The 123,735-nt window shown below is 39.3% G+C and overlaps 1 protein-coding gene across 2 annotated transcripts; it reads right to left on the minus strand.

Moving 5' to 3' along the window:
- Positions 1 to 48,568: 48,568 nt before the first annotated feature.
- LOC121313435 (V-type proton ATPase subunit H-like) lies at positions 48,569 to 113,748 on the minus strand. Of its 2 annotated transcripts, none has more exons than XM_041245963.1 (14): positions 113,676 to 113,748; positions 112,301 to 112,444; positions 109,146 to 109,245; positions 108,955 to 109,044; positions 103,830 to 103,943; positions 93,526 to 93,630; positions 92,596 to 92,643; positions 90,936 to 91,033; positions 90,227 to 90,419; positions 78,224 to 78,402; positions 76,466 to 76,591; positions 72,136 to 72,237; positions 61,862 to 61,975; positions 48,569 to 48,921 (listed from the first exon to the last, which is right to left on the minus strand). In XM_041245963.1, the coding sequence occupies exons 2-14, from the start codon at positions 112,402 to 112,404 to the stop codon at positions 48,861 to 48,863; spliced, it is 1,434 nt and encodes a 477-aa protein (XP_041101897.1). In that variant the 5' UTR covers positions 112,405 to 112,444; positions 113,676 to 113,748; the 3' UTR covers positions 48,569 to 48,860. The 2 variants fall into 2 exon arrangements, with proteins under 2 accessions (XP_041101897.1, XP_041101896.1); XM_041245962.1 differs by lacking the exon at positions 113,676 to 113,748 and adding an exon at positions 112,756 to 112,854.
- Between the last annotated feature and the right edge of the window lie 9,987 nt (positions 113,749 to 123,735).

Below are 123,735 nucleotides of genomic sequence, written 5' to 3' on the forward strand. Positions count from 1 at the left end.
AGCTCAGCTTTGTTTGATGGCTTGTGACCATCCATCTTCCTCTTGATCACATTCCAGAGGTTTTCAATGGGGTTCAGGTCTGGAGATTGGGCTGGCCATGACAGGGTCTTGATCTGCTGATCCTCCATCCACACCTTGACTGACCCGGCTGTGTGGCATGGAGCATTGTCCTGCTGGAAAAACCAATCCTCAGAGTTGGGGAACATTGTCAGAGCAGAAGGAAGCAAGTTTTCTTCCAGGACAACCTTGTACTTGGCTTGATTCATGCGTCCTTCACAAAGACAAATCTGCCCGATTCCAGCCTTGCTGAAGCACCGCCAGATGAGTCAAATTTTCAGCTTTGCCCAACACCTGCTCGTCTAATGTTTAGACGGAGACCTGGAGAGGCCTACAAGCCACAGTGTCTCGCACCCACTGTGAAATGTGGTGGAGGATCGGTGATGATCTGGGGGTGCTTCAGCAAGGCTGGAATTGGGCAGGTTTGTCTTTGTGAAGGATGCATGAATCAAGCCAAGTACAAGGTTGTCCTGGAAGAAAACTTGCTTCCTTCTGCTCTGATCAAGAGGAAGATGGATGGTCACAAGCCATCAAACAAAGCTGAGCTGCTTGAATTTTTGCGCAGGAGTGGTATAAATTCACCCAACATCAATGTGAAAGACTGGTGGAGAGCATGCCAAGATGCATGAAAGCTGTGCTTGAAAATCAGGGTTATTCCACCAAATATTGATTTCTGAATTCCTAAGTTAAAACATTAGTATTGTGTTGTTTAAAATGTTTCTTTGCATTATTCGAGGTCTGACAACACTGCATCTTTTTTGTTATTTTGACCAGTTGTCATTTTCTGCAAATAAATGCTCTAAATGACAATATTTTTATTTGGAATTTGGGAGAAATGTTGTCAGAAATGTTGTCAGTAGAATAAAAGAATGGATGCAGACGAATTACAGTACTGCATCAAGACCAAACTTAATGAGGTATCTTGAGCATTACCACAGCTAGAGCAAAAAAATGTTCATTTTATCCAAACACATTTCTATAAATAGTAAAACCAGAGAAACTGGTAATTCTGCAGTGGTCTCTTAATTTTTTCCAGAGCTGTATATATATATATATATATATATATATATATATATATATATATATATATATATATATATATATATATATATATATATATATATAAAGGGTATGTTGCGATTTCTGACACACCTGGGAAACACATAGAAAACAGTTGTGTCCAAATACGGTGTCTGTATTAAAAAATGTTTTCTGAGATGCAGGAAATATGGGGATGCTTAATTAAAACACTGAGTAAAAATAACGGGTGACGCATTAAATTCTGAAAGTGGGAGAGTGCAGACTAAATCTTTATAAATCAAGTTTCAGGCATACACATGAAACAGTTTAATGGCATGTTAAGTTTTCTGTCTGATTCATAAATGTATTTTATAAAATGTTTAAAAAATGTTCCAAAGCTTGGCCCACCTTTGCATGGGATTCTCCTATGGATCACTACCACCGGAGGACAGCACCAGTTCAGCACGAGTACAGATCAAGTTTGCTATGAAGACTTACCATTAAAAGGAAATGCAATCTTTACAACTCTGAGGCAATGCTGATTTGAAGTATTTCCTTAAAGTACATTACTGCTTTCATGACTAATGTCTCAGGCTATAAACATAAATGATCGTTTTAAATTAAATTCATTAAAATTAAAATGCACTCCCAAACCCAGAATACTACATCTTACATTGGTTGCTGACTTAATTTTAGAATTTTTTTAAAAAAAAACAAAAAACAAAAAAAAAACAATAATATAGAATCTGGTCTCATTTCATATTGAAGAGATTTCCATTTTTTAATTTTTTAATTAATGAAACTGTCTTATCACAACAGTTGTCATATCAAGCAGATTATTTATAATAAAAATGGAAGGCTTTAATGAAAGAGTGTATTCATAAACAGTGGCTGTGGGTTTGGGTTTCCTTCCTCTTCTTAGTAAGCATGATAGCACCCTTGTTATCTGGAAAAGGCAGAAGCTGAAACACCATTACATATAATTAGAATGGGTTGTCTGTTAATTACTTTTAAATCTACAGTGTCTCATCTATAATGACTAGTTTGTATTCTGCAAGATCCAAAAAGCAATTCAATATTGTGTTGTTTTCTGTTTTTGAAATTCTGAGTAGAAGTCTACGGTAGGTAGGGTTAGTATTTCCAGCCAAGTTAGAATGGATGCAGACGAATTACAGTACTGTATCAAGACCAAACTTAATAAGGTATTGTCACAGAGACGGCCGAAGTGGGCGGCGTCAGAACCAGGAAAGGTAATGAAATACACAAAACACAGGACGGATGAAATGAAATGATGAAGACGCCTGTTGGCGCCGGTTTATTACAAAATAAAAGGTTTAACAAACACGAAAAACACAGGACACGGCACTCTACGCCAAAATAAATAGACAAACAAAAACAGACTACTACTACTAATTTCCTCCGTCTCCAATCCCGTTCTCCGCTCACCGAACACCCAACCACCAGTATGTGCCAACGTGCATCTATATATACTATTGTGCTGGGATTCAATTACCAATTAATTATTCACTTGAATCCCAGCACGTGAATTAATAAAGTGCAATTCCCCGTGCTCACATATTACTACATTTTACTTGCACGTGAAGTGCTGTGCAATCCTCGTGCCTAAATACAAATATACATTTTAAACACTTGTGTTACACAGACCCGTTTATATCCCGTGTACCAATGTCTATACACCAACATTTAACACACCACACGCAACACATAACAGATAATATACACAGGGGCGGGGCACTTTGTTACATATACCCCCTCCTGTGCAAAGCACACATGGCCTCAATGGCCACCTCCCCCCTTAAAAGCCCAAAAGTCCCGCCCAAAGTCCTTGGCCAGGACCAGAGGCTTCCAGGGGCCCACAGGTCGTAATGCTGTCAGCAGGGTAGCATTCTCCTGCCAGGGTAGTCCTAGCAGCGGAAAGGCTGCTTGGGGTGTGGTCTCCTGACCTTCCCCCTCCTTCGGCGCCGGCAGCTCCCCTTGGTGGGGCTTCAACCACCGTTCTTCCTGCAGGGAAGAAACTGCAGAGGGAGCAGGTCTCCGGACCTCCCCCACGATCTCCGGCAGCGAAACTGCTGCTGGGGTTGGCGGTCTCCAGACCTCCTCCGGCAGCGAAACTGCTGCTGGGGTTGGCGGTCTCCAGACCTCCTCCCCCTTCTCCGGCAGCGAAACTGCTGCTGGGGTTGGCGGTCTCCAGACCTCCTCCCCCTTCTCCGGCAGCGAAACTGCTGCTGGGGTTGGCTGTCTCCAGACCTCCTCCCCCTTCTTCATGGCCGGCAGCTCCCCTTCGTGGGGTTCCGGCCACAGTACTTCCGGCTGTGATGCGGAGCGGCGGGCAACCCCAGGCGATGCAGAGCGGCGGGCAACCCCGGGCGATGCAGAGCGGCGGGCAACCCCAGGCGATGCAGAGCGGCGGGCAACCCCAGGCGATGCAGAGCGGCGGGCAACCCCGGGCGATGCAGAGCGGCGGGCAACCCCGGGCGATGCAGAGCGGCGGGCAACCCCGGGCGATGCAGAGCGGCGGGCAACCCCGGGCGATGCAGAGCGGCGGGCAACCCCGGGCGATGCAGAGCGGCGGGCAACCCCGGGCGATGCAGAGCGGCGGGCAACCCCGGGCGAAGCGAGGGCTGGCATCCTTGGGCGAAGCGAGGCTGGCATCCTTGGGCGAAGCGAGGCTGGCATCCTTGGGCGAAGCGAGGCTGGCATCCTTGGGCGAAGCGAGGCTGGCATCCTTGGGCGAAGCGAGGCTGGCAGTCAGGACAAGCTGGGGTGCGGGTGTTGGCCCTCTTTTCGGCCACTGCAGCCGGGAGGTTCTTCCCCGTGCTTCCCTCAGCAGCCTATGCAAGGGCTGCTGAGGACCGCCAGCATCTAGTCCTGGCCCTTGTGGTGCAGGGAGAGGCAGCTCCTGCTCCTCTCCCCCTGATGGAGGTGGAGGCAGAGGAAGCTCCAGCTCCTCTCCTCGTGATGGTGGGGGAAGTGATACCAGCAGGCATTCACCCTCTGCTGGTGGGGGAAGTGATACCAGCAGGCATTCACCCTCTGCTGGTGGACAGGGACCCAGCAGGCATTCACCCTCTGCTGGTGGACAGGGACCCAGCAGGCATTCACCCTCTGCTGGTGGACAGGGACCCAGCAGGCATTCACCCTCTGCTGGTGGGGGAAGTGATACCAGCAGGCATTCACCCTCTGCTGGTGGGGGAAGTGATACCAGCAGGCATTCACCCTCTGCTGGTGGGGAAGTGATACCAGCAGGCATTCACCCTCTGCTGGTGGACAGGGACCCAGCAGGCATTCACCCTCTGCTGGTGGCGGAGGCAGAGGCAGCTCCTGCTGCTCTGCTCCTGCCGGTGGAGGTGGCGGAGGCAGAGGCAGCTCCTGCTGCTCTGCCCCTGCCGGTGGAGGTGGCGGAGGCAGAGGCAGCTCCTGCTGCTCTGCTCCTGCCGGTGGAGGTGGCGGAGGCAGAGGCAGCTCCTGCTGCTCTGCTCCTGCCGGTGGAGGTGGCGGAGGCAGAGGCAGCTCCTGCTGCTCTGCCCCTGCCGGTGGAGGTGGCGGAGGCAGAGGCAGCTCCTGCTGCTCTGCCCCTGCCGGTGGAGGTGGCGGAGGCAGAGGCAGCTCCTGCTGCTCTCCCCCTGCCGGTGGAGGTGGCGGAGGCAGAGGCAGCTCCTGCTGCTCTGCCCCTGCCGGTGGAGGTGGCGGAGGCAGAGGCAGCTCCTGCTGCTCTCCCCCTGCCGGTGGAGGTGGCGGAGGCAGAGGCAGCTCCTGCTGCTCTCCCCCTGCCGGTGGAGGTGGCGGAGGCAGAGGCAGCTCCTGCTGCTCTCCCCCTGCCGGTGGAGGTGGCGGAGGCAGAGGCAGCTCCTGCTGCTCTGCTCCTGCCGGTGGAGGTGGCGGAGGCAGAGGCAGCTCCTGCTGCTCTGCTCCTGCCGGTGGAGGTGGCGGAGGCAGAGGCAGCTCCTGCTGCTCTGCTCCTGCCCATGGAGGTAGGAGCGGCGTGTAGTCTCCTGGTGGTGGAGGTGGGAGCGGTGTGTAGTCTCCCCTTGATACAGGGGACTGGTGCGGCTCTTCCTCCCTTGCAGGAGACTGGTGCGGCTGTGGAGACAGCGGTGGGACCTCTGCCTTCCTCTTCCCCTTTCCCCTTCTCTGCCACCTCCTCACCTTCCTCTCCTGCGGCAGTTCCTCCTCTCCTTCCTGGTAGGGGCAGCGCACCACCGGGTGCCCAAACTCCCCACAGGCAAGGCACCAGCCCTGGTCCTCCAGACCACCGAGGAACTCCTCCAGGTCCTGGCAGCCATCTCTCCAGTCCCAGCCTTCCATGTTTTATTTTTTTTTTTTGTTGCTGTGGTTTTTTTTTTTTTTTTTTTTTTTTTTTTTTGACAAAACACCTCTCCTGGTCTGACGCTTGGAGGCGCTGTTATCCCACGCAGGACACCACGTGTCACAGAGACGGCCGAAGTGGGCGGCGTCAGAGCCAGGAAAAGTAATGAAATACACAAAACACAGGACGGATGAAATGAAATGATGAAGACGCCTGTTGGCGCCGGTTTATTACAAAATAAAAGGTTTAACAAACACGAAAAACACAGGACACGGCACTCTACGCCAAAATAAATAGACAAACAAAAACAGACTACTACTACTAATTTCCTCCGTCTCCAATCCCGTTCTCCGCTCACCGAACACCCAACCACCAGTATGTGACAACGTGCATCTATATATACTATTGTGCTGGGATTCAATTACCAATTAATTATTCACTTGAATCCCAGCACGTGAATTAATAAAGTGCAATTCCCCGTGCTCACATATTACTACATTTTACTTGCACGTGAAGTGCTGTGCAATCCTCGTGCCTAAATACACATATACATTTTTAAACACTCGTGTTACACAGACCCGTTTATATCCCGTGTACCAATGTCTATACACCAACATTTAAACACACCACACGCAACACATAACAGATAATATACACAGGGGCGGGCACTTTGTTACAGGTATCTTGAGCATTACCACAGCTAGAGCAAAAAAATGTTCATTTTACCCAAACACATTTCTATAAATAGTAAAACCAGAGAAACTGATAATTTTGCAGTGGTCTCTTAATTTTTTTCCATTATTAATATATTTCAGGACAGATCTAAACAAATAATCAGTCTGCATCTAGTTGTTTAATTTCTAAAACTTGCCACCCAAACCAGAGATTAGTTGCTGTTGTGGTTATTGTATCTCCACTGACCAATATTGACCAATCATGTAAAAGGAAATCTCTGATCCATTTTCTAATTTACTCTATAATATATGTACAACAGGAGTCTGCATTGTTGTACATATCACAGTGATATATTTTTTTCATCATTATCACAGTTGTTTTGAAAATTGAAAAATGTATTCACACATCCTGGTAAGTCAGCTGGGGAATGTTGCTGATTATTAATAATTTGGTAAAGAAATGACTAAAGGTACCACACTGCATCCACAGCTTGCAGAGTAGCCACTGGCAGCTTTGTTTAAATAATAGATTAAATCCATTGACAAGTCAGAAAGCTGTGGATGGATAATGCAATACAGTGATATTTTTGACACACTATACAAATACTATATAGTGACATACATGTTAAATATAATTTCTCTGATGTTGTTCAGAAGTTCACTGCCAGGGGTGGCCCACCTTTTTCCTAGAGGCTTGACTTGTCCTTTTTTGATTTTCAGAAGTTTTATACCTGCCTCTATTTCTGAAATATGGTAATGTATTTGTACATCTTTCATCTCTACCTCCACGTGGGGAAATTAATTCTTTTTTTAAATTTTTTATTTAGTCGTCACCAATGGTTTTTACCCAGTTTTCTCCCCAATTTGGAAAGCCCAATTATTGTTTTTATCCCGGTTCACCGATGCAACCCCCCGGCGACTCAGGAATGACATAGTCTGGTTCGAACCTGCAATCTCTAGGCTATAGGGTGCATCCTGCACCACTGTAAGTATTTCATCAACCTGTTTGTGCTAGACAAAGCTAGATGCATGTTTTGTGCTCTTAAAATGTTAAATTTGTCAACAACTCTGTCAGTTGTACCCGGTAATCTAAGATAACCGAATTGGTTTGCAAATACTAGTAGTTTTACAGGATTTCATTAAAAACAAGTAGTTCTCTCATTCTCTTCTACATCACGATGAGAACGAGGTCACAGGGGCACACAAGTGATTAATTATATTGTATTGCAAAACCCATCAGGTTTGTTTGAAAGCTGATTACAGCCTGTCATCCACACAACACTTATAGCAAAACTAATCAACACACTAAATAATCAAATAAACTAAACCTAAGTAGTTTGACACAGAATTTTGCATTTAATTGTACAAATTAGCTAAACTAGTATTGGTGCATTTTGCTAATTCTGTTAAATATTTTAGTCTAATATTTTGCTGTATGGTAATAATATATTCTATTTAATTTAGTGACAAAACAGTTCAAATATTAAAGGAAGCAAACATTCAATTATAATAAATCCACTATTAGTGGTTTACCATGGTAAATTTGCAGTCATTTTACTATTGAACATACTATTATCATGCCTATACAAGTATTGTAATATGGATTTAACCATGTTGCTGTCTGCGTCAAGTGTGCTGAATTTTGCTTTGTACTATATTAGCTTTGATGGAAATAAAGTGTCCTTGAGTAGAAAGTGTGGGAAATGAATGGTGCTTTTTCATATACAGCCTCTTTATTTCCTGCCAAACCATTAACCCAGGGATCTGATCAGGATGAACAGACGCAAGAGGACTGAAAAATCAAGGCAGCCGGCATTACAAATAAAGAAGCTTTAGTAAAGACCTATAAAACAGTCGTTCAGACTAGGACACCTGACAGAAAAGATTGCTGTCAAGTTTAAACAGTTCTTTAAATACACTGTAAAGACTTTAAACTGTCAAGTATGCTAATTCAAAAGACCCTGTAAAATACATGATATACACCGACGGTTATATTGTACCACAACAAAAGTCTTTGACAACATTTGTGATTTTAACAGAGAGCCTTTAAATCTTGTTTGAACAGACGAGGGATTTTTTTTCATAATTTTATAAATGCATGAGAGCATGCAAGTCTAGAAGGCCATCCCATTTCAGATTTTTGATTACTTGGATTACTTATGGTTGCCCATTCTTGACATGCACTGAATATTTAACATTTAATATTTATCATGTGTTCAATAAACTGCTGAATAGGATGTGGAGAGTTAGTCATGCTGAATAACCAAATTAATGGTAAACTGGATGGAAATCCATGTTTTTTGCTATTCCAGTTTGCACTTATAAGTAATGTAATATTTACTACAAGTGAGAAGAGCTATAATTTAGAAACATTGCATTTTCACTTATCTGAAGCAGCAGAAAGGAGCAGCAACTGGCTGTGGTTGAGATGGAAAGATTCTGGATGGGGATCTCAAGCATAATAGAAAAAAAGCAACGCTGATGTGCAGGTAAGTAAGCTGGGCTGAGCTGAGTGGGGGATGGAGGGTGGTGATACTGGGATGCCAGAATCACTGTTGAGCCCTCTTGAGGTGTCGTGGGGTAGTCAACGAAACACCAAGGTTGGAAGGTGCCCACTTGAAGACCCCAGAGATGTACCCTACTTAGCTCAATCCAGATGACTGTCATGCTGATGCGCTGGAGAGACCACACTGGGTTGATCCCTGAAGCCAGCATTGCAGCTGTTGTGTGTGCTGATGTGCTGGGGAGGCAAAATGAGCTGATCCCTGGAGCCAGCATTTCACTTCAGCAATCAACACCAGACAGAAGGATATTTACATCAACAACGCAAATGGATGGAGACGCAGATGGATCACATTAGTTTACTGCAAAGCTACGTCTTAGTTGGTGCTTATCTTGGTAAAGCTGAGTTCAAATCAGCATGAAGTCTAACATCTACTCTCATGTAATGGAAATCATGAAGATCTGGATACATCCAGTGACTGCTGTGAATAGTGCAGCTGGCAACAAGGGAAAGACCTCCTGACAGCATGGAGAGACAGCTGACAGGAGGAAAGAGACCCCATTGGGTCTGGCAAGGGTTAGCTACCCTGGTTGGTAGTATCCAGCTTTATGTTTTCAAAGGTAAACAGGATGGTGGAGACACCCACCCAAGGCTTCTAAGAAATAAAAGAGAAAAATACCCCTAGAGTCTGCGAGAGCAGGGCGAGAAGATGGATAACATGGTTAACGACTTAGGTACGGAAACGGATATGAGAATGGAGAATACTTCACAAAAGCCTAGTTCAAGATCTGCAGTTAGCAAAGACATGAGAATCATGGAATGAGGATTCCACCTTTGGCAAAAAGGATGTTGTGGCAGAGCAGAGCTCAATCCTATACAGATTGGCAGGGATGGGGTTAAAATCCCCTACCTGCCTGGGTAGATTGTGTTCAGGTGGCTGGGGTTGATTAGTTGATTAGATGATTAACTTAATTAACGATCAATCAGCACCCAGCCACCTGACATAAAACGAGGCCTCTGCTTCCCATTAGGAGGAGGGAGCTGAGGAAGCAGGTTGGTGGTTTTTGTTTGTGATTTTGAATCCAGTGAAGGCATCGCCTTGCCTGGGAACCTTTATTTTGTAAGTTTTGCTTTATGTCTTTCTTGTTGTGTTTGAATCCTTTTGTTTTGGCCCTTGTGCCCTTTTATTTTGTGTTTTTGTAATTAAAGTGTATATTTTTTGAACTGCAGTCTGTCTCCACTCGCCAGCCTGTTACAGATGGATTTGTTCTTAATGTTACCTACGAGTCACTTCCAGTGAAAGCCATACATGTGTCATCGATAGACAGCACAAGAAGCTCACTTACTCGTCTGGCAGGCGTAATGGCTATTAAAAATGACACTTTTAATAAAACAGGGCACAGTTCTGCTGATGTCATGGGCTCAAATGGGGGACCCATAAGGGCCTGAAGTACCAGTTCTAGATCTCACTTGGGGACCATACTTTTCATGGGAGAACGAAGCCTCCGAGCCCCTTTAAGAAATTGCACTGCCAGGAAATGTGCTCCAGGGGACACCAAGTCAATTTTGTCATGGCACACTGACATTGCTGCCAGGTATACCTTCAAATTGGATGCTGATTTTCCTGTGTCAAACAGATGTTGTGAGAAGTTTAATATCTTCTCAATCGGGCAAGTCACCAGATCGTGACCTTCGGCAAAGCACCAATCTTGGAAAACTTTCCATTTATATGAGTACTGGGCTCTAGTGCTCAATGCCCTAGCAGACTGTAGTGTTTCTACTACTGCATCTGGCAAATCTCATCTGAATAGACGGCTCCGTTGAACGGCCAGACCCAGAGTTGGAGCTCTCTCCATGGAGAACCATAGGGGGCAATGAGTGGACTTGGCTGTGGCAAAGAGGTCGACCCGTGCCGGTCGAAACCTCTCCCAAATCTGTTTCACCACTTGAGGATGCAACCTCCACTCCGAGCTCCTCTGGAAGGAGGTCTGCTGCCTTGTTGTCCACACTGGGGAGGTGAATTGCCCTAATGGAACACAAGTTTCTGTGCATCCAGGACAGGAGTCTGTGAGCTGCGTGGTGAAGGCCCGGTGAGCACAGGTTGCCTAGGTGATTTATGTAGGCTACCACTGTAGTGTTGTCTGCCTGGACCAGCACATGTTTGTGTGCTAATTGTTGGCAAAAATGTGATAACACCAGGCTCAGTGCTTGCAGCTCTTGCGCATTTATGTGCACTTGCTGCCAATGTGCTTTCCACTGACCTCTTATTCCTCTCCTGTTCCAGACCTCTCCCCAGCCCAGACTGGAGGCGTCTGTAGTGATCACTTCCCTTCTGTGAGGGGACTCGAGGGGAGATCTGAGGCGCAGATTGCCGGGATGGAGCCACCACTCCAGTGTCTTCCGACATTGTCTGGACACTTGCACCAGCCGGTACCGCTCTCGGACCGGGTGCACCTTGAGCGTATTCACCCAGGCTTGAAGCGGGCGATTTCTCAGCAGCCCTAGTGGAAGGATTCTCAAACCTTTTATATAGTTTGACCTGTAGGAGAGCATCCTCTCTGAATAGGGAGATTGTGGTCCCCAACGACAGAATCCTGTCTTCCGACAGTGAGGCAAGCATGCTCACAGAGTTAAGTTTGATCATCAGGAACGCTGTGGACTGAGACAGTACAAAGTTGCTCTTCTGTTGATGTATTGATATGATCTACTTCGCCATATGATCTATGACCTGTTTTGTTGCGCGCCTCTGCACGTGCTTTTGGCTGCGCGCAAACCAAGCAATCATTCAAATAGTTTAGGATCTGAATACCTTGCAGCCTGCGCGGAGCCAGTGCTGCATCCATGCACTTTGAAAATGTGCGGGGTGCCAGCGAGAGGCCAAATGGCAGCACGCAGAATTCGTACATGTTGCCTTGAAAGGCAAAGCGCAGATTTTCTGTGCGCGGGATAGATCAGGACGTGAAAATAGGTGTCTTGCAGGTCGATCGAAGTGAACCAGACGCCCGGTGGGACGGATTTGAGGATACACTGAGCTGCCATCATGTTGAACTTCCTCTGTTTGAGGAACAAGTTGAGGACCCTGAGCTCCATAATTGGTCTGAAATCGCCATCCCTTTTGGGCACCAGGAAGTACCAGGAGTAAAAGCCGCTGAGGGCATCGCTTGGACTTACCAAGCGTTCTTCCTTCAAAGATTGGCGATCTCCTGTTGAAGGTGTATCACCCTCGCTGGTTCGACTGTGGTGAGGAGCACACCTTTGAAGGGTGGCGGACCTATGCGGAATTGTAGAGCGTATCTGTCTCTCATAGTCGATAGCATCCAGGAGTCCTGGGTGCAGCCTTGCCATGGGTCGTTGCCGTTGGACAGTCCGGTTGTGGGGGGGTTTGGTGGCAGCCGGGGCCCCTCAGGGGTGGTCTTCCTTGGGCTTGGGAGGGGGCGGGTCTTTCTTGGCCTGCGGTGGTCCCCTGCTGCTGGCCCTGCCTCTGCATCTGCCTGCTTGTCTACTCTGGGATGGAGGGCCACCATCACTGCCAGCGACCTCCTTGATGCCTCCCTGACCTAACTCCCCTATTAGGTCAGTCATCACCTTAGCCACCACCTGGAGCTCCCCTGTATCTGCCTCCGTGGCTCTGTCCTGCAGCCTCTCTGCCAACTGGCTCTGGTAGAGTACCAGTATGACCATGGCGTTTGCTGCTCACTCGCCTTCTTTAGCATCGTGTCCGTTGTTCTGCAAGGCTTTGACGGGCAGGTTGGGTCCTTATCCCCCTTAGTGAAGGTGGAACCTTGCCCCAGCACCGTGATCGTGTCCGCAATAGTGAGGAATGCACCTAGGCCCGCTTCATGGGCTCCTGCAGTTTGCAGTAGAGACTCTGCTGTTCTGGAGGCTGAAGATGCAGATGCTGGATTGCCCCAGGAGGAGCGCACCAAATCCAAGAAGTCCTGGCATAAAGAGAGGGCGTGTTGTGGGTGCCCACTCTATTGGAGGTAGCGGTTCCCCTTTCCCTCCTGTTCCACCGGCCATGGGACATCCGTGGCAAGGTCGGCAGGGTGCTCCCCACTGTGGCCTGCCTGACGGAGGTAGCTGGGTCTGATATGTCCGACCTGGACGCCGTGAAGTGACCCGGTTGTGCGGGAGAGTTCCCTGGTCACTGTAGCAGGGCGGGTCCTGGACGACCTCATTCTCCCATGGCTTGAGGAGAGAGAGGGGATAGGGCTGCTCTCCGTCGCTTTGTTCTCCTGGAGAACTTCTGACAGGGAGCGCAGTCCAGCTCACTTGCCAGTGTCTTGGCTGTGTGTTCTGGCCCGAGGCACCTGGCGCAGAATCTATTTTCGTCCTGCCTGAGCAGCTTAGCTGAGCACCAGTCAGACTGGTGGAAGCCAGCTGAAGACCCAGTTGACTGCACCAACATGTTTGCAGTTGTTGTTGTTTCTTTTGGTTTTTTTTATACTGCTGTGCTCAATGAGCAGCTTGCAGATGCATTCTTAAAACTATTCACTAGTGCAGAATCAGTCGGTGCCGGGATCGGCGTCGAAGCAAGCGCTGTCAGTGCTGAGGTTGGCGTTGAGATGCACACGATCGGTGCTGAGAGGTCGGTGCCGATGTGTAGTGGGTTGGTGCCGGGCTGTAGACGGCCTTGAAGAGGTCCGTCGGTGCCAAATCAATCGGGACCGGGTAGGCGCTGTTTCTTCAACCTCACGATCGGCGGGAAAACCGTAGTCGATGCTGGGGTATACAGCCGATTGAATCAGCATGGTTGCGCAGCCGTGCTAGGAAAACCTGAGGATTGAAGGGGATGGGGGCAAGGCCCAAGCTGCTTTTTTTTAAAATTTTTTTTTTGGTCGCTGTGACCAATTAAATCGGTGTAGAGGATGACAGCGCGAGCCTGCGGGGTCTCCTTACAGCACCACAACAGCTCTTGCACGGTGTATCAACTACACGAAACCTCGTGTAGCGAGAGAGTAATGGCCAATCGTTAATTCCTGAAGAGGGGTCGATGCCAACTCTAGCCAGAAAAATTACGTGGGAATTATAGTGAGAGCCAATTTACCAATGCTCTAAAGCATGAGTACCGTTTTTTTTTTTAGCTTTTTTTAAAATGTATTTGGAAACTAAATAAATCAGCCAAATTCGAAACGCAAACGCAGAAGCAATTTACGACATGTCTCAGAGAGATGAGAGAGAAAATGGCGATGTGCTACTGTGAGAACGTCCGTCTTCAACAGAAGGTGGGCGGGACTTCCCCCCTCACAGCAGGGCCCTGACAGGGCAGCTTTTGCATATTTGCTCAGAGATTGATGGTCAGAGAGGCTCTTCCCATTCGGTAAAGGTTGTCATTCGAATTGAAAGGGAACTCCATTCTAACAGGATCCCTATAAGTGGAGTGCATCTGTATTTGTACTTAATGTTTTAGAACCAATAACACACAAGCACAAAATTCAAGTGCATTGTTATTGACTGTCCATGCAGTTATGTATATTTATAAAATGGGTATTTTAAATACATTAGTCAAAACAGGTAACATGGCGGTTTGATATTACAGCATATCACCATGTGTCGGCACTTTTTTTCAAAAAGGGGCAAATCATTGGCAGATATCCATACGCCTAGCATTTAAAAACAAAAACAGCAGACATATTGAAATTTATCGCAATAAACATGACCGACGAGATTTATGTAAATGTTGAACTTTTGGGAAACCGAAGTGTACATGAGATATTGAATGAATCTGAATCCGACACCAATGATTAATTAAAGTAGTGAAAAAAGCAACGTAACGATTCAAATAAATTCAAAACTCGCCATTCTTATCGCTCTGTGCCTTCTCCCTGAACTACGACGTTTCCCTATCCCATTTTGAAAATAAATAGTTTCTCAAAAAAATCACTTAAATTTTCAGCTTTTCACAAAAGATTTGGGTCCCTCTTAAAAGAGACTTTGGGGTTAAAAGATGTTTTTGGTTGCCGTTGCTCCCGCTGTCCGTTCTTGCCTGCTGTCACTGGACCCACCCCCTTCGCAGCTGTGTGATCTGATGCTGAACATTTATAAATTCATCTCGACAGTTCCTGCCATACCTTTTAAATGTGTCCAGGTATGATGGTATCATGTCTTCTGCTGTGCCCTGCATTATTTTAAATTGTTTCTTAACACTGGCACAGTATTTCTCCACGTTATCAAGCTGTAAATTGCAAATTCAGTTTGATAAGTAACCAGGTATTCCATGCAAATAATGTCTTTCTCGCCACTGTGAAGCTGCACTAGCACAAATCCAGTATATATACCTCCTGTTACTACCTCGGATAACAAAGGATGATTAAAAAAACATGCACTCTCGCCTGATACTATTGCAGGTCTTGTGAGGAAGGGTCTGCCTGATTTAAAGGCAGTCTTATTTGTGCTGCGTGGTTTGAAGGCAGACTCATTTATGTTGTGTCGTGATGAAAATGTGCAGTAATATTTTACTTTAAAATATAACCAATAAACCAAGAATTACAAGAAGTGTAACAAATCAAAACTGCACTTTCAAAGGCAATGTTCAATTCAGCATCTGAAATTATTTTTTAATTAATACATTTTTGGTTTTATTTTTTTTTATGTTTTAAGAGACTATTTTTTCTAAGGTCAGGAGGAAGGATATTTAATAAAAAATACTTTTTTGTTAATTAAAACATGTTTTTGCATTTTTTTTTTGGGGGGAAGGGGGGTTTGTAATGTTGGTTGATCCATTTTATACGTGCAATAAGGCACTTCAGGGTGTGGGATATATTCTAATATACACACGCTCCAGGCGGTAAAAGCCACTCGGCTTCGCCTCTTGCCTTATAACACACCCAGACGTGTGGATATTAGAGTATATCCCACACCCTGTCGTGCCTTATTGCTTACATATATCAACACAAGCAAATACAGCTAGGGCCCACAAGAGCATGACGTCATTTGTACTCCATATTTCTTCCCAGTTTAGTTCAATTACTATATGTTTTCTTAATGCAGCACCACCAAGTCAGTTACCTCTATACACCCCTGGAGAACAAAGGCCAGCCTTGGAGGTGTCTGCTCAACCCTATTGGGGGCCTGTCCAGTAGGACTGTAGTAAGATGAGCTGAAGCAGTCCCTGGCAGTTATGCCATTCCAACCTGTGGAAGCCATTTGAGCCACTGCAACCCTGCCTGTGGGATTCCTAGCCTAAGCGGGAACCTGCTCATTCCTGACTGCAAAACACCTTTGTGCACCACAGATAAGTGCCAGATAAGCCACATACATTATGCTTCATTCCTGGTGGATCACTACACAAAAAATGTGTCATCTCCTTTGATCTAATAAACAGTACAATTTGAAAGAGGGGATTTTAAAAGAAAGAAAAAGTATATATATATATATATATATATATATATATATATATATATATATATATATATAATATTATATATATATATATCTATATATCCAATAGCCTATATTATTGCACACAGAAGGATGTGGATCTGCCTTTAACAGGATGTGCTGTTCTTGAACCAGTTGATCTCAGTTAGGTCGACTCTGGTATTCTTGAAGTTACATATTAAAAAATTGTCAGGCAATTTAAAACAAATAGTCTTTTTCAACATTTATTATATACAATAATTCAATTGTACTTACCTCCATCCTTCAATCTTGAAGTTTCTTTCCTCCTATGCCTCCTTTACAGCTACATCTTCTATCCGGGGTCAATGGGTCCCATCACCCAGCCATGGTGACTTGTGACAGCCCTTAGAGGTTTCATCTCATAAGAGGGTGTCTCCTTTCAGTCCTAGAATCAAGATCTTGGGCCACACCCATCCCATCATTCTCCCAAATACATATTCTAAAGAGTAATTACATTGCTGTCTCACTTATTGCATACTATTAATACTGTAGATTATCTTTTTTAATTTTAATGAGAGTATTGGAATACCTTTATATTAACCAGTTTTAACAGACTTGTATTGTTGTACAGTATGCTAGACATATCTTAACTAAACACAGGGGTAATACAGCATGAAACTAATGCATATTTAGCTAAGCAGCATACAAATTGTTTGCCTCTGATCAAACCAAACAAGTGTATTTTTGTGTTAATACTAGCAGACTCTAGTTAGCATTTTCCATGATAATTGTTAAGGATCCTGTGCTGTTGTGAAAATGATAAGAAAAGAAAAGAAAATGAATCATGTAGATGAATTAATTAGCTGGTGCTTCCACCAGTAAATTAGAACACAGTGTTAACTTGTAAGTAGTCTTACGTTATTTCTTATTTGTTTTAGAATTGTAATGGTGTTTCGGATTGAGCAAATGGCAGTTTGGAGTAAATACCTGAGAATTTAGCCCACTGTTTCTTATCTTATGCTATCAGTCTACCATCTACTAATACACAATTAAAATCTACTTAGAGAATATACATAATATTTTACTATGTTCTGACATTTAAAAGTATTTTGTGTCAGTTCTGAAAAACTGCTAGAGGAGCAATTTTTATAGCAACTTCTATATTAACTGATAGATTAAATAAATAATTTGAAATTCTAGAAAGTTCCCTTGTTAGAATGGGTTTAATACCCTGGGGCAGAGGAGTACATAGAGTTTGTGGTGGTTTGTCCCTGCAGGATGAAATTTGTCTTGGTATCACTCTTAAAAAGTACTTTTCCGGAGGGCATTGAATGCAAGTACATTGCCAGAGGAACTAAAGTTATCTGCTTGATGAAGTTCCTGTGAGAAAAAAGGTTCAGTCAGCTCTTTAATCTGTTTATACATAGAAAAGCTGAGCTTCAAAACCGATACAACCAACAAAAGGTATGGGAATATTGGACCCTATTTGAAAGATTTATTTATCTGTTCATGTTTTGATAGATTAAATAATGTATGGTATTTGTGAAACTGTTCAAGGCTGCTGTTGGATCATTTCACAAAAGAATACAAATATACAGGTATCTTTAACACATTTAGTCTCTTGGGATACATATTTCTGTGCAGACAGGTTTTTACAGGCGTCAGAGTGAAACATGCCATGTATTAAATCAGAAATATGTGCAAGAATTACAAACAGCAATGATATAATGTGACTGAGAACCATTCAGTTTTATTTTACCAGTAATGTGTTGAACAGGATTTACACAACAGCACTGTCTATTTAGAGGTGATTTTATACTGTAACAGTTGGTTAAAATAAAACATTGGGACCCTCTTGTAACATAGGACAATGTACTCTGAACTCTGGAATTGAAAAAAATGGACAGTAAACTTACAAAAAGAATTACTGGAAATGAAGGAAATGCAACAGCTACCAGAACAGAAAGTTACATACAATTACAAATAAATAAACAAAATACATGTTTCGGTTACACGTCTTCATTTTTCTGTAATTGTACATAATAATGATTATTATAAATTATTAAAACCTTATTTAAACCTGTCAGATTGAATTTGCCAACACAGTGAGGAAGCACTTTTGTGTACGTTGAGAGATACAGTACATCCAACACAGCACTGAAGTAGTTAACATACTTCTTAACTGGTTAAGTTTCCCAAACTTTTTTCCGGCACAACCCCATTCTGAGACTTAAAAATGTACGTGACCCCAGAAAACAACCAATAAACATAGCAACCAACACATTAATATGTTATTTAATGTACTCGCAAAGTTTAATGTGACATGTGGGCTTGCATGTTGTGACACAGCTTCACAGAATCCGGTGGTGTGGTTGAATCTGCATGTCTAATTTCTGATGTTACATCCATGGTGGTTCGATACCGAAACTTGATGCACACAAGTGCGGAGAATCCAGCTTCACACAAATAAGTGCTGGCAAATAACACTATCAGTTTTAAGGCTTGTGTTGAGACTGTAGGATATTCACTTGTGACACTGAACCAGAACTCCGGGGGAGAAAGTTGGGCATATGTTCATTGCAAGAGTCGATCACAGGAAATTTCAGCTGCTGGCAAATCCATAGCATCAGATGTGCATTGAAAGGGGTTTTGCACCGAATCATATTCTGTCACGTCTAATTCGGGAGAAAAAGACGCAGACTGTATCTCCAGTTGGCTGAGATGTTCAGTGATGACCTGTGTGGGAAGCTGAATAATTTAATTGTCAGCCAGGAACTGTTGTGATTCGATCGCTCAGCTGAAAGATGTCGGTGTTCTTTCCTTGCAAACCTGCGTTCAGTTTTGCAAATATATCTGTGGCATATGCAAGAAGGCACGTCTTATTTTGATCACAGAAAATCAACAAATTCAGTTTTTTTGCAGTCCATTTCATTGGCAAGCAGTTCTTCTTTCAGTTTAAAAAAAGTACCCTTCCTCATGAAAGCCAACAAACTTCAGCGTGGCTCAGCAACACGTTATGATCGGACCCCATGTCTTCACATAGTTTTGCAAACAGATGCAAGTGAAGAGGGTGAGGCTTGATGTAGTTCATAATGGATGTGGCCTGCTGCAAGATGTCACCTAGCTCGGAGTTTAAATCTCTGTGGATCATGCAGAGAGTCCACACAGCATAAGGAACAATTCTCTTCACTAAGGCCTGCAGCCCTGCTTTGTGAGTTGCCACAGATGGCGCCCTGTCTGTGCAAAAACCCACCATGTGATTGAACGGGATATCACTGTGCTTTATGTAGCCATGTAGCACATTGAATATTTCTTACACAGTCTTGTGTCCTGGAAAAGACAGACAGAAAAGAATGTCTTTGAGAATTGCACCCTCCCATAAGGTGTTCAAATCAACTTGAAGTATCCATATTTTCAGAGGTTCCACCAGCATGTTTTCTTAATTTGCTGCTATCACCTCAATTCTTCTCTTCACAGTGCTGTTGGAGAGAAGTATAGCTCTGACTTTGTTCGGCTCAGTGTTCCCACACATTATTCTCACCATATCGACTGTAGCTGGCAAAATTAAAGTTTCTCCAATTATGTGAGGCTTCTTATCCTGAATGATATAGTAGCTCACCTTAAATGATGCCCGTTGAGCTTGATCAGAGACGGACAAGGCCCTCTTGAATTGCACTTTATTATGCGAAAGTCCCTCTTTCCTGCGCTGGAAAAATGATTTGGGTTTCCCCACGTATTCCTTGTGTTCAGGTGGCTGGGGCTGATTAGATGATTAGTTTAATTAACGATCAATCAGCGCCCAGCCACCTGACATAAAAGGAGGCCTCTGCTTCTCATTTGAAAAGAGGGAGCTGAGGAAGCAGGTTGGTGTTTTGTTTGTATGTTTGAAAGTTTGAATCCAGTGAAGGCATTGCCCAGCCTGGAAATTGTTATTTTTGTTATTTTTGCTTTTTGTCTTGCATTATTTGTGTTTAAATCCCTTTATTTTGGCCCTTGTGCCCTTTCATTTTTGTGTTTATTTATAATAAAAGTAATTTTTTTGAACTACAGACTGTCTCTGGGCCTCTATCCACTCGCCAGCCTGCCACACTCCTCTATAACAATGAACAAATCAAACAGAGGGTGGAATGGGTTGTCTTTCAATTACGTGCATTTGAGCATGTGGGATGGCAGTATTTCGTAACTCAGTTACATGATTGGTGGAGATCAGTACAGCCTATGCAGATTTGCTTGCAAAAAAGGTTGTCTCACTGCGCTGAGAGGCTGCTACACCTTGCAACGTTCAAACAGGAAAGATGCCAAGATAGATTATCGCGACATCATCCGTTGATGATGTCCTCACTTGGGGTCGTGACCCACAGTTTGAGAACTGCTGGGTTAAGGCATCAATTAAAATTCCTATTAAATTTTTTCTTCATCAGATTTTAGGGTTCAGAAATGTGTGAATCAAATATCAGATATTTCAAAAGCTGATATATTTAATAATAACTTATGAATAAAAAGTTATATGAATGTGATTTAATTTACAGCACTCTAATCTCCACCTCTCTTGACTTGTTGTTTTCAATCTTTCACTTTTCCTGACTTTTCTGTCTTTGATCCTAATAACTGTTACCTCATATGAGGAAAGGAACAAGCAGAAATCATTAGCCGTAATGTGACAGTTTGCTGGTTGATATTTGTTTTTGATTTATGTAGAACTGTCCTGGGAGAAACTGAACATTATCTGCGGTAACGAGAAAGTATAGTAAAAACTTGCAACTTGTATGTTTATTTTGTGTTGTAGAAAACTTTTTTTTTTTTTTTTTTTATTTACTTCTGAGTTATAAAACTTGGTTATAATGATGAAGCCTAATTCGTTAATAAAAAAATAGTTTTAAAAGGCGTTTGGACATTTATTATTATTATTGTATTATGTTGTGGCAGACACCTTTATCCAAGGTGATTTACAGGTGTTACAGGGCAGTACAGGGTAACATTAATATATAAATACAGAGGTGATTTGTCCCCATCAGGCATGTGTGTCTGGGAAAGCCAAAGGTGCCTGTGTGTGGCTTCCAGCATAGCCATGTTTCTACCTACAGCCTACCCGTTCAGTTTTGATAGTTGGAGTAGATTCTTATTAACCACGTGCAGCTCATGCAGGTGTTGTAGTGAGGTCCATGTGACTGTCAGAGAGGGACCTCAGCAAGTAGGATTGGTAGGTTTCCATAATACTACTATTAAATTTGCCCAGCTATGCGATGAACGCACTGGCTGAATAGACACACTTGAGGATTACCTCAGAGACCCGACACTGTCTGTTGCAACAGATAGCGTCCTTGGACAGGAGCGTTGAATTAGGAGCCTGTATCAGGACAGCAATTGAAGCCTTTACCAGCGTAAATTGGGCCAGGCCCAGCTTCTCTGCATTGTACTCCCTATATATGGTGTCCATAGACCGGGAAACAGCAGGAGCTGTAGCCAGGTGACCCCAGGATGACTGGATCTCAAATGAAAGTCCGGGTGCACTGGGGGGACACAGGAGAGGTCGTAGGCTTGTCATCAAAGACTGATTGCCTTATCTTACCTTCTGTAGGCTAGGGCACTTGCAAGACTGCAGTGTCCCTCTTGATCAGCAGTAGAAGCTCTACCAACAGGAAGCGTTTAACAACAGGGGATGATTGAGTGACTCCATGTCCTCAGCTCCAACTCCAACGTCAGATCCTGTTCGCCCACCACCTCAAAGGCTGCGATTAGTCAGCATGTCATCCTGTACTTGGCTTGATTCATGCGCCCTTCACAAAGACAAATCTGCCCAATTCCAGCCTTGCTGAAGCACCCCCAGATGAGTCAAATTTTCAGCTTTGCCCAACACCTGGTCGTCTAATGGTTAGATGGAGACCTGGAGAGGCCTACAAGCCACAATGTCTCGCACCCACTGTGAAATGTGGTGGAGGATCGGTGATGATCTGGGGGTGCTTCAGCAAGGCTGGAATCGGGCAGCTTTGGCATGAATCAAGCCAAGTACAAGATTGTCCTGGAAGAAAACTTGCTCCCTTCTGCTCTGACAATGTTCCCCAACTCTGAGGATTGGTCTTTCCCGCAGGACAATGCTCCATGCTACACAGCCAGGTCAGTCAAGGTGTGGATAGAGGACAACCAGAGCAAGACCTTGTCATGGCCAGCCCAATCTCCAGACCTGTACCCCACTGAATACCCCTGGAATGTGAACAAGAGGAAGACGGAAGGTCACAAGCCATCAAACAAAGCCAAGCTGGTTGAATTTTTGCACCGGGAGTGGCATAAAGTCACCAAACATCAGTGTTAAAGACTGGTGGAGGGCATGCCAAGACACATTGAAAGCTGTGCTTGAAAATCCTTGAAAATCAGTGTTATTTGTCAGCAAATTATGATTTTGAACTCTTCATTTCTGAACTCTTCCTATGTTAAAACATTAGTATTGTGTTGTTTAAAAAAATTAGTATGAACTTATTTTCTTTGCATTATTCGAGGTCTGACAACACTGAATCTTTTTTATTATTCTGACCAGTTGTCATTTTCTGCAAATAAATTCTCTAAATGACAATATTTTTATTTGGAATTTGGGAGAAATGTTGTCAGTAGTTTATAGAATAAAACAAAAATGTTCATTTTACCCAAACACATATCTATAAATAGTAAAACCAGAGAAACTGGTAATTTTGCAGTGGTCTTTTAAATTTTACCAGAACTGTGGTGTGTGTGTGTGTGTGTGTGATGTGTGGGTGTTACATATCTATATATATATATATATATATATATATATATATATATATATATATATATATAGTACACAGTCAAACTTTTGAGTACACTTGCTGGAAACTAGTGTTTTTTTCATAATTGACAATGTTTTACGTCGTATACGTTTCTGTAAATACTTGAAAATGAAAACACGTTACAATATACAAAACAAAACATAAGGAGTATCAAAGCAATGTTCAAGAAAATTGAAAATTGTCTCTAAATCTTGGATTCCTCAAAATAGCCACCCTTTGCCTTAATAACAGCCTCACAAACACGAGGCATTCGGTTAACAAGTTTCAGCAGGAAATCACCCGACATGTCTTCCCAGCTCTTCTGCAGCAATTCCCAGAGATGTAGGGCACTTGTGGGTAGCTTTGCTTTGACTCTTCTGTCCAGTTCGTCACATACAAGTTCTATGGGATTGAGGACTGGAGACTGGGCAGTCCAAGTCATTAGATTGAGTTGTCCTTCACTTTCCTTCTTCGCCAGATAGTTCTTGCACAACTTTGAGGTGTGTTTCGGGTCATTATCTTGCTGAAGAATGAAGGACTGCCCAACTAGCCGTAATCCTGATGGAATGGCATGCCTCTGAAGTATGCTATGATAGCCATACTGGTTGAGCTTGCCATGGACTTGGTAAAGATCACCAACTCTGTCACCAGCAAAGCAATCCCAGACCATGACACTGCCTCCTCCATGCTTGACAGTGGGAACCACACATGCAGAACTGTGCGCTCACCCTCTCTGCGTCTTACAAATACTCGGCGGTTGGACCCAAATATTTCAAATTTTGACTCATCGGTCCATAAGACAGACTTCCACTCCTCAAATGTCCAGTTTCTGTGTTTTTTGGCCCAGGCAAGTCTCTTCCTCTTATTCTGCACTCTTAACAACTGTTTTTTTGCAGCAATTCTTCCAGTCAGGCCAGCTTCACGCCAATCTCCTCTGAACAGTTGATGTTGAAACATCTGTACTTCTAGTAGCATTTAGCTGAGCTTGTATTTCAGGGGCAGTTAATCGCCGGTTTCGCAGACTTGTGACTCGAATGAACTTATTCTCTGATTCTGAGGTCACCCTTGGCCTGCCTGACCTTGTTCGGTCCTCATGAGTGCCAGTTTCTTCAAATCGTTTGATGGTCTTGGCCACAGCAGTTACAGACACTTGCAAAGTTCTTGCAATTTGTCTTAAAGATTGACCTTCATTTCTTAAAGTAATTACAGACTGTCTTTTTTCTTTGCTTAACTGAGCGTATTTTGTCATTTTCTGCTCCCTTACATTCAGGAATGATAAACTTGTGCCTATGCTACCTATATTTATAGTAATCATGGACCCTCACCTGTTAACAATAATTGGTGACAAAAGGTTAATTAGGTAACATGCTAGTTAACTCAGAGAACATCTAACAAAGACACTTTTATACTTAGGCCAGTGTTCTAACACCGTGTTATACACATTTCAGACTTTTAACTGACTTGGGCTTCAGACTGAAATCCCCTTGCTTTGGGTGACATTTTCATTGAAATTGACACCATTTACAATTTCATTTAAAAATTAAATTTTTGAATGCAATTAACTTATGATTATCAGCTTATATAAGTACATGTATCATATAATGAAATATTAAGTTTTTATAGACAAGGTTATACAGTTAAAAGCATAGATAATCATGAAAAAAATGGTTGCAAGCAGGTGCACTTTCAAACTTTTGACTGGTACTGTGTGTGGTGGTGTGTGTGTGTATATATATACTATCATATATATAGATATATAGTATATAGAATATATATAATCTTTATAATAGTATGTATGTTTTTGGCACAGAGTGATTCATTGCTAACTATTCAAAAACTGCTAGTGCAGTACTGTTTTGTAACCTGATAACTTATCATCATCAAACTTAAATTAAAATGTTTTATTCAATCTTTTCAAAACTGACTTCATCGTAAGAGTAATCAAGAACTGCTGCATTTAACATGTGTAGGGGTGCTGTTTGTTAATATAACCACGTGTTCAAATTAATTCTCATATCATAATTACGTTGAGCTGCTGTTGCATTTCGACCATATGGTATGGGTGCTTGATAATTTAGTTATCAGTTAGGATTATTATAGTTTATAACATACACTGCCTATTCATTTTGCTTTACTTAATCGGTTTATATATTGCTGGACTGTGTCAGACAATTAATAAATACATTTGTATTAAGTGATTATATTGTGATGGCAGTTGGATATGGGTTTCAGAATGTGTTCAGAATTACCTCTACATCTCCTGTTGCCAGACATTTCAACACAAATGATCGCACTGCAGAAGACATCATAATTTGTAGGAGTAAATCACTGCTATGGGACAAATGCAGCCAGAAAGCAAAAATAATGCAAATTAATTTTCTAATTAGGTAGGCTACTTTGGAACCTTTTGGAATTGACATTCTATTCTGAAGTCATCATGTCATCATCCTCTGGAACTTTTCTTTTGAAAGACAACTTGTTTATAACAAGAGCTTGTTTACACATTGCTATTTCCATCCAGCTGAAGAAGGGCTTGTAGTCCGAAATGTTTATCAACTATTCACATTTTTGTGTAGCTACATTACCTTATTATTTTAGATTTTTCTCCTAGTGTATTATAATTCCATTGTGCATTGACCTTTGTCTAGTACAGCAAGGCTATTCCTGTTACAGTTTGTAATGCACACTTAATTTCATGCCTTTGAACTCATAATCCTGCAATATTGCAAACCTTGTTCCACTGTATTTTTTATTTTCTTTAGTAATACTAATACTGCAAGTGGGTCAATATTATCCCCTGGAGGAAAACAGCTGCAGGATTAATATACTGTATTTACTCATAAAGGGGAAGAAATAAAACAAAACAAAAAAGCAAGCTTTACTGGAATTAATGACTAGCAAGAGTGATCTGCTTGGACGTGGTGTGTAAAATGGAATGGGGCATAGGGTTGCTATGAAGGGGCCATCTAGTAAATCCCTTAATGGGTGGTTTGGAAAAAGAACATAGATGAACCCCACATGACTTGGCAACTAGAACCCGATATACCTTGGGATATGTATTAATCTCAACAAGAAGTTCCCTTCAGGTGGTCTGTTTGTCATAATGGTATTGTGTAGGACTACACAGTCTGTAGTGCAGTAAAAATAATAAGATTCCCTGGCGATTTATATATATATATATATATATATATCATATATTATATATATATATATAGATATATAATATATATGCTACTGTAGTTAGGAATCATTGTCCTTCCCCGTTGGTATAAAACATCTACTTGTTATATGGTTGCTTACTGGAGGTTTGATGCTCAACAACAAAATGCTTTGCAAAAGACAACCAGCTGCACTGCCCAGCCTCATTTCTTAGAGAACATCCAATTTAAATACGGTATTTTAGACTGATTGTGTGCTGAACCTTGGGCCTTGTTACTCCACTTCAGAGCCCTTACTGTTTATCTGCAGGGGTTTCATTGTATGTATGACCCCGGCTCAAATCAGGAACACATGGAAGGCTATTCTAAACCCAACACAAGTTGTGCTGCTGCCTTTATATCTTACCTAGTAAGTACAATAAAGTCTGAATGTACGCTGTCTTGTTCATAAACCTATAGCACATTTTTGCATTTCACATTGTCTTCAGCTTTTGGATACTCAGTAGTGACAATGGTCAAAGTCATGACTGGCGTTCTATTCTTACCTCCAGGAAACAATGCTACACCTTTTGAGTTCCAAGTGGTTTCCAGTAATTTGTGGTAGCTAAAGTTCTAAGAAGGCTCACTTGATCTTTAGTTTATTAGCAAACCTGTGTAAGGTATGTGTTTGGGTAAAATGAACATTTTTGTTTTATTCTATAAACTACTGACAACATTTCTCCCAAATTCCAAATAAAAATATTGTCATTTAGAGCATTTATTTGCAAATCAATATTTGTTGGAATAACCCTGATTTTCAAGCACAGCTTTCATGCGTCTTGGCATGCTCTCCACCGGTCTTTCACATTGATGTTGGGTGACTTTATGCCACTCCTGGCGCAAAAATTCAAGCAGCTCAGCTTTGTTTGATGGCTTGTGACCATCCATCTTCCTCTTGATCACATTCCAGAGGTTTTCAATGGGGTTCAGGTCTGGAGATTGGGCTGGCCATGACAGAGTCTTGATCTGGTGGTCCTCCATCCACACATTGATTGACCTGGCTGTGTGGCATGGAGCATTGTCCTGCTGGAAAAACCAATCCTCAGAGTTGGGGAACATTGTCAGAGCAGAAGGAAGCAAGTTTTCTTCCAGGACAACCTTGTACTTGGCTTGATTCATGCGTCCTTCACAAAGACAAATCTGCCTGATTCCAGCCTTGCTGAAGCACCCCCAGATGAGTCAAATTTTCAGCTTTGCCCAACACCTGGTCGTCTAATGGTTAGACGGAGACCTGGAGAGGCCTACAAGCCACAGTGTCTCGCACCCACTGTGAAATGTGGTGGAGGATCGGTGATGATCTGGGGGTGCTTCAGCAAGGCTGGAATCGGGCAGATTTGTCTTTGTGAAGGATGCATGAATCAAGCCAAGTACAAGGTTGTCCTGGAAGAAAACTTGCTTCCTTCTGCTCTGACAAGAAGATGGATGGTCACAAGCCATCAAACAAAGCTGAGCTGCTTGAATTTTTGCGCCAGGAGTGGCATAAAGTCACCCAACATCAATGTGAAAAGACTGGTGGAGAGCATGCCAAGACGCATGAAAGCTGTGATTGAAAATCAGGGTTATTCCACCAAATATTGATTTCTGAACTCTTCCTAAGTTAAAACATTAGTATTGTGTTGTTTAAAATTGATGAACTTATTTGCTTTGCATTATTCGAGGTCTGACAACACTGCATCTTTTTTGTTATTTTGACCAGTTGTCATTTTCTGCAAATAAAATGCTCTAAATGACAATATTTTTATTTGGAATTTGGGAGAAATGTTGTCAGTAGTTTAGTAGAATAAAAGAAACCTAGTCTGCTTAATGGCATGACGTAGTTCTGGTTTGACATTCCTCCCATAGAACCTCGTAATTGGTGTCGAAGCACAAAAATGTTCATTTTATCCAAACACATGCCTATGAATAGTAAAACCAGAGAAACTGAGTAATTTTGCAGTGGTCTCTTAATTTTTTCCAGAGCTGTATATATATATTCTTATATATATATATAATATATATATATATATATATATAATATATATAATGTATAAATATTAGTATCGCTAAAGTGACACACCTGGGAAACACATAGAAAACAGTTGTGTCCAAATACGGTGTCTGTATTAAAAAATGTTTTCTGAGATGCAGGAAATATGGGGATGCTTAATTAAAACACTGAGTAAAAATAACGGGTGACGCATTAAATTCTGAAAGTGGGAGAGTGCAGACTAAATCTTTATAAATCAAGTTTCAGGCATACACATGAAACAGTTTAATGGCATGTTAAGTTTTCTGTCTGATTCATAAATGTATTTTATAAAATGTTTAAAAAATGTTCCAAAGCTTGGCCCACCTTTGCATGGGATTCTCCTATGGATCACTACCACCGGAGGACAGCACCAGTTCAGCACGAGTACAGATCAAGTTTGCTATGAAGACTTACCATTAAAAGGAAATGCAATCTTTACAACTCTGAGGCAATGCTGATTTGAAGTATTTCCTTAAAGTACATTACTGCTTTCATGACTAATGTCTCAGGCTATAAACATAAATGATCGTTTTAAATTAAATTCATTAAAATTAAAATGCACTCCCAAACCCAGAATACTACATCTTACATTGGTTGCTGATAATTTTTATCTTAAAATTAAAAAAAAACAAAACAAAAAAAAAAAACAATATAGAATCTGGTCTCATTTCATATTGAAGAGATTTCCATTTTTTAATTTTTTAATTAATGAAACTGTCTTATCACAACAGTTGTCATATCAAGCAGATTATTTATAATAAAAATGGAAGGCTTTAATGAAAGAGTGTATTCATAAACAGTGGCTGTGGGTTTGGGTTTCCTTCCTCTTCTTAGTAAGCATGATAGCACCCTTGTTATCTGGAAAAGGCAGAAGCTGAAACACCATTACATATAATTAGAATGGGTTGTCTGTTAATTACTTTTAAATCTACAGTGTCTCATCTATAATGACTAGTTTGTATTCTGCAAGATCCAAAAAGCAATTCAATATTGTGTTGTTTTCTGTTTTTGAAATTCTGAGTAGAAGTCTACGGTAGGTAGGGTTAGTATTTCCAGCCAAGTTAGAATGGATGCAGACGAATTACAGTACTGTATCAAGACCAAACTTAATAAGGTATCTTGAGCATTACCACAGCTAGAGCAAAAAAATGTTCATTTTACCCAAACACATTTCTATAAATAGTAAAACCAGAGAAACTGATAATTTTGCAGTGGTCTCTTAATTTTTTTCCATTATTAATATATTTCAGGACAGATCTAAACAAATAATCAGTCTGCATCTAGTTGTTTAATTTCTAAAACTTGCCACCCAAACCAGAGATTAGTTGCTGTTGTGGTTATTGTATCTCCACTGACCAATATTGACCAATCATGTAAAAGGAAATCTCTGATCCATTTTCTAATTTACTCTATAATATATGTACAACAGGAGTCTGCATTGTTGTACATATCACAGTGATATATTTTTTTCATCATTATCACAGTTGTTTTGAAAATTGAAAAATGTATTCACACATCCTGGTAAGTCAGCTGGGGAATGTTGCTGATTATTAATAATTTGGTAAAGAAATGACTAAAGGTACCACACTGCATCCACAGCTTGCAGAGTAGCCACTGGCAGCTTTGTTTAAATAATAGATTAAATCCATTGACAAGTCAGAAAGCTGTGGATGGATAATGCAATACAGTGATATTTTTGACACACTATACAAATACTATATAGTGACATACATGTTAAATATAATTTCTCTGATGTTGTTCAGAAGTTCACTGCCAGGGGTGGCCCACCTTTTTCCTAGAGGCTTGACTTGTCCTTTTTTGATTTTCAGAAGTTTTATACCTGCCTCTATTTCTGAAATATGGTAATGTATTTGTACATCTTTCATCTCTACCTCCACGTGGGGAAATTAATTCTTTTTTTAAATTTTTTATTTAGTCGTCACCAATGGTTTTTACCCAGTTTTCTCCCCAATTTGGAATGCCCAATTATTGTTTTTATCCCGGTTCACCGATGCAACCCCCCGGCGACTCAGGAATGACATAGTCTGGTTCGAACCTGCAATCTCTAGGCTATAGGGTGCATCCTGCACCACTGTAAGTATTTCATCAACCTGTTTGTGCTAGACAAAGCTAGATGCATGTTTTGTGCTCTTAAAATGTTAAATTTGTCAACAACTCTGTCAGTTGTACCCGGTAATCTAAGATAACCGAATTGGTTTGCAAATACTAGTAGTTTTACAGGATTTCATTAAAAACAAGTAGTTCTCTCATTCTCTTCTACATCACGATGAGAACGAGGTCACAGGGGCACACAAGTGATTAATTATATTGTATTGCAAAACCCATCAGGTTTGTTTGAAAGCTGATTACAGCCTGTCATCCACACAACACTTATAGCAAAACTAATCAACACACTAAATAATCAAATAAACTAAACCTAAGTAGTTTGACACAGAATTTTGCATTTAATTGTACAAATTAGCTAAACTAGTATTGGTGCATTTTGCTAATTCTGTTAAATATTTTAGTCTAATATTTTGCTGTATGGTAATAATATATTCTATTTAATTTAGTGACAAAACAGTTCAAATATTAAAGGAAGCAAACATTCAATTATAATAAATCCACTATTAGTGGTTTACCATGGTAAATTTGCAGTCATTTTACTATTGAACATACTATTATCATGCCTATACAAGTATTGTAATATGGATTTAACCATGTTGCTGTCTGCGTCAAGTGTGCTGAATTTTGCTTTGTACTATATTAGCTTTGATGGAAATAAAGTGTCCTTGAGTAGAAAGTGTGGGAAATGAATGGTGCTTTTTCATATACAGCCTCTTTATTTCCTGCCAAACCATTAACCCAGGGATCTGATCAGGATGAACAGACGCAAGAGGACTGAAAAATCAAGGCAGCCGGCATTACAAATAAAGAAGCTTTAGTAAAGACCTATAAAACAGTCGTTCAGACTAGGACACCTGACAGAAAAGATTGCTGTCAAGTTTAAACAGTTCTTTAAATACACTGTAAAGACTTTAAACTGTCAAGTATGCTAATTCAAAAGACCCTGTAAAATACATGATATACACCGACGGTTATATTGTACCACAACAAAAGTCTTTGACAACATTTGTGATTTTAACAGAGAGCCTTTAAATCTTGTTTGAACAGACGAGGGATTTTTTTTCATAATTTTATAAATGCATGAGAGCATGCAAGTCTAGAAGGCCATCCCATTTCAGATTTTTGATTACTTGGATTACTTATGGTTGCCCATTCTTGACATGCACTGAATATTTAACATTTAATATTTATCATGTGTTCAATAAACTGCTGAATAGGATGTGGAGAGTTAGTCATGCTGAATAACCAAATTAATGGTAAACTGGATGGAAATCCATGTTTTTTGCTATTCCAGTTTGCACTTATAAGTAATGTAATATTTACTACAAGTGAGAAGAGCTATAATTTAGAAACATTGCATTTTCACTTATCTGAAGCAGCAGAAAGGAGCAGCAACTGGCTGTGGTTGAGATGGAAAGATTCTGGATGGGGATCTCAAGCATAATAGAAAAAAAGCAACGCTGATGTGCAGGTAAGTAAGCTGGGCTGAGCTGAGTGGGGGATGGAGGGGGGTGATACTGGGATGCCAGAATCACTGTTGAGCCCTCTTGAGGTGTCGTGGGGTAGTCAACGAAACACCAAGGTTGGAAGGTGCCCACTTGAAGACCCCAGAGATGTACCCTACTTAGCTCAATCCAGATGACTGTCATGCTGATGCGCTGGAGAGACCACACTGGGTTGATCCCTGAAGCCAGCATTGCAGCTGTTGTGTGTGCTGATGTGCTGGGGAGGCAAAATGAGCTGATCCCTGGAGCCAGCATTTCACTTCAGCAATCAACACCAGACAGAAGGATATTTACATGAGTTAGTAAAACGCAAATGGATGGAGACGCAGATGGATCACATTAGTTTACTGTAAAGCTACGTCTTAGTTGGTGCTTATCTTGGCGAAGCTGAGTTCAAATCAGCATGAAGTTCAACATCTACTCTCATGTAATGGAAATCATGAAGATCTGGATACATCCAGTGACTGCTGTGAATAGTGCAGCTGGCAACAAGGGAAAGACCTCCTGACAGCATGGAGAGACAGCTGACAGGAGGAAAGAGACCCCATTGGGTCTGGCAAGGGTTAGCTACCCTGGTTGGTAGTATCCAGCTTTATGTTTTCAAAGGTAAACAGGATGGTGGAGACACCCACCCAAGGCTTCTAAGAAATAAAAGAGAAAAATACCCCTAGAGTCTGCGAGAGCAGGGCGAGAAGATGGATAACATGGTTAACGACTTAGGTACGGAAACGGATATGAGAATGGAGAATACTTCACAAAAGCCTAGTTCAAGATCTGCAGTTAGCAAAGACATGAGAATCTCTACCTTACTCCTAAGGTGGAAACGTTTTTCCTACAACACCGTCTCGTCTCGAGTTAGGATATGTCTAACCGTCCCTAACCCAATTTTAGGGGGATGGACGGACCGGGACACGTATTGTGTTCAGGTGGCTGGGGTTGATTAGTTGATTAGATGATTAACTTAATTAACGATCAATCAGCACCCAGCCACCTGACATAAAACGAGGCCTCTGCTTCCCATTAGGAGGAGGGAGCTGAGGAAGCAGGTTGGTGGTTTTTGTTTGTGATTTTGAATCCAGTGAAGGCATCGCCTTGCCTGGGAACCTTTATTTTTGTAAGTTTTGCTTTATGTCTTTCTTGTTGTGTTTGAATCCTTTTGTTTTGGCCCTTGTGCCCTTTTATTTTGTGTTTTTGTAATTAAAGTATTATTTTTTTTGAACTGCAGTCTGTCTCCACTCGCCAGCCTGTTACAGATGGATTTGTTCTTAATGTTACCCGTGAGTCACTTCCAGTGAAAGCCATACATGTGTCATCGATGGACAGCACATGAAGCTCACTTACTCGTCTGGCAGGCGTAATGGCTATTAAAAATGACACTTTTAATAAAACAGGGCACAGTTCTGCTGATGTCATGGGCTCAAATGGGGTACCCATAAGGGCCTGAAGTACCAGTTCTAGATCTCACTTGGGGACCATACTTTTCATGGGAGAACGAAGCCTCCAAGCCCCTTTAAGAAATTGCACTGCCAGGAAATGTGCCCCAGGGGACACCGAGTCAATTTTGTCATGGCACACTGACATTGCTGCCAGGTATACCTTCAAATTGGATGCTGATTTTCCTGTGTCAAACAGATGTTGTGAGAAGTTTAATATCTTCTCAATCGGGCAAGTCACCAGATCGTGACCTTCGGCAAAGCACCAATCTTGGAAAACTTTCCATTTATATGAGTACTGGGCTCTAGTGCTCAATGCCCTAGCAGACTGTAGTGTTTCTACTACTGCATCTGGCAAATCTCATCTGAATAGACGGCTCCGTTGAACGGCCAGACCCAGAGTTGGAGCTCTCTCCATGGAGAACCATAGGGGGCAATGAGTGGACTTGGCTGTGGCAAAGAGGTCGACCCGTGCCGGTCGAAACCTCTCCCAAATCTGTTTCACCACTTGAGGATGCAACCTCCACTCCGAGCTCCTCTGGACAGGAGGTCTGCTGCCTTGTTGTCCACACTGGGGAGGTGAATTGCCCTAATGGAACACAAGTTTCTGTGCATCCAGGACAGGAGTCTGTGAGCTGCGTGGTGAAGGCCCGGTGAGCACAGGTTGCCTAGGTGATTTATGTAGGCTACCACTGTAGTGTTGTCTGCCTGGACCAGCACATGTTTGTGTGCTAATTGCTGGCGAAAATGAGATAACGCCAGGTTCACTGCTTGCAGCTCTTGCGCATTTATGTGCGCTTGCTGCCAATGTCCCTTCCACTGACCTCTTATTCCTCTCCTGTTCCAGACCTCTCCCCAGCCCAGACTGGAGGCGTCTGTAGTGATCACTTCCCTTCTGTGAGGGGACTCGAGGGGAGATCTGAGGCGCAGATTGCCGGGATGGAGCCACCACTCCAGTGTCTTCCGACATTGTCTGGACACTTGCACCAGCCGGTACCGCTCTCGGACCGGGTGCACCTTGAGCGTATTCACCCAGGCTTGAAGCGGGCGATTTCTCAGCAGCCCTAGTGGAAGGATTCTCAAACCTTTTGATATAGTTTGACCTGTAGGAGAGCATCCTCTCTGAATAGGGAGATTGTGGTCCCCAACGACAGAATCCTGTCTTCCGACAGTGAGGCAAGCATGCTCACAGAGTTAAGTTTGATCATCAGGAACGCTGTGGACTGAGACAGTACAAAGTTGCTCTTCTGTTGATGAGCAAATATGATCTACTTCGCCATATGATCTATGACCTGTTTTGTTGCGCGCCTCTGCACGTGCTTTTGGCTGCGCGCAAACCAAGCAATCATTCAAATAGTTTAGGATCTGAATACCTTGCAGCCTGCGCGGAGCCAGTGCTGCATCCATGCACTTTGAAAATGTGCGGGGTGCCAGCGAGAGGCCAAATGGCAGCACGCAGAATTCGTACATGTTGCCTTGAAAGGCAAAGCGCAGATTTTCTGTGCGCGGGATAGATCAGGACGTGAAAATAGGTGTCTTGCAGGTCGATCGAAGTGAACCAGACGCCCGGTGGGACGGATTTGAGGATACACTGAGCTGCCATCATGTTGAACTTCCTCTGTTTGAGGAACAAGTTGAGGACCCTGAGCTCCATAATTGGTCTGAAATCGCCATCCCTTTTGGGCACCAGGAAGTACCAGGAGTAAAAGCCGCTGAGGGCATCGCTTGGACTTACCAAGCGTTCTTCCTTCAAAGATTGGCGATCTCCTGTTGAAGGTGTATCACCCTCGCTGGTTCGACTGTGGTGAGGAGCACACCTTTGAAGGGTGGCGGACCTATGCGGAATTGTAGAGCGTATCCATGTCTCATAGTCGATAGCACCCAGGAGTCCTGGGTGCAGCCTTGCCATGGGTCGTTGCCGTTGGTCAGTCCGGTTGTGGGGGGGTTTGGTGGCAGCCGGGGCCCCTCAGGGGCGGTCTCCCTTGGGCTTGGGAGGGGGCGGGTCTTTCTTAGGCCTGCGGTGGTCCCCTGCTGCTGGCCCTGCCTCTGCATCTGCCTGCTTGTCTACTCTGGGATGGAGGGCCACCATCACTGCCAGCGACCTCCTTGATGCCTCCCTGACCTAACTCCCCTATTAGGTCAGTCATCACCTTAGCCACCACCTGGAGCTCCCCTGTATCTGCCTCCGTGGCTCTGTCCTGCAGCCTCTCTGCCAACTGGCTCTGGTAGAGTACCAGTATGACCATGGCGTTTGCTGCTCACTCGCCTTCTTTAGCATCGTGTCCGTTGTTCTGCAAGGCTTTGACGGGCAGGTTGGGTCCTTATCCCCCTTAGTGAAGGTGGAACCTTGCCCCAGCACCGTGATCGTGTCCGCAATAGTGAGGAATGCACCTAGGCCCGCTTCATGGGCTCCTGCAGTTTGCAGTAGAGACTCTGCTGTTCTGGAGGCTGAGATGCAGACACTGGGTTGCCCCAGGAGGAGCGCACCAAATCCAAGAAGTCCTGGCATAAAGAGAGGGCGTGTTGTGGGTGCCCACTCTATTGGAGGTAGCGGTTCCCCTTTCCCTCCTGTTCCACCGGCCATGGGACATCCGTGGCAAGGTCGGCAGGGTGCTCCCCACTGTGGCCTGCCTGACGGAGGTAGCTGGGTCTGATATGTCCGACCTGGACGCCGTGAAGTGACCCGGTTGTGCGGGAGAGTTCCCTGGTCACTGTAGCAGGGGGGGTCCTGGACGACCTCATTCTCCCATGGCTTGAGGAGAGAGACTCTGTTGGGGATAGGGCTGCTCTCCGTCGCTTTGTTCTCCTGGAGAACTTCTGACAGGGAGCGCAGTCCAGCTCACTTGCCAGTGCCTTGGCCGTGTGTTCTGGCCCGAGGCACCTGGCGCAGGATCTATGTTCATCCTGCCTGGGCAGCTTAGCTGAGCACCAGTCACACTGGTGGAAGCCAGCTGAAGACCCAGTTGACTGCACCAACATGTTTGCAGTTGTTGTTGTTTCTTTTGGTTTTTTTTATACTGCTGTGCTCAATGAGCAGCTTGCAGATGCATTCTTAAAACTATTCACTAGTGCAGAATCAGTCGGTGCCGGGATCGGCGTCGAAGCAAGCGCTGTCAGTGCTGAGGTTGGCGTTGAGATGCACACGATCGGTGCTGAGAGGTCGGTGCCGATGTGTAGTGGGTTGGTGCCGGGCTGTAGACGGCCTCAAAGAGATCCGTCGGTGCCAAATCAATCGGGACCGGGTAGGCGCTGTTTCTTCAACCTCACGATCGGCGGGAAAACCGTAGTCGATGCTGGGGTATACAGCCGATTGAATCAGCATGGTTGCGCAGCCGTGCTAGGAAAACCTGAGGATTGAAGGGGATGGGGGCAAGGCCCAAGCTGCTTTTTTTTAATAATTTTTTTTTTGGTCGCTGTGACCAATTAAATCGGTGTAGAGGATGACAGCGCGAGCCTGCGGGGTCTCCTTACAGCACCACAACAGCTCTTGCACGGTGTATCAACTACACGAAACCTCGTGTAGCGAGAGAGTAATGGCCAATCGTTAATTCCTGAAGAGGGGTCGATGCCAACTCTAGCCAGAAAAATTACGTGGGAATTATAGTGAGAGCCAATTTACCAATGCTCTAAAGCATGAGTACCGTTTTTTTTTTTAGCTTTTTTTAAAATGTATTTGGAAACTAAATAAATCAGCCAAATTCGAAACGCAAACGCAGAAGCAATTTACGACCTGTCTCAGAGAGATGAGAGAGAAATGGCGATGTGCTACTGTGAGAACGTCCGTCTTCAACAGAAGGTGGGCGGGACTTCCCCCTCACAGCAGGGCCCTGACAGGGCAGCTTTTGCATATTTGCTCAGAGATTGATGGTCAGAGAGGCTCTTCCCATTCGGTAAAGGTTGTCATTCGAATTGAAAGGGAACTCCATTCTAACAGGATCCCTATAAGTGGAGTGCATCTGTATTTGTACTTAATGTTTTAGAACCAATAACACACAAGCACAAAATTCAAGTGCATTGTTATTGACTGTCCATGCAGTTATGTATATTTATAAAATGGGTATTTTAAATACATTAGTCAAAACAGGTAACATGGCGGTTTGATATTACAGCATATCACCATGTGTCGGCACTTTTTTTCAAAAAGGGGCAAATCATTGGCAGATATCCATACGCCTAGCATTTAAAAACAAAAACAGCAGACATATTGAAATTTATCGCAATAAACATGACCGACGAGATTTATGTAAATGTTGAACTTTTGGGAAACCGAAGTGTACATGAGATATTGAATGAATCTGAATCCGACACCAATGATTAATTAAAGTAGTGAAAAAAAAGCAACAGTAACGATTCAAATAAATTCAAAACTCGCCATTCTGATTGCTCTGTTCCTTCTCCCTGAACTACAGTGTTTCCCTATCCCATTTTGAAAATAAATAGTTTCTCAAAAAATATCTCTTAAACTTTCAGCTTTTCACAAAAGATTTGGGTCCCTCTTAAAAGAGACTTTGGGGTTAAAAGATGTTTTGTTGCCGTTGCTCCCGCTGTCCGTTCTTCGGTCTCTGCCTGCTGCCACTGGACCCACCCCCTTCGCAGCTGTGTGATCTGATGCTGAACATTTATAAATTCATCTCGACAGTTCCTGCCATACCTTTTAAATGTGTCCAGGTATGATGGTATCATGTCTTCTGCTGTGCCCTGCATTATTTTAAATTGTTTCTTAACACTGGCACAGTATTTCTCCACGTTATCAAGCTGTAAATTGCAAATTCAGTTTGATAAGTAACCAGGTATTCCATGCAAATAATGTCTTTCTCGCCACTGTGAAGCTGCACTAGCACAAATCCAGTATATATACCTCCTGTTACTACCTCGGATAACAAAGGATGATTAAAAAAACATGCACTCTCGCCTGATACTATTGCAGGTCTTGTGAGGAAGGGTCTGCCTGATTTAAAGGCAGTCTTATTTGTGCTGCGTGGTTTGAAGGCAGACTCATTTATGTTGTGTCGTGATGAAAATGTGCAGTAATATTTTACTTTAAAATATAACCAATAAACCAAGAATTACAAGAAGTGTAACAAATCAAAACTGCACTTTCAAAGGCAATGTTCAATTCAGCATCTGAAATTATTTTTTAATTAATGCATTTTTGGTTTTATTTTTTTTTTATGTTTTAAGAGACTATTTTTTCTAAGGTCAGGAAGAGGTGGAAGGATATTTAATAAAAAATACTTTTTTGTTAATTAAAACATGTTTTTGCATTTTTTTTTTTGGGGGGGGGGGTTTGTAATGTTGGTTGATCCATTTTATACGTGCAATAAGGCACTTCAGGGTGTGGGATATATTCTAATATACACACGCTCCAGGCGGTAAAAGCCACTCGGCTTCGCCTCTTGCCTTATAACACACCCAGACGTGTGGATATTAGAGTATATCCCACACCCTGTCGTGCCTTATTGCTTACATATATCAACACAAGCAAATACAGCTAGGGCCCACAAGAGCATGACGTCATTTGTACTCCATATTTCTTCCCAGTTTAGTTCAATTACTATATGTTTTCTTAATGCAGCACCACCAAGTCAGTTACCTCTATACACCCCTGGAGAACAAAGGCCAGCCTTGGAGGTGTCTGCTCAACCCTATTGGGGGCCTGTCCAGTAGGACTGTAGTAAGATGAGCTGAAGCAGTCCCTGGCAGTTATGCCATTCCAACCTGTGGAAGCCATTTGAGCCACTGCAACCCTGCCTGTGGGATTCCTAGCCTAAGCGGGAACCTGCTCATTCCTGACTGCAAAACACCTTTGTGCACCACAGATAAGTGCCAGATAAGCCACATACATTATGCTTCATTCCTGGTGGATCACTACACAAAAAATGTGTCATCTCCTTTGATCTAATAAACAGTACAATTTGAAAGAGGGGATTTTAAAAAAAGTATATATATATATATATATATATATATATATATATATATATATATATATATATATATATATATATACATTATATACCTTTCCGTTATATCGGATATAATAACGTATATTATTGCACACAGAAGGATGTGGATCTGCCTTTAACAGGATGTGCTGTTCTTGAACCAGTTGATCTCAGTTAGGTCGACTCTGGTATTCTTGAAGTTACATATTAAAAAATTGTCAGGCAATTTAAAACAAATAGTCTTTTTCAACATTTATTATATACAATAATTCAATTGTACTTACCTCCATCCTTCAATCTTGAAGTTTCTTTCCTCCTATGCCTCCTTTACAGCTACATCTTCTATCCGGGGTCAATGGGTCCCATCACCCAGCCATGGTGACTTGTGACAGCCCTTAGAGGTTTCATCTCATAAGAGGGTGTCTCCTTTCAGTCCTAGAATCAAGATCTTGGGCCACACCCATCCCATCATTCTCCCAAATACATATTCTAAAGAGTAATTACATTGCTGTCTCACTTATTGCATACTATTAATACTGTAGATTATCTTTTTTAATTTTAATGAGAGTATTGGAATACCTTTATATTAACCAGTTTTAACAGACTTGTATTGTTGTACAGTATGCTAGACATATCTTAACTAAACACAGGGGTAATACAGCATGAAACTAATGCATATTTAGCTAAGCAGCATACAAATTGTTTGCCTCTGATCAAACCAAACAAGTGTATTTTTGTGTTAATACTAGCAGACTCTAGTTAGCATTTTCCATGATAATTGTTAAGGATCCTGTGCTGTTGTGAAAATGATAAGAAAAGAAAAGAAAATGAATCATGTAGATGAATTAATTAGCTGGTGCTTCCACCAGTAAATTAGAACACAGTACCTTATTATTTCTTACTAATACACAATCTTATGCTATCAGTCTACCATCTACTAATACACAATTAAAATCTACTTAGAGAATATACATAATATTTTACTATGTTCTGACATTTAAAAGTATTTTGTGTCAGTTCTGAAAAACTGCTAGAGGAGCAATTTTTATAGCAACTTCTATATTAACTGATAGATTAAATAAATAATTTGAAATTCTAGAAAGTTCCCTTGTTAGAATGGGTTTAATACCCTGGGGCAGAGGAGTACATAGAGTTTGTGGTGGTTTGTCCCTGCAGGATGAAATTTGTCTTGGTATCACTCTTAAAAAGTACTTTTCCGGAGGGCATTGAATGCAAGTACATTGCCAGAGGAACTAAAGTTATCTGCTTGATGAAGTTCCTGTGAGAAAAAAGGTTCAGTCAGCTCTTTAATCTGTTTATACATAGAAAAGCTGAGCTTCAAAACCGATACAACCAACAAAAGGTATGGGAATATTGGACCCTATTTGAAAGATTTATTTATCTGTTCATGTTTTGATAGATTAAATAATGTATGGTATTTGTGAAACTGTTCAAGGCTGCTGTTGGATCATTTCACAAAAGAATACAAATATACAGGTATCTTTAACACATTTAGTCTCTTGGGATACATATTTCTGTGCAGACAGGTTTTTACAGGCGTCAGAGTGAAACATGCCATGTATTAAATCAGAAATATGTGCAAGAATTACAAACAGCAATGATATAATGTGACTGAGAACCATTCAGTTTTATTTTACCAGTAATGTGTTGAACAGGATTTACACAACAGCACTGTCTATTTAGAGGTGATTTTATACTGTAACAGTTGGTTAAAATAAAACATTGGGACCCTCTTGTAACATAGGACAATGTACTCTGAACTCTGGAATTGAAAAAAATGGACAGTAAACTTACAAAAAGAATTACTGGAAATGAAGGAAATGCAACAGCTACCAGAACAGAAAGTTACATACAATTACAAATAAATAAACAAAATACATGTTTCGGTTACACGTCTTCATTTTTCTGTAATTGTACATAATAATGATTATTATAAATTATTAAAACCTTATTTAAACCTGTCAGATTGAATTTGCCAACACAGTGAGGAAGCACTTTTGTGTACGTTGAGAGATACAGTACATCCAACACAGCACTGAAGTAGTTAACATACTTCTTAACTGGTTAAGTTTCCCAAACTTTTTTCCGGCACAACCCCATTCTGAGACTTAAAAATGTACGTGACCCCAGAAAACAACCAATAAACATAGCAACCAACACATTAATATGTTATTTAATGTACTCGCAAAGTTTAATGTGACATGTGGGCTTGCATGTTGTGACACAGCTTCACAGAATCCGGTGGTGTGGTTGAATCTGCATGTCTAATTTCTGATGTTACATCCATGGTGGTTCGATACCGAAACTTGATGCACACAAGTGCGGAGAATCCAGCTTCACACAAATAAGTGCTGGCAAATAACACTATCAGTTTTAAGGCTTGTGTTGAGACTGTAGGATATTCACTTGTGACACTGAACCAGAACTCCGGGGGAGAAAGTTGGGCATATGTTCATTGCAAGAGTCGATCACAGGAAATTTCAGCTGCTGGCAAATCCATAGCATCAGATGTGCATTGAAAGGGGTTTTGCACCGAATCATATTCTGTCACGTCTAATTCGGGAGAAAAAGACGCAGACTGTATCTCCAGTTGGCTGAGATGTTCAGTGATGACCTGTGTGGGAAGCTGAATAATTTAATTGTCAGCCAGGAACTGTTGTGATTCGATCGCTCAGCTGAAAGATGTCGGTGTTCTTTCCTTGCAAACCTGCGTTCAGTTTTGCAAATATATCTGTGGCATATGCAAGAAGGCACGTCTTATTTTGATCACAGAAAATCAACAAATTCAGTTTTTTTGCAGTCCATTTCATTGGCAAGCAGTTCTTCTTTCAGTTTAAAAAAAGTACCCTTCCTCATGAAAGCCAACAAACTTCAGCGTGGCTCAGCAACACGTTATGATCGGACCCCATGTCTTCACATAGTTTTGCAAACAGATGCAAGTGAAGAGGGTGAGGCTTGATGTAGTTCATAATGGATGTGGCCTGCTGCAAGATGTCACCTAGCTCGGAGTTTAAATCTCTGTGGATCATGCAGAGAGTCCACACAGCATAAGGAACAATTCTCTTCACTAAGGCCTGCAGCCCTGCTTTGTGAGTTGCCACAGATGGCGCCCTGTCTGTGCAAAAACCCACCATGTGATTGAACGGGATATCACTGTGCTTTATGTAGCCATGTAGCACATTGAATATTTCTTACACAGTCTTGTGTCCTGGAAAAGACAGACAGAAAAGAATGTCTTTGAGAATTGCACCCTCCCATAAGGTGTTCAAATCAACTTGAAGTATCCATATTTTCAGAGGTTCCACCAGCATGTTTTCTTAATTTGCTGCTATCACCTCAATTCTTCTCTTCACAGTGCTGTTGGAGAGAAGTATAGCTCTGACTTTGTTCGGCTCAGTGTTCCCACACATTATTCTCACCATATCGACTGTAGCTGGCAAAATTAAAGTTTCTCCAATTATGTGAGGCTTCTTATCCTGAATGATATAGTAGCTCACCTTAAATGATGCCCGTTGAGCTTGATCAGAGACGGACAAGGCCCTCTTGAATTGCACTTTATTATGCGAAAGTCCCTCTTTCCTGCGCTGGAAAAATGATTTGGGTTTCCCCACGTATTCCTTGTGTTCAGGTGGCTGGGGCTGATTAGATGATTAGTTTAATTAACAATCAATCAGCGCCCAGCCACCTGACATAAAAGGAGGCCTCTGCTTCTCATTTGAGGAGGAGGGAGCTGAGGAAGCAGGTTGGTGTTTTGTTTGTATGTTTGAAAGTTTGAATCCAGTGAAGGCATTGCCCAGCCTGGAAATTGTTATTTTTGTTATTTTTGCTTTTTGTCTTGCATTATTTGTGTTTAAATCCCTTTATTTTGGCCCTTGTGCCCTTTCATTTTTGTGTTTATTTATAATAAAATAGTATTTTTTTGAACTACAGACTGTCTCTGGGCCTCTATCCACTCGCCAGCCTGCCACACTCCTCTATAACAATGAACAAATCAAACAGAGGGTGGAATGGGTTGTCTTTCAATTACGTGCATTTGAGCATGTGGGATGGCAGTATTTCGTAACTCAGTTACATGATTGGTGGAGATCAGTACAGCCTATGCAGATTTGCTTGCAAAAAAGGTTGTCTCACTGCGCTGAGAGGCTGCTACACCTTGCAACGTTCAAACAGGAAAGATGCCAAGATAGATTATCGCGACATCATCCGTTGATGATGTCCTCACTTGGGGTCGTGACCCACAGTTTGAGAACTGCTGGGTTAAGGCATCAATTAAAATTCCTATTAAATTTTTTCTTCATCAGATTTTAGGGTTCAGAAATGTGTGAATCAAATATCAGATATTTCAAAAGCTGATATATTTAATAATAACTTATGAATAAAAAGTTATATGAATGTGATTTAATTTACAGCACTCTAATCTCCACCTCTCTTGACTTGTTGTTTTCAATCTTTCACTTTTCCTGACTTTTCTGTCTTTGATCCTAATAACTGTTACCTCATATGAGGAAAGGAACAAGCAGAAATCATTAGCCGTAATGTGACAGTTTGCTGGTTGATATTTGTTTTTGATTTATGTAGAACTGTCCTGGGAGAAACTGAACATTATCTGCGGTAACGAGAAAGTATAGTAAAAACTTGCAACTTGTATGTTTATTTTGTGTTGTAGAAAACCTTTTTTTTTTTTTTTTTTTTTATTACTTCTGAGTTATAAAACTTGGTTATAACTGATGAAGCCTAATTTTTAAAACAAATAGTTTTAAAAGGCAGTTTGAAATATTATTATTGTTATTTATTTATTTGGCAGACACCTTTATCCAAGGAGACTTACAGGTGTTACAGGGCAGTACAGGGTAACATTAATATATAAATACAGAGGTGATTTGTCCCCATCAGGCATGTGTGTCTGGGAAAGCCAAAGGTGCCTGTGTGTGGCTTCCAGCATAGCCATGTTTCTACCTACAGCCTACCCGTTCAGTTTTGATAGTTGGAGTAGATTCTTATTAACCACGTGCAGCTCATGCAGGTGTTGTAGTGAGGTCCATGTGACTGTCAGAGAGGGACCTCAGCAAGTAGGATTGGTAGGTTTCCATAATACTACTATTAAATTTGCCCAGCTATGCGATGAACGCACTGGCTGAATAGACACACTTGAGGATTACCTCAGAGACCCGACACTGTCTGTTGCAACAGATAGCGTCCTTGGACAGGAGCGTTGAATTAGGAGCCTGTATCAGGACAGCAATTGAAGCCTTTACCAGCGTAAATTGGGCCAGGCCCAGCTTCTCTGCATTGTACTCCCTATATATGGTGTCCATAGACCGGGAAACAGCAGGAGCTGTAGCCAGGTGACCCCAGGATGACTGGATCTCAAATGAAAGTCCGGGTGCACTGGGGGGACACAGGAGAGGTCGTAGGCTTGTCATCAAAGACTGATTGCCTTATCTTACCTTCTGTAGGCTAGGGCACTTGCAAGACTGCAGTGTCCCTCTTGATCAGCAGTAGAAGCTCTACCAACAGGAAGCGTTTAACAACAGGGGATGATTGAGTGACTCCATGTCCTCAGCTCCAACTCCAACGTCAGATCCTGTTCGCCCACCACCTCAAAGGCTGCGATTAGTCAGCATGTCATCCTGTACTTGGCTTGATTCATGCGCCCTTCACAAAGACAAATCTGCCCAATTCCAGCCTTGCTGAAGCACCCCCAGATGAGTCCAATTTTCAGCTTTGCCCAACACCTGGTCATCTAATGGTTAGATGGAGACCTGGAGAGGCCTACAAGCCACAATGTCTTGCACCTACTGTGAAATGTGGTGGAGGATCGGTGATGATCTGGGGGTGCTTCAGCAAGGCTGGAATCGGGCAGCTTTGGTATGAATCAAGCCAAGTACAAGGTTGTCCTGGAAGAAAACTTGCTTCCTTCTGCTCTGACAATGTTCTCCAACTCTGAGGATTGGTTTTTCCAGCAGGACAATGCTCCATGCTACACAGCCAGGTCAGTCAAGGTGTGGATAGAGGACCACCAGATCAAGACCTTGTCATGGCCAGCCCAATCTCCAGACCTGAACCCCATTGAAAACCTCTGGAATGTGATCAAGAGGAAGATGGATGGTCACAATCCATCAAACAAAGCCGAGCTGCTTGAATTTTTGCACCAGGAGTGGCATAAAGTCACCCAACATCAATGTGAAAGACTGGTGGAGAGTATGCCAAGATGCATGAAAGCTGTGCTTGAAAATCAGTGTTATTCCAGCAAATATTGATTTCTGAACTCTTCCTAAGTTAAAACATTAGTATTGTGTTGTTTAAAAATGAATATGAACTTATTTTCTTTGCATTATTCGAGGTCTGACAACACTGCATCTTTTTTGTTATTTTGACCAGTTGTCATTTTCTGCAAATAAATGCTCTAAATGACAATATTTTTATTTGGAATTTGGGAGATATGTTGTCAGTAGTTTATAGAATAAAACAAAAATGTTCATTTTACCCAAACACATATCTATAAATAGTAAAACCAGAGAAACTGGTAATTTTGCAGTGGTCTTTTAAATTTTACCAGAACTGTGTGTGTGTGTGTGTGTGTGTGTGTGTGTGTGGTGTGTATATATATATATATATATATATATATATATATATATATATATATATATATATATATATATATATATAGTACCAGTCAAAAGTTTGAGTACACTTGCTGGAAACTAGTTTTTTTTCATAATTGACAATGTTTTACGTTGTAAATGTTTCTGTAAATACTTGAAAATGAAAACACGTTACAATATACAAAACAAAACATAAGGAGTATCAAAGCAATGTTCAAGAAAATTGAAAATTGTCTCTAAATCTTGGATTCCTCAAAATAGTCACCCTTTGCCTTAATAACAGCCTCACAAACATGAGGTATTCGGTTAACAAGTTTCAGCAGGAAATCACCCGACATGTCTTCCCAGCTCTTCTGCAGCAATTCCCAGAGATGTAGGGCACTTGTGGGTAGCTTTGTTTTGACTCTTCTGTCCAGTTCGTCCTATACAAGTTCTATGGGATTGAGATCTGGAGACAGACTGGGCAGGCCAGGTCATTAGATTGAGTTGTCCTTCACTTTCCTCCTTCGGCAGATAGTTCTTGCACAACTTTGAGGTGTGTTTCAGGTCATTATCTTGCTGAAGAATGAAGGACTGCCCAACTAGCCATAATCCTGATGGAATGGCATGCCTCTGAAGTATGCTATGATAGCCATGCTGGCTGAGATTGCAAAGGACTTGGTAAAGATCACCAACTCTGTCATCAGCAAAGCAATCCCAGACCATACTTCTGCCTCCTCCATGCTTGACAGTGGGAACCACACATGCAGAATGCGGTCACCCTCTCTGCGTCTTACAAATACTCGGCGGTTGGACCAAAATATTTCAAATTTTGACTCATTGGTCCATAAGACAGACTTCCACTCCTCAAACGTCCAGTTTTTTTTGGCCCAGGCAAGTCTCTTCCTCTTATTCTGCACTCTTAACAATGGTTTATTTGCAGCAATTCTTCCAGTTAGGCCAGCTTCATGCAATCTCCTTTGAACAGTTGATGTTGAAACATCTGTACTTCTAGTAGCATTTAGCTGAGCTTGTATTTCGGGGGCAGTTAATCGCCGGTTTTGCAGACTTGTGACTTGTATGAACTTGTTCTCCAATTCTAAGGTCACCCTTGGCCTGCCTGACGTTGTTCGGTCCTCATGAGTGCCAGTTTCTTCAAATCGTTTGATGGTCTTGGTCACAGCTGTTACAGACACTTGCAAAGTTCTTGTGATTTGTCTTAAAGATTGACCTTCATTTCTTAAAGTAATTACAGTCTTTTTTTCTTTGCTTAACTGAGCATATTTTGTCATTTTCTGCTCCCTTACATTCAGGAATGACAAACTTGTGCCTACGCTACCTATATTTACAGTAATCATGGACCCTCACCTGTTAACAATAAATGGTGACAAAAAGTTAATTAGGTAACATGATAGTTAACTCAAAGAACATCTAACAATGACACTTTTATACTTAGGCAAGTGTTCTAACACCGTGTTATACACATTTCAGACTTTTAACTGACTTGGGCTTCAGACTGAAATCCCCTTTCTTTGGATGAACATTTCATTGAAATTGACAAGATTTGCATTTTCATTTAAAAATAAAAATTTTGAATGCAATTCACTTATGAATATCATCTTATATAAGTACACATACCATATGAAATATTAAGTGTTTATAGACAAGTTTATACAGTTAAAAGCATAGATAATCATGAAAAACCTGGTTTCAAGCAGGTGCACTCAAACTTTTGACTGGTACTGTGTGTGTGTGTGTGTGTGTATATATATATATATATATATATATATATATATATATATATATATATGTATTTATGTTTTTGGCACAGATGATTCATTGCTAACATATTCAAAACTGATAGTGCCATACTGTTTTATAACTGATAACTCATCATCATCAAACTCATATTCAAATGGTTTATTCAATCTTTTCAAAACTGACTTCATCGTAAGAGTAATCAAGAACTGCTGCATTTAACATGTGTAGGGGTGCTGTGTTTATAACCACTGTGTTCAAATTAATTCTCATATTCATAATTACTGTTTGAGCTGCTGTTGCATTTTTACCATATGTATGGGTGCTTTGATAATTTAGTTTCTCAGTTAGTTTATTATTATAGTTTATTAACATACACTTGCCTATTAATTTTCTTTTACTTAACTGTTCATATATTGATGGACATGTGTCATGACAATTAATAAATACATTTGTATTTATTGATTCATATTGTGATTGGCATTGGCATATTGTGTTCAGAATTAACACTACATCCCCTGTTGCCAGACATTTCAACACCATGACCACACTGCAGAAGACATCATAATTTGTAGGATAAATCATTGTTAAGGGACAAATGCAGCCAGGAAGCAAAAATAATGAAAATTATCTTTCAAATTAAGCATATTGGAACCTCTCGGAATTGACATTCTATTCTGAAGTCATCATGTCATCATCCTCTGGAACTTTTCTTTTGAAAGACAACTTGTTTATAACAAGAGCTTGTTTACACATTGCTATTTCCATCCAGCTGAAGAAGGGCTTGTAGTCCGAAATGTTTATCAACTATTCACATTTTTGTGTAGCTACATTACCTTATTATTTTAGATTTTTCTCCTAGTGTATTATAATTCCATTGTGCATTGACCTTTGTCTAGTACAGCAAGGCTATTCCTGTTACAGTTTGTAATGCACACTTAATTTCATGCCTTTGAACTCATAATCCTGCAATATTGCAAACCTTGTTCCACTGTATTTTTTATTTTCTTTAGTAATACTAATACTGCAAGTGGGTCAATATTATCCCCTGGAGGAAAACAGCTGCAGGATTAATATACTGTATTTACTCATAAAGGGGAAGAAATAAAACAAAACAAAAAAGCAAGCTTTACTGGAATTAATGACTAAACTGAAATATTAAATTTAAAATGCATTCATTACAAAAAAGTCTTAATGTGAGATAAATGGATATAAGGAAAATAACTATATAAAACAGAAGGTAAGGTTTATCCAAATCATCAGTATTCTTTTCAGAAAACAATCCACACAGCTTAATGGAATCTAGTTTATTGGAATGGACAGACTCGCACTTCAAACACATAAATAAGTAACTATTATAGCAATGAACATTGGGCTTGTTTTAACTAACAACACTCCTTCATATGCAATCCACAAAACACAAAACTTCAATTTTTAAGATTATCTTATACACTTTATGATATTACTAGGGTATACTGCATTATCTGAACACAAGTTTACAGTAAAAACAAATGACAGATATTAATGGTTTATTTCCATTGCAACAATTGATGTGCGAAGGACACACTCATTTACAGGAATCCTCTAACTTCTTGCTGCTACAGCTGGAGGTTGCTCTGACTGTAGCTGCTTTCCAAGATATTCCCTGAAAAGTATAAAAAAAAAGCAGCTGTCAGAGGACATATTAAACAATGATACACATAAATGCACATACAAACTGGGCTGACTGGGGTGTATTTTCTTGATCCAAACCAGTGCATACCTAAATATGATGGTACAGAAAGTATCACATTAAAGGTACCATATTGCAGCAGTATTTAAGGTCCCTTTTTCATTTGTTTACACTGGTTTCTGTTTATAACACTATGTAACACAATTTTTGTTCCTGGGTAGTAAGTGTTATTTCCTAATTGCTTATGCCTCAAAAGTATAGAAAATGGCTATTACTCCCCACAAACTTTGCTTTTGTGACCAGGACAGTAATATTTTGAAATATCACTATTTCCAATGAGAAAACGGGATCTTTTGTGTCTTTTCATTCACATAAAGTCAGAAAAAAACAACATATGAATCCAAATTAACACGTATTTATACTAAAGTAATACAAAAATGACTACAAAAGATTTGGAAGTGAGTAGTTTTGAGATTTATGATTATACTGTAAATTTACAGCATAATCTTAAATCTCGAAAAACTACTCATTTCTAAATGGAGTACTTTAAAAAAAACAAAAAAAACAAACAAACATTAAATCAGATGAGGGAGATGTATGTATACATTCATACCAACTATAAAACATACAGTGCCCTCCACAAGTATTGGGACAGTGAAGTCAAAATTGCTATTTTTGCTGTACACTCAAGCAATATGAAAATACGAGTAAAAGATGAATACGAGGCAAAAGTACAGAATTTCACCTTTCATTTCTGGAGTTTTCAATACATACATGTTTTACCAACTAATCTGACCTTTCTGTTTTTGGTGCTGATCAGAGGTTTGCATCTTGCAGTATAGCCTTTGTAATTCTGCAGAAGTCTTCTGCGAACAGTAGATTGTGACAGTTTCACCCCAGCATTCTGGAGGTTGTTGGTGATTTCACTGACACTTGTTTGAGGGTTTTTTTCACAGCTCTGCTCATTGTTCTGTCATCAACTGCTGTATTTTTCCTTGGCTGACCTGGTCGTTGCCGACTGCTGATGAAACCAGTGGTTTCTTTCTTTTTCAGGACATTCCAAACTGTTGATTTGGCTATGCGCAACTTTTGTGCTATGATTCTAATTGAGTTCCTCTTTTCTTTTAGCATCCAAATCGCTTGCTTTTCTTGCATAGACAGCTCCCTTCTTCATGTTGGATTATGCCTACTGACACCAAACGCAGACTCCAATGGCAAAAGCAAAGTATAGAACTGAGACTACATATTCACAGCTCTTTTATTTGTGAACAATCAATGCAACAGGAAACATCTGATCAATTAGAAACACCTGTGAGCCAAATGTCCCAATACCTATGCTCACATAAAATGGGGAGATGGAACTCTGAAAGTGCTGTTATTCTTAGTTGGTAAAACATGTTTGTTGAAACAGCCAGAAATGAAAGGTGACATTCTGTACTTTTGCCTCATATTCATCTTTTACTCATATTTTCATATTGCTTGAGTGTACAGCAAAAATAGCAATTTTGCCTTCACTGTCCCAATTCTTATGGAGGGCACTGTATGTGTTTGGCTTTTGGTATTATGTAAAGAGATTATCACCCCTTGGTATCATCAATTGTTACATCCCAAGAAGTTAAGTGTGAGTAAATTACCAACCATTTAGCTTTTAGCTTCCTTTCCACACACAAGCTTTTGTTCGTTCTGTTACATTGTTTAAAAGGTCAACCCCATGTAACATATATTCATCAGGGGGAAACCAGAAATTGAATTCTCTCTCATAGGTTAAGCTAATAGAACCTGCTGACGCCAAAGATGCCAATGGGAAACACTCTGTTGGCTTAACCTACACCATCTCGTTATTGCCTCTCCAAGCAATTTGTTCTAAATGACAGGAGTTACAATGGGAGCAGGATAACATGGGGATACGTCTGTCCATACAAGAGAGTACAAAATAAGTGCATAAACAGACCATCTCTCTATTCAGTTTTCCATTAGTATCAATAATAGCTAATATGTCCAAATGTGTCAAGCCCTCTAATCTTGATTAATACCATATTGTTCAATCCCAGCATCAATAACATCCACATAAATAATCAAGTTTGAGCAAGATATGTCCATCCAAGCAGTATCCAATTATAACAGGCATCTGACTGGGTTGCTTGGTTACAGAACAAACAGGAAAGGTAAAATGGTTTGAATTAGTAAAATAGGATTCTGACACTGTGAAGGTCGTATTTCTTTTCAGCACATCAAGCTTCAAACAGAGCACAGGGAAACAAGAGACATACTTAATTACTCACTGATATAAAATAAGCTGTGCTCAAGGTAACAGAGCTTTGTTCAACAGCTGATAACAGAATATAGGGTGTGGAGTACCAACCAGAGGTTGTCAATTATTTAAATATATGCACTAAATCTGTCTTTAATGAACTTCACTCAAAGTGACTTATAATCTTTTTAGGAATACTTTTGTGGTCGTGTGAAAATACTTACTCGTGCTCAAAACAAATACATATTGTCTAAAAATAAAAATGATCAAAAAAGAATCTGCTTAATTGCCAAGTTGGACTGTTTACATTTTCATAACAACAATACAATGATACATTTAATGCTAATTAAACCGGTGCTTCTTCCAATTCTGGAGCAGCATAACTAGGGAAATTGACCAATGAGAAGTGCACATGCATGGCACTTAGCTTAAAGACCCCTGCTGTCAAATCTGTATGCAGCCTGAGATCACAGTAATGTCATGAAGAAAAGGCAAACGGATGGACAGAATTGCATTCATTAAACAATGTAAATCCAGGTTACTGTATCCAAAACACTTTAATTTAAGTCAACAAGAAGAAAACATGAACTCGTCGTAGCTCGGTGTTGGTTACTAATGTCATTACACTGAGGCTTCTAATAGTCTACGTGAAGTTAAACTTTGCTATAAACTGAAACAGTAAACTTAAAATGGTGCAGCAAAACGACTTAATATATACCGGTATACAAAAACAAAGTTACCTTGTGCAAATAAATAGAGGGGGATTTCCCCTTGCCAAACAGGACATGTAAAAATTGCAGGTCAAACCCACGAGGCAGACACCATGTTTGAAAGACGCCTCACATGTACCCGTACTGGGAACGTGTGGACGCTGCTCTGACATTTTGTAGGGTGTCAATAACCCTATTGGACAGACCCAGATGGTTCAAATGCAGCCGTTCAGGGGCCAGACCCAAAGCTGCAGACTCTATGGGTCAGGAAGCTATAAGATCCCTCGTGAACAAAACATATATGCACTGAAGGATAAATTAGGCTAAATAGTTAATTCAAGTGACACCATCATCGGCTACTGTTTCCATGACAGCAAATCCAATTGTCATTTCAATGTGAAAAAAGATATGCTTTAGCCACTAAAATATTCTTTACAACTGTCTAAAAAATACTGCAACATGCTCGATAATGCACATGCTATTATTAATATCGCTTTTCAAACACGCAGGCTGGTCCACAGTGTTTCTTAAACGGTAAACAGGGCTCTCCTTTTCATCACACATTGCATATCCAGCAAAAGACTGTCATCCAATATGCTTACATAGCTGTATTTCCTATCACAATGTTTCAGCAGTTTTAAAACAAGGCATGAATCAACACAGTGATGGTATTTATTGTAACAAATGAAATGTATATACTTTAAAAGAAGGCATAAAAAAAAATCCATTCACAAAATGAAAAACAAAACTGAAAAACCTACAAAATCAAATAATTACACACACACCAATGTAAAGTCACTTAATAGGATGTTGGGCCACCACGTGTGGCCAGTGTGGCCTGTATGCACCACGCATACCAGCCTCTGGAATTCTGCAGGAGAGATGCGGCACCATTCTTCCACCAGAAAGTCAATCTACTCACGTCTGGTTGATGGAGGTAGGAAACACCATCTCAGGTGTCGTTCCAGAATATCCCCCCCCTCCCCCCTCCCCCCCAAGAAAGAAATGATGCAACACAGGGTTAGGATGATCACTCAGTACCATTAAGTAGCGATTAGCATTGACCTTGCCTTCTAAGGGAATGAGTGATCCAAACCATGCCAGGAAAATGGCCCCACAACATTACACAACCATCAGAACCCTTCACTGTTGGAACCAAGCACTTAGGGCTGTAGAGTTCTTTAGGTTGGCGCTACATGTACACTCGTCCATTTGTTAAGAACATGTTGAAGTACGATTCATCTGACCATATCACATTTCTGTGCTGATTGCCTGTGCTCTATGCACCACTGGACTCGCAAACGTACATTGCCAGGTGTGATGAGCGGTTTATGCTCTGCAACCCGACTATGGTATCCCGATCTGTGGAGTTCTCGGCGGACCGTTTTTGATGAAACTGGCTGCTCGCGCACCAGGTTGAAATTTGCAGTCAATTCATCTTCAGTTGCCCACCCACTGTTGCCCTTTGCTGATGATGTCTTTCCCTTGGAGTTCCATGCTGACATCACCTTAGATACCGTTGCTCGTGAAACATCAACAAGTTGAGCTGTCTTGGTCACTGAAGCTGATGCTACATTCCTGCTAGCCGCTCGCCACGTCGCTACAAGCTAAATGTTTTCCTGTGTATCTCAATTAATTTTCAAAAACTTCACCATTTGAAAAATGTACTTGTGTAAGACTATGCCAGCATGATTACTTTGAACATGTGCTGGTAGATTAATCAATACAGACAGTTTTGTTTAATTTCATTTAATTTCACCCAGTGAAAGCCATTTAGCTTGATTACGTAAATATGCACTAACATTGTGTTTGGCAGGACGGAGGTTCTAATTAGAAACAAAAATATGACTGACAGGCACAGTCGCTGTTTGCTATCTCTAAAATATGTTGAAATATAATTTGTAAATAATAACAGAATGGCTCCAAGAAGATCTGGAAGAGAAACAATTAAAAAAGGAATAAATACATTTGTTATTTTAAAAAGGACTCATCTCACTATGATTTACTGTAGTTGCAATGTCGGAATCAGTGCAATATTACTGACAGTAGTCTCAGGTGAAAAAACACTTAAAAAACTGTTACTTAAACACAGTCGTTGCTGTACAATCCTACTTAATATTACAAACTTGTGTAACTAGAGCTGCACCTGGTCAGGGAGGCATTTATATTAACATACTCTTATAGCACTGTCTACTGGTTGTTTCGCTTTACCGTTCTGCAGTGGAAAGAAAAACGTGACACCATCAAAATAAAGTAAAGGTGCAGCACATGAATATCTGTAAACCAATTCAGAATTTAGGCAATCTGCAATCTGCAAGCACTGTTTTTTTTCACGTGGGTCTAAGTCTGGCATTGATTAAATGGGAATCAGTTATAGTGCACTGCAAATATACCGTTTATGTGTAAGTAATGGTAGGGTCTGGCATTTAAATATCAATTTCTAAAAAATACTTTTTTTGTCTTGCTGTAAACACTACTATAACCAGTTTATATAAATGTTTATATACAGGAATATAAACACGTCCACAAAAATCATGTAGTAAAATCACATTATTTAGCCTTGTGAAGTTGTAAAAGGTAGAAAATACCTATATTATGAATTCTACCAGTGACACTGGTGTTTGTATGTCATATAGGCTTGCAATAGAAGCTGAAAAGCTCACCTACTGGTATACTATTTGTATACTATTGTCGCCCTGGGTAAGGGCACCTGCTAAGAAATAAATAATAATAACAATAAAACAGTTTTATGGTTATCTTTAATATTCTTTAGTATGGATTAAGTTTTTCCAGTGTTGCTACAAAATGCTAAGTTACTTTAGCCACAGTGGCTAACTAAATGAAAGTGTTAAAGGGAACGTAGTGATGTCTGCCTGGCTGCTGCTGTGTAGCAGACAGAGTAGGAGTTCATTTAGGTGTGCATTTTGATAAGTTATGTAAGACCAAAACTGGTCTTTTGGGCTGCCATCTTATTAGCAGTGTCGAAAACCCCTAAAGAACAACATATAATTTCACTCTGATTTAGATTGAAGTCCAACAATTGCTGTACCTCACAGGAACTTTTTATAATCAACTAATATACATTTATATTAGATTTATTGTAATTTTTACTGTATCTCCTAATGCGTCATGATAAATCTCGTCATAAAAAATACTGTTAAACAAAACTGTAAAGGTTGTATAGTTGGGAAGATGAAGTCTTGTGAGATGTTGCACCTAATAATGAAGGCAGGTATAAAACACATTTTAAATCTACAATATAATTTGTAATGAACAGCTGTGTAAGCAATCAGATTTGACAGTGATGTTTCTGAGGCTTACAACACATGTGGTTATAAACTCCATCTTTTCTTTTTATACTATTCCTTACTGTATCTTTGCATCAGGATATTTTCACTAATAAACCTAATTAACATTTTTACTGAACAATGTAAAAATGAAATTTGTACTGTGGCAGAGCAGGAAGACAATTACAATAAAAAGCAATGTGTGTGGTGGGAGCTGTAAAATATAGTACTTCAGAAGACCTTGAGGCAGTTCTGAGAAATAATAAGACTGGAAGCCTAAGCTTTTCAATCTTTATATTTGCATAGCACCTTTAACGAGGGCCACCACAAAGCATGAGGAGAACAAATATATATATAAAGTAATAACACATGAAGACAACAAATATATATAAAGTAATAACACACGAAGAGAACAAATATATATAAAGTAATAACACATGAAGAGAACAAATATATATAAAGTAATAACACACGAAGAGAACAAATATATATAAATATATATATATATATATGTGTTATATATATATATACACACACACACACACAGTGCTGTGAAGAAAAGTATTGGCCCCTGTCTGATTTTCTGCATTTTTGCACATTTTTCACATTGAATTTGGTCAGATCTTTTTGTGGGTTGTAGTAGTATATAGAGGGAGTCTGAGAGAAAAAATGACACCAAAGTTTGGTGCTTCCTTCATTTGTTTGGTGTGCAAGGTAATCAAACATGCAATCTTCAGGTGAGAAAAAGTTACTGCCCCCCTAGTTAATCCAATTAAATGGATAGTTAGGGTCAGCTGTTTAAATACTTTGGTTAACAATCAGGCCTGATTTGGGCCACCCCTGCCTAATATAAATCTGACCTACTTTGGCCCTTACCATCACAGTGTCAGCACACAGGTTCTAAAGGCACACCATGCCACGATCAAAAGAAATTCCGGAAAAAAGTTGTTGATGCCTACCAATCTGGAAAGGGTTACAAAGCCATTTCTAAGGCTCTGGGGCTCCACCAAAACCACATTCAGAGCCATACTGTCCAAAAGGAGAAAGTTTGGGACAGTAGTGAATCTTCCCAGGAGTGGAAATCCTGCCAAATTTTCTCCAGGAGCAAGGCGTAAAATCGTCCAGGAAGTCACAAAGAACCCTAGAACAACATCCACAGATCTGCAGGCCTCTCTCACCTCGGCTAAGGTCAGTGTTCATGATTCTACCATCAGAAAGACACTGGGCAAAAAATTCTTGGCAAGTAGCAAGGCAGAAATCACTGCTCACTAAGAAGAACATGAATGCTCGTCTCAAGTTTGCCAAAACACACCTGGATGATCCTCAAGAGTTCTGGAACAATGTTCTATGGACAGATGAGTCAAAAATTGAATTGTCTGGCCAGCATGGGCCCCATTATGTCTGGTGAAAACCAAACACTGCATTCCACAGTAAGAACCTCATACCATCGGTCAAGCGTGGTAGTGTTGTGATTTGGGGATGCTTTGCTTCATCAGGTCCTGGATGACTTGTCGTCATTGAAGGAACCATGAATTCTGCACTATATCAGAGAATTCTACAGGAGAATGTCAGGCCACCCGTCTGCGTGCTGAAGCTGAAGCGCAACTGGGTCATGCAGCAAAACAATGATCCGAAACACACAAGCAAGTCTACATCAGAATGGCTGAAGAACAATAAATTTAAAGTTTTGGAATGGCCTAGTTAATCACCAGTTTATGCTCAAAAACCCACAAATGTCACTGAGTTGAAGCAGTTCTGCATGAAGGAGTGGGCCAAAATTCCTCCATGCCGCTGTGAGAGACTGATCAATAACTACAGGAAGCGTTGCAGTTATTGCTGCTAAAGGTGGCGTAACCAGTTATTGAGTCTAAGGGGGTGATTACTTTTTTACACGGGGGCATTGGGTGTTGCATAACTTTCTTTAATAAATAAATGAAGTAAGTATCAAAATTTTGTGTTATTTGTTTACTCAGGGTCCCTTTTATCTAATATTAGATTTTGTTGAAGATCTGATAACATTCAGTGTCAAAAATGCAGTAAATCAGACAGGGGGTAAAATGAAGAAGTACCATGATATATATATATATATATATATATATATATATATATATATATATATATTATATATATATATAGATATATATATATATATTTACCATTACTGGGTAATGAGAAGAACAATACCCATAAAATAGTTTAAAGTATTTAAAAAAAATAAAACAGAAAAATAATGCTAAATAGTAAAAATAGTCAAATATGCCATATAAAGACAAGAGAATATCATTTTAGATGACTGGATATGCCACGCTATAAAAATGTGTTTTTAATCGAGATTTTAAAACATTAACCAAGGGAGCTTCCCTTACAGTACTGGGCAGGTAATTTCAGAATTTTGGAGCAATATCTACCACCTGATGTTACAAGATCTTAAAGGTAAAGTGGAGGCTTTTAGGTTAATAACAGCACCTTAATCTATCCTAAATTGGACAAGAAGCCAGTGTAGGAAAGCCAGCACAGGATTGATATGATCTTGTCTTAGTCCCAGTTAAAACTCATGCACTCACATTGCTACCAATACCAATTAAAAAAACAAACAAAAAAAAAAACATTACAATAATCAATTCCTGATGACATAAAAGCATGCATCCTTGTCTTAAACAAAAAAAAAAAAAATACATTTTGTAACATTTTTAACGTGTGCCTCAATTGAGAGGTCTGGGTCAAAAATGTGTTAAGTTTTTTACTTCTGCTCTAAAATCTGTACAAAAACCACCAAACACAAAATCAGAAAATCAACAAGCTGAAACCTGTTAGAGAGATAGGACCAGAACCAGGACAGGACAGTATCCGACAGTCACACCATATTTTCAAGACGATCAATTAAACAGATCAACAGTGTCAAAAGCTGCTCTTAAATCCAGTCAAACAATAACCGAAGGCGAGCCCACATCAGAGGACCACACCACATCACTTACAACTCAAATTAGTGCCACCTCAGTTCTATGATACGACCTAAAACCAGACTGAAATTTCTCAGAAATGTTCTGTGCAGCAAGAAATCTGTTAAGTTGCTCTGCCACCACTCTTTCAAACACATTGGATAAAAAAGGAAGATTGGATACAGGCCTGTAATTATTAAGCACATCGGGACCGAGGGAGGGCTTCTTGAGCACAGGTTTTATTACTGCTGTCTTGAAAGAATTAGGAACAATACCTGATGAAAGAGAGCTGTTAACAATATTTAAAACTGGTATTGATTTTTGGAAATACTTCTTTTAAAAGTGTAAGATTAGATTCAGACAGACCAAGAATATTTGCATCATTATTTTTGTCAGTTGACATGTTTCAATTTGGTATACAGTTGCTCGTTTGATTTCTGATGCCCGTCACTTTTATTGAAATGATTCATAAACTCGTCACAGCTTACTGGAGGAGTATTTTATGTAACACACTCCAATTGTGGATTTGTTAATTTTGTTATGGACTGAAAGAGAAATCTCTGATGACTTGGATGACTGTTTTTGTCAATAATATCAGAATAATAGACTGATCTATCTAGAGACAACGCAGCCCTGAATTTTGAAAGATTATCTTTCCAAGTTAGGTAAAGTACCTGACAACCAGTGGTTGTCTATTTGCATTAGAGATTGCAACACATACATTTGTGTATATGTGTTGTATCATTAAATCGGGGAGAAAATCTTTTTGTAGATAGTTTCTTAACTTTATTAGGTGCAATAGTATCCAAGGTGCTTGTCAGAGTGGCATTACAGTTATCTACCAACTCACGACAGATTCAACCAAGAGAGTGCCTTTAGACAGTGGCGAGACACTGTCAATGACGGTCACAGTTTAACACGGGCTGAAAAACCCTGCTTTGAACCAGGCCTGTAGAGGACACATGCGCAGGAGACCCAAAGGTAGGGTTGGAGAAGCTGCTGCCATAAAGCCCAGAAGTTTCTGGAACGTCACTACTGTGAACGCTCTGAGCTGAAATAATAATTATCAACATAACTTGGCTGATGTGTGCTCTCCTCATAGATTGCTTAGCTCTGGCTGGAGTTAAATTAAAATTAATGTTTATATTCAACGTTTATATTCTGAACTATAAATTACTGTTTTCTGTAGATAAATATTTCTCGTATTTTCTGTATTTTTTTTTTTACAGCTAAACATTTGAGAATTATACGTTTTTATTGCTTCCAATTTTTTACAATAAAACTTTTATTATCTTCTTTAGAGAAATGTTTCCCTCTTGTTAAATTAAACCGTTCTGCCCTTAATATCTTCCCACCAGCACTGCTAAAAATCTTACACAAACTGAATATCCAGCCAATCTTTAAAATATGCCTCAAACCCTTTACAAATATTATAAATCTTCCAATAATTGATTATTTATTTTCCAAAGTCCTTTACCTTGGTTAATTTATTCCCAATCTTTATAACAACCTAAGATCGGAAAAAGGGAACATATACAACTTTAATATTTTGGCTAAAAACAAAATTACATAAAAACAATAATTTCGGCTTTGATAATTATTTCTACTAAAGATAAAACCAGGAATTTAGAAATCTAAAACTATCCTTGCATCATGCCCCATATATAAAATAATTTATGCCCATTATGTCTTAAAGTGGTATCCTAAAATTATATGACTTATCAAAGCTTTCCACTACAAAATTAAAAGCTCTGCACCCACATAAAACTTTAAGAGCAGAGAATAAAAATGGGAATGTCAATTTAAAAAGTTGTCCTCTTTTGGCAGCTTCACTATAACCATACCAGTTAACTAATCTATACGTTTCAGTGTCCTTACACATGTCAACTATTAAAACCCGGCCAGGGACAAGTTTAAATGGTTTTTAAAACCTTGAAATCATGACCCTGAAACAAAATGGCAATTCCATTTGCCCTATCGGTGCCAAGACACCAAATGCTGGAGCAACTAACCCATTCTCTCTGACATTTATGAATGTCAGCTGTCAAGTTAAGCCCTGTTTCCTGTAAAAAATAAATATCACAACTTGTCTGACTTAATACGTCAAGGATAACATCCCTCCTAGCTATACTATGCACATTGCATGTTGCTTAGATACCGATGCTGCAAATGTTAAAATAATAAATAATACAAATATACATGCAAAAACCATGGTAAAACAATTAAGAGTTACAACAAAAAAAGACTAAAATGCTATCTTTGTTTGTTTCTTTTTATGTCTGGTGACGGCACTCTGAGAAAACATGTCCAGCTTCCCCACACACAGTACAGGTTACCACATTTACACAATCTCTTGACAGATGGCCAATTTCCCCCACATCTCCCAGACTTCAGTTCTTCATAGTCACTGAGTAAGTGGTCGAGAGAGCCATACCTTCTGCACTGTTTAGGCTGACCAGTTTAAAAACAGCAACCTTGGAATGTGATGCAGCGGGAACTTCCCGCCTGCCATCCAAAACACTTCAGCATCCTCAGGTACGGTTCATTAAAAAATTCAGTATCTTTTTAATCAGAACACAATGTCATCCACATCAACACTTTCATTGCAGAAAAAACACAAACAAGACAGGCTGGGATCCCGGGATCTTTGAAATTGTTTAATTCTTGCGTTCTCTTCTTGATATTTCTTCCAGTAACTAACAAGTTATTACGGTATTTTCAAGCTGACATTATATTCTCCGGTTTACATGTGGATGAGGACAAAAACTTCTCTGGTTGATCAACTCAGTGTCTTCTTCTGACAAACTCTATTGGCGGGATATAATAAATATCACCTGTGTATCTAATAAAAAATAAATAAAAAAATTCTCCTTTTCATGGCAGAACCTGGTCTTGTTGTGCTGGCTCCCCCAGTGACTATGTTAGAAAATGATCTAGGACCTGCCATCGTAGCAGTTCCAAAAACCAAAAAGTGGCAAAAAATATACTTTTTACACCAAAAGGCCTCCTCCCGCAAGGAAGGAAACCCCTAAACTGAAACAACTGAACAACAGCCACTGTGCTCATGCGCGTTAGTCCTCTTCCCCCAAAAACGCAGAAGAAATTTGTATAATGATACTGAATGACATGGGTTTGTTTGGAGGAAGGACACTGACTTTGGCGCCAAAATGACTATATTACAATGACCTCTGGGTAAGAGATTAGTTTGTTCCTCCTGAAAAGCAACACAGAGACCGAGGCAGTTTGGGCCCAGCCTGCACCCTGTTACATGTGCACTAATTAACATAATTCAGAAACACTGGACATTTATTTAAAATAATTATATTTTATTTGTGGATTGAATTGAAAGAATTTCTATTGAATCCTGGAATTATTTGCAACTAAAACTACATATGGTATCTGTGGTACCTATAGTGAGATTTGGGCTCTACACACTTAATAATATCAACACAAAGATTGATTAAAGATTATACAGTAAAAGTAAACCTTGTGTTGTGATCGCATACGGTTGGTTACTGTAGATTTCAGGATGTACAGAGTCGGTCAATAGCTAACTATTAAACAGCACACAAGTAGATTTACATGCCAGTAAAAAACATCTGGTACCCTTTTTATTTCACGCAACACAATCAATTGAAACTGCTCCTAGTGGAAAAACTATGATGGTTCGTTACAATAAACGAATAAATAAACTTACAGCAAAAAAAAAAAAAAAAGATTGCATACCAGTTATGTACCATCAGCTTCTGTACAGCTAGTAGCGCATTGTAACGAACTTGCTGGTCCTCATGGTGCATGTGGTTCATTACCAACTGCTTCCCACCAAGCTGCTCAATTACTCTGCAAAACAGGATTGAAAACAGTGCGGTCAGTAACAAGTAAAAAGGTTTTTTTTTTATTTGTTTGTTTTTTTAACCTAAACAACACATGTCCACAGGGACATAATTCAGAATGAACGGTTTGTAAACGTAATGTAAAATGGGAACAGTGCTCCCTCGCTATAAGGCTCTAGATTATAACAGCATGTCCCCCAATTCCCTATACTACTGATTCATGCAATATTTTTACAATAAATACAGTACCGGTGTTGTTCAAACTGTAAACTGTTGTTCCTCTTGCCTTCCCCCGACCCGCTCTCCTTCTCGCACTTAGTTTGCTTGTCTGTCGCTTCGAACTGAACTTTCGACTGCCGTTTAGTCAGGCTATTTATAGTTTAAAAACTGTTAATTAAAGTGATCTACGAGTGGGAATGTTACCTTTTTTAAAATTTATTATTTTTAAATATGGTATTGATTACATGGTGCTTTATGCACGGAAAGTTAAAATGTTGCTTCTATACACATGCATTACAGACAGGGATTTATTTTATTTTGTATTTTAGTCAGATGTGTGTCCCATGGCACCCCCGATCCCCTCACTAGTTTATAACACTCATATTGTGTGTCCGTCGAGACCCGCGTTACAGCGAAGGGGCACTGTATGTGAAAAAGGTATAGTAATCCAACGGTTAATTTCTACTGAACAATACAGGTTATGGAATATTTCTTATAAAAACAATACATCTATGTACCAAACATGTCACATGGTTCACATAAAGTGAGAAAAAAACAACATATGAATCCAAACTAACATGTATTTATACTAAAGTAATACAAAAATGATTACAAAAGATTTAGAAGTGAGCAGTTTTTTGAGATTTACGATTATACTGTATTTACAGTATAATCGTAAATCTCGAAAAACTACTCACTTCTAAATCTCACTTCTAAATCTTTTGTAGTCATTTTTGTATTACTTTAGTATAAATACGTGTTAATTTGGATTCATATGTTGTTTTTTTCTGACTTTATGTGAACGAAGACACACATTTGCCCGTTTTCCCATTGGAAATAGTGATATTTTGAAATATCACTGTCCTGGTCACAAAAGCAAAGTTTGTGGGGAATAATAGCCATTTTCTATACTTTTGAGGCATAAGCAATTAGGAAATAACACTTACTACCCAGGAACAAAAATTGTGTTACATAGTGTTATTATTATTATTGTTATTATTATTATTATTATTATTTGTACATTTAGCAGACACCTTTATCCAAGGCAACTTACAGAGACTAGGGTGTGTGAATATCTATTAGCTATCAGATTAAATCCTTTATGACACAATCTACTGTACGTGGATGTGGAACGGCTCACATGATTGGCATCTTAGGGATTAGTGTGACATGAGGTCTGGCACTCAGTTCTCAGTAAGCAAATCTCCACATAACAAAACTAATGTCATATTTGGAATTTACTGGCAGCTTACAACAATATTTGAATAGTTTATAATGAATGGATTCATTTTGAAATACCTGCCAACAATGGAAAGGCAGTAATTTATATTTCGATCTATACCGCATAAATGTTGTCCTAAAAAAAAGAAATATTGGTGTATAGAACGCACCTGAATCTGAAATGGCCAAATCCTATACAAAAATAAGGTACGCTGTCTAACTGTATCGAACAACTGCAAGGTAGTTTTACTGGTAATAAACACCTGGGTTCACAGTTAACAGGGCAAGCATTTGTATGCACTGAAGCACCCTATAAGGTCAGAACACCATAAATCACTGATTTCACAGACAATGCGCTGTGAAAGAAAAGTTTACATGGCACTCAGAGGCGGTCAGTGTCTGTGGTAGGTTTTAGTCCTGTCCGAACTGGGCTATAGACATCAAACTAGCATTAGACCTTTATAATGTAAGGAAATCAAGTACAATCTCTGAGATTCACATTTGAGTCAATAGCTTCTGTTAAATTCAGGCAGTATATATGTCTAGGTTCCTTTTAAATTATCCTTGTTTGAATTTTTTTTCTAAAAGTAGTTTCAAAGTAGTTTAAAAAAAAAGCATCCTCTTTGTAATGATAGAGAACTAGGGGCACGGACTTCCTACTTGCGAGAGAAGCGGCTGTCTCCACGCAACCTTGTGTTTACCAGTTACATCTATTGCATGATGATGTGCTTTTGTCTTTCAGGGTTCGACATTAACCATGGCCCAGCGGCCCGGGGCCGGTAGAGAGCGCAGTTTGGCCGGTAGTTATGAAGCACCACAGGCCCGACTGGGCCGGTAACATTTTTTAACTGTATAATGTATGAATCATAGTGCACATGGCTTCCGTTTCATGAACGCAGGAAAATGGGTCAGTATGCCAAAAAGCTGAAAAAAAATAAAAATAAAAAAAAATAATAATAATATTTACAAACCCTTTTTTTAAAAACATACCACCCCCTCCATGCCCCCTATAACAACGTAATTGAACTCGTCCGAACTTTCCCGCTGGACTTGTATTTGCTGTACAGCCAGCATCTGAGACTGAAGTGCTAGTGGTACTACTCGTTATCTCGACACAGCAGTTTATTCCAATTGTTTTGTTTTTAAACTAAACAACCAACTGCACCAATAAGCCAAAAGTAAAGTGTTGTCAATAGTGATGAAGGAAGAAATTATTAAAAAAAAAATATAAGACGTAAATATAGAGTGGAGTGGAAGAAAGCTCTGGCTTCATGATGACAGTGAAACAAATGTCAGTTACCCAGATTTGCAGTTAAAAACAGCAGCTTTTTGTTGGGAATTCAACATTCAGTTGCCCTCATATCCAGTCTCACAGTAATAGTTTGCAAGATAGCAGGTGTTTGTCTGCTGCTGTGACTGCTGCGAAAAAAGATGCACCAATGGATACCCAGATACACCACGTGGAAGCTGTACAACGGGATCGAATTGTCAGACTTTTTGATTTGGGATACAATGTGTTCAGGTCAGAAATGCCATTCCCAATATTTACAGGGTTTGTTTGTATCAGCAGGAAATGGTGCTGACTTGGGAAAGGCTTCAAGCGACAACGATCTGAAAATGATTATTTTTATGAGGATTATTGTTTATTATTAGGATTAGTATAAATCCATTAACCTTAATACATTTCATTTTCTGATAAGCATGCCATGTTAAGTGGCTGAAGTAATACAACAGCAGATCTTGAAAGAGTTTGCTTAGCCGCTTTTTTATATTTACCAAACATATGGAAATTAAAAACTATCATGAAAGAATATGCGTGTGAGCTAAAGATTTTTTTTTCCCCTTTCGTTTTTTTTCAGGACTGAGTCCGTTTGTGTTCACAATACAGTTTGGAAGTACAGCACTCGGCTCATTTTATACAGTGTGTGAACCGGATATTTACAATATCCTGTAAGGCATATTGAAAGATGTCAGCTATTGATGTATTGCTCTGGTTTTTAATATAGCATGTTTTAGATTCTTACGTATTGCTGTGGAAGAAAGCACTGAGGGAGTACTTGGTTAATTTAATAAATACAATTCTTGAATGCCTACAGTAGGATTATGGAAATTCTGCACGGTTCTCCTTATGTCGTCATTAAACTGATTAATTTCAGAAGATTGAATATATTTTACTATTTTGTGAGTTTTGTGGAGTTCGCTAAGATTTTGGTGTCTGACCAAAATTTCTACTGGAACTTCAGTTTAATGCACTGTCCATGTAGTTTAAGACTACCAGATTTTCACAGTGAAAAACAGGGACATTTTTTTTTTCTTTAATTTACTGATGCTGTAGCAACTCTGAAGCCAAAAATAACACAATAATAGTTTAAAAATTAAATATTGGGTGAATTTATTGTAGATAACTCATTATTTTATTTATATAGTGTCATCTCATCAAAACATGTTAATGTACAAAAAGCCAGATTTAAAAAAAAAAAAAAAAAACGATCGCCTAATACTATTTAAACATATGGTACACACATAATCAGAATGGTTAAACAAATAATTCATAAGAGTGTTTATTTTATTTTTGAATTTTTAAAATTTATTTATAATTGGGCCAGTTAAAATTGTATCCGGGCCAATAAAAAATACCTCAGTGGCCCAAGGAGCCAGTAGTAAAAACATCTAAATGTAAAGCCCAGCATTTCCTTTTCACTTTCACTTTTTTGATAAATACAAGGTTTAATAAATATTCAAAGTGGAACAAATAATCTGAGAAAAAAAAAAAAAAAAATCAGAAAAGGGTCTGTCATTTTAGAAGTCGTCTACAAGCAGTATGCTTCTGAATCCTGAGTAGAAGGGACATTATAATATTGTACTTGCAACTGGGATTGATTGTTGAAAGAAATTGCCTCACTCATTGTGTTTCCTGAATCTGTAAGTTGTGGAAATGGAAAAAACAAGATAGAAGAGAGACCTCAACTTTGACCTTGGTGAACTACGAATATATTAGCTGAATGTGACTCCCATTTGAAAGAGATGAGGTTAAACTCACACATTCACAGACTCCCAACCCACTGATTTTATTTTGCCTTTCTATCTTTGGTAATTCCAGGGTTCCAGATTTGCACATACAAATCTGTATTATTAACCAGAATACTTGAGTATGGCCTGTCAGTCCATAGGACTGCTGTGTTTTGTTTTTGTTGGTCGGCAGGGAAAGCATTATCAGTGCAACTGTTAATGTTCAGGTCACCAGAGCTGTACACATGTATCCTGTTCGTATATAGTTAGTGCAGAGTCAAAGGTGAACTTAAAATATATAGCTACTATTTGATGTTTTTTTTTTTTTATTTAGATTTTTGAATAACATTAAAGAGTAATTAGCAGGGTTCTGAAAAATATAGTGCTACACATCCCCACGTGTTGCTACAACTGTTTAAATAAAATACCTATTATGTTTCTTGTCATTGTTAACATCCTGAAAGCTTTTTACACTTATAACTTTAAAGAGTGTTTCAAAGCTCTTTTCAAAATGTCCGCTCTAGTGCACTGATAGTGTAAGGATTATTGCCCACATTGTCAAACAGGTAACACAGCAATAATGATCCATGATGTGGTACAGAACAGAAAAGCCAGAGTACTAGTTATGTTGGGTTTTTAAAATGTTTTTATTGCTCTTCCTGCAGTGATTTAGAGGACCAATTTCAAACCCCAGTGTACTAGAGCAGCCATTCTGAAAAGAGCTTTGAAACAGAAATAAAGTTGTGTGTGTAAAGTCGTCAGGATATTAACAATGAAAAGAAACAACAGGTACGTTATTTAAAGTTGTAGCAAAATGTGGGGATGTGTAACTATATTTTTTGGAACCCTGCTACTTACTCTTTAAGGATAGTGACAAAATATGTCAAAAAAAAAGACATACCGATTGGTATTTACGTAATGTGTGTCTTAAAACATTTTCTTGAGAAAGAATACTGTATATCGAAAACTACACTATAAATATATTAGATCTATCTAGTATACTATTATAAAATAACTAATAAAATGTCACCATAGCAATCCAACATATCAGATTATGTAGTAAAAATTAACTATATTTGTATCATATATTCTCCCTGCCTTGTTAAATGTCGTTTACTCTCTCGCCTCCTCTCCATCATTGTTTCAAAACTCAGCACCCAATCATAGCAGCCACAGCTGCTCAGTTTGTGTCCAATCACAGCAGTCTCTCAGTTGAAATCACACCTTCATCACTCCCCCAGCTTCATGTCTCTATAGGAATATGGGTAGGAAAAAAATGTCGCATCCGGTTTAGCGAGGGACTACTGATTATGAAAACCTTTTTGATAGAAAAATATTTTTGATTTGGGGGTGAAGGGGGCGCCCACTGGAGGTCCATTGGCTCCATGGCTCGCCGCTTAGGAGCTGCATCAGGGCTGAAAACCAGAGCCTCCTAGGCCCATAAGGGGCTACTAAGAGCACTGTGACCTGGTCCTGCTTGATTTTCTCCAGACACAGCGGGAGCATGGCAAGCAGTGGGAAGGCATATAGCAGCTGCCTCAGCCACTGGTGTGCCAAGGCATCTATCGCCAGAGAGTCCCTGCCTCTTGTTACGGAGAACCAGAAGGTCAATTCCTGGGAGGCAAAAAGATCTATCTCGGCTCTCCCGAATCTCTCCCAAATGAGGTTCACCACCTCGGGGTGAAGATTTCATTCTGAGATGCTGGGAACTTCCCTCGAGAGGAAGCCCGTCGCCCACTTTGTCAAACCGAGCAGGTGTACTGCCTGCAGTGAGAGGATGTTCTCGTGTGCCCACAGCAAAAGCTTGAGGGCCACGCGATGAAGCCTGGGAGACCTGAGGATGCCCCTGTGGTGTATGTACACCACCACTGTTGTGTTATCTGTATGGACAAGCACATCTTCCTCGAACGTCCTGCAAAAGAATCTACTAGGCCAGGTAAACTGTATGCAGCTCCAAAACATATATGTGTACACCCTGGCAAGAGGGGTTCCACACACCTTGCACACTCCAGCCTAGGATGGCCGCGTCCTTGGTGACGACCTCCCTTCTGGTGACGCTGCCGAGGCGTAGATGGACAGGAGGTTTCCACCAAAAGAGTGCCTTTAGACAGTGGCGACACACTGTCAATAGGCGGTCACGGTTTAACGAGAGCTGAAAAACCCTGATGTTGAACCAGGCGTGCAGTGGGCGCATGCGCAGGAGACCCAAAGGTACCGTGAGTGCTCTGTTGAGCTGAAATAGCTCTAGACAGACAGCTATTCTCTCCTTTCCGACAAAGTGGACAGCATGGACCTGGAGTCCAAGCACACTTCTAGATAGGAGGCTCTGAGAAGGCGTGAGCTAGCTCTTTGCATGATTCACCATAAGGCCCAACCGTTGAAGCTGGCTGGTGACAAGTTCTGTGTGGACCTGTGTCTATGCTGGACACTGGGCATAAATGAGCCAGTCATCCAGATAATTGTGCACTCTGATGCCATTGAATACTCAATGGGGCCAGGATAGCTTCCATACACTTTGAGAAGGCACGTGGAGCTAGGGAAAGGGAAAATGGCAAGACATGGAACTTGTACACTATTCCCTGAAAGGCAAACCACAAGTACTTCCTGTGTGCTGCTTTTATGAGGATCTTTAAATAGGCATCTTTAAGGTCCACCGTAGTGAACCAGTTGACTGGCCTGATTGACTGCAGCAGCTGTTGCATTGTTAACATTTTGAACCTCCTTTGGCTCAGATATAAATCGACCTGTCTGAGGTCGAGGATAGGTCTGAGGCCACTGTCCTACTTGGGCACTAGGAAGTACCCTTCCTCCAACTGGAGGGGTTCTATAATGTGAAAAGCCCATTTTTGCAACCTCCTGAGACACCACCTCAGCGTCCTGTGGGACCGTGACTGAATTACAGTCATGCCTTGAAAGGGAGGGGGACCGTGCTTGAACTGCAGTGAGCAGCTGGTCTGAATGGTAGTAAGCACCCAGATATCTGTGGTGCATTGACGCCAATACGCCAGATGGCTCCCTGAAAAGGAGCCCTGCCCATTCAGTTTCTTATTAACAATAGCTCCAAGAAGGCCACTTACCAGGCAACCCACAATCTTTCATTTGAAAGTGCCATGCATCCTGTACATAACAGGAATTTAGTCATATTTTCTTTTTTTATTTATTTTTGAATTTTCCATTTAAATTTCATACCAAAGATTTTCTAAATGTACCAGTCAAAAAGACCATCGTGGCGCTTCTAGTGTTAAATAGGAGCAGCTCATCCAGCTGTGGTAGCGAAGGCCTGTGGCTGTCAGAAAGGGAAATCAGAATACTATTAAAGTTGCCCAGCAGTGCATTGAACGTACTGTCTGAATAGGCACGTTTCATGATCACCTCCGAGACCCGGTACTGTTTGTTGGGGCAGAAAGCATCCACGGACAGCAGCGCTAAATTAGGCTCCTGTACCTGTGCAGCAAATGAAGCCACACTGGCTGAAATTAGGCCAGGCCCAGCTTCTCCCTATACAGGGTGTCTATAGACTGGGAAACAGCAGGAGCTGTAGCCGAGTGACCCCAGGATGACTGGATCATAAAACAAAAAATCTGGGTGCTCTGGGCGGGACACAGGAGGGGTGGTAGGCTTGTCATCAAAGATGTACCGCCTTGTCTCACCTGTAGGTAGTGGCCCTCCTGATCACTGGTAGAGGGGACAGTTGACGCCGAATGTTCACGCAGTAATTCTGCAAGCACCTTTCCTTGGTAGGAAAAAGCTGCCCAGAGATTTTTCATCAACTCTGAGTCCACCTATCACTTGGAGCGGCAACTCTTCTTATTCGGGGAAGAAAGAAGCAGCAGATGAAGATGAGGAAGATGATTTAATGCATGGGCTACTTTCCCCTGGTGCGTTGTCCAGTCTCCCTTGGCACGAGCCATGGAGTGAGGACGCAGCCATCTCTCCAACAGAGGGTGATGGGGAAGAACGCTGTGCAGGAGTACAGCACGCGGAGAGCTCTGTAGAGCTGCGGGAGGGACGTTTCTCCAGTGTGCGCTTAGAGAAATGTGCTCAAAACTCACAGAAACTGCGGTTCACCAGTGCCTCCATGGCGTGCTCTGGCCGCAGGCAGAAAGAACATCTGCCGTGCTTGTCCTCAACAGGAATGTGTCGTAGTGATAAAACCCAGGCAAGCAATGCAGTGTATAGTATACAGATGTACAGGTGCTGCATCAATCAGCTTATAGACCGCAACCGGGCGGGTCAAGACCCGAACAAGGCTGGTTTGGTACCAGAGCGCCGTTGTAAGAACTGGTCGATAGTGGGTAGGAACCGGGTCGGTTCGATGACTTTAGGCCCGGGTCAGTATGGTATGGTACTGGTTCAGAAACCAGGACAGTACCAGGCCAGTTTGGTACCAGTTCGGTGACTTTAGCAACGGGTCGGTACCGCGTCAGTTCAGTACCGGTTTGGTGACTAGCACCGGGTGCGGTAACCTTGGTCCCGGGTCAGTGACCTCAGCTAGCAATGTACGGGGATGCCCATCCGTACAAGTCACTGGTAAGACCACTCAATCAGTACTCGCATGAATGAACTAAAAACCCTGATAATGGTGATGCAAAAGCTGTCTCCAAAACGGCATCAAGATACTGTGGGAGAGATTGCAAGCCATCAGAACCGAAACAAGCATCTTGGTCCTGCGCAGCACTGTTGAACCCAGCAGCTGTTACTACATGTGTGCCGTAGCACCACGTTGTTGACAGGCTTGCACTTATATGTGAAAACAGAAAAACTAAATGAGAAATATTTTTCACTTTGACATTATGGACTTTTTTTGTGTTGATCAGTGGCAAAAACTGCTAATTAAATCCATTTTGATTCCATGTTGTAACACAATAAAATGTGGAAAAGTCCAAGGGGGGTGAATACTTTTGAGAGCCACTGTACATACATATACACACACACAGGTACAGTAGATGACTCTTATGAACAAACTCCCGATTCCCAGCAAAACGCTGTCATTAACCAAAAGTTGCCGAAAAGCCTCAGTTTTCAAGTGTATTTATATGGAACGATATATACTGTTGTGTTTAAATACACTGCCTTTCAGACTGGCCTAAGTTGACGCTGAGCCACGTCTTTAGTTGGCCGTTTTTAGGACAACTGAGATTCGGCCGTATACGTTTAGACTGCAGGAAAAAAAGACCTGAGATGGCCCAAAGCCATCCTAAAAACGGCCTGTGTAAACGCACCACAAGAGGTAAATGGTTACATTTCAGACTTAGGAACATCCTCCATTTCCATGCTGCTTGTAACTCTGAGGTTCTACTGTAGTTCTTAAATATTGCAAAGGTGGAAAGCGACTACATTTTCCTCTTAAAGTCTGCTGCAGAGTGATTACGGTAGACTGAACTGATTTTTTTTTTTTGAGGGGGTGGGGGGTCCATTGGTAGAAGCCATAACAAATTAAAAATTAAAATCTAGTTTTCATATTTTTTTCTATATACATTTCCTGCATATAATTGTGTCTTAAATAGCTGTAACTTTTTTTTTTTTTCATTATTGTTATGTACATGTTGTGGTCAACGATAAATCATATGGTCTTTCAACAATGTGTAGCAGGAGACTTCCTTTTGATATCATGTAATCATTTGTATGCAATAATATTGTTCTGGGACTCAAATTAATAATGTTTTTTAATTCTGTGGAGTAGTGTGGTTACAGTGAAAATAAATACTTGCATCTTACCGTTTTCCTCGAGGATAATGCCTCACATATTCCCCAACATCATGAGCTGCCACTGCTAAGACCTGTGGGTCATCAGAGACCTCAAGCAGCCTGGTCAGGATTCTACAAGAGAGAAAAATGGCAATTATTGTAAGAGCTTTTGTTTGAGAGCTAGCCTGATTACACATTCTACTGGTAATTGAAGACTTAAATCTGTGTGTGTGTGTCCAATAAAAACAAAATATAATTATGTTTACCTTAATTGCACTGTTTAGTTTTCATTTGGATAACCTATTTGTTCAGCATATGAATTATTAAAACTCTGTATTCACAAAAAAATCTGTGTTGGTACATCTCCAATAGGTCTGAAGTTGTCTGCGGGGTTCCACACGGCTTTACTCTAGATCGTTTGTTATTTTCATCATTATATATGCTACCATTAGGTGATATTATCCGCACACACAGAGTGAACTTCCATTGCTATGCCGATGATACCCCGCTATATCTGTCCCTAAAGCCAGGAAACACTTCTGCTGGGGAGTTACTTGCTGTTTGTCTTGCAGACATCAAGTGTTGGATGTCAAGGAATTATTTAATGCTAAATTCAGATAAAACAAAGGCTGTGCTAGTGGGCTCTCAGAACCAACTAAAACATGTGGGATTACATGAGCTCGACCATAGTAATCCCTCATTAAATCTTAAACTACAAATGAAAAATTTTATCCTGATCTATCATTTGAGACTTATATTAGGGAAGTTACTAAAGTATCTTTTTACCATTTGTGAAATATAGCCAAACTTAGACTAATTATTTATGTATCTGATGCTAAGAGATGCATGCCTTTGTTTCATCTAGAACCGATTACTGTAATGCACTTCTCACTTGTATCCCAGCTCATTCAGAATACTACAGCTAGAATTCTGACTAAAACCAGGAAAAGTGAGCAGTTACCCTGTTTTAGCCTCCTTACACTGGCTCCCTGTGCAGTATAGAATAGATTTCAAGATGTTGCTGTTAACCTGTAGAGCCCTAAATGGATTAGCACTTGGGTATTTGTAGGAGTTACTGATCCCATATCATCCAAATCGAAGTCTCAGATCACAGGATTAGGGGCTACTGGTTATTCCTAGGGTCAAAAAAATTAACATGGGAGTGTGGAAAAGTGCCCCGCCCCTGTGTGTATTTTCTGTTATATGTTGCGTGTGGTGTGTTTATAAATGTTGGTGTATAGTCATTGGTACACAGGATATAAACGGGTCTGTGTAACACGAGTGTTTAAAATGTATATCTGTATTTAAGCACGAGGATTGCACAGCACTTCACGTGCAAGTAGAAAGTAATAATATGTGAGCACGGGGAATTGCACTTTATTAATTCACGTGCAGTTGTACTGCGACTCCAATTGAATTATTGATTAGCAATCGAGTCTCGGTACAGCTGCATAAAAGCAGCATCTTTTCATTCACCCGGGGTTGTGTGTTCGGTGAGTGGAGAACGGGTGTGGAGAGGAGAGAATTAAAAACGAGAAAACTAAACAAAGTAAAATATATATAACCATTGTTTTCACTCACCGTGTTTGTTTGTTTAAGTGTTAGTCTGTTTCGTTTGTCTGTTTATTTTGGCCTCATGTGCCGTGTGCTGTTTTTGTTACAACCTTTTTATTTACTGTCTGTTCATTTATTAAACGCTGAGCGCAAGGAAGTGCTCAGCTTCCCCAAAACTCCATATCTTTGTTTATTTCCTGGTTCTGGTCTGACGTCTCCCACTCCAGCCGTCTGTGACAGGCAGGAAGGGCTTTTTCATAGAGCTGCTAAATTATGGCGTGTAATCCTTCTTTCGTCAGGGAAGCTGGGACTGTTACAGTTTAAGTCAAGACTGTACAGTGTTTGTGATACTTTTGTATGAAAAGCGCTACATACATGTAATAAATAAATAAATAATATTGCTGTACAGATGATAGAACACTTGGACTAGCTAGTGCTACCCAAATTTGTTAGCACATTTCTTTTTTTTTTTTTTTTTTTAATTATAATTTTTGTGTCTCGCTCATTAACATATGATCAGTAGCAGTAGCTATAATAGCGGGGGCACATGACTAATTCTTTAGTAATATATCTGGGAAAATAATTATTCTATTTTTTTTTTTTTTTTTAAATGCAAAGCAGTTTAACAAATCATGCATTTGCTCTGAAATTTAAACTAGAATATGTCACATTTTCTATTAGGTGCTCAAACATAAAACACTCTGAAGTAATGCAGCCCACCAGTATGTGATTTATATAGAACCCTCACAAAAGGCCAAAAATAAAAATATTCCTCTGTTCCCGTTTTGTCTCAATATTTAATTGGATCAGTAGGTGGGGAACATTTTTATTTGTTTTAACAAGCCCTAGAACAGACATGAGGTCATACACTATTTTCACTTGCCTAATTAATTTTCTATACTGATATTCTGTGTTATAATCACACAAAGACATGTGATAAGTACTGTTTAGTCAAAAATTGTGCTGAAGTATTTACTGCACTTCTCAATTGAAGGGAATGTAAAATAAACCAGCATGAGGAACACAATGCAAATCTAATATACCATTAAAACAGCAGTGAAAGGGGCTGAATGACTAAACTAAAGTTTCTCTATGTCAGCACATTCATTTATACTGTACACGGAGGTGTCTTTCTTTTATTTACAAGCACTGCTATTGGGTACCATTTGTATCTGATTTGCATTATGTTTCCTGCATTTAATGTTACATACCGTTATATCAAAATTGTTTACATTCATTACTGTATGTAAATTGATATCATTCTTACCTACAATTACAATGCACCCAAAACTGTAGCTCCTCAAATGGAGCAATTTAGCTGGGTCTGCTTTTTATTTATCAACAGCAGGGGGGTGCGGAATTGAAAAAGGGTTATTAAAAGGGTCTATAGTGTTATCTTAAACATAGTTTTTCAGTTGAGATTTAAATGTCCCCATATAAAATCCCTGGTCAAACAATTTAGATGAGAAAACATTAGGTTATTATCATAACCCTGGTTCCCTGAAACAGAAATTAATCGGTATTAATCTCTTTAAGACCCAAAACCCTGAATAAAATATATCAAAGGTGCTCACAGAGACTCTATGACGCAGTCTTGTCTGCTCGCTTGGGCATAAAAGGACAGCATTCAAAGAACTCAGTACCATTTTTCCTTCAAGCCTGCTGCAATCACGGACACAATGATCTTGAAGGTTAATGGTTACATTTCTATTTCAGGGAACCAGGGTTATGATAATAACCTAACATTCCCTTTCAAGTACAAAATGTAACCATTATCGAATGGGTCAATATATGCAAGCCATCACAAGGGCAAGATTGCTGTACGACCGGAATGCTACATGGATAAGCCGAAGGCTGCCATTCAGAACCACAATAACAAGTAGTTAGAGCAAAAAAAATTGAGGGAGAACTCACCTCTATGACTGTGTTGTAAGGGTTGGCTGAGAAGCCACCTTTAATACTCTAGTTCCAAAAACAGGATTTTGAGGATCCACGACATTAAGTCTGTAAAACCTAGTAAAGGTATGGGGAGTAACCCACACCACTGCATGCAAATATCCTTGACAGATATAGCAACAGACAGTATAGCGCCTGAGGGTCTATATTCCACTGAATAATAATTGGATTATACAGGTATACAGATATTTTTTTAAACGTAAGTGTAACTTAGGTACCTGCTGAAGGACAGAGATAACTCCTTACCAAGTTCATCATATAAGCACTTCTCTTGATATATTAAAATAGGAAGTGTGACATAGATACAAATACCTTCTCTATATTACAGTTCAGTTTATTAGACATAAAACGAAAAAAGAACTAATAAAAAAATAATTTGGACAGCTGAATTGACATGATAAATTAGAATTTTAAGTCGATGAACTGTTAAATACAGTTCATCTAGACAAATGCTAAATGTCTCCCAACATGTTATGTCACTTTGTATAGGTCAAGCACACCATCAAGCAGTTTAGCAGACTGATTAATATTTCACCTTTAAAATTCCAGTCATAGTATTCTGATTTCCATTCACGGGTAAGTAAATTATTACAATAATACGGAAGGTTATCATTTCCTTTTATTGCTGAAAAATCTGTTCCCTGCTTGCCTTCCTGCCAAGGAGTACTTTGGATGGAATACAAAATAAAACCTCTGCTTGACACATTGATCAGCTATAAACATGTACATGTATAAGTCATTTAAACTGTATTAAAAATCAGCTACTTTTACATATTATCAACTAAAATTAAGTAATTTTTATTTTAAATGTGTATTGTGTTGGGAGAAAGCTTAATCTTAACACACTTACTTAAGTAGTTCATAGTTCTTTTCGTTTAATCGAGCTGCATTTTCCCTCCAGAATTTTTCTGACTTGTGTACAGGGCTCCACTCCAAGCGTCCAGACTTTAATTCAGAACTGTATTCATCAAATGAGCTGAAAAAAGAGAAAGAATATTAGATTAAAGCTAATACCGATCAGATAAAACCGTTTACATCCTTCTACTGCAAAATCCACAGATAAATTAGTAAAATGATCTGCTAGGGCAATACATGTAGAATGAAGAGCCATATATTGAAAATAAAATAAACATGGCTGCTAAGAACCTAAATTTAATTAATTCTACCTGTTCCACACTATTAGGACTGAGTGATTTCTAACTAAACTTTGCTCAATTAAGATACTTAAAAACACTAAAAAAGCTAAGCTCCCTAAAAGTGCACATTTTATTCTTTAAAAGGGGCCAAACAAAAAGTGTAAATTTAGCAGTACTGCAGTGTTTTTATTGACTACAAGAGGAATGGAGATGTTGCTATTGAACAAACCACCTTATTGATTAAGCCTCTACAGAATGATCTTGCTTTGATAAACACATTTTGAATGACTTAAGCCCGATTACAGTTCTCAATAATACAATGCATTACAGAATTCTTGAAAGATATTTTTAATAGTGGAAGATTATAAATCAATTAGCTGCAAAATATAAATACATACATGGTACCTCATACATAAACTAATAAATTGGTAAAGCTTTCGTACTGTGTAATCTCTTCTCAGGATGAGGCGACAAAGGACATTATATATATATATATATATATATATATATATATATATATATATATATATATATATATATATATATATATATATTCCTGTTACCAATTTATTCAACACTGGATAACATTAATTCTCAGCACTGTTCACATATGTACGAAAAACACTAGCAGAATTAGCCTTAGAAGAACAACATAATGAAAAGATTGTTACCACTACATCTTAGATTTTATTAGAAATTTTCAAGGCCTATTTTTGGCACAATCACAATTTTTTGCAAGTTCTAAAAAAAATAAACATGAAAATAAAACAAAAATAACTATTTAAAACTATAAGGATTGCGTACATATTTGTTTGTTTTATTACAACATGCAATTGGAAAACCTGTCAACAGAACGGTCTTGATTAAATTATATAGTATTGAGAAGTATACATGCTGCCTGTGTGATTAGGGCGCACTGGTAAACTTTTGCATTGTTTCTGAAATCAGTTGTCTTTATCGTTTCAGTTTTCTTTATTGCTAATATGACTTTAAAATAACCCATAGGAATGAACAAACTAAACCTTCTGCCACAGACCTGGCAATTTGTATGTAAGGGTGCAAGGCAAAAACTAAATTGAATCAGGTCAACCAAGCATAGTCCTTTAATGAACCATTTAAAATTATTTTTAAAATCTATTTATTTCTTTATTTTTACATAATGGCATTAGATTGTGATGTTAAGGAACAATGCCCTCAAGCCCATGAATCTTCCGCTTCATAATACATAAATAAAGAACAAAAAAAAGCTCTTTTAAAAAAGTTAAATACTTTTTTTTTTTTTTTTTTTTTTTTTTTTTAGCACTGTTTACTGTCCAAGTTAAATAGGAAAAAAGCCAATGCCAATAATTTTTTTTAATGGCTGCTCACTGTACAGTAGGAACTCTACAGAAGAAAAGTGACACAGACAACTGTATTAAGCCATCAATTGGTAACAAAAAACAAAGAAACTGGTTAAATTATCAGCATCATACCTGAGATCCTGAACACTTTCACCAAGCTTCTCCAAAAGGAACTTGATATCCTCAGAGATGTCTTCATCATCGTACTTCTGCTGTTCCAGATTCTCCAGCTGCTTCAGCACTTTACATTGGATCATGGCCAGAGCATATTCTTGGTGTGTCTCTTTTTCAGCAGATTTCTCTAAGAGATTCTAAAGATTTGAAACAAAAAATATGAGTAAAAATTTAATTTTTTTTACAGTCACTTCACGTAATTGCCAAGTTTAAACATGTTAAATAAAAGAAAACAAGAAAGCAAGAGATTCATATAATTACTGTACCTTTAAAAAGCTCACAGAAGATTTTTACACCGACAGCCAGTTTGTGTGCACACTTTCTTGTTTTCTGTCTCGGGTTAACACGCACGGTGCAAAAATAAATACATCAAGCTTGTTCTGCAATAGTCCTCTATATTTTGAGTATTGCTTTAGGTTTGTTGATGCAGTTTTAACATTAAACTTGTTTTATACAACTATCCCGAGCAACTGTAAACAAACTCTCCGGTTTATAATGGCAGTTTAATTTGTGATGCTCTAATGTAAGTTCTTTATGTCAGATCCTCAGGAGTGCGTTGTGGAGAACAACGGCAGATATAAAGATATAAACACCTTCTAAAAGTATCATCCATCCATCCATTATCTGTAACCACTTAATCCTATAGAGGGTCGCGGTGAGCCGGAGCCTAACCCAGCAGACACAGGGAGCAAGGCAGGACTACACCCTGGACGGGACGCCAGTCCATCGCAGTTAAAAGTATCAGCTGAATATATTTATTAAACACACCATCTTTTGGGGAAGATAATTCTGTCATGTTAAAACCTTCTCTTTTTAGAAACATCAGTGGGCTTAAGCAGTACATAGACCAAATATACTATTTTTTTTTTTTTAAATGATATAATAGGTTGTGTTGAGAGCTCAGTTATAAAACAAAAAACTTGTCTGTCCATTATTTGATCATTTTCATTATAAAAATATGACGAAATACTGTTCTGGCAAATATTTAATTTTGCTTACAGAAATATAGGAATGGCTAATTATTTCTGTTTGTATTAGTTTGTAACTTGTAAACGATCCTCACACTCACGGAGTTCGTTGCCCCTTTAAAATAGACCCAGGACACAGAAATGGAATTTTCTTAGCGCTGACGCACACTTTTAATAAACACCAATCAAATAAATTAAACAAAACAAACAAACACCTAGCTCCTTCCTGGAGCACTAACTATACAGTCTGGAACCTAACTGAACCAGGACAGCTAAGCTGTTTACCTGTAACTCAAACTTCCACGGTTTCCTACAGCACTTAACCTTGACTGCTTGGAAGCAGACCACAACTTCTGCCTCCATACACACAGCAGCCCTGAACAAACTGCCTGTCACTCTTAAATACCCTGCACCTGGCTCTAATTTACAACTACCATCAGGTGCAGGGGATTAATAAACAATTAAACAATTACACAATTAAACCCCATAATACCCAAATGTGCATTCTCACAAGGTTTTTAGCAGGGAAGGATTTTAACCCCCTCCCTGGTACCTTACAAACTTTATACTTGGATTCTTAGGACTAGAAGAGGCAGGAAGTCAGTATTGCAGTAACATGGCTTAATTTAAAGCCAATACCTCAATCTCAGCAGTTTATGTACATTTGTTCTGCGATACACTGGCAGTATACAAAGCAGGATGAATAGGACAGCTACTTGCCATCCGTCTCCACCATTGGAAGTGTGCAATGCCATCAACCGAAATTTCATTACTTAGTATTTTTTTTCTTGATCTGATCCTATACATTTATTAAAATAATACAATTATATATAACAATTTTTGTATGACCTATATTTTTCACAACTTACACACAGTTTGTGTACATGTACATGTCAAAACCACTCTTTCAGACAGGCTACAACAAGTAATTTGATCAGCCAATCAAAAATCGCTGATAGATATTTAAACTGTATTTTATTGAAAAAAAAAGGATTTTTATTTAGAAAGTAGAACTAATAAATTGTATCTTTAACTTTGCATGTAAGTTTGCGCCCCCATCAATAAGCTATCCTGGTCTAAAGATGCACTGACACCATTCTTTCTTGAATTTGCAAACCAGGAAAAATATTAGACTCTTACATAAGGGCCATTAATCTAGTAATGTCTCCTAGTTATACACTTGCCTTTGGGTTAAAATGCAAATAAGCAATCATTAAGGCAAACTTGAGGGTGTAATTAACATTATCTTATATAGTCTTACTAAAGCAATAAATAAAACAGAGTGATTGCTGGGTCGAGTGCTATCCCACTGCTGCAAAGGATTAATAAAATGATTAATTTGTGGTAGGAGCACTGCAGAATAAGTCTGTCAGCTGTAATCGGATGGGATTTTACAAAGCCCCAGTTCCTTTCACACCTTGCCTGCGAATACAGATTTCCTTATAAATAGTGTGCATTCTATATGCAAGTATCGGTTTTATTCAAATGATCATTTGCAAGCATCATACAAGCAGCTCATTAGAGCCATCATGTTTTATGATACATATCGTGTTGTGAGCATCATATCGCAATACGTACTGTATCCTGACATGACTGTATCGTTATACCCCTCGTGATGGCAGTAGTCGATGGGCCACCATTGATTAACCTACCCGTTCCTGACTGACACTAGTAGTTTCTCAAACCACAGTTTATTAATATTATTATTATTAATAGTAGTAGTAGTATTCACTTGTTCCAACCAATCAAGCACATTGGTATTAAGTCAAATAAGGAAAAGAAACAGATTTATGCCTAGCCTCTTTCTTTAGTGACTTTAAAAAAAGGTAAAGATTAGAAACTTTAGTGCATAACTTCACTTTCATCTTACTTTGAGTGTACACTTACATGCCTGTATTTTGGAGCCTTCAATCAAGGCAATATTTTCTTGGAAGCACTACTGCACATTATTCACATTGTGGAAACAGGTGACACCCAGATGAGGGTCAACCATGTTGATTGCTATAATTTGCCAAACAACTGGACAAACAGTTACTTGATTTTTGGCCTACAAAAGTGGTCAACTTTATAGACAGCAGCAATCAGCACCAATTCAAGTAGCTTTTTCATCATATGAAATGTCAAATCCATACCACTGACCCTCACGTGGGTGTCATCAATGCTTACATCTCAATAATGGTTCACTAGACAGCTTCCTGTAACCCCAATTATGATACACTCACTAACTTGTACAAGAGAAGGTTCTCATCAAGTCTGATTGTTAAGTCTAGGAGCAAGATGCACCTGGGAATTCTGGTAAACTTTGAGCTCTGTAAGACTGACACAGTCACACATTTAGTTTGATAAGCGCTATAGAGATTTTTGACAAATCATTGAAGCCTTAAAGGTTGCCATACACCGGATCATTAAAAAATAAATAGAGCCTTTTACACACATTTTACACACACACACACAAACAAACACACAGGGGTGTCACTGGAGGGAAGCAAAATAAATAGGACTCAATCCAATATTTTTTATAATATACTGTGCAACAGATAGGGGTCTGAGCAATGACAGCTCACTATTAAAATAAAAAAAAATACTTTTTTAAATATTATTTTCATTGAATGCAAAAAAAATGTATGGATTATGAATTACAAAACAATTAAGAACTGGATATACTTGGGGAGTGTGGTTTATGAATCAATTATGCATTAGGTGTTGAAGATGCCTGGTATGGTATGTTAATTAATATGGTAAGTGTTTGTAACAATAATTATTCTTTTGTGTATATGAACAGGAAAGAATTATAATTTCTGTGGGTTTCAATTTACATAGAAAATATCAAAAGGCTTTATCAAAAATAGCTACATTTCATAAGTATGGCCATTGGTGTGCAATCATGTTGCTGCCCTACAAGAAACTGGATCAAAATGAGTGCTAATGAAAGAGGTATAATTATTGAGCAGCCCTACTAGCTCATAGGGAAAAAAAAAAAAAAATCACCTCACAGGCCATCTCTACAAGCTTAATGTGCGCTGTGCTACAGTGTAAGTGTACAACTATTTTCTAGTTACAAGAGCTTGATACAAGATGTTCACAAAACTAGTATACCAGTTCTCTCTTATTTATTCTCTGCTGACAAATGTATGTCAGCAGAAAAACACAGTGACATTCAAAGAACTATACTGTTTTATCACAGCTTTTTCTGGCCTCAGCATTTTTAGACAGTAAACTAGCCAGCTAGAACCATAAAGCCTTAACACAACAGGGAGAGAGTATGTAGCCGTGAGAAAAATAATGGAAAAAGAAAGGTAACCTGAAGCAGAATGCTTAAACCCTGAGCTGCAAGGGCAAAGAAATGAAATAGATAGATAAAAAAACTGAAAATGATTGATATCTTTGGAAAAGTAGCAAATTATGATGATGATGAAAAACTACACAAAAAGAATCAGCTGTACATTGATAGACAGACAGATACAAAAAAATCTGTCCACTCTTTGGATAATAAAGATCATAGACGCTTATCCATGAATAATTAAATAAGCACAATTCATTCTGACATCTGGATAATTTGCAGTAACAGAAGTACATTTTTCAGATCAAAATCTTACCAGCAGAACTTTACATGGAGTGTGATTACTCATTCCAGTTTGGTAGAAAGAAACACCTCCAAAGATGACCTCTGGGTCAAACTGCTTAACATCAAACTTTCTAAAATAAACGACACACATACATTTTCAATAACACCAAATAACCTTGATTTGGTATCAGCAAAAATAGTGCAATTCAGTTTAGCAGATAAGGTAAGCAAGAAAACCCATTTACATAGTGTATTCAATTGCTTCTTCAAGCCATTCTGCCATGGTACTTTGTCCTTCTGACAGATGCATTTTTCAAATTGTCATTGCTAATATGCTATGACACCTGGTAAACAGGTCATTGTGAGTTTGGAGACTTTGATTTATTTATCAAATCCATGCACCCAGGGGGGAAATTCATGGCAATATCTCTGGCTAGAAAAGGATGATAAATGCTGGATACCCCTTGAGAACATGCTCTCACTTCAGCTTCCACAAGAGACTACAACTCGTGGGTCTGAAATACAACATTTACAGGGTTTACAAAAAGTGTTATTTACTGGTCATTTACTTATTCTGACCTTTCTGTAATGGGAGGGGAGATGTTTTTTTCACAGCAAACCTAAAATATTACCTTTCGGTAACTTTGTATATGTGAAGCAGAGACACTGACTTTTCCATAGAATTTTTTTCAAGATTTTTATTTTGAGGGATTTTTACCAAAGGCCTAAAGCATTGTAAAGGGGTAAAAAGGCATCTAACACAAGTCTCTAGTTTGAGCAGTTTTTGATTGATTAAAAGGTTGGCAGAGGGGGGATCCAAAATCAATCAACTTTTGACCCCTTGACAGCTCAGATAATTTTGCCATGAACAACCCACAGCACAGTTTAATGTAAATTGGAAAGAAAATGGTAGGGTGTTACCTGTTGTGTGATTTGTCACAGAATGACCCCAAACCTCTTTCCAAAGCCAATACACTGCAAAGAAAATGGTCTGTATGTTTCTCTGATTTGGTTTGTTCAGATTCTAGGTGGTGAAATTATTTCAATAACACAGTTGAAGTGGGTAATTGTTTTCTCTACAAAGCAGCTATTATGTTTAATTTCAGGAGAAAATAAAATACAGAGATGATGCTTTCCCGAAGCAGTGGGTTAACTGAAATGTAATACTTGGATACAAGTAGGGCTTCTGATTTTTGGTTTTAACCCTTTAAGGATCGGAATCATGTTAACACAATCATTCTGAAGTGGGCTTCTAGGACCGTGATCGTGTAAGCATAATAAAAAAAGCACTTTGTTTTGATGACTTACAGGGCCTCCGTACTTTGCAGTACAGGCTTGATGTTGACTTGACGTCACTGAGAGGGACATTTAGTGTCTAAAGGGCGGAAACAATTTACAGCAGCCAGGAAAAAACAAAAGCAGAAACAAAGAAACGTGTTTAGAGCTAATAAAAAAGGGGAAACACTGTAAATCTGATGTACTTATAATTATATTAAAACATTTATTTCATTTCATATGTTTTAATATATGTTTTTACAATATTTATAAATAACGAAATGAGTAACTTATTTTATTTATAAATATTTATTTTGAGAAAATAAAATCGAGTGCAGTGTCCATTATTGCTTTTAAAAACCCTGACAATAAATGTGTATTATGTCACTGCAATCACTTAGGTGAAACAATGTCTTGAAATCTGCCCAAACATCAATATTTTTCAACAAAACTTTCAGGAAGTATTGTAAGGTCCCTCGGGTCATAGAATAATGCATTTTTATACATGTATCTTGAAGTAGAATACATAATAAAAATTACTTAAACTTAAAAAAAATAAAAAAATAAAACATTGTGTTGAAAAAGAAAAGCAAAACATTTGTATGGTTTCTGAAGTACTTTGTAATGTTCCCCAGAATGTTCTGAAAAAAAGAACACCATTCGCAAGATGCTACTGTAAAAAATTAATTTTTAGTGAATTTGTGCAGGATGCAAGTCAACTACAGCCAAAAAATACCTGGTCCTGGGGGAGCATCCCACTGAAAAATGCTTGGTTCTGAAAGGGTTAACCGATAAAAAAAAAAAAAGAAAAAAGAAAAAAAATGAAATAGGTGTATAGCCAATAAATACCGGAACACACTGGAAAAACAGCCGAAACAGTTACTTAATTCACAGACACCCCTTAACCATAAAAAAACATATCTTTCCCATTGCAACTGGACAATGCCCTTCCTTCCTTCCTGACTTATATCTATCATTGGTACGTTCTGAATACTTTAAACCCACCCCAACTACTGAATTGCTGAGCATTCCCACATTTCTACTGGAGACTCCACTTGCAAAATTTTAATAGGAGATTACAATTAGGAATGAAGGCTTGTTTGCAGGATTACAGTCAATTGAACAGAATTGCAAATTGTGGTCAAATGTAAAAAAAAATGCCTACACACAAAAACCATATGGATTCCGTTGGGGAAGACAGCAAAGGAAAGAAGGTACAACTTAAGCATGCAAGTACTTTCAAGTTACTACTACATATTTTGATAAAAAAAAAAAAAAAAAAAAAAAAACACCCAAGCATTTTGGAAAGTAACCAAAAACAATAATTTCATATTTACATAAAATAGTAAAACTATTTAAATAAAATAAAATTCAAAAAAATAAAACCAACAAAACACACTTCCTTTCACGGAATGATTCAAACATTTGGTATTTAGTATTTTACTATGCCACATAACTTGGTACCCTTCTTTTTTATAAAGACAATCAGAACAAGATGTAGCGTGCACGGGAGAAGGCATTAGCAGAGCTGGTAGGCGACGACTCTTTTGTACAGTGGTATCGGGGTAATGCTTCAGTGCGAGAGGTCCCGGGTTCACGCCCGGCCTCCGACTGTGTGATGTGTCTGCCTGCGGGAACCAAGATCACTACAATAATTCACCTTCACCTACCAAAGAAAACTGGAATACTGTTACAACTAGTTTAAACAAAACTAAGTGGATAATAAGTAAGCTATCCTGCTGCAGTTGCGGGTTTGTGCTAGTTTTGTTTGAGACATCGGTCGTGTTCTTATAGCGCAGATTTCCACAGTTCTGCACAGTGCTGCACAGAATCTCAGAGATGCACTGTAGACGTCACTCAACACCCACAAAAATCTGTGCAGATACTACATAGCCCAGCGCAGCTTTGAAATGTTACTGCGGGGGGCTGGCTGCAGCTGTGAACCAAAGGGATGATGCAAAGATCACGAGTGACCTGATAATCGTAATGGAAATAACCATTAAAACTACTGCTGCCACCTTGTTAGTGGAGGCGAATGACATTTTATCATTATACAGTGAAACCGTGAGCAGCCTTGCCAACGCTAGATTAAATAAATAAATCAATTATTTTATTTATAATTTTTACAATAAAGTTAACGTTTATTTATTACATTAAACTGACTGTTGATAACCAGACAAATATAGCACGTTGAAAAGGTCTGGAGAAGGCGTTTCTCTAAAAGCTGCGTGTGAGGTCAGAAAGACAGGAGCCAAGAGCAGCCGGCACAGCAAGCTCTGGGTAACAAAATGCAGCAATTATCAAAATACAGTATCAGTTCACAAAAAGATCTTCCTCAGACACTTTGCTAAGGCTGCAGGTACCATCGCTTGATTTAGAAGAAGCGTGTTTGCAGTTGAAAAAAATGCGTTAACCGGTGTATAACCGAATTATGATAACTGCAGTTTAGAATAAAAGCAACGGTATTAATACCGTAATGTACCTAGACCGTGGTAAACCGAAAAACCGGTATACTGACCCATCCCTATTCTATCAGTCTCACTCAGCCATTGAAAGGTTTTCTCTGCTTTTTCTGGAGAAAAAATGACTAGAGACTTGTGCTTGACATCTTTTTGATGCTTGACATCTTTTGGACTGGAAAAGGGAAAATTGTAATGTCGGACCTGGTCCAACATAGGACCGCAAAGGGTTAAATGTTCTGATATTCTCCATCTGCAAGTACATTCTAAACCTAGAAGCTTGTTGGAGGTCTTCTAGCGGCTACCTTTACATCAAACAGGAGAGTCGACGAATCTTAATAAATACCAGATTACACTTTACACATGGCGCTGCTGCTATTTTTTGCATACAGAAGTGTAAAAACAAACAAACTATTTCAGGACAGAACAAGTACGCTAGATAACTATAACGACCATGAATTCAAACAGCATTACAGACTGACCAAAAATTCCAAGCTAGAATTATGTGACATTTTGAAACCAGGGGGTAGATGTAAGGTACAAGCAAAGTGATTTGCAGGTGCAAAACCCCCATAATGCTGCTATAAATCACATTTAAAAGTCTGATTTTACCGGCCGCTAAACAGGCGCATATGTAAAGAATGGTGTTTATCTGCCGTTATGCACCCGCATCAAATTTGCACTATGCCATCATTAATCCATTAAAATTATATTGAAATGCATTCAAATGAAGAAGAGAATGCCTGTCTGCCACTGCCCAGGACTGCCAGATTGCTACTGTCCAGGCTGACGTCACCACTACAGCCGTCCTGCCACAGACCCCCATAAAACAGTAAAATTTGATGTGAACATTTAATAAAATAGGCTTACTGCACAGTTTAGGATTTGTAGTTTCATTTTCTGCAGGTTCATTAAGAGACACTTCCACAAATCAAAGTCTACAAGTATTAACAGAAGGCACACACTGTAGCAGATATAACAGTATACCAAGATGTAATCTCTCCTCTTCACTGTCTGCACAACCAAAACCCCCACTGCCACCTTAACACCGTCTCTTTTCCCTTCAATAATAATGATTTACAACTATATAAAACTAATGTATATCAACAGAAAGATCCCTTATGTGGCTGCAGTCCCACACAGGGCATACATCTTAATACCATCAAGCTGTCTCTATTAAAAAGAAACCTATGCTGGTAGCCACAATGCGAGGAGATTTTGATCTTTAGCTGCACTTCCAATAATGAAAAGAAAAAAAAAATACAATATATTCTTTCTTCACACACACACACGCACATATTCAGCAACAGTTTTGTTTACTGCCAATATTATTTTACTTTTCTATGGCAGGAGTGGGTATTAAAAAGAATAAAAAGGGCTCAACTGCCAGACAAGATCCAGAGTTAATACAGACTACAGCAGCTGCAATCAGTCACAAAGCAGACAATACGCAGTCACAAAATAGCTTATGAGAGAAAATATTTAACACTAGAATTTAAAAAAAAAAGGTTTAAAAGACTAACGCTGTAACACAGAGTGCTTCCAACATACCTTTATCCCTAGGTAACATCTATAATCTTAAACTCTAGTTGCATTCATTCACAGCAGTGGCAGATCTATATAATGCCACATTTTAACAGGGTTTTTCCACCAGGAGTATTCCTAAGGGTGATTTACAGCCCAATTTAATAACATTGCTACAGAGAATAAAATGCAGTTAAATGAGTTTTTATCTGGCTTTTCAAATCAATGGTGTTGACCTTAAGATCCCAATGCTGACAAGATCTTTCTTTACAGGGTCAATGCAGCCTGTAACTTATCAATGAAAATGATTACATTTCTATGGGTAAAAAAAATATTAAAATCAGCTCTACCTCTCAAATATGTTCGTAACTCTTGGTCTCGTTCCAAGAACACAGGATAATTAGATGTAATCAGAATCACATATCAGAAATTTAAGAGATTATTAGGCCCACAGTTTTGTTCTTTGTCTATCTGATGGAGCTACAGGTGTTGTGTTCAAATATGCTAATTTGAAAATCCACAAAAGCATACTCAGCACATACACATACAGCACTTTTTTTTTATTCCAAGCTGTAGTGGTTAAATGTAACATTGTTATATGAGGAGGTTAAATGTCAGCAAAACTTGCAAAGAAAATGTACAAAATTAAATTTACTGATTGCATAAGTATTCAGTCCCTTAGGTCAGTGCATGGTAGAAACACCTTTTGCAGCAATTACTGCTATGAGTCTTTTTTGGATAGGTCTCTGCTAGCTTTGCACAGTAGGATGGTGAAATTTTTGCCCATTCTTCACGGGAAAATTGCTCTAGTTCTGATAAATTTATTGGGGATCATCGATGGACTACAATCTTCAAGTCTCGCCATAAATTTTTGATTGGATTCAAGTCAGGACTTTGACTAGGCCGTTCAAGAACATGAATTCTCTTTTTGTTCAACCACTCCAGTGCAGCTTTGGCTTTGTGCTTCGGGTCACTGTCCTGCTGAAATGCGAATTTCCTCCCCAGTTTCAAACAGGTTTTCCTCAAGGATTCGCCTGTATTTTGCACGATCCATTACCCCCTCTATCCTGACAAGCTTAATCTTCCCAGTCCCTGAAGAGAAGCATGCCCATAACATGATGCTGCCACCACTGTGCTTGACAGTTGGGATGGCGTTGACTAGGTGATGTACAGTGTTGGGCTTGCGCCATACGTAACACTTGGAATTTAGACCTAAAAGTTCAATTTTTGTCTGCAGTATCAGCTACATGTTTTTTCGCAAACTCCATACGTGCTTTAAGATGAGGCTTTTGAGTAATGGTTTCTTTTCTGCTGACCGTTCATACAGACCAGCTTAGTGTAGTGACCGGCTTATTGTTGATGTGTGAACACTGACTCCCATCTCCGACACAGAAATATGCAGATCTCTCAAGGCCATTGTTGGCTTCAGAGTGACATCCCGAACCAGTTTCCTGCTTGCCTGGCTACTCAGTCGGGGAGGGTGACCTGATCTGGGTAGTGTCTGGGTGGTATGATACATCTTCCACTTCTTACCAATGGACTTCACTGTACTGAGAGGGATAATCAGCGCCTTTGAAATTTTCTTGTACCCTTCTCCTGCTCTGTGCCTCTCTACCACTTTATCCCTGACTTGTTTTGAAAGCTCCTTTGTCTTCATGGTTTGCTAGTGAGTTGCAGCTTGAAAGTCTTTATATACCTGAGGGATATTATCTACAAGTTAAACCGCTTTGAGTAAACACAGGCTGAAACCATTTCACTAATTTTGTGACCTTTCAAACAAATCATTTACACCTGAGCTGATTTAGGGCTGCAGTAGCAAAGGGGTTGAATACTTATGCAACTGAGATTAATCTGTTTTTCTCTGTAAAACTTACTTATTTATTTTCTATATGCATGTTTCAACTTTATCAATGTGGAGTAGTTTTTTAGCTTCTACATGTAAAGTCTAACTTGAAAGCGTTGTGGAGTATGCTCAGGTGCCAACAAAATTTTAAAACTTTGCAGGAGGGTGAATACTTCTGCAAACCAGTGTATACCTCCATTCAGTTCGTACTGACAGATACAGTTGTGCATTCAGTCATCTTCATCCAGCACTTTTTTGGTTTTAATATATGCAGAAAAATCAACAGACACACATGACCAGCTTTATGCATGACAGAGAAACACTCACCCTAAATCCTGCTAGAATTATTCTGGTTACTTTTTCTTTGACAGACTCTTGGAGGATGTCTGACATAGCAGGGACCACATTGTATCGGCGGAGGAATTCACACATCTGAGGGCTGAATGCCAATAGCCAGATACAGAAGATCATCTGATACTGGAGCTGAAATCCACACTTATTGCTCAGGACTGCCATTATACTGAAAAATTAAGAAACACCTCCAAGTTTCATGAAGCAAACCTAATTCAATGTCAAACACACTTAATTCAATGTCAAACATCTTAGTATTCTTACAAAAAAAAAAGGTTTTAATAATGTAGCATGACCTCTGTAGACAAAACATGGTCAAAATATATACTAAAAACATCCATCTTAGAATGCTTCATCAAAAAAATGACCCACAGCCATTTTTAAATCATGTGATTCATGACCTGTAATTGGTAAAACAAAAAAATGTACTGTAGGTGACTGGTACATTATCTTAGTTTCCAAAGCTTTAGTAAACAAGAGGCACCCACCACCCTTTTTTCACATTATTACCAATATTCTTTGGAAAGCATGATGCATTTAATCAGGACTACAATTTTGAAGTTTTAATTAAATTTCCCTGTCAATTCACATGAAAGTGTGGACATAATGTATCATTCAGCACTTATATTACACCTAGATTTGGACTTGGTTTAATCACAAATCTCAGGGGTTAAGGATTACTTACCAACTGACACCATCAGCTTCAACCCATGCAAAACGATACTCATTAACCCTGAGCATCAACTGTAAACACCCAGCAACACACTGCACATACTGGGAACTCTGAAAACCAAGAGGAAATGAATATAAATACATAAAAAAAATGTTACAGCATGAAAAACTATAAATTCCACTCACAAAAACATGAACCTGCAAGTGCATGAAAGTATGGGTTTCAAAATAAAAATAATTATAAAATAAAAGTTCCTGCAACACAAGGTTAAAAAAATGTTGTAGTGAAAGGGTTAATTTTCACTGGAAAACAACTGTAATGCAGTGATACACAACTGTGGCCCTCGAGATCTAATCCAGTCCAGGTTTTTACACAAGCAGGTTCTAATGTAGTTAATAGAAGCTGCTAGAGGCAATTAACTAATTTAGGATCTGGTATGAACAAAGACCAGGACTGGAATCGATCTCGAAGGTCAAAGCATGATACAATATGTATCACTGATACATGTGATGGGCCTTAAGGGCTACTTGTGTGATGTATAATAAGAATTATACAATCATTTAACAATAGATTATTGTGTTTAAAAAACTGAAATGAAATGCTAAGGAAATTATATAGTAAAACCTACATTGTGCTTTAGGTCTAGTACTGCAATAAAAATAAATCATTACACCTTTACTCAAAACAGCCATATTTTGTAATGTCACAAACAATTTATCATACTGGATTTTTGAAAAACTGCAAATATGATGTCACTACCTCAAATGATTTATTAACATGAGGCTTTGACACAGTGTGGCATCCGCTTTGTAAAATGACTGGCATGAAATACTGTAATTAAGATTTCTTGTACATTACCCACAATCTAACTTGACCTACACAATTCACAGAATACCGTTGTGTGCAAAGCAAATTAACCATATAATTTTAGAAAATTGTTTTACATTAAAATTACTTTTAAAGGATCTAGGACTAACAAAATAGTTCTAATCAATCCGACCTTATAGGTGATACAATCATTATGTAGGTCTCACATTTTCCTACTTGTACGACACCTTTACTGTAAATGCAATTTGATTATGTTTTTTTTTTTGTTTGTTTTTTTGTTTGTTCTTTTTAACAGTGCCTCCCAGCACATATTTTAGACATTCTCCTTCAACATCTTCTGATTCAAAATTATATTATCAGAAAAGCCATGAAGTGAGCACAATTATAAAGGACTATGGTTTAATTTAAGACAGCATTAATTCTGGAATGCACTTCACGAATAGTACCACCCATCATTAAATTAATATTACATTTCCATACAGAGAATAACAATGTTTTTACCAGTACACAAGTGTTGTAATAAAGTGGGGAGTATTCTACTCTACCCACACTTATTACTTGTGATTTCAGGTCAAAACTATATCTGATTTTGAATTATTCAGTGCTAAAACACCAAATTCTTTTTTTAAGCATTTGTTAAAGTTGCTTTGCCCAGCATACAGCTGCAATACATTACCAAAAAGATGTAACACCCTAGTACTGGTTGCCAGCGACCATTTTAATGTCTCTGGTGCACCTGTATCTTACAGTCAATAGTCAAGACACTTCAATAAACTGCATTGCCACTGTGTACCCTGCGTTATTTACATTTTACAAAGTAACTTTCAGACATTTAAGTACTTACATCACTTGGAGAAACTGTTCCAGTTTCAGCACTTGCAGCACGCAGTTTCTAAACAACAAATAAAAATGTCTGTGTGAAAAAACAAAATGTGCTATATATGCAAAGTGCCAGACATACACTTAGTCCATCAAGAAAAAAAACACTAATTGTAATATAAAAAAAAAAAAAAAATATTCCTACAATAACTATTATTGCCAAAATATGAATTAAGTGTTAACAATAATGTACTTCATAAATACCATAATTGTGTAATTTGATCTCAATCAAATGTGGATTGAATGGTCTTACTATATTCATAACTGTTTCCAATATGATACAATTACTTGTCAACCCTTTTTCTTCCAGGAGCTAACAACAGTGAACGAATGACCAGTAAAGTACAAACATCAACAATATCCTCAACCCCAACATGAGTGTTGACGATTAGAATAGGCTTGACAAATACTTGTATCACCATGAAAACATGTATCAATAGATCAAACTCACTTAGTTGTGGTCTGTAATGAATGTACATAATGTTGTGATGATATTTATGGTGTGAATTCATGTTTTAAAAAATAAATTACAAAATTATATTAGCAACAGTAGGTCCTATTCTCATTTATATTTGTATTATTGTGGGATTTCCACATATAACTAGTACTGTGCATTTATTATATATATATATATATATATATATATATATATATATATATATATATATATATATATATATATATATATACACACACACACACATATATATACACAGATATTAAGAAAATAATTTAAAAAATGCACACACATACATCACGTTACATAAGAAAATCTCATAAAAATCACCATGCAAAAGGACTTCTTGAAACACTGAAATGAAAGTTAAAAATGCCAAAAGGACGTGTGTGTTATTTGTTATTATTTTGTTTTAATACAGTACAAGAAAAAAATTACCTGGGAGCTTAACTGAGTTTTAATCCAGTTGAAGTAGTAATTCAGATCACTACCTTCCATCAGTTCCCTTCCCCAGGCTGCCAGTTTTGCAATAATTCTTGCAGCCTGGAATACAGAAATTTGAAAAAATAGATCAATCATGCACATTTTATTTTTTTTTATTTTTTTTAAGAAGAGTTCTTATGCAATAACTAAACCTTATATATGTCAATATTGAAAGGTTTACATCATTAAATGGGATAACTCATGGGTGCTCGGTTGTCAGAAATGTAATGATTCTGGGTGCAGAACAGGCTCTGATGGTATTTGGGAATTTCTGCTTCAATGGGGGGTGATCAGAGGTTGTTTGAATAGTACGACACTCCTCGATAAATTCCTTTAAATACTCCCTGATCCGTATAAATTATTTATGTTAATCAACAATCTCCAATCCTGACTGTGTGAGAGGTTTCCCAATTCAGGGTTTAAAAAAGGATATGAACTAACACCTTGAGCCTGGGGTCTAAATATCCATCTTGATGCCATGTGTCTCAGATTAACTAAGATAATCTGTGAAATAATTCAGTACAGAAACCACATTTTTTCATATTATGAATTTCAGGTAGTGTGTGGTTCAATTACAATGAGAGATGCAATTATAAGAAGCTAAATACTGGCATTTCAGGCGTTTTTTTAAATCTTTTCATAATAATTACAGTTTATCGAACCTACTGTTTTGAGTGGTCTTACACTCCAGCACAGTTATGCAAAGCTGAATTGAAGTGGTCTTTTCTAAACAGGTCTGCAGTGTTAAAGCACTTGGCAGAACACCTTAAAAAAAACTATTTTGTTAAAGGCAGAAAAGGTGTGCAAAATGTAATAGACAGATAGAGATAGATTAGGCACATCAATTAAATTTAGTCAGGAGCACTATACCACATTAGTGCAATATGTGATGGGTCTAAAATAGAACAGTAATTTGATGATGTTGACGATGGTTTCCATAGAAATCTTGCAGGCAGAATTATCTACATTTTCAGATGAAAGAATAATTAATAACTTGATTTAAACTATCAATAGGGATGAATTTTTTTTATGGAGATTGGTCTTTAAAAAGAGCCAGTTAGATAATTAAAATAACGTTTCAGGGACTACAGTGCAGGCAGACACCTGTTTTAACGATACATCAAGTACGTGACCAACATACTGAACATCCACCACCATGGTAGTAAATTCCAAATTAGCGCTAAAAGGTTGATGACCAGACAGATAACAATCAGAATTTGCAATTAAATGTTTAATCACAATTTCATCAGTGATTCTCCAGAATCTGATATTCTCAAAACTATCAAGTGTTCCACAAATGCATGTAGAAATGATGGACAGATGTACGGACAGACATCAAGCCACTGATTTTATGTTTTCAAAAATTGCTGTTTTTCATTTCACAAAACAGTAATTTCAGTTTTTCTTCATCTTCTACTTATTACTGGACACATGTGCCATTAACTTTCAAACTCTGTTCTTCAAGTAAAAGCTAATAGATTATTTATTGTTGTTTGTGTTTAATTTAATCAAGCAACAGTTCATAGAAGTGAAAAATACACATCATCTAAAAGAAATATATACTTAATATCAGCTAATAACGATACTGAACAGCATTTTAAATGCTTAATACTAAAGTTTAACTTCACCTAATAGTTTGAACAAGTTACAATGATTTAGCTGACATGGTGCACATTTTTAAACAGTCTGAAGCAACATTATACCCCCATCTCATTGGTTTACTTTTGGTCAGGAGAATATTCCTCAGAAAGTTTGGCACAAAGGTGGACTGTCGCAGCTAAAACAAAACAAACGTCATACAAACACACCAAATAATTATTTTATTATTTCACCATTTAGCAGACGCTTTTATCCAAAGTGACTTACAGAGAGCATAGTGAACTATGCATCACTTCTGCATCCAAAGGACAGAGCACAAGGAGATTGTAAGAATAATTAAATAATTGATAATTTAATGTTTATCTGGGTTTATTAGTTCTCTTATTAATAATATTTAATTGACGTGTTACGAAGATTGAAGATTTGCTATGAACACACATACACATGCAAACAAATGTTTAATCAACAGTAGTATTTTATAAAGTACACAAATATTAAACAGAAATCAGAAAAGTCAGAAAGTAAATCTCTTCGTCTGTAAGCACAAAACACAAATCCAAGCAGGCAATTGAAATATGACACCGTCTGTCTCCTCACACACAAGGAGCAGCTCAAGCAAGCTGCGACATAGCTAGTAGCTTGCTCACACATACACGCCCACATAAGAGCACAGCCTCATCTGAGATGATGCAGACAATCTAAGAATATATCACATTAAGCTAATTAATAGATTAAGGATATGGCAAGTTTACTCTAAAAGAAATTCTTCATACAACAATATGAGGTAGATTACTTATAGTTACTTCAAGTTTCACTAAAAGTTACTTCATGCAGAAAGGGTGCAAACAAAATAATTAACAGTTCAATTCTACGTGAATGTGTTACAGTTAATTTATTTCCATGAAAGAAAAATGCAGCTGGAGTTATACTTACCGTTTCCTTGAAGCTTAGATCTTTGGTCCACTGGTTTGGAAACTCAGTCTGTTGAAGTGTTCCGTCTAAAAGGCTCTCCTTTCAGCAACGAAGTCTTCAATCCCACATCGGATCAAACTCGGCAACAAAGCTTTCAATTCTCGATAGAATCAACAAACAACAGCGTCCGTCTGCTCTTGTCCTCCTCGCTGAATCTTTTAGCTAGGTAGGTAGCAAGGCACAGTTTATTTTGGATACTGTGGTTTGAGGTGTACAGCAGACCTAGACTGGTTTGTCTGATAACAGTCTCTAAGTTTTACTGCCGACCTCCAGCCGGGCCTCAGTCTCGTTGCTTGTGGTCGCTGACTCTCTTGCAGCTTGCTTCATCGTCTTGGGTCCGTTTCAGGCAGAGTCCCGTCTTGGGACTGTTTTTAGGCAGAGTCGCAGAGTTGCAGCTTTTCTTAGCAGAGTGACAGCACCTTGTTTAGCATTCAATGTGGAACGTAAAATGTTTAGTTTTGCTTGGATATTTATAGTCTTTTCACTCTGCTAAATAACCACTTTCATAAGATCATTTGTGTCTCTTGCCTTTTTTTAAACTCCTAGTCCTTCGATGTTTTAATGTCCTTTTCACTGGGACATCACTAGTTTACGTCCTCCTTGCGTCAAAACAATTGTTGCACGTATTCAACTTTCCGCTCAGCCTAATCCAGTCCAGGCACCGGTCACCTAATCAGTAGGTCACATAGTTCAGTATGTCTGCCCCCTTCTCAAGACACAGCAGTATGCCCTTCTTCTTAAGACACACAATTTCATTAATGAATCCAGTTACATTTCTAATACACGTTCATGTATTATCATATTCAGGGAATATGTCCCACAAGGTTAAGTGACTTGCTCAGGGTTTCACACCTTGAGTCAGTGGCTAAGGTGAACCTGGAACCTCCTGGTAACAAGCCCCTTTCTTTAACCACTGGACCACCAAACGTCCTTATTTTAGCGGAAATTCCATTACCTTGGACCTACAGACAGACAGCAACTTTTGCTGTTAATGGCAGCGCTTCAACCCACAGTACTTGTGTGAGTGTCAACGTCCTGGTCTGGAGAAATCATCACTCAGCCGTCTTGTCATACGTGGGATCTGGCCACAGCGCCCCCCACGTATCCAGGCCAGAACAGATACTGTTCTTTTTTGAAGAATTGTTTTTTGAAGAAAGAAAAACAAAGATATGTAGAGGTATGAAAGCTGGCTGAGGAATCCCAGCACACCTCTGAGAGGAGGCATCTACTGTGGGACAGCCCCCAGGATATCTTCATGGATTTCATCAGCCTGAAGCCCGAGGTCAAGCTGTGGACAGAATGGAGGATGTAGTGGAGTCAGTCTTCGAGGAGTGGAAGGCAGAATGGTCCCAGATTGCATGAAGAGGAAAGCTACCAGGAGGGATGCCTGTTCGTCATCGGCCAGGTAATTGTTTTTGCTTCCAGCAGCAGTTTCGCGGTCAGAAGTTCTGTTGCTGGACGGAGCACAAGAGAGAGCCACCATCTACAGAACGGGGGAGGGGATGTCCCACAGCCCGGTGACTGGAAGTTGTAACCCCGGACCTGTGAGTCTGGACATATGGTCGCTGGAAAGAACTCCCAGGTCGCTGCACAAGTGGCTGTTTGGTCTTCTGCTCTGCTCTCCCTGGTGGCCCAGATGTCCCTGCACGGTTGCCTGGGCTCACATTTCTGCCTGGGGCTGCAGCCAGATGGTCGCCTGCCTGCGCTCCGAACGTCTTATCCACTGCACCCAGGTCCCCTGTCGCTGGGTTCTCGGACCTAGCATAAAAGCGCCATACTGTGGGCCAACCCTCCCTCAAGGATGGGAGAAAGACAATAGCAGGCTTGAGGGAGGGTGGTTGTGTTTTAGGGGAGGAGGGAGATGGCTGTTGGGGCCATATGTGCTGCGTACAAGGGGGGGGGGGGGGGGGGGGGTATATGTCTAGCAGCAGAAGGGCCCCGTGTGTAAATATGGAACAGGGCAGATTTTGTGTGTTTAAAAGGGTTATCGTATTTAATTTATTGTGGTTTGGCAGGGGAGATGTTTGGAGCTCGTTTCTACCAAACTACATCCCTTGAAATGCGTGGTCAGCAGCTAATGATTTATTGACAAATTAGCTATTGACCATACATATTAAAACCTTTGCGCAGATTGTGGCCATAAGCTTGGATTTGTCTGTGTTCAGTGTGGGGTTTTTGACCGGAGAAAGCGTGCAAGAAGGAGAGACAAGAAGGTAAAGATTTAAAAGAAAATAAATACAATTGCTACTCGTGCTGGAAGGACCAGCACGGTACTTGCTTGGTGTCGGTTTTCTGCATTCGAGATTTGTTTTTATTTTGTCTCTGTAAGCTGTGTTTAGTATGTCTTTTGATTTATTCTTGTTTGAATAAATGTGTGCTCAGCCCGCTGTACTTGTGCGAGTGTCAAAATCCTGGTCTGGGGACTTCACCACTCACCCATCCTGTCACAACGACAAACATGACTGAACTAGAATATCAAAGAATACAAAAGAATCCCAAATGCGTTTATGAAACAGAAACCAGTCACATGACCACATGAATAAGGCAGCCATCTTAGATCACAGATCAAGTAAAGACTACCTCTAGCTTAACAAGAAAACATTTCCACTTACGGTGATTACAACACCACCCAACTGATTTATTACATTTAAAGATTTATAATTTATAATTTATTTAAAACTTAGTTTAATTTCAGCTGGAGTCCACATTGAACTGTGAAACCAGTCAATAACCTAGTTAATTCATGATTAAGAGGAATGTGTTTTTATTGTATGCAGTCTGTCAATGTTGAGCATTCAGTGCTCGTCTACTGGGGGGTTAGGGTGGGGGGGGTGTTATACACATCATACATATAGGAGGGGTCATATGCAAAAAAAAAACTATAATAATACACATATCCCCTCAACTCAATACCACACGACCAGCATGACAGTAAACAGAGGTGAAGGGTTCTTACCTTTGCATATCAGTAAGTTAGTGATCAGCAGATGTGTCAGCCACACGAAGAGCATAGTGTCTGGTTTTCACTAACTGTACTGTGCAGAATTTTTTTTTTTTTTTTATATGTGTAAATATCAGAACTATAGACTACAAGGCCAAAGCAACATTGGAGTGGCTCAAGAACAAAAAGGTGAATGTCGTACAGTGGCCCAGTCAAAGTCCCAATCTCAATCCCATTGAGAATCTGTGACACTATTTGAAAATTGTGGTCCACAAGCGTCGTCCAACCAACCCTAACAACCTGGAGCAAATCTGCCAAGAAGAATGGGCCAAAATCACTCCGACACTGTGTGCAAAGCTGGTACATACTTACCCCAAAAGACTTAATTATTGCAGCAAAAGGTGGCTCTACCAAATATTAATGTGTGGGGGTTGAATACTTATGCAAGCAAGATATTTCAGTTTTATATTTTTCTTAAAAATATTTCCCCAACATAAAACCAATGTCATCTTACAATAATTGATTTTGAGTTTAAGTGTTTTAAAATAAAATATCAAACAGAATAACATTTCAATGTACCATTTGTAATTCAGTAATATGAGAGAATTGGTCAGGGGTCTGAATACTTTTCCAAGGCACTGTGTGTGTATGTGTGTGTGTGTGTGTATATATATATATATATATATATATATATATATATATATATGTAAGGTACCAGGGAGGGGGGTAAAATCCTTCCCTGTTAAAAAACCTTGTGAGAATGCACATTTGGGTGTTATGGGGTTTAATTGTAATTGTTTTAATGATTTAGTTAATCCTCGGCACCTGATCGTAATTATAAATTAGAGACAGGTGCAGGGTATTTAAAAGAGGCAGCCAGACTGATCGGGGCTGCTGAGTGAAGAGCCCGACTGCGTGTGTGTCCAGTCGTATTGAAGAGAGTGCTGAGAGAAGCCCGTTTTGGTGTTTGTCAGGTAAACGGCTTAGCCGTCCTGTGGTTTAGTGAGAAACCAGTCTATGTTTAGTCAGAGCTCCAAGAGGGAGCTAGGCATTTGTTTGGTTTTTTTTTTTTGTGTTTATTAAAAAGTGCGCGTCAGCGCCGTAAAAAATCAATTTTTGTGTCCTGGGTCTATCTTAAAGGGGCAACGAACTCCGTGAGTGCGAGGATCGTTTACATATGGTACCAGAAGTGTGTGTGGGCGCCCCTATGACCCAGTAAAATGGAAACCCTAGAGGATTTGGTCGCTTTGATGAAGAGAAACACTGCTGCTCAGATTGAGCAGAATAAGAGATGGAGATTGGAACTTGGACTGCCAGAGCCAGAGCCGACGGAGCTGGATCTGCTGCTCCAAAAATGGGAGCAGGCAAGACAAGCCCAGCCGCCGCTCCCAGAGCCCAGAGAGGAGGAGCCGCCGTCCGAGGAGCGGGTCGACGAAGCGGCTCGCAGCGCCAAGAGGAAGAGGAGAGGGCCGCCGGGGTTCTCCCAGCGAGACCCCAGAGAATAAGAGGGGGGTCAGGAAGCCCTCGGCGGCGAGAGTCGCGGGTTCAGAGGAACGAGAGGAGCCGCCGCCACACACAACGAAGGGGGACAAAGCGGAGCACTGGAAGGAAACGAGACTCCCAGCGCCCAGAGAAGAGGAGCCGCCGCTCCCAGAGCCCAGAGAGGGGAGCCGCCGCTCCCAGAGCCCAGAGAGGAGAAGCGACGAACAGAGAGGAGGAGGTGAGGTGCCCACCTCCATCACCCCAGCGAACCAGTCCGGCACTGCCAGGTGCGGTCCCTTGCCCCTTGCTCCTGGACACCCTGCCGGTCTTCCTAGACCTTCCTGCGCTGGACCTGGAGCCCAGGAGTCTGCAACATTGGCCACAGCTTTTCCCCTGGTTCCCTGCTCCGCTCTTCCCGAGCACCCAGACGTCGCTGGGCTGCTGCCAGACGTCGCTGTTGCTCCCCCTGTTCGCTGCTTCGCTCCCCCTGGGTGATCGGACATCGCTGCGCCGGTCCCCAGTGGAAGATCTCTGTCCACTGCTGCATCCTCCTTGTTCCCCGGTCGTCACTTCGGTCGGCCCTGTCATCCCGGTGGGGTCCCTTGTCGCCGGTTCAGGGTCCCTTCCCGGAAGTGCCGGAAGGTTCGACCCACCCTCAAGTCCGCCCGTGGAAGAGGGCGGAAATTGACATTTCGGGACTTGAGTGTGGGTGGTTGTGTTTTAGGGGAGGGGGTGGCCTTGGTATGGCCGATCAGTGTTTCACACTTGGGGGGGAGGATGTGTAAGGTAGCAGGGAGGGGGTTAAAATCCTTCCCTGCTAAAAACCTTGTGAGAATGCACATTTGGGTGTTATGGGGTTTAATTGTAATTGTTTTATTGTTTAGTTAATCCTCTGCACCTGGTCGTAATTGTAAATTAGAGACAGGTGCAGGGTATTTAAGAGAGGCAGCCAGACTGATCGGGGCTGCTGAGTGAAGAGCCCGACTGCGTGTGTGTCCAGTCGTATTGAAGAGAGTGCTGAGAGAAGCCCGTTTTGGTGTTTGTCAGGTAAACGGCTTAGCCGTCCTGTGGTTTAGTGAGAAACCAGTCTATGTTTAGTCAGAGCTCCAAGAGGGAGCTAGGCATTTGTTTGGTTTTTTTCATTTCTGTGTTTATTAAAAAGTGCGCGTCAGCGCCGTAAAAAATCAATTTTTGTGTCCTGGGTCTATCTTAAAGGGGCAACGAACTCCGTGAGTTATATATATATATTATATATATATATATATATATATATATAATATATATATATATATATATATATATATATATATATATATAGATTTTAACATAGTGTTACAACAAAACCGGAACGCCTAGTGCAAGGACAGAACGGTCTTAAACAACGCTTGCCAGAATTTGTGCAACAGTTTCTTAAACAGCAAGTGATGTGTGGGACTAACATAAGAAACAGGATCGACAATGTGCAATTTAAAAAATACAAACTCCTAGCAAAACACCTGTTTGTCTCCAGTTTATTATTAGAAGGACCTGAGAAATAAGATATCTGCTGTATTTTTAAAATGAGAAACACTTTGGCTTTATTGTAGACATAAATGAAAAAAAAACACAAAAACTAGAAGTGCATATGTCTATACATTCTTTATTTTTCATATTGCATACTTAATAGTTTTAGAGAAAAAAAAATGGCAGTACAGCCACCAGTAAGTATTGAGAACCACTGACTTAGTATATGAATATAAGATAAGAATCTAAGCTCATCCGTTTTTCACAGGTTTGCCCACACAGTCACCACGTCGCAAATATAAATCTTAAATGTGTATCTGTGCTAGTGTATGTGTGAGAAATTACTAAGAAAAGCCATCTGAGCATTAAGTCCACAGAATATCATTTAGAGCACCATAATTTGATTTTGTTGTTCAGCAAGAGAAGTTCATTTAAGTGTGTATCATAAAACATAAGGCATTAGCATACAGCATGGGCGCCTGTTGAGGAAAACAGAATAGAGAATGTGCTGCCCCCAACTGGAAAAAGAAGTTATTGAGGTTTGTTGACAACAATGTATAAATCAATATTTTCCTATATACTGTGGTAGGAACAAATAAAAAGCAGCAAGTATAGTACCCCATTGGGAAGAAATCTCCCATAAAGGGGATATAGGTCTAGTTGAGATGGCCATAAGTACGTATGTATGCATGTCACACTTCACAGTTTTTCATATACAGTAGTCTCTCCATATTGGAACACCTCCTAAGAGTAATCTTTGGCTTAGGGAACAACCTTGCGGTCAAACAGAATTTTCCCCATTGTAAATGCGCCGCCTAAAGGAACAGGAAGTTCACGTAAAAGGACACCTTTTGGCACTGATAGCGATTTGTTGCTAACCGAATCAAAACTGATACAGTACTGTTTTGTAACCTGATATAACTCATCATCATCATCATCATCATAATCATCATCATCAGTCAAATGGTTTATTGAATCTTTGCAAAACTGACTTAACACACAAGTAATCCGCAACCTTAAAACTTTGTGGAAACCCAGTTAAAGAAAACTGCATGATATCAGCAGTAGGCCAAACTGGAACACAGAAAGAAACACTTCAATGTACCCTCCTGTATATTAATATTAATTAGGTCATTTGCATTTGGAAGGAGAATTCCTTTCCCTAAAAGAAGACTACATAAACCGAAAGGTACTACCAAAATTGCATGAGGAAAAGGTGAGACTTATTTGTATTTTTCTATGGAAACCATGTCACGTTTTCACTACCTGCACTCAAACTGTTTATAAAAATTATTCCCAATAAGTATGCTTCAGTCTGTAGAAGGAACACAGCATTCTTACTGCAGCACAACTCAAGTGAGAAGTGTAAATCAAAAAATGAATTATAAGATCATAGAAAAAAAAATAGAACAAATTTAATCTTTCATCTGACCTGTTTTAAAGTGCTGGGTAAGGACTCTCATTTTATAACATCTTCATTCTCAACAACAAGGGATTTATTTATGATATTGCACATTCGCATAATGTAGACATCCATTTTTTAATGGAGATTTATTATTTCGTGTCACTGATTTAGATGCACTTTCAGATGCTTGTAGGGGAACAGTGTCCATACATGCAGAAGTGTCTTGAATTAGTTGGATTTTTTTTTTTTTTATGGTGTTGAATTATTTGATGTGTTTTGCATATCCAATATATGAGAGACAGCTAAGGAGACAGTACAGACTGCGCATCACATCTGTTCTTCCAAGAAGTTACTCACCATGTGAACAGTGAATAGATCCTGGCGATTCAGCATTGGCAGAAAGTAGGACCAGGCCGTGTTTTTAGTTCTTTTGGCATAGTCAAAGAAGATGTTAACACGCTGATGGTTTTCCTGTGGGTGAAAAAACACAATTAAGCATTCATGTCTGAAGCAGTGGTAATTCATGTGCTCGTTAATTAATGGCAACGAGAGTTATGCTGTGGAATACATGATAAACCCTAAAACCTGACTGGATGAGACAATCAAGTAATATAATACGGAATAAAGGACTGCTACAGAAACTATTACTGACCAGATATTGCATTTGGCCTATTTACCAATACAACACTTTCTATTTTACATACCACATAAGTAAGCATGTCTAAAAAAAAAAAAAAAAAACAGATAAATGTGTCAGCAAGACAGACAAGACTTCTTGCTCGGTCATCCAGTTTGAAGGGACGGCCTAATATAGGCAGGGTCTTGGTGGTTCCATACATCTTCCACTTCTTAATAATTGTCTTGACCGTGCTACAAGGGATATTCAAGGACTTTGATATTTTTTTATACCCATCCCCTTATCTATGCCTTTCAAAAACTTTGTCCCGGAGTTCTTTGGAAGCACCTTGGTGCTTATGGTTAAGTCTTTGCTTTGAAAAGCACTACCCAGCAGAGGGAACCTACAGGAACTGCTGAATTTATCCTGAAATCATGCGAATCACTACAATTGAACACAGGTGGAAGCTATTTAACTTTGTGTGTGATTTTGAAGGTGATTGGTTACACCCGAGTAATTTAGGATTGCTACTACAAGGGGGTTGGACACTTATCCAACCAAGCTATTTCAGTTTTTATTTTATTTTTAATTAATATTCTACAAATTTCTAGAATTTTTTTTCACTTGAAAATTGTGGGGTAGGATGTGTAGATAAATGAAAAATCCAACAATTTTAATTCCAGGCTATAAAGCAACAAAAGGTGAACATTTTGAAAAGGGGGTGTAGACTTTCTATAGGCACTGCGTGCATGTATGTATACATATATATATATAAAATTTCAGCTTTTTTGCAGAGGGCAGCAGGTTTTCCTCAAGGACTTCTTTGTACTTTGCTCCATTCATTTTCCCTTCTATCCTGACAAGTTTCCCAGTCCTTGCCGATGAGAAACATCCCCATGACATGATGCTGCCACCACCATGCTTCATAGTAGAGATGGTATTCTTTGGGTGATGCGCTGTGTTGGGTTTACGCCAAACATAACGCTTTGCATTTAAGCCAAAAAGTTCCATTTTAGTTTCGTCAGACCACAAAACTTTTTGCCACATGGCTACATGGCTCCTGAGTGTTTTTTTGGATACTTCAAATGGGATTCAAGGTGGGTTTTCTTAAGTAATGACTTCCTTTTTGCCACCCTACCATACAGGCCAGATTTGCAGAGTGCTTGGGATATTGTTGTCACATGCACACTTTGACTAGTCTTGGTCATAAAAGCCTGTAGCTCTTGCAAAGTTGCCATTGGCCTGTTGGTAGCCTCTCTGATCAATCTCCTATTGAAGGCCTTTGATATTTTTTTTTATACCCATCCCCTGATCTTTGCCTTTTAACAACTTTGTCCCAGAGTTCTTTTGATTTTTTTTTTTTTTTTTTTTTTTTTTTTTTTTTTTTTTTTTTTTTTTTTTTTTTTTTTTTTTTTTAGTGCCTTGGTGCTCATGGTTGAGTCTTTGCTTTGAAATGCAAAGACTCAACCATATATATACATATATATATATATATATATATATATATATATATATATATATATATATATATATATATATATATATATATATACACACACACACACACACACACACACACACACACACATATATAAATATACAGTAACGTTATCGGTTGCTATCGACCTAAAATAATCAAAACTTTGCAGACACCAGGATTGCAGTGTATCACTGAGAACAGGTATATTTCCTCACACTAACATGACTAAGGCCAAGCCCATGCCAAAAGAAAATAACAAAAACTTAGATCTAACCAATCGCTTTTTCCTATCATACAGCCACAGCCACTCCGCAACAAGCTGTGTTTTCCCCATAAACTAGCACACTGTTCGTTTATCTGGTTCGTCACAGTACAACACTGCTTCTCTTAGTACAACGTTTCTCTAACTGAACATGGAGGACCCTGTAGCCACTATTTATAGCTCCGTCCCACGTGATTCCCTTCCCTCTAATCGCTGCACCCCTGCTGTTCCCACGTCGGACTAACCTCCGACCCTAAGAACTACCATAGCCCCTGAAAGGGGGGGGGGGGGGCTAGAGGTCACACAGAGCCTCAACTACCACCCCTCCCACACTCATTTACCCATTTACCACCAAGCACACCGGCAGACACACACACACACACACACACACACTCATGCTCACGCTCCTAACTACGATCCCCATACAATCTCCCCCACCCCACATACACTTTTCTCTAATGGTGTGGGCGGTCTCACAATACACAAGAAGGACAAACAAACAACAGACACATAACTGTTTACAGTCCCTTCAGGGGCAGCGATGAAGCAGTCCAAAAGTTCCAAGATCGCTACATTGCCCCCCCCCTCAGTTGCCAGCCACCTGATTACTGTGTATACAATTGCGAAGACTGCGATCCCTTTTTACCTTAATAGCAGCTCCTATATAATGTATAACTACAGATACAGTACCACAGTCCAGTAGTGTTAAGTGACTAGATATATAATAGCTGTTTCTTTGTAGAAAAAGGCTTTCACATTGTATCCCAAAATAAATATCATACTTTACATACATATCCTTAAGTAAATGAAAGGCAAATATTTCTGAGTGGTGTTCTGATATGGGAACTTATAACGTTAGATCCTTCTGGAGATGGACATGGTTGTGCACTCTGGGTTCAAACAGTAAAAGTTCAATAATAATACAGTTTTTGGGTTGTTGTACAGTGCTGGGAGGTGGTGGTGGTCTTTCTTTTTTGTATTGCCGCCTCACAACGTTGATGTGTGTCCACCAAGCAAAACGGTATTGCCAATCGATGCCCTGCTTCGCTCCCTGCAAGTGGTGCCGCGCCGCTCATGTGTGTCCTAGGCTTCACACGGCACTGAACATGTTGCCTTTAAAACCGAACTCACATGATTTACACAAAATGCTTTTAAAAATATTCAGTAATTTAAAAAATAAAATAAAATAAAAAAAAGAAAACATACATAAGTATAAGTAAGTTAGGCTTCTTGAGTTAAACACCACTGGTGTCAGAAAACTACTGTGCATCACCATTTGTTGAAGCAGTAAAAAATGTAATTAATTGGAATGGGGGCAGACATCTGAAGCATGCTAATCACAATCGGATGTATAGATAATCTATAACCAAGCAATTATTAAAATGAACGGGATACCAAAGTATAAAAAAAAAACAAACAAACAAAAAAACACTTTTGCAAAATTAATCACAATGTTGTACCTTATCTTTTATATCTTTTACTTGGTGTACATAATTATACATTTCCTCTCTTCGGATCTGTAGATTTGTGTAGCCTACAGTACTGACAACTACTCATAATCCTCCCAGATTGAATAAAGTCAAGCAGAAATGCGCTCCATACAATAGAATTAATAGCATTACTGTCATATTTTTTGTACATTTGCTGTAAATTCTCCAGTTAATAACCGATAACTAGGTAGTAAAGACTGTCGGGTCAGGGACCCTGATGGGTGTCCGTTTTTTTGAGTATTCATGCAATTTGCAGTGCATTTTTGCGGTACAGTAGGAAAAAATATAGGAGGTGTAATGTAGAAACCAACTAGCTTCATTTGTCATAGTACTGAAACAAATCTGTTGCTGTTGTCTTTATTTAAAAAATGCATCAAATGCAGAATAAATGTTTACAACTTCAAGCTTTATAAAATGTTTCTATTTCTGACTATCCCACACAAGAAACTCTCCTGTGATGAGACCGTATTTCCAAACTGACCATCAGTCAGGCTCATAAGTTATTTACCTCATCCTGACTTTTTAAAGATTGGTCATACAGCACAGACATACAAGTAATAATTCAGTTTCTATTTGCTGAGCTGGAAAAGATTATTGAGCAGATATGTATATTACAGTCTATATAAGTCCAATGGTTTATTTAAAATGTTGCACCACATGATTCACAACAGAAATTATTACATATGACTGTCAGAATCTGCAGTCAGTGTGGTTGCCAGCCACCACCGCCACTTTCTGAAGCCTCTGGTTTTCCATGGAGGACCCCAAGTCAACTCTTGCTTAGCTTAAGAAATCCGATGAGCTAAGTTGTTGTTGTAGTTTTATTCTAACTTGGTGGGAATGACTACCAATGTCCCTGAAACATATGAACATATGTCTGCTTAATTTATCTAAATAGTGGTTTATCTAAATACTGCGACAGCAAAAGTTTTATAAAATCGAACAGACCAGACAAAACTGTAAGAAACTAAATAAATCAATTGAAACAAATGTGCGTGTGATTCTCTTCTACACTTCAATTGTCTCAAATTAGCATTTTTGAAAAAAACACGTTAGAAAACATTCATTTCAATACCAAAAGAGTGAAATTCTCCCCACCACCTAAACGCCTTTATGTTGTGTCCTTCACCAACCAGTTGCTGCCATTATTGACTAACATGCTTTGCCGAAGGCACTTCTGAGATCAATATACATAACAGAGCTCCTGAAAATAAGGCAGTAAGCTATGTTCTTGGTCTGTCTTGCATTTCCTGTGTCATTTCACAGGGAAGGTGAAACTGTGCCTACCCCTTCATTGGATTCTTTCCTGTCAATAACCAATTACATGCTTCCCTAAATGACTGAGGTGTTCAGCAGAAGAGACTACTCGGGTGAAATTACCAAGGATGTAAGGAAGGCAAGTAAGGAAGGCAAGTAAACTGAGAACTGGTACCAGAACTTGTCTGTTTTAAAATTAAAATACATGCACATTTGAGACCTATATAGCTAATGGAAGTGTAAAATTGGTAAGATAAATATTGATTCTGTAAAATGGTTTATTTTACAAAGGGTTTGAAAGACTTATTTCACAAATGTCTCATAGTCTTGACAGATTACATATTGCATAAATAATTAACAAAAGATTGCCATCTTACCTGAAGTGTATCATCGATCAAAGTCAAAATGTACTGTACAGTTTGCTCCTTGGAAATATGAGCCATAAGGTTGAGGAACGTTTTTGCACACTGTGATGGAATAAAATAAACATTCACAGTTAAAACAGAAAAGGAAAGGTACAAATGAATCATTAAAAAACAAACAAAAAAGAATAATGTTTTTGTTTTACCTGGTGTCCTTCATTAGTGAGTATGGTGTGCTTCTCTTCAGAACGAGCCATTTCAAACTTCTTAATAAACTCACAGTCCTCTCCTGAAATCATTTGGCCTCTGAAAACACAGTAGTGTCAGGTGTGGTTACAATGTCTATAGAAAGTCTACACTCCCTTGAACTTTTTTCACATTTTGTTGTCAGGGCCTCAGAGTTTCATGCATTAAGTGAGAATTTTTTTTCCCACTTATCCATACACCATACTCCACACTGTTAAGGGGAAAAAAGTTTTTTTTTTATTGAGAAAAAAAATATATATTAAAAATACAAAACAAAGATCATAATTTGATAAGTCTCCACCCACCCTGTGTTAATACTTGGTGGAAGCACCTTTGGCAGCAATTACAGCTGTGAGTCTGTTGGGATAGGTCTCTACCAACTTTGCACACCTAGATTTGGCAATATTTAGCCATTCTTCTTTATAAAACTGTTCAAGCTCTGTCAAGTTCCTTGGGGACCACTGATAGACAGAAATCTTCAAGTCATGCCACAAATTTCAGATTGGATTTACATCAGGGCTCTGACTGGACCACTCAGGAACACTTACCATTTTGCTCCTTAGCCACTCCAGTATAGCTTTGGCTGTGTGCTTTGGGTCGTTGTAATGATGAAAGGTGAATTTCCATCCCAGTTTCAGCTTTCTTGCAGAGGACAGCAGGTTTTCCTCAAGGACTTCTGTACTTTGCTCCATTCATTTTCCCTTCTATCCTGAAGTTCCCCAGTCCTTGCCGATGAGAAACATCCCCATGACATGATGCTGCCACCACCATGCTTCATAGTAGAGATGGTATTCTTTGGGTGATGCGCTGTGTTGTGTTTGCACCAAACATAACGCTTTGCATTTAAGCCAAAAAGTTCCATTTTAGTTTCGTCAGACCACAAAACTTTTTGCCACATGGCTACATGGCTCCTGAGTGTTTTTTTGGATACTTCAAACAGGATTCAAGGTGGGTTTTCTTGAGTAATGACTTCCTTTTTGCCACCCTACCATATAGGCCAGATTTGCAGAGTGCTTGGGATATTGTTGTCACATGCACACTTTGACTAGTCTTGGCCATAAAAGCCTGTAGCTCTTGCAAAATTGCCATTGGCCTCTTGGTAGCCTCTCTGATCAATCTCTTTCTTGCTCTGTTATCCAGTTTGGAGGAGGGGCCTGATATAGGCAGGGTCTCGGTGATGCCATACACCTTCCACTTATTAATAATCACCTTGACTGTGCTCCAAGGAATATTGAAGGCCTTTGATATTTTTTTTTATACCCATCCCCTGATCTCTGCCTTTCAACAACTTTGTTCCAGAGTTCTTTTGAAAGTGCCTTGGTGCTCATGGTTGATTCTTTGCTTTGAAATGCACTACCCAGCAGAGGGAACCTACAGGAACTGCTGAATTTATCCTGAAATCATGTGAATCACTACAATTTAACACAGGTGGAGGCCACTTAACTTGGTGGTTACACCTGAGCTAATTTAGGATTGCTACTACAAGGGGGGGGTGGACACTTATCCAACCAAGCTATTTCAGTTTTTAGTTTTAATTAATTTTCTACCAATTTCGAGCAATTATTTTTCACTTGGAAGTTGTGGGGCAGGACGTGTAGATAAATGAAAAACTATTTTAATGCATTTTAGTTCCAGGCTATAAGACAAAAAGGAGAACATTTTGAAAGGGGGTGTACACTTTCTATAGTCACTGTACTTTACATGGTGGAGACCCTACTTTAGGGCCACACAATACATTTTATTTGTTGGGCACTTTAACACTGCGCACCATGTAATATGTAGATTGTCTCTTGTTGTGGGTAGAAGTGGCTAAATACAGGAGAACTCTGAACAACCGAAAGCCAACCAACCGCATATCAAATCAACCACGCAGGTTCTCGTGGGCTTTTCTTTCTCTGTGAAATGGTTTATCACTCTCTAATGCTCATAGTGTGAAATGGTTTCTCACTCTTTAATGCTAAGTATCAATTCCATGACATGATATTTCAGCACAAAACGTAAGACAAAGATCACACAAAAACGAGTACTAAGGCTGTCACAGCAACAAGCCTCTTCTCACAAATGAGGTAAAACAAAATGAGCTGAGGACTATTTGGAGTAAATAGCTTAAAGTTCTAAAGATAAGATATACCCACTCCCTGTTCTGACTAGGCCAACCAGTTCCTAATTAAACTGGCTGGCCTAGTTGGAAATGTTAACAAGAGGGAAGGAAATACCACAAGTCCCCTCAAAAGCTTAAGAAGGGGCGAACAAAAGTATTGAACAGAGAATTGAAATAAAGCTGAACAAAACTAAATCTGACAAAGTATTCTTAATGCTCCAGAAATTATTTATTTATTTATTTTTAATTCAGTGCTGCAACCCCCCCTTTACCTGCTAGTTGATCATTATATTGTACTTAAGATACTGCATTAGAAATAATATTGTAGTTGGTAGATATTTCGAATTTACTATGAAAAATGTAAAAAAACATATAGCTGCTAAATTTGTTTGGTTGTTGCAAGGATTGAATAAAAGTAGACAGTTTCTGAATTTACAATATAAAAGACTAATAAACAAGTATTCACAAATAATGGAGTTATTGAATGATTCTAGACAAATAAATATCCAATAACATCTCATTTTGTAAAAAATAAATAAAATAATTAAAGTGAATCTTCTACTGAATCTAACAGTAAACACTTAGTGCTGAAAGATGTATTATGGTTCCTTACGCCATGTACTTAAAACATATTTTAATCATTACCCCAAGACTCTAAATCACCACAGAATCTTCCACATTCAGCTGTACTTCACAATAACGAAATCTCAAACAAATAAGGCAATGCTCTTTAGATACAGTAAATTAATTGTAACCAACACCAAATATAGTCTAATTAGTCTAATATTAGTATAACTAAAAACAAAACCCTTGTGCAGTAAGTTTAAGAGGTACTTTGAATCTGGGGAAGTAACTACAAACATGTAAATTCAAAATAATAATAATAATAATAATAATAATAATAATAATAATAATAGTTATTTTGACTGTTTGTTTTTTATGTAGGTCTAACATTGGAGTGCTTCATCATCTCCAAAAACAAGACATCGTTCAAATATATTTCCTTCTACTTACTGAAGGTATAATTGCCAGTTGACTTTATTAGCACGGACTTCTGCAGCCTTGGCTGCAATGATGTTGGTTGGAACAGCAGCATCAACAGCTCCTCGGATGTCCATTTTGGGATTGTTCCTTTCCTCTTTCCTTGCTCACAGTTTTCTAAAACAGGATGAAAGATTAACAGGGTTGCATTACTAATATTACTTTTTCTTCAGCTGAGTTACACAAATAAATCATAATTATTGTAAATAAACTACAATAACTCAACAAAATGTATATTTACATTAAATACTGACAGCACTGGATAGCAAAACTCGGTTAGCTACATTAAAATATTTTTCCGAACCTTTAACATATACGCATATACACAAAAAAAAATAAAAATAAAAAAGTTACACTATACTGTGGTAATGCAATAGCAGACTGTGGATCTAAACTTGCTTTCTCACAACTAACTGACATTTCCTTACCTGTAGAAAGCATACAATTCAGAAGTTAATTAATTAAAATACATTAACAAAACAAAAATAAACGTAGTTTTATCTTTTTAAAATATATTTTGTAATAATTTATTTTCTTATAATCCCCTCAGTCTTAACCAGCCCTCTGTTGCAGAAATGGCAGCAGCCTGCTTCAAATAACAATAGTGACCTTCAGTGGTGTGTCCTGCTCTAAAAAGCAAAAACAAATAAACATACCAGAACTGTGTTGACAAAACAGCTATAGTAACTACCCGCTGGACAGCATCTCAAATCTTGTAAAGGTAAGTCATAACTCTCTATAATGAGATTTCACTGGTTGGTATCTGAAAATACCTGGTTTTGGTTTTGCACAATGTTTTTCCTCTGTGATGTATACTGTACAAGCCTAAAGCAAGCCTCATTTTTGTATGAACTGTTCTCTGTACTTAAAATGGATACTGTAGTGGATTTCAATTTGAAATAAAGCAGTGACCTACATTTTAGCAACATATTAGTACTTAGCAGAAAGCTACTTTTCGTAAACGGGAAGTAAAACTGGAATTTTATCGTAAATACATTATGCAAGATTGTTCTGGTTTGGGGAACACTAACGGTAATAGTGTAGATTAACACACTTTTTAAATACAGATAGTTTTATTATGTATATTTTGTATTATTTTATTTATTTATTTATTTATTTATTTATTTATATCAGACTGCTCGTACCCTTCTGGTGTTACATGTCAATATTACTGGTGACTGCCTGTGTGTCCTTCAGACAGATCTTGCAAATAGTTTTTTCTCACAAGCATTAAAGATGCGTAGTTGCCATTACAGTACTTCGTTTCAAAGTAAATACAAGCTTTAATAAAATACAAAATGTCTACTAATATCTAATGAGAAAAGACCGTATTGAATGTTTTTCTTACCTGCTGCTTCTCAGCTAATAACAAACCCAACAGCGTCACACACTCGATCATGTGACTTGATCATATGATGGAGAGCCACTCTGGGATTAACCACGTGATCGACGACAAAAGAGTAGCCTACTAAATCAGTAACGAGACGAAGACAGGATTTACAAATGCTGTACTGGTTATTAGGGGTCCAAGCAACGAAGTTGTAGGATCCCAGTTGTAATTGTGAGGATTATTATTATTATTTATTAGGCTTCCCAGCCACAATGGCTGGGAAGCCTATTGTTTCTGTTAGGATTTTTATTTTAAAAAATCTCTAAAATCAACACTGTTACACAGAAACTCACGAAACTTGGTAGGGTGGTAGACACCTAAGGCAAGTTGTGTCTGAGCGAAAATGAAGATCATAGATCACATGGTGTGGCAGCCATAATGGATTTTTCGAGAATTTTGGACAAATAAAAAAAAAAGTTCTTCTCGGAAACCTCTTATTGCAGAGATGTGAAACTTGGTGCAATTGACTACCCTCATGGCCTAGATTTACGGTTGTTCAAGAGGAGTTGATTTGTCACATGGTCTGGTGGCTATATTATATTTTTCAAAAATATTCAAAAATCTTATATGAAATGGTTATGCCAATTGAAGCGAAACTTTACATACGTAGCCTTGGTAAGGTTGTCTGTTAAAATTGTTAAAAGCAAGTCACTATGAGCCAATCATATTTCAGCTATGGTCAATTTGCATGTTTACACATATTGCACTATTCATAAAATGTACAATGTTGTAGACTAGAATCTTCACAGAGTGGTGGTAGAGGCCTTTGTGAAGTGTCAGAGCAACACACATCAGTTCTGTCACATGGTTTGGCAGCCATATTGGATTTTTCACGATTATTGGCCAATTTATCAAAATCTTCTCCAAAACCTCCTATGGTCCTATGGCACATACTACTATTATGGCCTATATTTAGATGTGTTCAACACAAGTCGATTGGTTACATGGTTCGGCAACCATATTGGATTTATCTAAAATATTCAAACATCTTTTTCTCTGAAATCGTTATGCCGATTTAAGCAAAACTTAAAACATACTACCTTAAGCTCAAGTGCAAAACTTGTTTACAACCACTGTGAGAGTTTAAACAGTGTTATAGTTACTATAGAACACACAAATTAACCCATATATGCTCTGATCAAAAATTTACTTGACCGTGTCCTTTGATCTCTCCTTAAGGTCAAATGCAAAACTAGCTTATAACTCCTTACAGAGTGCAGATAGGGTCATGGTTATTATGGAACAGATATAGGAACCCATAAATGCTTTATTAAAAAATTGCCTTGACTATGGCCTACATACCTTTAAGGCAGCTAGGTTATTTGCCTTACATTCTGAAAAACATTGTTTTTGTTCTGTCTCTAGTTTCGAGACATCTTTCTCTATTTGATTAACTTGTTTGTTTTGTGTTCTGTTCAAGTTAGAAGCGAATGAGATACTGCAACGTCTTATGTAACACTTAATTACCTCCCACATGGAGTGGAGGTTAATCTCAGCTGGAATTAATATAAAAAATTCCTTTAAATCAAGTGTTTTAGTTTTACATTTTGCAAGAGGAAGGAATTGAACCTACATCTTCTAGCACGTGGTACTTCAGGGCAAAAATTAAATACGTATAAAACCTGGGTGTGATCAGATATTAGAATTGGCAGAATATAGGTAGATATAATATATTGCAGGGTATTTGGAGAATTAAAAATGATCAATTCTAGAAAAAAAGTTTTGTGTCTATGGGAGAAAAGTTCTAGAATCAGCAGGCAAAGCAACAACAGTATTGTTGGATAAATCTAGAGCGGGGTCAAAGGACAGATTAAAGTCACCTCCTATAATAATAAGTGTTCAGCAAATTGGCAAGTTTCATCTTAATCTCATCAAGAAAATGAATATATCCATTCAGATACCAACACTTTCCCTCATCATCATCACCATTAGAATGAACAGTAATAATCAGTTTCCTATTCACAGCTATCAGGACACCCTTTGATTTGGTTAGAGAACATGAATGGGTGATAGCCATGTAATATTTATCTTGGTATCTACGTACATCTGCTAATTTTAGATGAGACTCCTGTATCAAAACATCTATCTATCTCTAACATCTATAACTATCACTAACAGTAGTAAAAAAAAAAAAAATACTACATTACCATAGCAAAACGCTAGAGGGCGAACTACACACAAAGATGACCCCCTTTTATAGATCAGCATGTATTTGCGTTGACACAGCAAGCACGCACACTCCAATGTATATAGATAGTACATTCAGCTTAAAATAAGACATTAATTGGAAATATAAACCAAAAAGAAAAAAAAAAAAACAACAAAACAAAATACACAAACATACACTACATGGCAGTCAGCTGGGGTTTAAAAAGTGAGAATTACATCTAAACTCTGCAGTTTGCAAGCACGGTTGCCATATCTCTGTGAGAAGAAAAAGGCAACCCACCACTGTGCGTCATTTCCGGTCACTTGAATCAACTTGTCTCTTGATCGTTTTCGATGACAAAAAAATCCCAACCAGCGAGTGGTTTTGAGACACTTCTTTCAGTACTGGATACGTTATACAGCGCTTTGCTGTCGAGATGGCGAATGAAGAAATTAAAGGTTTGCCTCTGGATAACACAGGTTGGAGGGGGGAAGGATGACTGGTGCTCAGTTTTCAAAATTAAAATTAGTAGTGTTAGCATATATCGTGTATGTTTCAATTCTATTCTAGCATAGAATTTCTCCTACTCTGTCTTGTACACTAGGTATTGAGTACATACTTTACTAAAGCACTACAACCGCTATAGGTGCTTTGGCTTACAACACCCTGCTCCATACACGGCAGTGGCGCCATATAGAGTTGAAATGCATAACAATTTGGTAGTGAATTGTAATACAACAACTTTTGTTTAAGTAATATGCATTATACAAATCAAAAGATTGAATTTTGCATGGGAGTGACATTTAATGTGTGATTTATAGTATTCATACATTGTCAAACGGTTTCTGTTAACAGAAAAAAAAAAAAACATACAGTGCATGAATGCCTCTTGACGAACCTTCGATGGTTTAACACTACCGTTGAATTCCTGGTTCGCGAATGAACCTTCGAACACAGCCCTAGCAGATTGGTGGATTCCACTTACCTTTAAATGACATATAAAATTAGTTTTGATCCTGTGTGGCAAAGTGGTTAACAGTGTGCAAGCACAAGAATGCAGCAGTGATCAATGGACAGACAGACAACTATAATCCAGTTGCAATATTATTTTATTTGTAAATCTAAAAGTCTGATGACGAAATTGCAGTAAATAATAACAATGAGAACAGGTAATACAGCGGCGTGCATTGCTCTGTTGTTAATCTCCCCGTTGGTCCCGTAATAATAATAGTCCCGGAAATAAACACCCACACGTAACACAAAACACAAGTTCACAGTGAGTGCTATAGTGCTCGTGGTGTAAATACAGTTATTAGTGAACAATGTGCAGTGTTGTCCGGGTAAGTGCTGGCCTTTGGCAACAGCTCCAGATCGTGTTTCAGTCATCTAATAACAACAAACAGTATTTAGACACCACAAAAAAACACAAACACGATAATAACACAGGTTCTCCTTCTGGTTCAGAATTCAACCATAACAAGGAACAGATCACTTCGCTATGCCCGTTTTGTACCATCAATCATGACCCCTTCATTAACTAGTGCAACCGCTCCTCCAATCAGCGGCTGGCACGTCGTTTCCCTTCCGGGTCGATGATTTAGTGTATCGTAGCTATGCCCCCTTTCTAGGTGACTGACTTCTTTCTAACCATGGTGTAACAGGGTGACATGTTACATGCGTGGGTAGTCAGTGGAAAATACAGACACAGAGCATTGGTGGTGATATGCTGCACAGGCGCGCAAATTTAATTTGAACATTGAACTGACACTTTGGTACCAGCGATGGTAGACCTAGTGTCACATTTAATAAAGAAATAAAAACAAAAACAAAAGCTAAAAATAAAAGGTTGCCACACAAAGTGACGAGCGCTAGTCCCACTACAAGGAACGTCCCACTCCAGGAACCTACTACTCTACGGTAACCCTCTCTGTTTTGGGATCCATATCCCCTAAGCTGACCTACTTCTGTTCTGTTGCTTCCCAAGTCCCAGCCTCCCAGCGACTCTGGGCTCTTCCGACGGTCCTGGCTGGGTAGAGCCTTCACAGGCACTGTCTTGTAGTTAAAGTGTTTCGTGGTAGCAGTTCCTGCAGAGCGGACGCTCCCTGCTTTGATGTAAACAAACACAGTGCCCATCTATGTGTCAATGGCATTACAATTGCCCCGAGCTGTAGCACAGACGCTTTTTGAGCTCTGCGCAGCATCCCCAGGCACGCTCCTCAGCCAGTCCGGACCTCCCGATCATCTTAGCTCAGGGCCAGTCTGCCCCTCAGCTGGTTGCTTAGCAACGCGTCTCCGGCTGCACGTCGTAGCTGATTTAATTACAGACACACACACTTGTGCAGGAACCAGCGAACCCGCTCCCTGTCACACCTGGGAATGAATTGTCTGGCCATCAAGTCCAGAGCACTCTGTTCCCTTTACACAGTGCCCTCACAGGTCGGGAGAGCGATTTATCACCAAGTATTATTCTGTCTGTCACATATTCCACTGCTCAGAGTGGAGCTGAAGAAACGCTTGGCTGAATCTGCCTTTCCCATTACTCCCCCCTCCCGGGAAAAATAATCTGCATTTTGGTGTTCTTTCCCTGCATGGTGAATCATGATAAATGAAGGGCTGCAATGCCAGATACCACCGAGTGATCCGGGCATTGCTGTCCCTCATTGTGCTTAACCACTTGAGTGGGGCGTGGTCTGTGACAACATCGAATGAATGTCCCAGCAGGTAATATCGTAAAGAGTGAGTAGTCCATTTAATGGCCAAACACTCCTTCTCTATCACATCCTGTCAATGTTAAAGTAATACAAACGGGAAAAACAATAATTGTATAAATAGGGAGATAGGTATAATTATATTTACACTGCAATGCACAGAAAATTTTTCTTCAAAACATCAAAGATCCTGGTTTATATTTTCTATATACTGGCCTAGTTTAGTTCCCATGATCAGTCTAAATTGGTACCAAAATAATTTGTTTGCCATGTTGTAAGTAAATGTACAGTCGACCCTTACTCTCATAATTACAGTTTTATTTGACAATAATTTGTTACTGGATTGGTTCCTATGTCTTATTATTACTTGACAGGTGAAGGATTTAAGTGGCACTTTGATAGAATCAACTTCCTAAAACCAATAAGATTAAGTAGATGTTTTCCATTATTCATCAATATCTGTTTTTAGCAATGATTTGCTTACAAAAAATTAGAGAATTGGTTCTGTATTTATGCTTTGCAAGATCAAACACAGTTCTGTGAAGTAATTTATTGTAATAACCTTTGTCTCCAGCTCTGAACCTAATCTTGTTAACAGATGGCTTTCCAGCATTGGATAGAGACTAGAGTAATGCCAATGGTTAAGTCTTTTATACTTTATAATCTCAACCTGGCCTTCTCTCTCTCTCTCTCTCTCTCTCTCTCTCTCTCTCTCTCTCTCTCTCTCTCTCTCTCTCTCTCTCTCTCTCTCTCTCTCTATATAATATATATATATATATATATATATATATATATATATATATATATATATATAGGCTCATTGGCATTCATTAAATGTATTGTACCTATCAGCTCATTATTTAATCAAACAGTGACTGTGAGTGCTGAATAACTGAAGTCAAAGTTACTTTGAATGTATGTGTTTGGTACTAAACATATTGGAGAATCAAGTAGAAAGAAGGGGGCAGGTTAAATCAAAGTGCCGTGTGCCGCTTTGGCTAAAATGGAATTATGTTGTAACAGAACATCTGACTGCCATAAAAATCAATGTGTCCGGTTGTTGTATAGGCTTATTAATAGAAGTATCTTTGTTAATGGATCTGGCTGCAGATTTCTCCATTACAAATACTGGCTATATTACCCCTTTGTTTTTTTCTGCGACTTCTTTATTCAAAAAAGGTCCACCTATTCCCTCTTGCTTTCCATGCTCTTTAAGCCTGATATCTGCTATTGGCTGATGTGTTGCTGCTACTATTTCACGTATGTTACTATCATGTATTATGCACTTTCCATTGCATTTAATGTATTATTTCATGTATTATTTTATGCTATTGTCATGTATTATAGACTTTCTATTGTATTTGATGTATTAAGTTTTTTTTTTTGTTGTTTTGTTTTGTTTTTTTTTACTGTATCATGTGTAATGCATTTCTCTGTATTTAAAGTATTATGGATTTTCTTGTTACTGCATCTTGTAAAGCATTTTGTGATGGTGGTCCACTGTGAAAGGCGCTATATAAAATAAAGATTGATTGACTGATTGATTGATTGATGAGGATGGTAGGTATCTGTTGACAAACTCAGGAGAGAAGAAGTTGCAACAGGCACCTAGTGCAGGGATGCTCATTTATACCCTGTGGTTCGACCAACAATGGTAGAAACACATGGAAAAGGAAACGCAAACACAGTGTAACAAAAAAATAAGTGCACAAAATGCGAAAACAAAAACAGTGCTACAAAAACACAACTGAGAAATACAACTTTGCCCAACTTTTCTCTCTGACACACCCCTGAGTCTATTTCTGTGAAATTGGGAATCCCCTAAACTATTTTCAGTTCTGAAAATCACTTCTCACATTCATTTGCTGGTCCATGCACTGTCCCATGGACTGTCACTTCCTGGCTCATCAGCATTGAGGGCGTGTCAGCAGCTCCCTCTTATAGCGAGATGCTCTGCCGAGACATGCCCTCTGCCACCAGAAATCTCTGACTGCCATTCCCTGTAACCACACAGCCAGCAGCATGTCTCTGGCTGCCATTCCCTGTAACCACACACAGCCAGCAGCACATCTCTGACCGCCATTCCCTGTAACCACAAAGCCAGCAGCACGTCTCTGACTGCCATTCCCTGTAATCACACACAGCCAGCAGTATGTCTCTATTTACAAAAACTAGAAGAAAAACAAGACAAACATTTCTTTGAAAACTTCAAAACATTTGAAAAGTTTGAGTTGCAAATCTGATTTAATTATTCAGTTCTATAAATGAATTCTACATTCTACATAAAACAATTTACAGTTCAAGCGAGCAGTGGCTGATGATTGAACTAAAATTATGCTGCATTGCAAGCACTTTGACATTAATTTTATTCTGAAACAGTAAATTACATTTTGTTTAATTAACAAAATATAGTGCTAGCGTTATGATGTAAATGAACTGGATGATAACCTTAATTTGATTGTAAAATCCTTGGTTGTGTTTCAGTTTAATGCCCTGAAGTGCACATTTCTCACCAAGATAAGTTTAGGATTTTCTGTTTAATTGAAATACAGCCCATTTAGCACATTATTTAAATCAACCATTGTCTGTGTTATTAAATTGTCCTTTTGTGATAGATATCGCATATAAAGTAGCTCTTCTGAAATATATCTCATTAACACAGATACTGGTACAATTTGCATTATTGGATTTAAGTGAATGTTAAGACCACTCAGCCATGGTTAATTCTTCTTGCACTATGTATAAATAATATATAATATGCCAGTTCTTTTGGAGGGTGTTTAAAATAGAGCATATATGAAAACATGGATTAGACCAAAACAAGATTTAAAAACATCATCACAAGTGATATTTTAAAATTATTATTTATGCACTTGAATGGTTTATTATTGTTAGTCTCTTTTTTTTTTTTTTTGCAATATGAACACCTACCTGATTTTTTTTTGTATTTCTTTTTGCTTGCTACACCTTGGAGTCTCTCAATTCATATCACTGTTTAATTTTTTGGAGTGCACTGTATTTTACAGTCTCCACAAGCACTTTCTCCACATTAGTAGGAAGTCCCGCCTCAAACCAGTCGAGCGAATGAGAGCGGAGATTGAGCATCTGGGGGGATATAAAAGGGAAGGTCAGAAAGAAGGAAAGAGGCGGTGTAGGGAAGAAGTCAGGTTGTGGTTGTGGCTTTGGAAGAGAAAACAGGCTCTGTTGGACTTACTATACAAACTGAAGGAAAGGAAAAAAGAAGGAAAGAGTCTTTGGCTACACTGAAGAAAGAATTCTGACCAGAGGGTAAAGAACTGATTTGGATTTCTTTTTGGCCATTTGGGATTTTTTTTTATATGGGATTGTTTACTTTTCTGGATTTTTTTGTTTGTTTTTAGTGTTGAGTTTCTTTCTTACACTGTTTATATTGGGCTGTTCTTAGAGGAATAACAGGCGTTGTGAGACTCATTGGACTTTAGAAGTGCTTTATTCTATACTCTCTTGGAACTGTGTAAATGTTATATTTCCCTTCTTGCCGTCACTGAGCGTGTTGGAGATATCGCTCACTACGAGTGCTTGTTGATGGTCAGGCTTCATTGAAGAGGTCCCCCAGGTTCGAGTGGACTGTGTCGGAAGACCTGCTACCTGTGAAGGGAAAGAAGGGGGGATTGCTGAAGAGAACCGCTGCGGTTCATAGAGTGGATTACCTGAGCGAGAATTCAAGTTTGCTTTTGGTACCAGAGGATGAGCACTGCCTGGAAAAGAAGGGAAGTGACGTTTATTATAATCTATCTATTTTTAATGCTTTGAATAAATTGTAAATTTAATATCGATAACTTATAGTTACCCACACTGAGTTGGCTCCAAGTGTGTGTTCCGTTAGGGCATGCCCCAGACCAGTCCAGGGTGATACTTACCTGTCCAACATCGAGGATCTAGTGGTCCAGTCCACGGTGCAACAGCCAGGTTCCAGAACAGAGGAGAGAGAGGGAGATTTGCGAGGGTCAAAGATCGTCGAAGAGGAAGCAACCAGCTGGACCAAACGGGTGAATATGATAGTTGTACCTACCTCTGGAAATGTTTCTGATGGCCTCCCTTCTTTGCCCCCCTCCCCCTCTCAGGTTCCTCGGGATCTCCGTCTCCATATCCATCAACGTTTTATGGCTTCGTTGCAGCGAGGTCCTTTGGCGGTTTGGGTTCAGAGGACAGTGGACGCTGAGATGAGTGGAGTAGAGTTTTACCAGCAGGAGGGGATTACCCTAGTTTACATTATGGGTTTTCCTTTGTTTTCAGATTCTGTGTTTGGTTGTTTTGTGTGGTTTGCAAGATTTTTGTCACCCTGTTGAGAAACAATAATTTTTTTTTTACCTACTTAAGGTTCCATTGCGTGTCTGTTGGATCCCCGGGGATATAAAGGACTTGCTAAGGGAAAGTTTACTATTATACGGTGTCACAGAGATGACCGAAGTGGGCGGCGTCAGACCTAGGAAAAGGAATGAACACAAAGACAGATGATGTGAAATGATGATGACGCACCGGTTTATTGTAAATAAAAGGTTTAAACACGAAAACAGAAACAGGACACGGCACTGGTAGCCAAAATAAAACAGACAAACAAAAACAGACTAATACTTAACAAAAACGGTGAGCAGATAGACACACCAACAAACAAGGTGAGTTTTAAATAAACAAGTATCGTGCTGGTCCCACCAGCACGTAATAGCAATTGAAATATCTAATTCTCCTACCCTCTCCCGTTCTCCACTCACCGAACTCCCAACCCGCGAGTATGTGACAACATGCATCTATATATACTGTTGTACTGGGATTCAATTAACAATTAATTATTCACTTTAATCCCAGCACGTGAATTAATAAAGTGCAATTCCCCGTGCTCACATACTACTACATTTTACTTGCACGTGAAGTGCTGTGCAATCCTCATGCCTAAATACACATATACATTTTTTAAACACTTCTGTTACACAGACCCGTTTTTATCCCGTGTACCAATGTCTATACACCAACATTTAAACACACCACACACAACACATAACAGATAATATACACAAGGGCGGACACTTTGTCACATACGGTCATAAAGGTCCTTGCCCTTTTCAAACACAATGTGGCGTAGTCGGTACAGATCAAGTTAAATACTTACCTATGGTTACCACTG

Source organism: Polyodon spathula, chromosome 3, assembly GCF_017654505.1.
Source record: "Polyodon spathula isolate WHYD16114869_AA chromosome 3, ASM1765450v1, whole genome shotgun sequence".
NCBI classification, from domain to species: Eukaryota; Metazoa; Chordata; class Actinopteri; order Acipenseriformes; family Polyodontidae; genus Polyodon; species Polyodon spathula.

Excerpts from the sequence above, each read along its gene's own strand:
- LOC121313435 (XM_041245963.1), bottom strand. The coding sequence starts at position 112,404 with ATGGACATCCGAGGAGCTGTTGATGCTGCTGTTCCAACCAACATCATT. Across the intron at positions 109,246-112,300 it reads AACTGGCAATTATACCTTCA|AGGCCAAATGATTTCAGGAG; the intron begins GTAAGTAGAAGG and ends CTGTGTTTTCAG. Across the intron at positions 78,403-90,226 it reads TAATTCTAGCAGGATTTAGG|AATCTCTTAGAGAAATCTGC; the intron begins GTGAGTGTTTCT and ends TCAAATCTTTAG.